The sequence below is a fragment of the Pinus tabuliformis genome, chromosome 2_2 (genome assembly GCF_031772625.1).
Source record: "Pinus tabuliformis cultivar Carrire ecotype Pingquan chromosome 2_2, CPIR1, whole genome shotgun sequence".
NCBI classification, from domain to species: domain Eukaryota; kingdom Viridiplantae; phylum Streptophyta; class Pinopsida; order Pinales; family Pinaceae; genus Pinus; species Pinus tabuliformis.
In genome coordinates, this window is record NC_142300.1 from 399758579 (window position 1) to 399902757 (window position 144179).

The window sequence follows — 144179 nt, forward strand, 5'->3', positions numbered from 1 at the left end:
CTTCTAAGTTTTTTATTTTTTATTTTTTGAGAGGTTTCCATAGATGAGGCCTACATTTGATCATCGCCCTCCTAGGCTAGTCACTAAGCCCCATATGTACATGTGGGGATAGATGATTCCCAAGAGGCGCATGTTGGATGTTTTTTACTAGGATTTTGGACGAGGCATTGGTGCTACTAGCTAGTGTGCACGACCATGCATTTGTCATGTTGGTGTATCTGTATGCGATGATTGATTGGAGAGGGTGTCCTGAAATCTTATTCACAACAGCTAAGGCTCTAGATGATAGAGGTAATATTAGTATTTTATTTCAATTAATCTAGTTTCATTTTCTTGTTTTAATGAAATAGAATAAAATTTATTCTAGCGCGTTTTTTAACTTGTTTTATTAAATTGTTTAATGAAATTGTCTAATTATCTTTGTGTATTATATATTTTATAGACATCAACACATATGATGGGAGCATGCCTCCTCCCCCAATATTGGATGGAGGAGATGAGGAGATGGGCGAGGCCCAAGAGGGTGAGGAACATCCTTAGGGGGCTGTGGGCATCTAGGGTCAGAGGACTGTTATGCGATTTCAGATGGACTACTGTGATATATTGGCCAAAGTTTTGGTTCAAAAGGGTGGTCACCGTACGAGGCATCGAGGTATCAGCGTGGATCTGATGGTAATGGATCTCTATAGTGACTATGTGTGGGATTTGATGTATCTTACGCAACATGTCATTGGAGCTAGTACTTTGCTGGCATCGATGAGGGCTATAGGGCATCATGCAGCAACACATCCATATGATAAGGGTGGTCATGGTGATGATGAGGGTGATGTTCATGATCATGATGATGAGGGTGATGATCATGATCATGATGATGAGGATGGTGATGATGATGCTTCTGGTGGTGTCACCCCATCGGATCATGGTGGTGAGGGTGTCGGTGATCCTTCTAGTAGTACACTTGCTCGCCAATCACTTGATGTTGAGATGTCAGAGCTAGAGGATGTGTTGTATGTTTCTCTTGACAACTGACCACATTCTCCTACAAACCAACCACCTTCTACTATAGACTAGCCACCTCTTAGTCCTCCACCTCAACTAATTTTGAGAGATGTACTTGATCAGGTAGTAGTTGACCATCCATCATCTTCTACTATAGACCGGGCTGCAGGAACTACTACGTATTTTGTATCAGGTATTTGATTGCACTTATTTGACTTCATGATGTAGTTATTTGACTTCTTTGTATATATATATATATGGTGCATTTTTTTTGTTCATGTTTATGTACTTAATTTATATGTTGGTGTAGATGTGTATATTGTTAAGTCATGTTAGATATGTTCATTTAATGTACTTGCAGATATATATGTACATGATATAATTTCTTTGAGATGAGATTTATATTAATTTAAGGATGTGTGTGGTAATGATGTTAGATCACAATCTTCGTGTTTTGTTAGATGTGATCATGATGATGATGCCCTATTTGATTATTAGATTTGTCTGCTAGCTAATCACGTTTATATGTGCTACTAAAAGTGTATATAATTAGATGATGATAGTGAATTCGAATGTGTATCTTAGATGATATTTATGTTTGTTAGATGATTATCTTCATGATGTTTATGTTTATGAAATAATGTTTATTATAGATCACATATTGGTTAATTTATATCAAACTTTTATATATGAAATTGCATGTAAAACAACTTTAAAAAAATTGTAAAGATATTTTTATAACTTACAAAGTTTAGTATGGTTGAAACTTTGATTGTAAAATTATGATTAAATATTTTTCTATTGCTTAAATAGTTAATTGATATTCAATCTAACTTAATTAGTAAAATATTTCAATACTCACAGTGATAAAATAGGTAAAATAATTTAGTTAGCTCTTAAAAATACGAAAATGTGTAAGTCATTCAATTTTTAATATAAAATAGTGTTAATAATAAATTATTCAAAAGTACAATTTAACTAATTCAATATTGGTTTATAAAATTCAATCAATTGTAAATTTAAAAAACTTAAGTCAGAATTTTTTTTACAACCTGCAACCTAGATCCATCTTAACTCTAGATCTACCAAACGCCGAGAGGAGTAAAATCTCTTGAGATGCAAACATTTTTTTGAGTGAAAAAAGATTTGATCCCTCTAGGTGCTTGGTGAATATAGGCAGTTGGTATATTAATATATATGTAGTTTACATTGAAATATTTTATTTATAATTCACGTTCAACATATTAAAATGTTAAGATACACCCCCTAATATTTTTTCTTGTATGTACACATTTAATTATTTTTATTATTAATATTTTCTAAAATATTACATATCAAATCCATATTAAATAATGAAAATTTAACAAATTTTCCTCATACATTGAATTTTTATTTTTATTTTGGGTAGGTAAGCACCCACGTGGGATTTGAACCAGTGACCTATCACAAGGAGTGTCTTAATAGTGCACCCATTCACCGTCAATCAAAAGCCCCCGTGGGCTCCTCATACATTGAATTAGAAAGGAACCATTAATGGAATAAGAATTCTCTTAATCTTTCTCACTAAAGTGAAAATATAAGAAATTTTCAATTTAAATTACTTTATTTTTCTCTATATAAAGTATCTATAAAATTATGTTATTTAATATGGACATTGAAATATTTTACTTATGTTGTGAGTAAAATATTTTTTGTTATAAATATATTTCTGTTTTAAATATCACATATAATAGAACATAGAATGAATTACACATAATGTAATATCAATAATACTATTTCTTGTCATGTAAAAAAATCACATTTTTTTCTTGTAATAAAAAGTAAATTATATTCTTTTACTCATTACATTTCTTCCTCATAATAAAAGCTAAATTAATTTTTTTAGTTACGTTACATTATATATCTATATAAAGTTATATAAGATTAAGGTGTAAATTGAGGTAATGTAATAATGGTCGACATTAATTTATTTTCTTATCACTTTTTAAAAAATTTCAATTTCAATTATTATTTTACTATTTTTAAATGTAACATTATATGACAACATCTCTCCCAAACTGAGTTGTAGAGCGCCTCTCGACACAATTAATTTAGATTTAATACAACTTAAAAAAAAATTATTTTTATAAAATTTATTTTATTACTAAAGTTATGATATTATGGAGCAATTTAAATGTAATCTTTATAGCAACTCTTACCAATTTAAATTAAAAATTCTCTTTCTAAAGATGATGATAAAGAAATGTAAAATAAGTCTTGTGATCAAGTTACTTGTAGTTGGGGATTTTCTCTATTGGAAGTTCTCCTGTTAGGTCCCTATAATACTAGTGATTCCCCATTACTATTGTCATTGTATCCCTTATTGTTATTATTGTTCCCCTATTGTCCCCATATTGTTATTAGTGTGCCCCATAGAAACCCACTATTGTTATTATTGTGCCCTTATGTTATTACTGTTATGTCGGCTTGATTTTATTATGACCCCTTAGACTCCTATATATAGAAGGGAGGTTTAGTCATTTGTATCATCCAAGAATTGTTCATTTGTGTAATGTAAAGGAGGTTGCCCCCTTGAAAAGGCTGAATTCTAAGGTGTTGATTTATCTTTTTTATCTTTTTGTGAGCTAGTTTACTAATATTTGGTTTCAGAACTTTGGATTCTAGGGTTTCGCTGCTCCAAACAGGCCATCGTGGAATTTTCGCTATAATTTTTTTCTGCGACGTTTCAGAAGCTAAAAAGAAAACCAATTTGATCCGAAATCATTCTAAAATTCGGGTCCAAATTTCAGAGCTTGTCACACTATATTTTCAGAGATATGATCTGAGTAAGTTAGGGTTTCTGCAGAATCTCGAATTACATTCCAAACAGGTGACCTGGGGAAAATCTTCATAACTTTTGTTCTGAGCATCAAATTGAACTTTCGTCAGAAGTTTCAGAAAGAGGATGACCTGTAGTTGTCTGTATATCATTTTAGGTACTAAGATCAAAATAGTGACACGTGGAACTTTGCACAAGTTCGCTCTACTGAACTAGGCTATAATCAGTTCAGCGTGGGATATTTGGCATAACTATTCCTTGGAGAATCCAATATTGATCAGACTTTCGGGGTTAAAAAAAGGACTCAAAGTGCTACTGCAAGACACGATTTTAGGTATTCGAGATCTGCAGTTACAGAGATACAATAGATTCAATATCGAGCTCTTACAAAGTGAAACAAAGGTGCGCAGTTTTTTTTTTTCAAGATTGGTTTGAAGAATTATTTTGAAGAAATTCAAAGGGAATAGTGAAGAATTATTAGCATTAATTGATGCCTGAAAAAAGAAAATGGAAACACCTAGTAAGAAGCCTGAAAGCTCTAGCATGACTCATGAAGAAGAGGAAGAAATGCAACATGATATATCAAAATTAGAAGACCAAGTACAAAAAATTTCACTCTCACAAAAGGTAACTAAAGCTAAGATGGATGGCATGGAAGCTAAGATGAATGGCATGGATGCTAAGATGGAATAATTGAAGATAAATTTGAATAAGTTGCTACAAGAAATGGTTACTAATGGTGAAAGGGTAGTAAAGGAAACTCATGATGAGAACAAAAGAAATGTTAATCATGATTTCATAGACTCTAATGCTGGATTGAAGACCCACCATGTTCCAAAAATTGATATGAGGAATTTTGATGACAAGGATCCCAGAACATGGATTCTACAGATGGAGCAATTTTTCCATCTCCATAATGTGCAAAACATACAATAGGTACGTATTGCAACTTTATATTTGGAACCAAATTATTTTATATGGTATTCATGGCTTTGCTCTCGTAAACAAATTGTCACCTAGGCAATTTTTATGGAAGAAATGATAGCAAATTATGAGGATACAAAAAGCAACACCTTTTTTTAGCCAATTGATAAATCTAAAACAAAAGGGTTCAATGATGGAGCACATTGAGGACTTCCAAAAATTGAACATAAGGGTAAATGATATTCAAGAGGAGAATAGGATTGATGTGTTCATAGGGACTTTAAAGAATAATATCGAACATGAGGTTCGCCTTTGGGAACCTGATTCATTGGATAAGGCATTCAAGTTAGCAAGAAAAATGGAAAGCAAAATTATGGCAACCGGGAAACCTAACATGCACAACTATAAAGATGGAAGTGTTGTTGCCCCTAGCCTTCCACAACCTACAAGGTTGACACCACAACAATTGGAAGAAAAAAGAGAAAAAGGGCTTTGTTACAGTTGTGATAGAAAATACACTAAAGGTCATAAGTGTGCTGAGAAGAAATTATTCTACACAGATTGTGAAGATGAGGAAGAAAAGGAACAAGAAATGTCAAAAGAAGAGGATATACTCCAGGAACAAACCCTAGATAAAGAATAAATGAATCCAACCATATCTTGTAATGCATTGGCTGGAATTACCACTCCTCAAACTATCAGGATAGAAGGACATATCAGGAAGAAAAAGGTAATAGTGTTGATTGATTAAGGAAGTACCCATAATTTTGTTCATTGTAAGATAGCCAAGGAATTGAATTGCTTCCTATATCCAACACCAGAGTGTCAAGTGATGGTTGCAAGTGGAGGAACCATAAATTGCTCTGGAAAGTGCCATAATATCAAGCTATCCATGGGAGAATATGTTTTGAATAGCCAAATGCTTTCCATTCCTATGGGTGGTGTTGATGTTGTACTAGGAGTCTAATGGCTACAATCCTCGGGTACAATAGCTTTTAATTTTCAAGAACATTTCATGAAATTTCATGCAGAAGGAAAGGAAGTTGAATTAAGGGGTATTGCAGGGAAACCAGGAAAGATAATCAGCTCTAACGGTATGACAAAGCTTCTAAAGAAGGAACAATGAGGCATAATTGCACAATTATGTTCGCTAGAGGTTCCCACATCTAAATCATCTATTTCTCCAGATCTCCAAAAAGTCTTGGACAATCATTCCAAGGTGTTTGAGACTCCCAAATGCCTCCAGCTATTCATGATCATGATCATGCTATTCATTTGAGTCCAAGAAGTGTTCCTCCAAACATTAGGCCGTACAAATATCCCTATGCCCAAAAGAGTGAAATTGAACGTATGGTTGCAGAAATACTAGAGGCTGGTATAATTCAACCTAGTTAAAGTTATTTCCTTGCTCCAGTAGTATTGGTGCACAAGAAGGATGGATCATGGCGCATGTGTCCGGATTATAGGGAGCTCAACAAGCTCACTTTTAAAGATAAATTTCCCGTTCTTGTCATTGATGAATTATTGGATGAATTACATGGATCAATTTACTTCACCAAGTTGGATCCTCATTCAGGATATCATCAAATCAGATTGAATATTGAAGACATTGTGAAAACAACATTTAAAACTCATGAGGGTCATTATGAATTTTTGGTCATGCCTTTTGGCCTTACCAATGCACCTTCTACATTTCAAGGTTTGATGAATTCCATTTTCAAACCCTTCCTTAGAAAATCTGTGTTAGTGTTTTTTGATGATATACTAATCTATAGCAAGTCTTGGAAGGATCATGTTGAACATGTTGACAAGGTGTTCAAACTATTTGAGGAGAAAAAATTATATGCAAAAAGCTCCAAACGTTTCTTTGGAGTACAAGAGGTGGAATATCTGGGTCATATTGTATCTCATGAAGGTGTTAAGGTAGACCCTAGAAAAATTAAAGCCATTAAGGAATGGAAAATCCCCACATCCATAAAGCATATGCAAGGATTTCTCGAGTTGACAGGGTATTATCGCAAGTTTGTTAAGAATTATGGGAGAATAGCAGCACCTATAACAACATTATTGAAGAAAGATGCATTTTCATGGACTCCAGAAGAAAAAAAGGCCTTCGAACATCTTAAAGAGGCAATATGCCAAGCATCGGTGCTTCAAGAAATGGAATTGGTGTTGTTTTAATGCAAGACGAAAGACCCATTGCTTTCGAAAGTCGTCCAATCAAAGGAAAGTATTTACAAAAAGCTATTTATGAGAAGGAAATGTTAGCAATACTACATGCACTTAAGAAATGGTGACCCTACCTAATGGGAACACGCTTTAAGGTAAAAACGGATGATGATAGTCTTAAATACTTTTTAGAACAAAGAATATCCTCTGAAGAGCAACAAAAATGGGTCACAAAGATGTTGGGTTATGACTTTGAAATCATCTACAAAAAAGGGAAGCAAAATGTTGTGGTAGATGCACTCTCAAGAAAGGATGAGGATGTGGAAGCATTTTTGTGTGCCATTTCTATTATCCAACTAGATTGGATAAATGAAGCAAGTGATGAATGGAAGAATGACAAAGAAGTGTGGGCACTCATTCAAAAGTTACAACAAGATCCTAGTACATCTGATACATTTAGCTAGAAAAATTATTCATTATGGTACAAAGATCACTTATACCTATGTAAGAATTCCCAACTCAAACAAAAGATTCTTATGGAATTGCACACTTCTCCCTTAAGAGGGCACTCAGGATTTTTAAAAGCTTACCACGGGGTTAAGAAGGAATTTTTTTAGGATGGCATTAAATCGGATATTCAAAAGTTTGTGGCAGAATTTTTGGTTTTCCAACAAAATAAATTTGAAACAATTAAGACCTCGGGTCTATTACAACCTTTATCCATTCCAAGCCAATGTTTGGAGGAGTTTTCAATGGATTTTATCACAGGTTTACCCAAGTCCGAAGGAAAGAGTGTTATCAGGGTGGTAATTGATAGACTTACCAAGTATGCACACTTTTGTGCATTATCGTATCCATTTAAAGCCAATACAGTTTCTCTTTCATTTATGGAAACAATTCAAAAGCTACATGGAAACCAAAAGATTATTGTAAGTGACAAAGATCCCATTTTTACTGGAAATTTTTGGACATAATTATTTTCTTGTCTCGGTACTCAGTTAGATCATAGCTCATCTTATCATCCTCAATCTGATGGGTAAACTGAGATAGTAAACAAATGTTTGGAAGGATATCTCTGTTGCTTTGTATCTGATAAGCAGACACAATGGGTCAAATGGTTACCTTTGGCTGAATGGTGGTATAACACTTCCTTCCATACTGCAGCAAAAATGACCCCATTTATGGCACTTTATGGATATCATCCACCATCCATCACATCATATTTAAGAGAAAATTCTAAGGTTCAAGTAGTGGAACATCACTTCGAGCATCAACAACAAGTTCTGCAAATCTTAAAGGATAACCTCATGTTGGTGCAAAATAGAATGAAACAACAGGCAGATCAACATCACAGCAAAAGAAGTTTTGATGTAGGTGACTAGGTATTCCTATGACTACAACCATATAAACGAATGTCCTTCAATCAAGCTAAGAAGGATAACAAATTATCACCAAAGTATTATGGTCCGTACGAGGGGTTGCAAAAGATTGGTACTATGGAATACAAATTGGAGCTTCTTACAGCTTCCCACGTGCACCCAGTCTTCCATGTTTCATGTTTAAAGAAGGTTATAGGTGATGAGCTCCGAATTCAAACAATATTTCTAGAACTTGACGAGGAAGGAAAAATCATATTGGAACTAAAAACAGTCACAAAAATAAGAACTCGACAGCTATGCAATCGATCAATTTTGGAGTATCTCATCAAGTGGAAGAACTTATCTGCTAAAGATTCCACATGGGAGGATGAGAATTTTGCATAGAAGCATCCAGAACTATTCAAGCTTTGAGGACAATGCTTTTCAGAAGGAGAAGGGCATGTTAGGTCCCTATAATACTAGTGATTCCCCCATTACTATTGTCATTGTATCCCTTATTGTTATTATTGTTCCCCTATTGTCCCCATATTGTTATTAGTGTGCCCCATAGAAACCCACTATTGTTATTATTGTGCCCTTATTTTATTACTATTATGTCGACTTGATTATATTATGACCCCTTAGACTCCTATATATAGAAGGGAGGTTTACTCATTTGTATCGTCCAAGAATTGTTCATTTATGTAATGTAAAGGAGGTTGACTCCTCGAAGACGCTGAATTCTAAAACGTTGATATATCTTTTCTATATTTTTGTGAGCTGGTTTCCTAACATCTCCCTTAAAGAGGCAAGTGAACTTTTTTCTAGTAATAAAGATATACATTTTGATGTTATTTTGGTTCTTTATTTGTTATTGTATTGGTTTAAATTTAAATCCTTTTAATAATAAATATGAGTTAAATAATACAAATTAGATTATCACCAGATATTCACTAAAATTTATATTTTTCACATTTCTACTGGCCAATATTACATCATGTTCACAATGATAAAGACATGTCTACTTTAAATAATTTAGTTACAAATACATAAAAAAAAATAGAGATTTATTTTACATACTCTAAATAGGAAACAAAAATGCATCACCAAGTTTATTTGAAACTAAAACAAATGTTTCTTAATCGCCATCACAAATGCAGTGAGCTTTGTATGTTCCACTCAAACTATTTCTATCATATTTACCCCAAGCACCGCATAATATTTAAAAATATAGCTATATCTCAATTCGTTCAATAATGTGAACATTCCATCTCAGTGCGAAAATGTTATATGTGCACACCGGTGAATACGTGTGATGCATCGCTACAAAAATTTAAAATTTTGAACCAACAATGGTGCGTCATAGGTATGTGCACATAGTATATGGTGCAGTTGTGTTTTACAGAGCACTGAAGCCAGTGCATGACTGTGTTTTTGGCACACTCATAATATATATATTTTTTAAATTAAAAGTTATGTTTCCATATTAATAAATAGATTTTTCGCTTAATAAAAAAATTGTATTTTATGTATGAGGTTTATGTATTTTATATGTCAATCACGTACTAGAGGCATCATCAGAGGTAGCAGCGGCAATCGGAAATACTTAGTAAAATAATGAAAAACAAAACATGCAACAATAGTATAAATGATGAAATAACACAAGTACATATCACTCTCCATTGTCATCACCTTGATTATCTTCCTTGACTCTTGGCATGATAACACTATTGTTCTCAAAAACATGCTTTGATCTAGGGTTGTGTCTTAATATGAACCATCAATCCCTATCTAACAAATCTAGGTAAAAAAAAACCTGGTTGCAGTGTTTTGGGAAAACATAAGGCTCCCTAAATTCATGCCACATCTTTCTAGAGTTGATAGATATCAGCCCACTATCGCGATCTTCCTTTAGATTATTTTTATCAAAGGTGTCCCACTACTTTCACCTAAAAATAACACATTGGAATGAAGAGAAGTCCACTTGAATGATCTCTTGTATATTTCCAACGTAACCTAATGTCCCTTGCATTAGGTTTTAATCGCAGTGGCTAGCACAACTAGATTGGTCGAACTCAACTTCCACTCCACAGTCTTGTGTCATGCATCCATCATCGACATCCTCCATGCAAAAATGATGTCCATATGCCCACATAGATGGGAACAAATGCACCTATAAAAAAGTGAAAAAATCACAATGTCATGTGTCTAATAACCTGAACATAATTAAAAATATAAAATATATATAAATGTTATAATTTAAAGGTGCAACATGAAGTTAAAACTATATAGAAAGAGATTATAATTATCGAGTTGTTGCACCCAATCCCTATGTTTAGCGCATCCTCTTCAACACACGGGTAATGACCAGATGCACCATATTTCTCTCTAACTTGATCAACAACCCAACTATTAGGGCATGTCATTGACATATTTCCTTTCTAATGATCAAGGTAAGACATGCTTCTACCATTCAATTGTTTGAATTCTTTCTTGTCACTATCCCATTTCCTCCTCTTTTCTGTATACAAAAGAGACCCACTATTGTGTCACTTCCATATCGTAAAGAATGAATTTATTGATGGCCTCAATTTATGAATTCGCATATGAAATCAAACCAAGATATATATATATATATATATATATATATATATATATATATATATATATATCAAATTACAAAACAATAAATTATAAAGAGTAAGTGTAGTCTTATCATTTTTCAAATTACAAAACAATAACTATTCACATTGAGCTTCATATTAATGCATATTTTGATCTCATACGTACTATATAGATATATCTAGTACGTATGAGATCAAAATATGCATTAATATGAAGCTCAATGTGAATAGTTATTGTTTTGTAATTTGACAAATGATAAGACTACACTTACTCTTTATTATGTGCCTCTTTCCATTCATTTTGAGAGGCTCCCCTTCTCTTTTGTCTTCATCCCTTTCGTTGTTCTAAATCGCCACAATTGGTGTGTTGTTGATCTACTTGATGTACTCACTGGCATAATAGAAAGACTCATATGATATATACCCCTCTGCCATCCACCCCTCGGGTTTTTCCCTTTATCGAACCTCATCTACTCGATGAATTATAAGATGACCTTGCAATTCCATGAAACTCGTCGGCAGTTCCTTCTCAAACATACAAACAATCTTAGTTATATCTTTACGCCACCGTGGAATACTAGCCATATGAATCTCTTTTGATGTGATCCAATGTACAAATGCAGATAATTTAGATATAACATGTCGTAGGTCTTGGGGAAAGTCATGGTTCACACACCCACACACGAGAAGAGGATAATGACACTGCACAGTAAATAGTACATTATACAGTTATACAATATCCCATTACATAAGAAAAAAAAAAGAAAAAAGAAAAAATAAATAAATAAATAAATAATAAATAAATAAATAAATAAATAAATAAATAAATAAAAATAAAAATCATAAAATCATATTTTTGACATACATACCCTTAGAAGGTTCAAGTAGTCATGTGATTTCAACCCTGAAAAATGGTTATCCACAGTTAAGCAGTGTTGTAGTGAAGACCCATATAAAGAAGGCATCCCCACACTCATTATAACTTCCTTTTCCAAAGAAAGATAATATTTATTTAAAATCCATGGGACATCACCTTCTTTGAAAAACCTAGGGGGACAACCTCTCCTCTAGTTTCTTGTCTTGGCCAATGTTTCCTTTTAGTTTTTGAAGAAATAAGATCTCTCCTAACAACCAATGTGTCACTTTCTTTTGATGATATGTTCCTTCATAAAGAATATGATTTTTTTTAAATATATGCATGGGATCTAGTAAGTGGGCAATCTTAAGATTCTCCCAATAAGGGAACTCATAAAATACAAATTTCCTTTTCATCGCAATGGGAAATTTCAACATAGGTGTTGAATAAATTTGGATCATCAAACATAGGCTCTCCATTTGAATCAAAAATTTCTGCAAACTCCTTCTCCTTCTCTATCTCATATGCTATAAGCCATTCAATTGGTGTCATTATTGTGGGACTTTAGGTTCTCTCTATTTTACCATTGACAGGGTATGTTGCTCTTATGTAAGGGTGTTCTTTTGGTAAGAATACCCTGTAGCAGTCATACACTAGCTTTCGTAGGTGGTCGCACCACCTAGCCTTCATAGAAGGTCCACAACATTTACATCCATGATACCCTTTTGTTTCAAGAAATGCGAAATTATTTTATACATGCTGACATGTTAGCGACCATGAAGATCTAAACATTTGCAAGAAATTAAATTAAAATGTGAAACAATATTGTTACTAAACAAATCAATATGAATGTAATTTATGAAAACTCCTAATCTGGGATAATCATGTATGGTGTAAGCACATATGCCATACAACATAAAACTCCTCTCTGTTGCGATGGGTCTTGATACATCATACACATGTATCCCTTCCCATATTTCCTTAAATTAATCTACTAATGGTTGTAAGTAGACATCCATATTCTTCACTTGTCTTCTACTAGGGACTATGAGAGCCAACATAAGATGTTCATTCTTCATGGACAACCATGGGGGGATATTTTTATTGATCACTACTATAGGCCAAAAATAATACTTGGTGTTTTGGAGGGAATATGGGTTGATGCCATCCATCGCTATGTTGAGTCATAGACTTTGTACTTCATCCTTGAATTTTTCAAGCCATGTATCCTTTATATGTTTCATGGATATTGGATTTTTTGGGATTCACATAACTCCTAAATCACTTCTGTGTGAGGCATGTCATCCCTGCAGCATATATAATTCTTTGCAACGAAACAATATTTGAATCCTTGGGTTTATAGGCATGTGCCTGAATATCTTATGAGGAGTACCATGTGATTTACCCATTTTTTTTTAATTTCAGTACCTGTCATGCCCACATTTTGGACATATCTCTTTGTCTACATATTCTCCTCTATATAGAATATGATCATTGAGACATGCATGATATCATATGTACTCAACATCCAACATTTTCAAAAGTTGCTTTACCTCTTCGCAACTACCCGACAATACATTATCACTTGGAAGAACCTTATCTTTGAATATCCTACAGTTGGTGAGGAATATAATTGTACAATGCCAATATTTAACATTCATAAAATTGACCATTTTTAAATTTGATTATGACAAAATATAAGGAAATTGATCAATCATGCAAGTCAACTACCCCAATATTGTCGAGAAACATGCATTCGACATGCCAAACTTTTATTTCATGTTGTACAACAACATCATTGTACCCAACTGAGTAGACTATGATTTGCCGCCAGGTCCAAAGAGAGGGGTGGTGGAAGCAAATTTTAGGCTTTAAAATAAGGTATCAATGATTTCAGCATCACCCCCTAGCTCATCATTTTGGAATGCATCTAACAACGTTCCCTCCATGACAGTCATATGTTGTAAGTAATCATCCATACCAACCTCCATTTGATTGCCTCCATTACTAACTTGTGATGAAGAACTATTATTGTTGTAGTCATTCCTAATTGGTGAATCCTTACGTAGTGGGAATTGAATAGGTGGTTGATTCAACCATTCTTTGTATGCTTCCTCTCAGAGTCTTTCTCTTAATACAACCTTCTCTATATTTTACATTATAGTTGGGTGCACCAGAATATGGTACGTGGGTCGCTCATCATCACTAGAATCCTAATTTCAAAATATTGAACTTCATTAGTACAATATCAATGATATTAGTAAGCATGTCATTGAAATTGGTTTATTGAAATTTTAGTGTAACAAACAATTATTACCATTGTTGATCTAGGATTGCGGCTAGAAGATGCCATGTTCTAATTGGCAGGATGAAGAGGTTGTTTATTTTCATCTACAAACTGCTTGCGATATGATGCCCCTCATAAGAGCTTCTAACATTTTTGAAAATAATATGGAGTAATATTTTGCATCTGAACTTGATTCAAATCTGGATCCTGTAAATAATTTGCATACATTTTTATTCAAATTGACATGGATTATAAAAAGAAATCAATTATATAATCGAAATATAAATAAAATTTGAACTCACTCGAGATGGAAAGGGAGAACTCTGTGAAGGAATTTGTCAACAATATGGAATGAGCTGGAATTTGAAGAATTGGTCATTTCATATTATTGATATTTTGTCCTTGTATTTGAGAAAAATCAGAAATAAAATTCTGTGTGAATATCTAAAATTAATCTTGAGAACCATCTAACCACAATATGAATTTAAATATAGTTTTGAAACCATTTTTCAAGAATAAGGTGACTTTAAGTGGAAAATGTATAATATGAACTATTGTAATTCATGTGGATGTGTCCTAAAGGACAATTTGAGATTAATATGCCATTTTATGTGAAAATAAAACTTCAGATAAATTTTAAACTCCACCGGTGCGTTAATCAGAATAAACCGTACTAATTCGTTTAAATAATAAGAGCACTGGGGCATTTAAATAATACTCGCACTGGTTTCTCGCATTCTAAAAAAAATAAAAATTAAGTTATCGTATCAGTGCTCTTTTACATAAAACGCACTTACATGTTTAAATAAAAAACAACATTGGTACGCAACTGTTTCATGAATTTAGAAAATGAAAACGAATTCAATCGTCTCGGTGCTCTTTTAAATATACATTGTTGCATTAAAAAAATATTGGCACTGTTTCGGGATTTCAAAAATGAAAAATAATTAAATCATGTCGGTGCATTGAAAAAATATGGCACCCCAGAAATGTCGATGCACTTTTTATATGAACACACCGGTGAGCTTGACTATTGATTGCACCAATGTGTGGAGAAATTGAAAAAAACCACGGTTTTTTCTTTTTCTAAATTAAAAAAAAAAATAAGCAACAATTGATTTTTTGAAATCAAATTTCATAAATTCTTTTAAATAGTAAAAATTAATCACCATTTCATTATTTTACCCAAATTTTCAAGGGAGTGATTTGCAAGAGAGATATACGAGGAACACAGTGCAATCATAGAAGAATACTTTAGAGCAACAAAACTATTCAGAATATTAGAAGCTAAAAGGTATGGTGATTCACTCAAAAACCTGCATAGTAAGTTTTGAATTTTATTGTTTATTTTACTAATAAAAAAATTTACAATTTTTGTTTAGGTTTAATTAAAAGAGAGATCATTTGCAAGAGAAGATCATATCAGAGTTGTAAAATATCTTGAATCTGCTAAAAGATAGGGAATTGAAAGGTATGGTGATTCAACCAAAACCCTAGATAACAAGAATCTTAAATTTTACTGTGAAAATATATTACAATTTCTATTATATTTATTCACAATTCAGGAAAAAATAAATAAATAAATAAATAAAAATAAAAATAAATAAATAAATAAATAAAAATAAAAATAAATAAATAAATAAAATAAAAATACAAAGAAAATAATAATAATAACCTTATATAACAAAAAAAATTACTATAAATTTTACTATTAAATTTTTTTACGATCTTTGTCCCTATTTAAATTTAATTAAAAAAAACAAACAAACAAACAAAAGAAACAAAAAACAAAAATATTAAATACTTACCTTAAACCCTTGCTTCTTCATGCACATTTTCAAATTAGGGTTTATCTTTCTCTACCACTTCACAATTATGGTTTTTCAATTTAGGAATTTTAGATTAATGGGTATGTTTGTTTGCTATATATGGGTGTTTGACATATAAAGTAGGGGAATCCCTTATTGAATTAGATCCAAACCTTTTCAACACTCTCCGTTTTTTTAAATGATTTTACGTTGAGCAGTATGTCATTTGTAACTTAACCTACCCATGCTACCTGAGTAATGTAAGGCACTGTTAAATTATAACACTTTCAATCATGGAAAATTTTAGGGGCTAATGTTCGCCCAGTGGGCTAATTTTCCATGATTTTTTCACAAAAAAGATTCGCCAATTTCCAATTTTATAAAAGACGATTCGCCCAAATTTTAGAATATAAAATTATTTTACCTTAAAAATCGCCAACATTATAGAGAGACTATATATAAAATAATTATAAATTTGATTAATTTTACAAATATATCAATAAACATTTATAATTTGCATATTAGGGATTAGTGAGATTCGCCAATGTTTTAAACTTCAAGAAAATTTTCCATCCTTAAAATTTTCCTTGCTTTCAATTTTGTATAGTCTGTTCATTGTTGCTCCCTGTGTAATATAACGCACTGACACGCTTGTTCCTAATAGCATCGTTAAATCATTGCAATGCATTGAGCCTTACAAATCGCACCATCAGCCCTCTCCGCATTTTTTAAAATAGTTATATGTTTCACAGTGCGCTCTATATAATATAATGCATCGGGGTCACCAGAGTAACACAACGCACTGATATATTATAATACTTCGGATTATGTCCAATATGTTCATGGTTTCTCCCGGTATAATATAACACACCTGCGCACATGTTCCTAGTAGCACCGCTAAATCATTATGTTGTGTTTAGCCTTACAAATTGCATTGTTAGCCCTCTCCCTTTTAAAAAAAAAAGGTTATATGTTTCACGGTGCAGCCTCTATAATATATTGCACCAGGGATACCAGAGTAATACAACACACCGATATATTATAACATTTTTCGATTGTGTCCAGTTTGTTCGTTGCTTCGGATATAATATAACGCACCAGTGTGCCTATTCCTAATAGCACTATTAAATCAGTGCGGTGTGTTTAGCCTTACAAATCGCATTGTCCTAATTTGAAATTATTTTTAAAAATTAATTTCTATGACGGTGTTGAACAATTAAATGTGCAATGCATTTAATCTTATAAACGCACGGGTGCATTTGTTTAGATAAACACACAAGTTATAAGAGCTTTTGTTGGTTGAAAATTATTTGATTTATTTGTAAAATATATCTAATGACTTATTTATTAAATGGTATAGGTTTTATATTGATAAAGAATATAGGTCTCAAGTAACAAAATATTGATCGACACAATGAAAACACATAAAAATATCAGAGAAGGCAAGTTCTTTGTAAATTCTTTTCAAAATTAATATGTTTGAACTATATTTAAGTTTAACTAATATGTATTAGTTGGTTTGTGTCATTCAAAGATGCAAAATGAATAAGGTCGATAAGCTTATTCCTAATCTAAGTGGAGAAGAGCATAAAAACCTGATAAAAAAATTGCAAAATAATAAATTAGATGAATGAAAAAATACTATTCAATATGAGTTTTTTTGTTTTGAATTTTCATTAATAATATAATTAAGAATATTAGATAACATGTTTCAAACAATCTATTAATTCATATATGTTTAATGTTCTACAAGGAGAAACAATGAAGGAGAGATCAATGACTTTCTAAGAAATAAAAATGATGGAACATATAAATGACGATGAATTGGTCCTTAGCTCATCTAGAGTGGTGTTGGAGGTTAATGAAATGAGAGGTTTTTTTTGCAGAACTATGAGTGATCTAGTGGAACAAAGGTATAAATGTACTTTCCACTTACAATACAAAAATCAATGCAATTATTTTACGAACGAAATTATATCTAAACTACATGAAGCATTTCCAGAGCAATGGTCAATGAGTCATGTTAGAATTGCAATACCAAAAACATACAACAACAACAACAAAACATCATTCAAAAGGTAATATTCCTAATTGTATAAAATTATTTTCTAGAATTATATGTATATATTACTAAAAATCATTAATTTATTAATATTGATTTTGTTCTATTTATTTTTTATATATCATTATAAAAATAGTTTATTACTTTTTTCATGAAGATTATGAAAATTCCAAATGATCAACACGCTGATATGTGAAACATGCCAGTAGGAATGTCTAAAAAGGTGTATAAGGAGATGGTCAAAGAAATGGACATAATTACATCACAGGAGGAGCCATTTCAACAACAACGTGTTTCAAATGTATGTAATCATGATTGAATTTGTACATATAAAAAGATAATTTAGCATTAAATATTAATTTTCAATTATTTGCTTGTAGAAAAGAAAACAAGATGGAACCCATTCAACACATAAAATAGGATGACAAGGAAGAAAAGGGTTGATTTCAAATTTTTTGAGTAATTATTAATATTTCCTTATAACAAATCAAGGATTCATTTTTGTATATTTTAAGTTATTTTATATAAACCATCCTTGAATTTCTTCAAATAGGTGTTAACATACAAAAAAGAGTCATCAGAAGAATTGATTGACAATGGGTTAAACAACAGTTATGAGTATATGTTGGCATATCGAAAATTAATTAAGAAATTTGTAAGTATATATGTTCTTTTACTTCTCAGAATTTATAATTAAAAGAACAAAATAATCCTTTATATCAAATATATGATTTATAATGGGGTATAAAACTTGTAGGAAACCAAGCATGGAACTACGCCAATAGAAGGAATGATATTTGGATTTTAAGGAATGTCTATAATTTACGAGTCACTTCTTTCTATGGTACAATTGTTTTCGATTTACATTGATGTATATTATTTATTTCAATTTTAATTATTCTCACTAATGTAGATACACTCATTACACTTTATTTTTATGTTTGTGGATAGAACAAGATTAAGAAGATGAAAACAATCAATGAAATAAATAAAAAAAAAAATTCCACCAAATAACCCAATTCATGGAAGTAGCTCAATCACTGACAAAAGTTCCAGCAAAGAATGATGATCTATTTGGATATCAATGCAACCTGTTGTATTTTTTGAAATAATTGTCTGTGAAAATCAGACATTTTGTTTAATGTAATCATGGATATGGTGTCCCAATTGAAAGGCAAGGGGTTACCAATAATAATCTCATTTTGTATGGCAAAGAGCCTCTTATGGATATATAATAAAATACATTTTAATTTATTCTATTTTGTTATTCTATTGATTAAATATATGGATTATTAAACATTATAATGAAAAGATGCAAAATCTGATAATATAAAAAATTAATCGAAACATCATATACAAATGCACTAATTAAATATTAATTTATATGAATATTGTTATAAGATATATGTCGATTTTTCAAAGAATAACAAATTTTAAAAATTAAAATAATTGCACTATCACATGTTGATGTCTCCAAAAGAGAGAAAATCTCATACAAAAACACGAGTGCATCCATAACATAAAAACACATCGATGCTTTAATTTAAATAAAAGCACTATGATATCATCTTTTAGCATAACGAGTCTCTTTTCGTAAAATGACAACACTAGGGCTTTCAGGTTTTCAAGCACTGGTATTATTTTTAATTAATGCCCTAGTGCATTATAACTCTTAACGTGCTAGTGCTTTCATAGAACCATCACCCCTCGGTTCTAAAAAATATTATTTCCATTCTTGATGCATTATTAAATTAACACCACTGGTACCTCTATATAACAAATCCACTGCTGCATTTATACAAACAAGATGTGTTGATGCTGCGTGTTTAAGAGAAAGCACCAGTGCTACAATTATTTTTTGTGTGCCCTAGAGTTGTTCCTTATTCAAAGAATGATTGGGGATTTTTTATATAAGCATCGACGTGGTATACGTTTCAAGGTCCGGTGCCCTTTGAGTTGAACGCACCGAGGCTTTTTTTATTGTAATCGCCGGGGTGGTATACATTTCAAGTGTCGGCACTCATTGAATTAAATGTCTCACTGCTTTTAATTACGTATGAAGTCCAGTGTGTTTCTATAAGTAACACATTGGGGTTGCTTGTTCCATAAAGCACATCAAGAAAAAATCATCCACTAAAACCTTCAGTTGCCGAGATTTTTTTAGTTGTGACGAAGTTCTAGATATTATAAGCTCTGCTAAAACATTTGTTCCCAAAAATGAATGTTTTAGTGGATTTTTTTTCACAATTTTTGCCAACTTTTTTACACTAAAAACCTCCATTATAACCTCCGCTAGAAGGTATTTTCCTTGTAGTGACTTAAACTCTTCACCCAACCTTAGACAAGTTGCAGCGAAATATTTCTTGCAACTATGTGACCCCAAGCTAGATTTTAGAGCTTGAGGAAGAGTGCTTTAAGAGAAATGAATCGATACTACCAGCTGAAATAGTGCATCTCAAGGCTACACCACCTTTACCCACGAGTTATATAAAAATCACATTGAAGAAAGGGAACATCTTCCTTTACACAGAGTTGCTTATAATGCAACATCTAAATTTCTGAGGGATTCCAAACATATAGAGGCTCAATTCATGCTTAGAGATAGATAGATAATAAGGAGGTTTATTAGCTACATTACTACTGCACAAATAAGAGCACACTCTCCAACAACTTATCAGTGGTAGTTACCCATGCAGTCTTAGCCCACTCCTTTGGACTACCATAAGGTGTTATCAACCCACTAGTCCTAGGTGCCTCATCCTCTCAAAAGTTATCAACCATCATAGTTTCCAATATTTTTATCAACCCAAGGATTGCACAACCGTTGCTTTTTTATTCTCAACCAGTAAGCCTTCTGAGTTTCTCAACTAGGCTATCATCAAAGCATCTCTTCTTCGTTGAATTCTCTCAATCTCGCAATGCTTCTTTCAACATTGCCTGAGCAAGTGAATCTTGAATGATGGTTTTTTAATAGGAGCCTATTCGCCTCCACTTTTTTTTGTTCTCCCCCAAATGAGAGAGTCAATCATGAGTGGGAAACACCTCATGAACTCCACTTCTTTTTGTCACAATCAACCAATTGTCTACTTCCCCTCATGGTCTATGCAGACTAATCCTTGGACAATGTGACCACTTTGTCCATTAGTTCCTTAATCCTTTCTTCCTTGCAGTTTTACCCAAATGAGACATGGGCATGTCCTTATTTTCCCAGTTGAATTAATACACAATTGGTTCCATTAAAAACATATGAATCAACCCATAGCCAGAATTTATAACAACCAAATTTCTCGGGAAATATCCCTCCCAAAGCTCTCAAATTCATGCTCCTTTCTCTTAGCCAGTTAATTGTGACTAAATAATGACGCCAAAGTCACTAATGATGCCAATATTTCCATTAAAAGGAAAATAATATAGTTAGTAGGTCATGTGTGTGTGTTTAAGGTTTTGTTTCATGCCCCATACGCATGAAATATTTCTTAAGGTCTCAAGCATGCGTTTCTTCTTTCCACCATTTTGGTAAACCTTTGAACCATAAAATATGCTTTAAAATTGTAATGGTGCATATAAATCACTTTGAGACCAGATGTCCCCTTTATAGATCATGTGTGTTTCTTGCACCTTAATTCATAACATATTCATTTATTCCCTAAAAGCCAAGTTCCTCTGAAACCATATTGGGGACCTTAAGTTTCATACCTAGTTCTAAGAAACTTCATTATATAGTTAATGTCACCACTTGGACAAAAAGGATATGACTAAGAGGTCATGTGTAGTGGATCAAGTAGTTGTTATTGAACCTTGATTCTTATAAGATTCCTTTCTGTTGTAAGGCATCATTTTCTCCTTCAAATGTGCTTTTCTTTAGAATGCATGCATGTTCTAAAGCATGTGCATGTTGTAAAATGTGTCAATGTTCTTTCCATTCAATCTTTTTTGTAGAAGTGACAACTTAAGCATACATGTTCATTGATTTGGTTACCTTAGATTTAATTTCAAAATGATAAAACCAGTAGTTTTGGATGCAAATATACCAAAATATCCATTTTATGGATGACTCTCAATATCACTATTTTTCACATTATTTTTATATAGGTTACATAAAGCCATCTTGGATGAAACTACTCACACATATAGAGTAAACTATGTGGATTCCAAATATATAATTTTTTTACTATTTTTATATACTTTTGTCTTGACATATTTCAAAATCCTAAAATACATACATATGTTATTCCCACTATAACTTTTTATCACACTAAATATGTTTAGAATAAGTTAAATATTGCACTAGTAAAGAACTATATCTACGATAAAAATAAAAAATAAAAAATTGTTTGATTATGTGAAGACCCTTGTACGTTGTACTAATGCAAGGCCTTGTAATTTCAAGGAATATAAAATTAGCATTATAAATTTTTAAAAAACAACCCTACATAAGAACAATGTGTTATCTACATTTCTACATTTTTTTTAAAGAAAATTCTATCATTTAGGTTTGTAATACCTACACTGAAAGCAACATGTACATTATATTTTGCATATAAAATATCATATCACTTGTTATCACATGTCATATTTCTTTCAAATCGGCTCTCTTAGGGTCCTAAATTCTAAGTTCTACCAAGTTTTAATTTTCGTTTCCTTTTAATTTGGCAGCACTCATTTTAATGATATAAGTAAAGGTTGTTGCCAATTCAAAATACAACCATTAATCAATAAGGAGGTGCTATCAAATTAAATGACCACGTGCTAAAATGATTATAACCAATCAATGTGGGTGCCAACAAGTATTAATGAGACATGATGCACACATGATGGTAAAGCTGCATTATAGTAAGCATTGATTGTGAATCGAGTTGTTATGAAAGGATTGATAAAGGTGGATAATCATTTCAAGTTTATGTCATAAGTGTTTTATGTTTTCATGGAAGTTCATAAGTGTTTTGGCGCCGTGGAATGATCGGATTTTCGATCAAATCCATGCTTTTCATCAACCGTTTAGTGCCAATCTATTTGCAGACATGAGAAAGAGTGGTCATTTATGTCGAAATGAACCATAAGGACTTGAACTTATTCAATATGACCTTGAGATTGCTGATTTGTTTGTCAAGTTTGCATGTGATACATTCATTTGTAGGTTTGAGGGTTTCAGTTATGAAGTGGCGAGAGCATTTTTTGAGGGTTTTGATGGGAAAATTGCCACTATCATTGAACTTTAATTTCAAATCACTGAGGATACCATCATAGAGGCAACAAGGTTGTCGATTGATAGAGAATGATGGTAAACAAATTAAACTCCGATAGGGTTGAAATTACATTATTCCTTAAGGATGAGCATAGAGATGAAGACTGGAGGCAGAGCATTCAAAGATCTTGGTTAAATCCTTCATGGAATAATGCCCTTAGGATTATTCAAATGTGTTTTACCTGCAAAGAAAGGTATGATTGAGTATGCATGTATCATTTTAAGTTTACTTCTCATCTTGTTGGTTAGGTTAGGATGAATACACCCTATTTTATGTTAAAAATTTTAGGTAAGATGTCGGCCAAAGTTAGGTAAAAACTCAAGACACATCTTCATTGTAATTTTCATAAAGGTCTAATAAAAATGATGATTGTCAACAATCTTAGAAAACTAGGAAGGACCTAGGATCATTTTATGTTTTAGGGTGGTTTTGTCAAAGTAGACTTTGCCAAATCTAAAGGCAGCAAGGGTAAAAGACTAAAGAAGAACCATACTCCTTTTCAAACTATTGAAACCTCAGAACCAACAATTCAATCAAGCTATGTGTTAACTAGAAGCATGAAAAGGTTCTCATTGGGGAAGAAAGGTGATAATTCTAATCTTTTACCTACTATGGATAAGTTTTATACTAGGAAAAAGAGATGGTCTACAAGGAAAGAGAAAACCCCATAAATTCAAGAGAAAACAATAGAAATTACAAATCAGATTTTTTCAAGAAAACTTGAAGATGATGATGATGTGCCTCTATAATCTTTTATTAAAAATAGGAATTTAAAGCTCAAAAAACCATAAATCCCAAAGGAAAAATAAATATCATCAAAATTTGTAAAGAAAGAAAAGAGAAAGCATGTTGTAAGAACTAAAATATATGATACAATAAAACCTTATACAAGGCTTATCAACAAGTTAAGATTAGGTGCAAAGATCAGATTACATCCTACCTTAAAGATCAAGTCATTAATATGGATGAAGACACACTTGAAGATGTAAAAAAACATGGGTTACCAAAGGCAAAGTCACTAAAGAACAAAAGAAAGGGAACAAACAGAGCACTTTTCAAGAGAAGATTATAGAGGTAGTGACTACCAGGGCTAAGAGAAGTAAGAGAACAAAAAGAATTGGGCCTAAAAACATATATCTCTTAGTAGAGGCAATGGTATCATTGAATTAAACAAGGTGAAGTAATTCTGTTGATGCAGCAGCATCCAATTAGGGAGGCGACAACTAGACAAGCTGTTAAAATTAAATTCACTTTTAGTTTAATTTTATTTTATGTTTAAAAGAAGGCTGTCACAACCAATGTTTTCCTTTAATTTGAATAGTAGTTAGATTAGAAATTAGTTTTAAATAAGTTAGGAAACAAACTGCCAGAAACTGGAATGTAACTACATTGTAACTGTAGGTAGTTCCTCAACAGAATGAGGCTACCAACAACTTAAATAGGCAACCCAAAGACAAAGGTGGGGTTGCTACCATCTAGAAGAAAAGAGACCAGAGAGCATAGCTCTGAAATATATTTTTAAAAAGTAAATTGAAGCTTATAGGTATCCATTATTGTTTTCCATAAATGACAAGAATTATGTACTGTGCATAGAAATTAATGACAGAATTGAATGACTGTTAATCAAATTGTGCATCAAACTGAAGGAGCCAAACACAGCAGAAGAAACCATCCAGGTATTTCACAAAAGCATGCTATTGATTTAACAGTGAAAATTTACAATATATATATATATATATATATATATACATATATATATATGTCTCTCTGTGTGTGTGTGTATAAACATTTGTCAAAGTCCACAGTAGCACAAAAAGATAGTATTATGTAACCCCATGCAGGTCTAAGGCACAGAGCCTTCAAAAACCATCCATAACAGTCCTCATACAATCAACACAGGCCAAGGAGGGTTCTACACAACCCAGAATAAACCAAATTGAGCAGAGACCGAAGCATTACCAACAGCCAAAGACGGGATACATAAACTTTTTCCCAAATTCATAAACAAAAGTTACATCAGAGGACATAGTGCATAGGAGGCCACCTATCAGCAGACCAACTAAGACCGAGAACAGACAGAGCCATAGCCTAACTTCTACCAACAAAATATATATGACCGCATAACCTAAACAGGAAGGGCCCTACCCGATTTGCGTAAAGCCGGACCAGAAGGACAAAGACCCCAGCATTTTCCCCAAAGACCAAACCCTTGCAATCACCGTGACGAGGGTTGAGTATCTGCATAGACAAACAGAGAATTAGTGAGGCAACATAACCATAAACCCATGATAAATAACAGAGAGAGGGTAGGATGAATACCCACTATGGATACCTGAAGAGGAGGCCGGGCTCCATAGCCGAGCCACAACACTGAGACCAACAAAGCATAGCCAACAACACCAGAGCCAAGGAAAGCTGAGACACAACAGAGAACAACCAACGGCCAGAGGGCCAGCAAATATCGAGACCCAACAGAGCATAAACCATGGCCACAGAGCCACAAGACCATCGTTTGCTGACCAGGAGCAAAGCTGTCAGTGAAAGTAACAGGAAATGGAGAATTGAAACCAGAGCAGAGGAATTACCTGGAGTAGAAGCCGTCAAGCCATCGATGAGAGAGTCAAACAGAGGGCCTGGTAAAACAATGCAACCACTGAAACAGTTAAAAGCAGTGTCATCAACCTGGTAAAATCAAATATTCATGAACAAATACACAAAATCCAAGGCATACCCAGGGCGACCATAGAGCCCAAAACCTCCTCGGAAAACCATGCAAGAAGCAACCACCAGGTCCAACGAAACACCATCACATAGTTAACAAAACGATAGAGGACCAGAGTTTAAGAAGTACCTAGAAGACAACGGGAGGCAGAGCGCCATCCTTTCCTTGCAGAAAGAACTAGGTAAGAATGCAGGGGAGCAGAACCAAAACCAGCTGAAACATAACCAACTCAACCACAACAGACCGTGCCATAGAGTTGTGTCACATAGACCGAGACCACCTCGGTACGAAGGAGAATTAATTGCCCATTAAAACCTTACCTAAAACCCCAAGGAAATACAAGTGTAGGAAAAGTTGAATGCAAGCCAACCGCCACGTAGGCTTGACACCTCGGCATCTTGGGGATTGTCACCAAATTTTGGTATCAAAACAAGTTCCTTCCTTAAGGAGAAAAATATGGAAGTAGGAAGAAGAGGTCGAGGTAGAGCTATTCGAAGAGTAGCCGATGAAAGATTGCACGAAGAAATCAGGATCCTAAGTGCCAAATTTGAAGTAGTAGAAGCAGGGATGCATAGGGATCCAGAAGGTGGTGATGACAGTGAAGAGGAAGTTGCAGCTACAACAGATGGATCCGATGAGGAAGGTCCATAGATAAAATTATTAAGGTTTGTTTTGTTAGCAAGCAACAAACTAAAGCTAGAGCTTTCGAACTATGATGGCAGTTTATCTACAGAAGTATTGTTGGATTGGATTAGCGAGTTGGATAAATATTTTGAATGTGAAGAAATCAATGAGGATAAGAAGGTCAAGTTTGCAGCCACCGAACTGAAGGGACATGCAGCACTATGGTGGGACAGTGTGCAGGCAGAAAGGAGAAGGTCAAATAAGCCACCAATTAAAAAATGGAACAGGATGATCGCCAAGATGAAAAGTAAGTTTTTACCCAAAGACTATCATATTGCTCTATATAGATAGGTACAGAACCTGAAACAAAGGGCAATGACTGTGAAGGAATATAAAAAAGAATTCTACAGAGTGAATCTATGAGCGGGTTATGTCGAAGATACCCCAGAAAAGACAGCGAGGTTTGTGAATGGATTACGAATGGAGATACTGGATGAGATTAGTATTCTCTCCCCCAATTCCATAGAGGAAGCCTATCAAAGTGCTTTAAAAGCATAAGAGAAGATCACCAGGAAGCAAAATGCCAGAAGAGGATGTGGATTTGGCTAAGGAAGAGAACAGTCTTTTGGCAGAGGCTGAACTTCCAACAACAATGAAGAAGGCAGTAGTTCAAAAATTGCAGAACCAACTGATAAATAAGGTAACACTAGAGGAGGAAGGCCTTACCAGTGAGGAAGAGGTAATGGCAGAGGCAGATGAAATGGCTATTAGTGTTACAAGTGTCACAAGTGGGGACACCGGTCTTTTGAATGTCCTGAAAGTGATCAAACAGGACAAAGAGGAGCATATGTTGCTCAACCGGAGGGAGCTGAGGCACCACCTCATCAAGTGGAGAACATGCCTGAGACAGGAGAGGCCTTGGTGTTGAACAAGTATTGTTGAAACCAGCTAAAGAATTAGTTGACTAGACACAACGGAAAGCACTGTTTTGAACTGTGTGTAAATCACATGGGAAATGTTGTAAATTGATTATTGATAGCGGAAGCACTGACAACCTGGTAGCCACTGAAATGGTAGAGAAACTGGGTTTAAAATGATTGAAGCACCCAACCCCATATCGGATGTCTTGGTTACAAAATGGACATCAATTGTTGGTTGATCAGCAATGCGAAGTGGAGTTTCATATTGGTAGGTATAAGGATAAGGTAACCTGTGATATTGTGCCGATGGATGTGTGGCATATACTGCTGGGTAGACCATGGAAGTATGACAGGAAAGTAGTACACGATGGGAAGACAAACTATTATAAGTTTGTGAAAGATGGGATCAAGCATATGTTGGTACCCATGAAAGAGGAGGATACAACAGAAAACAGTGGAACAAAAGCGTTATTGTTAGGAGGAAAAGAGTTCCTACAGTAGATTGGAGATGATGAAATAAAGTTTGCAATTGTGCGAAGGCCAAGAGTAGTGTTAATCCACACTAAGATTACTAATTTGCCTGAGGAGATACAAGATATGCTACAGGAGTTTAGCGACATTGTAGTGGATGATTTACTAGATAAATTACCACCAAGAAGGAGTATCAGTCACCATATTGATTTCATTCTAGGAGCTAGTTTACCAAACAAAGTTGCTTACTGAATGAGTCCAAAGGACAATGAGGAGATCAAGAAGCAGGTATAGGAGTTGTTGGACAAAGGGTTGATTCAAGAGAGTTTAAGTCCTTGTGCGGTTCCAACAGTCTTAGCTCCCAAGAAAGGAGGAGAGTGGCAGATTTGTACTGATTCTCGAGCAATAAATAAGATTGCCATCAGGTATAGGTTTCCCTTACCACGGATGGATGATATGATGGACTGTTTGAGTGGAGCAACGTATTTTTCGAATATTGATTTAAAAAGTGGATATCATCAGATTCAGATTTGAGAAGGAGACGAGTGGAAGACCGCTTTCAAGACCAATGAAGGCATGTATGAATGGTTGGTCATGCCATTTGGATTGAGCAATGCACCCAGCACATTCATGCGCTTGATGAACGAGATGCTAAAGGAATATATTGGAAAGTTTGTGATTGTGTATTTAGATGATATCCTTATTTTTAGTAAGACAAGGGAAGAACATTTCCGACAAGTCAAGTGTGTCTTGGAAAAATTGCAACATAACAAGTTGTTGTTAAATTTGAAAAAGTGTTCGTTTTTTAAGAAGGAGTTAATTTGTTTGGGGTTCGTGATTTCAGAAAACAAATTAAAGATGGATCCGGAAAAGGTTGCAACCATAGTTAGTTGGCCATCCCCCAAGAGTTTGTTTCAAGTACGGAGTTTTCATGGGTTGGTGAGTTTTTATCGAAAGTTTATAAAAGATTTCAGTGGGATTTGTGCATCGATGGTGGATACCGTTAAAAAAGAAAATCAACCTTTTCATTGGACGGGGTCGGATGAAAAGAGTTTTCAACTGCTGAAAAAGAAGATCACCGAAATGCCCATTTTGAGGTTACCAGATTTCAACAAACTTTTTCAAGTTCGTTGTGATGCCATTGGGACAGCCATTGGAGTAGTACTCAGCCAATAGGACAAACCAGTGGCCTATTTCAGCGAGAAGTTGAATGAGAGTAGACAGAAATATATGTCCTACGACAAGGAGTTTTATGCAGTGGTACAAGCACTTGGAGACATTACTTAATGGGAAATGAATTTGTTTTGTTTTTGGACAATTCCACTTTGCAATATTTCATGCAAGAGCATAAGCTGAACCATAAACATACAAAGTGGGTGGAATACCTCGAGAGTTTTACGTTTATGCTGAAACACATCAGTGGACAAGCCAACAAAGTGGCAGATGCGTTAAGCAGGAGCAGTTTTATTTTATAGGAAAGTGGAGTGCAGGTGTTAGGCTTTGAGCATCTCAAGGATCCGTATGAAATAGATGCAGACTTTAAGGAAGCTTATGAAGCTTGCCAGAATCCGTTGTTGAGGGACAACAGTTCGTGGCTAGACTATAATATACAGGAAGGATGTTGTTCAAGGGAGGACAATTGCGTATCCAGAATGTTCAATGAGCGAAAACTTAATTTAGGAGAAACATAGTGGGGGTATAGCTGGACATTTGGTATAGACAAGACTTCGGACCAAGTAAGTCACTTCTATTATTGGCCGAAGATGCAGCGGACGTACATAGATATGTGTCTAGATGTAAGATGTGTGAAGTGGCAAGGGGACACAGTCAAAATACGAGATTGTATACGCCCCTACCTATTCTAGACAGACCATGGGACTCAGTCAGTATAGACTTTGTCTTAGGCTTGCCAAGGACACAGAAGGGTACAATTCAATCACGGTAGTAGTGGATCACTTTACTAAGATGGCGCTTTTTAATCCCTGTAAAAAGACCAGTGATGCCATGTATGTAGCCCACTTGTTCTTCACAAAAATTTTCAGACTACATGGCTTGCCAAAGTCTATTATTTCAAATAGGGACATGAAGTTCACGGGTTATTTTTTGCAGACTTTGTGGAAGAAGCTAGATACAAAATTAAATTTCAGCTCAGCTTATCATCCACAGACTGATGGGCAGACTGAGTTAGTGAACTGAAGTCTGGGGAATCTGTTACATAGTCTGGTTAGTGAAAATTCATGATAGTGGGATCACGTACTCGCACAAGCAGAGTTCTCTTATAATGATTCACCCAACAGGAGTACGGATAGAAGTCCTTTCCAGATCCTATACAGAATGCACCCCCATGGTGTGCACGAGTTGCGGGATTTGGTTCGGTTGGAAAGAAGGACTGATGATGGTGAAGATTTCGCAAAGGTGATCAACGAACTTCATGAACAGGTGAAAACCAAATTGCAGGACAGCAGCCAAAGATATAAACAAAAGGCAGACTTAAAACAACAGGAAGTGCAATTCAATGTAGGAGACCTAGTATTGCCACATCTATGGAAAGAGAGGTTTCCTAAAGGGGAATATAACAAGCTCAAACTAAAAAAAATAGGGCCTTGCCGGATACTGTGAAAGTTCCCTTCCAACGCATATGAACTGCAACTACCCCCGGGTATCAGGATCTCTCCCATTTTCAATGTGGCAGACCTGTACCCTTACATTACTGTTAATGTGGAGGACAGTTCAACAGAATACACACAGGACACCGAGGGAGAAGGAGAGATAGAGACATGGGTCAGACAGATTCCCCCAGCCAAGCCTCTAGAGATCGAACAAATATTAGATACTCAGGTAGCTAGGTGGACATGACGGAAGGAGTACTTACAGTACTTGGTTAAATGGAAGAACCGTCTAATTGAGGACAGTTCCTAGTTGGATGTTGGACAGATTTAAAGAACCAGGTATTCGATTGAAGAGCTCATGGATAGGAACCATGAGATTCATTCAACCCGAGAGCTTGATGCAGGAGCATCTAATTAGGGAGGCGACAATTGGACAAGCTGTTAAAATTAAATTCACTTTTATTTTAATTTTATTTTATGTTTAAAATAAGGCTATCACAGCTAATGTTTTCCTTTAATTTGAACAGTAGTTAGATTAGAAATTATTTTTAAATAAGTTAGTTTTAAATGAGGCTACCAACAACTTAAATAGGCAACCCAAAGACAAAGGTGGGGTTGTTGCCATCTAGAAGAAAAGAGACCAGAGAGCATAGCTCTGAAATATATTTTTAAGAAGTAAATTGAAGCTTAGAGGTATCCATTATTGTTTTCCATAAATGACAAGAATTATGTACTGTGCATAGAAATTAATGACATAATTTAATGACTGTTAATCAAATTGCACATCAAACTAAAGGAGCCAAACACAACAGAAGAAACCATCCAGGTATTTCACAAAAGCATCCTATATATCTGTGTGTGTGTGTGTGTGTAGAAATTTGAATAATATAACACTTATTCACAGATATTAACCTGATTATACACTATTTGCGGAATGCATGCATAATACATAACCTCCTCTACCATTGATCATCAATTTGCGGAATTAAAAAAACAATTGCATGCGCACATTGAAACATCAATCACACATATCAACACAATATGTAATGGGGAAAGCATTCAGCTGAAAACCCCCAACTATCTGTATATTATAATGATAGAGAACATGTAACAATACATAGTACAATACTCCTCACAAGTACTCAGTACTATCTCCACATGCTACACACATACTAGCTCAGATCTGAACAAGTCACAGGTTGAAATCTCCTCCACTGTTTGCCTGCCTCTACTACGCAATCCAAGTTGAGAATAGATCAGATCCAAGTTCGAATTCCCTTGGCTTGTGCTGCGCAATCCTCATTGGCAATCTCGATCAATGATTGTGCAAATCTCATGCACAGCTATAGTCACAACTGATAGTAGTCTCACCCTTTCACCCACCTCTAACACTTGTCTCCACTGAACTATCCATGCACTGAGTTAACTGATGTATTCTTTAGTTGATTTATGAGTTAATAATTAGTGAATTAATTAATAATTAATTCACATCACTCATCACTAGTGTATTTGGCAGTTAGACTAAATACCATTAGTTCAACTAAGTCAAACTGAACACAATTCCATCAACTCCTCAATCAACTCCACCAAACTCAACCACTTGAGTTCTAACTGAAGTCCATCATGCAATAGCTCAACTAACCCATAGGAAAAACGTATTTCCTTCTGGTAGTTGCATGTGCCACATCCATAGCTCAAACTAAAGTGCTGCAAGAGGATAAGATAATGTTTATAGTCCAAATATTATTAAGAGCTAATAATATTCGACTGTTCTATTTTTTGACTGGCAGTCTAAAAATAGACTACGTCCATATGTCTAAAAATAGAGGTCCATCAATTTTTACCAACATGACCAATCATCCATAAATAACATCCTGCAACTCATAGACCATGATCCATATGTATAAAAATAGACATAGTCTAAAAATAGACTTTGCGCCAAAACTAGCCTGCGGGCCCACTTAGTGAAGGTGACTTCTTTTCACTAAGCTCCATCATCTTGTTGCATTTTCAATAGTGTGTGTGTGTGTGTGTGTATAAACATTTGTCAAAGTCCACGGTAGCACAAAAAGATAGTATTTTTTAACCCCACGCAAGTCCGAGGCATAGAGCCTTCAAAATCCATCCATAACAGTCCTCATAAAGTTGACACAGGCCAAGGAGGGTTCTACACCACCCAGAACAAATCAAACTGGGCAGAGACTGAAGCATTACCAACAACCAGAGACGGGATACATAATTTTTTTCCCAAATTCATAAACAAAAGTTATAGCAGAGGACACGGTGCACAAGAGGCCACCTATCGATAGACCAACTAAGACCGAGAACAGATAGAGGCATAGCCTAACTGCTACCAACAAAATATATATGACCGCATAGCATAAACAGGAAGGACCCTACCCAGTTTGCGTAAAGCCAGACCAGAAGGACGAAGACCCTAGCATTTTCCCCAAAGACCAAACCCTTGCAACCACCGTGACGAGGGCCGAGTACCTACACAGACAAACATAGAATTAGTGAGGCAGAATAACCATAAACCCATGATAAAGAACAGAGATAGGGTAGGATGAATACCCACAGTGGATACCTTAAGAGGAGGCCGGGCTCCATAGCCGAGCCACAAAATTGAGACCAACAAAGCATAGCCAACGGCACCAGAGCCAAGGAAATCCGAGACACAACAGAGTGCAACCAATGGCCAGAGGGCCAACAAATACCAAGACCCAACAGAGCATAAACCACGACCACAGAGCCACAAGACCACCATCTACTCACCAGGAGCAAAGCTGCCAACGAAAGTAAAAGGAAACATATAATTGAAACCAGAGCAAAGGAATTACCTCGAGTATAAGCCATCAAGCCATCGCTGGGAGAGTCGAGCAGAGGACCTGGTGTTATGCTCCTATACCAATAGGTGTCATATTTCATGATTGACTTGAATTAGCTCTGAAATATGTACATACCTTTTCTTGCTGCAAAGGTTTTCCATATCCTTAAAGAAAAAAAAAAATTAAAAAATGAAAAGAGGGTATACCCTAAAAGAAAAATTAAAGGCTAAAAAGAATAAGATGGTCAGAAAAAAGAAAAGAAATGAACCCTAAATAAGAAGGACCAGGAAAGTGTGCAAGTCCAAATGCCACTACTACTTCATTTTTTGTAAATAAAGTATCATGTGAAGTTTGTTCAACTTTATGTTGTAGATGATGAATGGCCAAACAGATCAATCTTGGCTAGTTCATGTCTGAATTTACCTGTTTTAGTGGTAGAGAATAAAATCTGTCCAAACTATTTAAACTTGGCAGATAAGTAGATAGGTAGAGAAGCAAAGGAGCTCAACAGTTTAATCTGAGCCCTTGGAAGAAATAAGTGCAGATCTAGATAGGCTTATCACGTAAACAAAATAAAATTGATCAGGGTTTTCCAGCCCAAGTGCACCCAAAGAAGAAGAAGAAAAAATGTTAGGTACACTAGGCTGGGTAGGCAGTTTTGATGTTGCAGAAAGTGAGTGACTTTGTCTCTTAGGTATTATGGCAGAAGAATGACTAACTCCCCTCCATACTTTCCCTAAATCACTTACTAATCTCCCCCAAGGTATTAAGATCTGCTTAAAATCCTTACAGTCACTCACTCCATCTCATTTCATAAATTGCCCAAGTCAAACTATATTTTTACTAAGGAAAAGTGATCGTATTCCTTGTATCAACTCCTTTTTCCCCTAAGCCTAAGTGTTAAATGTTAAAATTCCAACATTATGCTTAGCGTTTCTTTATATCATTTCTCATATTGACTGTTAACATTATTATATAAATCCCTTATATTTGTTCCCCTATCCCGTACTATATATAATATAATCCCCCCATTACTATATTACTCCTGCCCTAGCTAAACTATAGCCATATATCATTATTTTAATGGAGTTATAGGTTTATTCAAAACCTTATAAGAACCAATGCCCCCACACAAGAAGGATTAATTAACACCTGGTTGATTAATAACTTAACCCAAGACCCCGCGAACCAATCAAACCCGCCCTGATATTATTAAAAATCATTATTTAAATGTATCAGGCCTGTGCAGTAACCCTCTGTCAATTCCGCTGAGCGTCAACCGTAAGATCTGGGCCCGCTCATCCAACGGTCCCTGAACATATCACATCCCACTCCGCCGCTGCACTTTAACACCCAGGAGACTGGCGGTATTACAACCCGTACCAGGACTCGTGGAGCATTCCCGCGGTGCTCACGCCCCCTCCCCCCACGAAACAACTTTAGCCCATAAGCGGTGTGGGGCCAAACCACTTACTGCCCTCCCTCTGACCCCTCACTGATGTCACTACTACGTCACCATCCTGTACCCCCTGCTAAGCAACAAGATGTCCTGTCATGCTGACATCATCTGGCAATAAATGCCAAAATTACTTGCCAACCCAAAATTTTTGTTAAAAAATGACGAGGTGTCATTTTCACTGTAAAAACTTTGTGTTCACATTCCCATGCAAAATAACAACTGAAGCCATTGTACCTGCTTTCAACCGCCACCCGGCCAAGGAAACCACTAGCAACGCGCTCTGTACTCCGTTATTCAACCTACAGTTACTCAACTTGCGTCCCTATTCCAGGTATTTACTCGTTTTACCTACAACCCTGTAAATTCCTCTTTTTCACTAAAAATTCCACCTGTGAAAACCAAATTCAAGTTGAGAACATTCTGTTTAGCCCACAAAAAGACTCCCAGACTTGCTGTTTAGTCCAATTTACCACAGAAAGCCAAAATTCCTGTTTGAAAACACAAGAACAAAACATGGAAGCCAACATAGCCCTGAATGTCGCGCCCATGAATGCACCTCATAAAGACTTGAATTATCTACCTTTGGCCGATAGAGAGTTCCAAATAAAAGACCCATCTGGTGACGGGAATCATCTTCAGACCTTCTGCCAGATAAGGGATAGCTATTTAAGCAACTCTGACATTTTTGGACTATGGGAATCAAACCTTCCCATGTATTTCTTGCCCTCAGTCCATGTCTTCCCAGACATCATTCACCAGTGCTGTGCCAATTATGACCATGTTCGTAGAGTTGTTATGTCTCCTTCCAACACTGTCCTTTTTTACATAACTACTAAATCCATCAATGAGATGATACATTTCCATTCCACTGAACCCCTTGCTCGTCTTTCCATGGGATTTTTGCTTGAAAAGGCCTCTCAATTCCCTAGCTCAGAAATAACTCGTATTGCCCAGATGTTCATGAAACCAAAATTTCAACCCCAAGGCCCACCTCCCTATTTGCATGTCTGGTTAACTGAGACTGGAAAACTCATTCATGACATGATATCCTTGATCTTGGGATTTAGGTCCAGTGAATATGTGGACGATATCACCCTGGTTTTGTTATCTATCTTTACACTAGGACAACCCCCTGTTGTCAAATATGACTATGCCACTTTCATTGCTGACAAAATCCATACTCAATTCATGAATTTGGAAAGGGAATGAGTGTTTAAATATACATCTTTCCTATACCATCTGTTGTTATATTATCACCCAGACAGTTTCCCATTTCCCATCAGGAAATTAGACTCAAAAACGAATCGGAGGTCTGTGATTTTATGGAGCTCAGTCTTCCATAACTATGACTCCCCTTATACCTATAGTGAATTCATTGATTTTTTTGTACACCCAGCCTCCACTCTGTTGATAGGGGCTCCTCCTTCTAGAATTTCTGGTGATATGAAGAAAATTTTATAGCTGACCAAACAGTACAGGATAGGGGACTGGTACCTCTACCAGAATCACATTGAAATCAAAATATATGGATGTGAATTATGCCCATTCAAGTTGCCTAGGTATGTGCCTATGAGGTTGTTTGCATTAGAATATTTCAGGTAGCTCATCTGTTCAGACTTAACCCACTTTTGCAATGTAAAGAAGAAGGCTCAACTGAGAATTAAAAACCAGTTGGGCCCTTATGTCATCCATTATAGGGATGCATGGAAAGATGTTGAGAAGATACTAGAAGAACACCTTAAATTCAAGAAGAGTTTTGAGTGGGTACCTTATGACCCGAATAGTTTCATAAGTAACAGAAGGGTAAAAAATAGGCTGCAAGTATATGTACATCATACAATTCCAGAAATTGAACAATATGCAAATCAGAAAGAATGGGTAGAAGGGACATTAGTAGAGGAAGTTAGTGAACAAGAAAATATGGAAAAAGCTATGAAAGATCTTGAAAAAACCCTTGACCTAGACTCTTTTGGATAGGTATCTTTCAAGTGGCCTCAACAATCAGAAGTTGGGACATCCGCTGCTACAACTTCTCAGTAGCCTGCACAGAGAACCAGTGCATCAGTCATAGGGACTTCAAAGGGCAAAGAAGTGGAAACAACAGAACAACCAATCATGACTGATCAACCAAGGGGGTCCAGAGAACAGGAACAGGTGCAAATTCCTCGTGCCCAGTCTAAAGAAGCAGAGATTCCAGCATTACAAACTCCTCTAAATGAGGAAAAAGGCAAGAAGAGGGACAGGGAAGAGGCCATGCCTATTAGTGGACCTACAGAACAACCAGCTGCAAAGAGAGAGAGATTGGGTCCTCTATCAAAAGAGGAAATCATTGAAGAAATGACAGATAGCCTAAGAGGTGAGAGGGTGGTTAGCTAGCAGACTTCCCCAGTGATAGAGACATCAACTAGCTCACATAGGCAAGAGCTAGAAAGGCAGAAGAGTGTGGAAGTTTCATCCACTAGGCCACAAAGCAAACAGGCCTCGGACATCAAAAGGACTTTCACTGAGATAAAGGCCAGGAACGATCCACTAAGGCTTCAAATTTACAACCAATATCTTAAGATGGTCCCCACAAAACAGTAAAGATTAATGTCAACATATGGCATAAAAGAAGGAAAGATGATAATGAGTTACTTTAAGCCCAAGGTCCAACAACCACAATCAGCAGCTAACTATGTTAGGACAAATATGGAGGTCTTAAGCAAGGATATTCATCCCTTGGACCAGATTGAGCCTCATAAGCAGACTTGAGAAATGGTATACTCCACACTGGCTGATAAAGCTATGTTAGCTCATAAATTGCAAGACTCCTTGAATAGTACCTCTGCTCAGTTAGATTTAGAGAAAGCTTCTTCTCTAGCAAAGGACAATAGGATCAAATCCTTGGAGGAAATTATCATTGACCTGGGACATGATTCCAAAGATGCCAAAGGCATAAAAGCACTGATGAAGAAAAAGGAAGAGGACATTGCTGCCCTATGAAAACAGCTAAAACTGCCTCCTTCCATGCACCCACAGACTGCAGAAGTTGTACAACAGAAATCCGAAAAGGATATGATGGACCTACTTATGAAACTCGATGAAAGATTAACCGATACTGAGCAGGCATTGGAAAAAGCGCTAGAGGAAAAGCAGGGAGAGTCGACGTACCAATAAACTGAGGTAATCCCAACAATCACTACTGCATCCCCTTCAACAACTGGATCAGCATTGGCCCCAAATGTCCCAGCAGCTACAACTCAGGTAATCACAGGTACAACATCAACAGGAGTAGCACCAGGCAGCAGTACAAGTATGACCACAGAAGAATTGATAAAAGCCATGGAGGAACTAAAACTCCAAGTGTCAGAGCTGAAGCAAGTAAAGAAGAAATTAGCAAAAGTAGAACAGAGTTATGATAAATCCAAAATTAATGCGGCAGAGAAAACAAGAGAGGTTAAAGCATTGCAAAACAAAGTCAGAACGTTAGAAAAGGATCTCACTATGGACAAGCCTCTAGCAGAAATCAAAGGAATCCTTTGGACCAACATCACTTAATCCCTTAGTGATGTTTGGCCATCTATCTAGACAATTTATGAGCAAATTGACTTGGTGAATGCAGCACATGGAGAAATTCAAAAAGCAAGAGCTTTATTAGGACAAATGCCTGATCAAGTCAACAGGCTCATTCATTTTTTGAATTATAGAAACAGAGAACAGCTGGAACAGCTCGGCATTCCAAACAGAAAAGGCACCATTTTGGATATCAAAAGAGTTCTAACCAAGAAAACTCTAATGCAAAATTTAGAAAAAAGATGCCAGGATATGCAAGTACAAATCAATTCTTTCATGCAAAGATTTACAATTTTGTAGGACAAAGGGCTGCCAAGTCTTTTAGGAAATAATGAAAGGCTAATGAGACACACAGATTATGTACACAAGTTGAACACATGCTGTTGATCAGGTTAATTCATCAACAAGTGCTTAAGGAGACAAAGCACTCCCCTCAGGCCAAACTCTCTATGAGAAATTGGAGAATTTATTTTATATTGAGCATGAGGTAAAACATCTGTTTTAGCTCCAGCCTAATTTTGTTAGGTATACAGAAGCTGATGAAACACTGAGAAAACTTCAGAGGCATAAGTTGCTAGATCATCAATGGTGGAAAGATATGTTGGGGATTTTGTAAATTCCTCTCAGATAAAGCGGAGATTTCAGGCTACTTTTCCATAATAAGATAAACAGAGATAAATGAAGCTCAAACTGGTCAAAGTATATCAGATCAAGGCTAAGGAATATCCAGGCAACGATGGAGTAGCCAGTGTGGAATATCAGTGGAGGACAGCTGCAAACCGACTTACAAAACCTACCTCCGGTACATTCAATAAAAAGGGGGCGACCAACACAACGTCAATTTGTTGTTTCCCTGTTTCTGAGACTGTTCGTCTCTATCTTTGTAAAAGAAGCATTAATCATCACTAGATATTATCTCCTTCAGATATTTTGTAAGATATTTTGATATTTTGTATAAATACCCCCCCAAAGAAAGCATTTGGGGTTGGTGGATGTTCATAGTTTTCTCTGTAATATTGAAATTTTTAGAATAAAAGTCTGTTGGAACCATTATTGTTAAGATCATTGGATGAGGAATTGATGCTAAGGACCTGTTACAGAATTCTTGAATCATTTTATGGATCAATAAGTCCCTTCTAACTTTTGTTTTACAGTTTCTACGTTTATTATTTCACCTATGTTTCATGATTTCAATAGTGGAGAAAAGGAATAATTCAGAATTTGCTTAACTGCACTCTGTCTTCAATCTTTATTATTGTCTATGTTTTCTTCAGAATCAACATAAACAGTAAATTCTTAATTGCTCTTGTTTCCCCTGATTCTTTCCTATTGAGTATTTGCTAAGGAATTCTTAATTTCTCCTTAGCAATAATCAGCCATTTTCCCTCTGTCAAATATGATGAAGGATTCTTAACTGCCCTTCACCCATTTGACTCCATTCCATCTGATTTCAACCTTAAAATTGTTCCATGTTTGAGTACCTTGCTCTGTGATACCCTCCTATGTTTAGAAATCGAATCCAGGAAGCTATCCTTCTTTGACTCCATCGTGCCCAATGGACTGAAACTTTTAGGTCTACCTCACTATTCTATTGAATCCTTCCAACTAAACTCAAAACAAAACCCTTGTACTTCATAACTAGCCTAACACACTTCAAAACAAAGCTAAATCATAAAGAGAGAGCCCTCTCTGGATGCAGATGGGCTAGAATCTGCATCTAAAAGATTGGTCTGTGGTTACCTCGGCCGTATTCCCTTTCTTACAACTTTTGGGAACAACCTGAGTGATAACATCATTGGCGACTCCACTGGGGACCTGAATAGTTTGTTTATTGCAGCTATCTGTTTCAAACATGCTTCAAATTCTTGATCAGTCCCTTTTCTACAAAATCTTTAGGAAAGTTCAAAACTCTTACATCTAAAACTTCCTAGAAGATACTGTCAAAAGTTGTATTGTTAAAATATTCAAAGAAAAACCAAAAAACATACTCAGAAACTGGCTCCAAAGAAAAAGATCTGTTACACTAGATCAAACCTTGATTCAAATCCCCCACCTATCTTGGAAAATCCTAATCTGATTCCTAAGATCTTTAGAAGCCAGGAGAGCCAAGAACATTCTGCTAGTTCAGACCTTGACACACATCAGTAGAACCCTATCCAATCTGAGCTTACTCCTAGAAAAGCACCAATCCTTTCTGCCATTACTGTAGCTTCTCCTAGTTCACCATCAGCACCCCAAACCATCCTTCCCACTCCTCCATCCACAGCTTACATTTCCACTGCTATCCTTGCCCTTCTAGTTGTCACTCTTATATATGCAAACATGGCAAACTGTTATACTCCCCTGTAATTACCCGCAAATCCAGGGGCTATGCCTCAAGATTATCAAAGAAAAATCACCTATTTTGATGGTACTAGCACTTACACAGCTCAACAACATACTAAGAAAATGACTGATTATTTTGAAAACTATGAGATTGATGATGATGATGTGAGAATGAAAGTCTTTGTTCAAAGTTTAACTGGGGATGTTAGAACCTGGTTTAGAGCACTCCCTGCAAACACTATCGCTGACCTAGAAGCCCTTTATTAGACCTTCTTGAACAGATGGGAAAAGAAGAAAGATCCTCTCCACATTTTATTAGAATACAAAAACTTGAAGAGAGGCCCACAAGAAACTATTCAAGATTACAATACCAGATTTAATAATGTATACAATGCCATTCCTCAGAATATTAGACCTCCTCTAGATTTGTCCTTGATCAAATTCCCTGGTGCATTTGATTCTGATATGGCATATCAGCTTAGGGAAAGAGCTCCTCGAAGCTTAGAAGACATGCAGAGTATAGCTGTCAGTGTTGAGGCCAACCTGATTTCTAAACAAGCTCGAGCTAGAGCTGAAAGAAGGACACCTTTCAAAGAAGAACCTTTTGCCTTTGAAAAAAAATTAGATGCTATAATCAAAGGAATGGATAGACTTGGTGATAGAGTAGAAACAATTGAGAGGAAATCCCCTTGGGATGGTCAACCGAGCAACACTGGAAGAAATCCAAATTTTAGAAAAAACCAGAATCCTAATACTGGAAAGGCTGGTCTAGACCAAAACATTAGGCCCCCTATTCCAGGGAAATTATGCTGAAGCTTCAACTTCCAGCGAGCCAATAGAAGATACTCAAATTAATTTAATGGGTCTCAAGCAACAAATTTTCTTAACCCAAGAAGACTAAGAGGCTCACACTCTTAATCAATTCCAAATTCAATAAGGTGAATCATTTGATTTTAGGGAGGGATATGATACAGCCATCCATGAATTTCACAAGCAATATAATCTGAGGAGCAGACGGATAGATGTCCCTGAAACCAATAAATAGAAGGATACTAAGCAACCTAACAAACCTAAGATCAAGAACCCCCCTGTACAAACTTTTCCTAGAAAAACTCCTAACCCAAATAATCCAAAAGTTGAAGATGTATCAGACAATCAACAACCTTCAACTTCCACTCCTCCCAAAGGAAAGGTGGAAGAACCTCGATAAATTGACATAGAAGCAACTTCAGCCCATAACAACACTCCTATAAAAGAGAAAGACACAGAAAATACAGCAGAAAAAGAAAATCTCACTGCCTGAAATGTAAAAATTCAAACAGAAAAACCTTTCAACCTTGACACCGAAATAGGAAAATTAAAGATAGCAATTCCATTGTTAGAATTGGCTAAGCATGATGTCTACAGAGATCAAATTAACAGATCACTCTAGATTTCGGAAAAAAAAGATGCAGTAAATATCTTGGATGACCATCCTGAATTAATTTTTGGCCCTGAGGTAAATGGAAAATCAGTAGATGGAGGGGTTCCTCCTTTCTATGTAAGTCTGAACATTCATAATAAGATACTTCATAATGCAATGTTTGATTCTGGTGCTTTTCATAACCTAATGCCTAAATCTGTGATGGAGAAGTTGGATCTAGAAATTACCAGGCCATACAAAGACTTATTCTCTTTTGATTCAAACCAAGTCATATGTCTAGGATTGATCAAAGATTTATGTGTATCATTAGTTCAATACCCTGCCAAGACAATCTTAATGGACGTAGTGGTAGCTGACATCCCACCAAAATATGGCATGTTGTTGTCTAGATCTTGGGGTGCAAAGCTCCAGGGATCTTTACAGTTGGACATTTCCTATGCTACTATTTCCATATTTGGTCAACCAAAGAGATTGTATCGAGAAACTCTAATGAAATATGTGGTAAGTAGCCAGGAAAAACCCCAGAATTTTCCCATCTACTCCATGCATTCTGACATGGACTCCTTCATTCTATACAATGTTGAGGTTAATCCTACAACTAATATCAAGGTTTTACCACTTCAACAAGAAAAGGTTATAAGCAAAAAGTCTAGTCTTCAAATTCAAGAAATTGCTGAGAACAAGGATATATCAGACACTCAAGAGAAACCAGATGAAACTAAAAATCCAGATTTCCCTAGTAAGAAAATTTCTAAGACTCCTGATACTAACCATGAACATGAGATCCTTTGGTACTTGGAATTTGATGGATCAGTCAATAAACTAGGAGTAGGAGCAGGAATTTGGGTACACAATCTAGAAAATGATCATACTGAAGGGCATGCATACAGGTTGAACTTTAGATGTGTAGAAATTTTGAATAATTAATCACTTATTCAAAGATATTATCCCGATTATGCACTATTGCGGAATACATGCACAATACATAACCTCCTCTACGTTGATCATGAATTTAGCAACATTAAAAACAATGAAACATCAATCGCATGCACACATTAACACAGTATGTAACTCGGGGAAAGCATACAGCTGAAAACCCCACACTATCTGTATATTATAATGATAGAGAACATGTAACAATACATAGTACAATACTCCTCACAAGTACTCAGTACTATCTCCACTTGTTACACACAAAACTAGCTCAGATATAATCAATCACAGCTCAAATCTCCTCCACTGCTTTGCCTACCTCCACTGCACAGTCCTGCAAGGGAATCAATCACTCTGTGAAATCGAATTCCTTTGGTTATACTACACAAGCCTCATGGGAAATATCCATCCATGCATGTGCAAAATCTCATGCACAACTATAGTCACAACTGATAGCAATCTCAACCTCTAACACCTGTCTCCATTGAACTGTACATGCACTGAGTTAACTGATGTATTCTTTAGTTGCTTTATGAGTTAATAATTAGTGAATTAATTAATAATTAATTCACACAACTCATCACTAGTGTATTCTTTAGTTAGACTAAAATACAACTAGTTTTAACAGAGTCAAACTGAACACAACTCCATCAACTCCACAATCAACTCCACCAAACTCAACCACACGAGTTCTCACTGAAGCCCTGCATGCAATAGCTCAACTGACCCAAAAAGAAAGCGTATTTCCTTCTGATAGCTGCATGTGCCACATCTGTAGCTCAAACTGAAGTGCTCTAGGAGGATAAGATAATGTTTATAGTCCAAATATTATTATGACACAATAATATTCGACTGTTCTATTTTTAGCCTGGCAGTCTAAAAATAGAAACCGCCCATAGGTCTAAAAATAGAATTCCATATGTTTTTACCAACATGACCAATCATCCACAAATAGCATCTTGAAACTCATAGACCATGATCCATATGTCTAAAAATAGACATAGTCTAAAAATAGACTTTGCACCAAAAATAGCCTGCGGGCCCACTTAGTGAAGGCGACTTCTTTCCACTAAGCTCCATCATCTTGTTGCATTCTCAACACTCCCTTTCAACAAGATATGGATTATCAGCAACCCCTATCCTGCCTCGGTGGTATTCGAACTTGCTCCTGGTGAGTGCCTTTGTTAAGATATCAGCATCCTGATCCTCCATTGGAATGTATCAAAGTAACATGACTCTCTGCTGCACACAATCTCTGATATGATGGTACCTGATGTCAATGTGCTTGGATCTATCATGAAATACTGGATTAGACAAGCATTTAATGGAACTCTATTTATCATAGTAAATCACAGTAGGCTCCAAGTATGAGTCGAACAACCCGACCAGGATCTTCCTCATCCATATAGCCTCGCATGCAGCCAAACTTGTTGCCATATACTCGGCCTCTGCTGAACTGAGTGCCACGGATCTCTGCTTCCTACTGTACCAAGAAACTACTGTCGACCCGATACTGAAGACCCCTCCTGATGTGCTCTTTCTGTCTGTTGGGCTTCCTGCCCAATCTGCATCTGTGAAGCCACATAGCTTCACCTCATCCTCATGTCTATACCACAATCCATATCCCGATGTGCCTCTGAGATAACGCAATACATGCTTGCTTGCCTTCCAGAAGAGCTTGGTTGGCTTAACCATAGCTTGTGAAAGCTGGTTAACAGCATAGCATATATCCGGTCGTGTATTGACCAGATACATAAGTGACCCCACCAACTATCGATAAACAGTGGCATCCACTTCTTCTGCTGAAGTGGCATCCTCCTTCCTCCAACCTCCAGGAAGAGGAGTATCAACAGGCTTGCAGCCATGCATGTTGAACTTCTCCAGTATCTCCAAAGCATACTTACCCTGAGAAATAAATAGTCCATCACTACGCTGCCAGATTTCCAATCCCAGGAAATAATGAAGGAGGCCCAAGTCCTTCATCTCAAACTCCTTAGCAAGATCATCCTTGCATGAAAGTATCAACAGATCATCACCTGTTAGAATCAAATCATCTACATAAAGTACAATGATAAACAACTTACCCTCCACCACAATCTGGTATAGGTTAGGATCCGCCTCACTCTTGGAGAATCCAAGTCCGGTGAAATAACTGTCTATCCGTGTGTACCAAGCACGTGGTGCTTGTTTTAACCCATACAACGCTCTCTTGAGACTGCACACATGTGACTCGCTGTTGAAGATCTCCAAACCTTCGGGCTGCTCAATGTACACATCCTCCTAAAGGACTCTGTTGAGGAACACAGTCTTCACATCCATCTGATGAATGTGCCACCCCATCTGCACTGAGAGAGCAAGAATCGTCCGTATGGAAGAATACCTCGCAACAGGTGCAAAGGTCTCCTCATAATCGATCCCCTCTATCTATGAAAAGCCTCGGGCAACAAATCTTGCCTTGTACTTCTCCACACTCCCATCAGCTGCCTGCTTAACTTTGTAGATCCATCTCGAACCCACCACTGATTTCCCTTCTGGTCTTGGGACAATCTCCCATGCACTGTTTATGACAATCGAATCATACTCTTCCACCATGGCATCTACCCATGCGGGATCCTCCACAGCTTCCTCGAAAGAGGATGGCTCAGTCACAACACATTTGCTCACAAGAGCCATGTATCTAGTGTACTGATCAGGTGACTGTCTCTGTCTACGTTGGGTTGTAGGTGGTCCTACAACCTTCTCTGCATCTTGAGCCAGTCGCTCAGCTTCTGTCAAGCACTTTCGCCCTTTGATGGTTGGCGCTGCATGAGTGGTCTCTTCCACTCCATGAACTTCGTCCTGTGGTTGATCCATGTCCTAAAGCTCATCCTTAGGAACTAATAGCTCCTCATCTGCATGCAACTGTGGCTCCCTCTCTAGTGAAGACTTCATGGCTTTCTCCTCCTGAAATTTTATATCCCATCGTACAATAGTCTTGCCACTGTCTAGCAAATACACATGATAGTTGTGGGGCGTATCAGTGTACCACACAAATATCCCAACCTCTACGGTCAGCTCCAACTTCTTCCTGGCATCCTTCGTCACATGCATCTAAATGTTAGCACCAAAAATCCTCAAATGAGAAAGATCAGGCTTCTTACCAGAATAAGCCTCTTCGGGTGTACTCATGCCAAGTATCCTGTGAGGACAACGGTTCTGCACATATACTGTAGTATTGCATGCTTTCGCCCACAAGTGAAGGGGTAGGCCCTATTCATGCAACATTGCCCATGCAGCACCCATGATCGTTCTGTTCTTCCGCTCAGCAACCCCGTTCTGCTGTGGGTTATGGGGAGCTATGAGCTCTCTTTGAATCCCTTCTGCACTGCAAAAGTCCTTGAACTCGCCAGAGATGTATTCACCACCATTGTCGCTCCTAAGAGCCTTCACCTTCTTCCCCGACTCCTTCTCGACCAGTGCTTTGAACTCACATAAATTTGAGTATGCTTGCTATTCTTCTACATGAAGAAGATCCAGCACTTTCGAGAGAAATCATCAACAAAAATCACATAATACCTATGTTTTGCTGTCGAAGCTACTGAGAAAGGTCCACACATGTCTGTGTGAATTCTATCAAGGATCGTCGTGGCGCGACTATCCTTCTAGTGAAAGGTGGCTTTCACAAATTTTCCCAAAGTACACCCCTTGCACTGATCTGACTGCATAAGAGTGCCCTTAGGAAGCCCAGTAGTGATCTACTGCAGTATCTTCAAGGCTCCATGGTGAAGGTGACCCAATCTCCTGTTCCACAGCTCGCCATCATCCCGGCTCACCAATCCTTTTGCCTTGCATGCCATTGTTGTGCAGCCATCTACATGCAACTGATAAAGGTTCCTCACTCGAACCCCTATCTTCCAGGTTTCTCTAGTTGTCTTACTGCACAGGAAAGTCTTTCCCTCGCTGAAAACAACATCATATCCCTTGTCTTCCAAAATCGCCACAGAGATAAGATTATTCTTCAATCCTAGAACATGCATCACTTTCTTCAATACGAAGGGTTTACCAGACTCCCTCTCAAAGGAAATGGTACTGATACTGGTCGCACTGTATCTACCATCATCACCCATCTCGATGTGCACTCCAAGATCTTTCTCCTCCAGATCAGAAAACAAATCTCGATCTCCTGTCATGTGAAAAGACGCACCACTATCCAAGAACCATACTGATCCCATCACAATTGATACCAAACATGCGATCAATGAAAAATCAAGCTCAAACTGTGAGGCTAGAGCCTCTCCTGCTGCAGATCCAGCAACTTGCTTGTTCTTCTTCTTCTGCGGACAATTGGTGGCATAATGTCCGTGCTGGTGACATTGAAAGCACTTCACCTTGGACATGTCCTGATTCTTGCCTTTCGCACCAGAATGAGAAGCTTTTTTGTTCTTCCCCTTCTTTGCTTTGGCAGCCAAAGTGCAATTTTCTTCATCAAGTCCCTTTGATGAAAATTCGTCCCTGGTATTCTACCTCATCTCCTCCTGCATAAGATCTGACCAAAGTCTCTCCCATCCTGGCAATTTCTCCTGACCATTGACAGAGTCCTGATAGGAATTCCAACTCTTCGGAAGACCAAGGAGAGCCAAGCTCACCAAGTCCTCATCATCGACAGTAACCCCCACACTTCCCAACTCTTCCTTGCACTGAGTGAACTTCGAGAGATACTTGGGCATACTGTCTCCCTTCTCGCATTTAATGTTTCTGAGTTTATCCTTGAGTGCCAGCTTCCTCTAATCGCTCTTGCTTTGGAATAGATCTATCAACGCTTTCCACATCAAGTATGGAGAAGCCTTTCCATGCAGGTTGGACACAATGTGATCCTTCACGCCCTCCAACAGAATCCTTCGACACTTTACTGTCTTCTTTTGCCAAACCTCAGCTTCGGCAACATCAGTAGGCTTTGGGACCTCAGCCTCTATGAACTCCTTCAGCCCATTATCATCTAACACTGCCTCCATCCTGTCTTTCCATGCAATATAGTTCAAGCTGCCCTCAAGAGAATACTCCAATCACAATTCGTTGAAAGACATTGCAATGCTGACACCAAGAAAACGCTGTTGCAAATTCGAATTCCACCAGCTCAAAACTCAACCGCCTCTGATCTAGAATTTGTGAGAACAAAGTATTTCTCGTACAGAGATTGACTGTATGGGCTTTTACTGGATATCTCACCTTCCAAAGGAAGGATGAATCTAGAGGCTACCTGGCCCGATTATAGACTCTTCCTGAAGAAATAAAATGTAAACACTTTCTGAATAATATATCTGATGATCAACAGCTCTGATACCATGTAGAAATTTTGAATAATTAATCACTTATTCACAGAGATTATCCCGATTATGCACTATTTTGGAATACATGCACAATACATAACCTCCTCTACGTTGATCATCAATTTAGTAGCATTAAAAACAATGAAACATCAATCGCATGCACACATTAACACAGTATGTAACCCAGGGAAAGCATACAGTTGAAAACCCCACACTATTTGTATATTATAATGATAGAGAACATGTAACAATACATAGTACAATACTCCTCACAAGTACTTAGTACTATCTCCACCTGTTACACACAAAACTAGCTCAGATCTGATCAATCACAGCTCAAATCTCCTCCACTGCGCAATCCTGCAAAGGAATCAATCACTCTGTGAAATTGAATTCCTTTGGTTATACTACACAAGCCTCATGGACAATCTCCATCCATGCATGTGCAAAATCTCATGCACAACTATAGTCACAACTGATAGCAATCTCAACCTCTAACACCTGTCTCCACTGAACTGTACATGCACTGAGTTAACTGATGTATTCTTTAGTTGCTTTATGAGTTAATAATTAGTGAATTAATTAATAATTAATTCACACAACTCATCACTAGTGTATTCTTTAGTTAGACTAAAACACAACTAGTTTTAACAGAGTCAAACTGAACACAACTCCATCAACTCCACAATCAACTCCACCAAACTCAACCACATGAGTTCTCACTGAAGTCCTGCATGCAATAGCTCAACTGACCCACAAAGAAAGTGTATTTCCTTCTGACAGCTGCATGTGCCACATTTGTAACTCAAACTGAGGTGCTCCAAGAGGATAAGATAATGTTTATAGTCCAAATATTATTATGAGACAATAATATTCGACTGTTCTATTTTTAGCCTGGCAGTCTAAGAATAGAAACCGCCCATATGTCTAAAAATAGAAGTCCATCTATTTTTACCAACATGACCAATCATCCACAAATAGCATCTTGCAACTCATAGACCATGATCCGTATGTCTAAAAATAGACTTTGCACCAAAAATATCCTCCAGGCTCACTTAGTGAAGGCAACTTCTTTCCACTAAGCTCCATCATCTTGTTTCATTCTCAACAAGATGTACCAATAATATGGCTGAATATCAAGCCCTCTTGCTAGGACTCAAATTTATCAAAAGTTTAGGGGCAATTAGGGTATAAGTTTTGGGAGACACTGATTTAGTCATTCAACAGATAAAAGGCAACTTCCTCACAAATGATCCCAGATTAAGATCTTACAAAGGAGCAGCAGTTGAGATCCTTAATACATTTCTAGAAATACAACTTGCCGAAACTCCAAGAAAACATAATTTACATGCTCATAGTTTGGAAACATTTGCCAGCACTTGTAAACTGCCATTTGAACCCAATCATCAGTTTACAGCTAAGATTAAACACAGGCCAACTGTACCTGACAATGTAAAAAACTGGCAAGTGTTTGACAATGATACTCAGATTAACAATTTCTTGACCCTAAAAGAAAAAATTTCCAGCACTAATATAGACACAGACACTGTTTGTGAAGTTGATCAAATGGATAAAATTGAAACAGATATTACAGTAGAAACTGCAACACAAATACTTCACCCAACGAAATTTACCAAGGAAAAGTTGCAAGAGCTTAAAGAAATAGACGTTGATGAGATTATTGAGGGGGAATCTGAAGTTATTGATTTAAAAGACAACTATTTTCCCACGGGATTAACTCCTTTGGAAGATTTCTTTGATTCTAATGATATTCCAAAGAAACCCAAAATGCAACCTCTAAACACAGACATTGAGGACTGTAACATAGGAACTGAAGAAAATCCTAAAATGATAAAACTATCCAAAACTCTGCCCCTTGACCAAAAGCTTAAATATGTTGAACTGTTCGAGGAATTCCAGGATGTTTTTGCATGGAGCTATGAAGATCTGAAATCTTATGACACCTCGGTGATTCAACATACAATACCCCTCAAAGAAAATTAGAAGCCATTCAAGCAAAAACTTAGAAGGGTCAACCCTGTACTACTCCCTCTAATTGAAAAAGAAGTCAAAAGAATGTATGAAGCAGGGATAATTGCACCTATCAGGTTTTCAGAATGGGTGTCTAATTTAGTACCCACTAGGAAGAAAACAGGAGAAATCAGATTGTGTGTTGACTTAAGGAATGTAAATAAGGTTTCTTTGAAAGACCACTACCCCTTACCTAAAATGGACCACATTTTACAAAGGGTAGTAGGTGCCTCTAGAATTTCACTTTTGGATGGGTTCTCGGGCTTCAACCAGATTCTAGTTCATCCCGATGATCAGGAAAAGACTGCTTTTACAATGCCATGGGGAACTTTCAAATATGTGAAAATGCCATTTGGACTCAAGAATGCAGGGGCAACCTTCCAACAGGCAATGGACATAGATTTTGCAAAAGAAATTCATGATTTTCTAGTCATATACTTAGATGATCTCACTGTGTTTTCCAAATCAGATCAGCAATATTTAGATCACTTGGGACAAGTATTTTTAACATGCAGAAAGTATGGTATTTATTTAAATCCTAAGAAGTCGTTATTCGTTCTGGAGGAAGGCAAACTATTAGGCCACATAATCTCCAAAGATGGCATCAAAATTGATCCTGATAGAATAGAGGCCATTATACAAATACCCTATCCCAGAAATGTCAAAGAAGTTCAAGCTTTCCTAGGGAAAATTAACTTTTTAAGAAGATTCGTACCCAATTTGGCTGAGCTAATTAGATTGCTGAATAACATGTTGAAAAACGATTCCAAGGTTAAATGGACATTAGAAGCCAAACAAGCGTTTGAAGAAATCAAAATGGCTTTGACCAGAACACCAGTCCTAACAAGCCCAAAATTTGACAGAGACTTTATAATCTTTTCATTTGCATTAGAACACACTATTGCTACTATTTTACTACAGAAAGATGATCAAGAATGTGAAAAACCCATAGCCTTTTTCATTAAAGCACTTAGGGATGCACCACTAAAATACCCAATCATGGAAAAACAGGCTTATGCACTTGTGAAAGCTATCAAAGACTTCAGAGTCTATATATTATACTCCCATATAATAGCCTATGTACCAAATGCTATTGTCAAAGATATCTTGACCCAAGAGGGGATTGAAGGCAAGAGAGGTAAATGGATTGCTACTATATTAGAGTATGATATTGAAATAAAACCTACAAAGCTCATGAAAGGATAGGGATTGGTTAAACTCATGACTGAAACCAATTGCCAAGCCTTGGATATCAATGAACTGGATAATGAACATGAGATGACGACTCCACAAATCAGACAGGCCTTCTTAGAATCACCTTGGTATGCTGATATATCTTATGTGTTATTAAACCTGGAGGCTCCTCCAGGGTTATCCAGAACAAAGAAAAGGTTTTTGAAAATGAAAGCTTCAAAGTTTTGTATTTTAGATGGTGCTCTTTTTTGGAAAAATCATGAAGGTGTTCTATTAAATTGTCTAATAAAAGATGAAGCTGACAAGGTACTCAAAGAATTTCATGCAGGGGACTGTGGTGGACATTTGTACTAGAAATCAACTGCTGACAAAATTCTAAGGGCTGGATTTTACTGGCCAACCTTGTTTGCTGATGTCAAAAAGTTTGTCACTGCTTGCCATAAATGTCAAATTTTTGAAGGCAAGAGGAAACTTTTACCTCTACCCCTTAAACCAATTTCCACTGAAAGACCATTCCAACAATGGGGTTTAGATTTTATTGGGGAAATCCATCCTCCCTCTTCTGGCCAACATAAATGGATCCTGACTGCCACAGACTATTTCACCAAGTGGATAGAAGCCATCCCTTGTAGACAAGCCGATGAAACAGTGATCATACAATTCTTAGAAACCAATATCTTGTCTAGATTCGGTTGTCCTGAAAAAATCATAATTGACAATGTTGCTTCTTTTAAATCCAAGAGAATGATCAGTTTCTGTCACGAGTATCACATCACCTTAGGCCATTCCACAGCCTATTATCATCAAGGTAATGGTCTAGCTGAGTCCTCCAATAAAAGCCTGATAAATATTATTAAGAAAATGTTGGAAGAAAACAAGAAAAATTGGCATAAAAAGCTTATTAATGCACTATGGGCAGACAGATTAACTACCAAGAGATCCATTGGGACTAGCCCTTATGAATTAGTCTATGGTATGGAGGCTATATTTCCTTCATCTCTAGGGGTACCTATAATGAAATTACTACAAGAATCTCAGGTACATCCCAATGACATTCAAAGAAGGATAAATCAGACTATACATTTACAACAAACTAGAGAAGAAGTATACCAAAGATCCCAAGTATTACAAGAAAAACTCAAGAATATATTTGATAAGAGGACCAAGGCAGAAGAATTTTACATAGGAGACAAAGCTTTGAAATGGGATTCCAGAAGAGAAGATAAAGGAAAACATGGGAAGTTTGACTTCCTGTGGAAGGGACCTTTTATTATCCAGGCTTCACAAGGCAACAATACTTAGTTTCTGAAAAGCCTGGATGGTACAGAAGCAGAAGATGGACCATTGAATGGTCAGATGCTGAAACACTATTTTGATCTAGTTTGTTAATATATCCTATCTCTGACTTGTACATAGAGAAGTTAAGTTTCTACAGCTTTTTACAACAATAAGAATAGGAAAGAATGGGTAGAAAGTTTTGAGAAACACTAAAGGAATTTTACTATTTTTTTTTTAGCTCAAGAGAAATGTATATATTTTACATAATTCTTTTGAACAGTTTTTCTACTTACAGCAAAGGAAGATTTCAGAGTGCAGCAAGAATTGTACACAAGGCCATCTCACCTGATGTTCTTGACTTTTCACCAGGAAAAGCCATCCCCAAGTGGAGCCAGTGTTATGCTCCTATACCAATAGGTGTCATATTTCATGATTGACTTGAATTAGCTCTGAAATATGTACATACCTTTTATTGTTGCGAAGGTTTTCCATATTCTTAAAGAATATATATATATATATATATATATATATATATATATATATATATATATATATATATATATATATTTAGAAAATGAAAAGAGGGTATACCCTAAAAGAAAAATCAAAGGGTAAAAAGAATAAGATGGTCAGAAAAAAGAAAAGAAATGAACCCCAAATAAGAAGGACCAGGAAAGTGTGCAAGTCCAAATGCCACTACTGCTTCATTTTTTGTAAATAAAGTATCATGTACAGTTTGTTCAACTTTATGTTGTAGATGATGAATAGCCAAACAACTCAATCTTGGCTAGTTCATGTCTGAATTTACCTGTTTTAGTGATAGAGAATAAAATCTGTCCAAACTGTTTAAACTTGGCAGATAAGTAGATAGGTAGAGAAGCAAAGGAGCTCAACAATTTAATCTAAGCCCTTGGAAGAAATAAGTGTAGATCTAGATAGGCTTATCATGTAAACAAAAGAAAATTGATCAGGGTTTGCCAGCCCAAGTGCACCCAAAGAAGAAGAAGAAAAAATGTTAGGTACACTAGGCTGGGTAGGCAGTTTTGATGTTGCAGAAGGAAACTTGTGAGTGACTTTGTCTCTCAGGTATTATGGCAGAAGCATGACTAACTCCCCTCCATCCTTTCCCTAAATCACTTACTAATCTCCCACAAGGTATTAAGATCTACTTAAAATCCTTACAGTCACTCACTCCATCTCATTTCATAAATTGCACAAGTCAAACTCTATTTTTACTAAGGAAAAGTGACTGTATTCCTTGTATCAACTCCTTTTTCCCCTAAGCCTAAGTGTTAAATGTTAAAATTCCAACGTTATGCTTAGCGTTTCTTTATATCATTTCTCATATTGACTGTTAACATTATTATATAAATCCCTTATATTCGTTCCCCTATCCCGTACTATATATAATATAATCCCCCCATTACTGTATTACTCCCGCCCCGGCTAAACTATAGCCATATATCATTATTTTAATGGAGTTATAGGTTTATTCAAAACCTTATAAGAACCGTTCCCCCTGCACAAGAAGGATTAATTAACACCTGGTTGATTAATAACTTAATCCAAGACCTCGCAAACCAATCAAACCCACCCCAATATTATTGAAAATCATTATTTAAATGTATCAGGCCCGCGCTGTAACCCTCTGTCACTTTCATTGAGCGTCAACCATCAGATCTGGGCCCGCTCATCCAATGGTCCCCGATTATATTGCACCCCACTCTGCCACTGCACTTTAATGCCCGGGAGACTGACGGTATTACAGCTCGTACCAGGACGTGTGGCGCATTCCCGTGGTGCTCGCCCCCCCCCCCACCGAAACCACTTTAACCCATAAGCGGTGCGGGCCCAAATCACTTACCACCCTCCCACTGACCCCTCGCTAACATCACTGCCACGTCACCATCCCGTACCCCCCGCTAAGCGACAAGATGTCCTGTCATGCTGACGTCATCCACCAATAAATGCCAAAATTACCCGCCAACCCGAAATTTTGTTAAAAAACGACGAGGTGTCATTTTCGCTGTAAAAACTCTGTGTTCACGTTCCCATGCAAAATAACAACTGAAGCCACTGTACCTGCTTTCAACCGCCACCCGGCTGAGGAAACCACACGTAACGTGCTCTGTACTCTGTTATTCAACCTACAGTTACTCAACTTGCATCCCTATTCCAAGTATTTACTCGTTTTACCTGTAACCTTGTAAATTCCTCTTTTTCACTGAAAATTCCACCTGCGGAAACCAAATTCAAGTTGAGAATAGTCTGTTTAGCCCACAAAAAGATTCCCAGACCTGCTGTTTAGTCCAATTTACCACAAAAATCCCAAATTCCTGTTTGAAAACACAAGAACCAAACATGGAAGCCCCCATAGCCCTGAATGTCGCGCCCATGAATGCATCTCATAAGGACTTGAATTATCTACCTTTGGCCGACAGAGATTTCCAAATAAAAGACCCATCTGGTGACGGGAATCATCTTTAGACCTTCTGTCAGATAAAGGATAGCTATTTAAGTAACTCTGACATTTTTGGACTGTGGGAATAAAACCTTCCCATGTATTTCCTGCCCTAAGTCCATGTCTTCCCAGACATCATTCACCAGTGTTGTGCCAATTATGACCCTGTTCATAGAGCTGTTATGTCTCCTTCCAACATTGTCCTTTTTTACATAACTGCTGAATCCATCAATGAGATGATACATTTCCATTCCACTGAACCCCTCGCTCGTCTTTCCATGGGATTTTTGCTTGAAAAGGCCTCTCAATTGCCTAGCTCAAAAATAACTCGTATTGCCTAGATGTTCATGAAACCAAACTATCAACCCTAAGGCCCACCTCCCTATTTGCATTTCTCGTTCACTGAGACTGGAAAACTCATTATTGACATGATATCCTTGATCTTGGGATTTAGGTCCAGTGAATATGTGGACGATATCACCTTGGTTTTGTTATCTATCTTTACACCAGGATAGCCCACTGTTGTCAAGTATGACTATGCCACTTTCATTGCTGACAAAATCCATACTCAATTCATGAATTTCGAAAGGGAATGAGTGTTTAAATATAAATCTTTCATATACCATCTACTGTTATATTATCACCCAGACAGTTTCCCATTTCCCATCAGGAAATTAGACTCAAAAGGGAATCGGAGGTCTGTGATTTTTTGGAGCTCAGTCTTCCATAACTATGACTCCCCTTATACCTATAGTGAATTCATTGATTTGTTTGTACACCCAGCCTCCACTCTGTTGATAGGAGCTCCTCCTCCTATAATTTCTGGTGATATGAAGAAAATTTTACAGCTGTCCAAACAATACAGGATAGGTGACTGCTACCTCTACCAGAATCACATTGAAATCAGAATATATGGATGTGAATTATGCCCATTCAAGTTGCCTAGGTATGTGCCTATGAGATCATTTGCATTAGAATATTTCAGGCAACTCATCTGTTCAGACTTAACCTACTTTTGCAATGTAAAGAAGAAGGCTCAGCTGAGAATTAAAAACCAGTTGGGCCCTTATGTCATCCATTATAGGGATGCATGGAAAGATGCTGAGAAGATACTAGAAGAACACCTTAAATTCAAGAAGAGTTTTGAGTGGGTACCTTATGACCTGAATAGTTTCATAAGTGATAGAAGGGTAAAAAAAAGACTGTCAGTATATGTACATCATACAATTCCAGAAATTGAACAATATGTAAATCAGGAAGAATGGGTAGAAGGGACATTAGTAGAGGAAGTTAGTGAACAAGAAAAGATGGAAAAAGCTATGAAAGATCTTGAAAAACCCTTGACATAGACTCTTTTGGTCAGGTATCTTTCAAGTGGCCTCAACAATCAGAAGTTGGGACATCCACTACTGCAACTTCTCAGCAGCTTGCATAGAGAACCAATGAATCAGTCACAGGGACTTCAAAGGGCAAAGAAGTGGAAACAATAGAACATCCAATCATGACTGATCAGCCAGGGGGTCCAGTGAACAGGAACAGGTGCAAATTCCTCCTGCCCAGTCTAAAGCAACAGAGATTCCAGCATTACAAACTCCTCTAAATGAGGAAAAAGGCAAGAAAAGGGACAAGGAAGAGGCCACACCTGTTAGTTGACCTACAGAACAACCAACCGCAAAGAGGTAGAGATTGGGTCCTCTATCAGAAGAGGAAATCATTGAAGAAATGACAGATATCCTAAGAGGTGAGAGGGTGGTTAGCTAGCAGACTTCCCCAATGATAGAGACATCAACTAGCTCACACAAGCAAGAGCTAGAAAGGCAACAGATTGTGGAAGTTTCATCCACTAGGCCACAAAGCAAATAGGCCTCAGACACCAAAAGGACTTTGACTGAGATAAAGGCCAGGAATGATCCACTAAGGCTTCAAATTTACAACCAATATCTTAAGATGGTCCCCACAAAACAGTAAAGATTAATGTCAGCGTATGACATAAAAGAAGGAAAGATGATAATGAGTTACTTTAAGCCCAAGGTCCAACAACCACAATCAGTAGCTGACTACATTAGGACAAATATGGAGGTATTAGCCAAGGATATTCATCCCTTGGACCAGATTGAGCTTCATAAGAAGACTGGAGAAATGGTATACTCCACACTGGCTGATAAAGCTATGTTAGCTCATAAATTGCAAGACTCCTTGAATAATACTTCTGCTCAGTTAGATTTAGAGAAAGCTTCTTCTCTAGCAAAGGACAATAGGATCAAATCCTTGGAGGAAATTATAATTGAACTGGGACATGATCCCAAAAATGCCAAAGGCATAAAAGCACTAATGAAAAAAAAGGAAGAGGACATTGCTACCCTAAGAAAATAGCTGAAACTGCCTCCTTCCATGTACCCACAGACTGCAGAAGTTGTACAGCAGAAATCCGAAGAGGACATGATGGACCTACTTATGAAACTCAATGAAAGATTAACCGATACTAAGCAGGCATTGGAAAAAGCGCTAGAGGAAAAGCAGGGAGAGTTGACCTCCCAGCAACCTGAGGTAATCCCAACAATCACTACTACAGCCCCTTCAACAACTGGATCAGCATTGGCCCCAAATGTCCCAACAGCTACAACTCAAGAAATCACAGGTACAACATCAGCAAGAGCAGCACCAGGCAGCAGTACAAGTATGACCACATAAGAATTGATAAAAGCCATGGAGGAACTGAAACTCCAAGTGTCAGAGCTGAAGCAAGTAAAGGAGAAATTAGCAAAAGTAGAACAGAGTTATGATAAATCCAAAATTAATGTGGCAGAGAAAACAAGAGAGGTTAAAGAATTGCAGAACAAAGTCAGAACATTAGAAAAGGATCTCACTATGGACAAGCCTTTAGCAGAAATCAAAGGAATCCTTTGGACCAACATCACTCAATCCCTTAGTGATGTTTGACCATCTATCCAGACAATTTATGAGCAGATTGACTTGGTGAATGTAGCACATGGAGAAATTCAAAAAGCAAGAGCTTTATTAGGAAAAATGCTTGATCAAGCCAACAGGCTCATTCATTTTTTGAATTATAGAAATAGAGAACAGCTGGAACAACTGGAACAGCTCGACATCCCAGACAGAACAGGCACCATTTTGGATATCAAAAGAGTTCTAATCAAGAAAACTCTAATACAGAATTTAGAAAAAAGATGCCAGGATATGCAAGTAGAAATCAATTCTTTCATGCAAAGATTTACAATTTTGTAGGACAAAGGGTTGCCAAGTCTTTTAGGAAATAATCACAGGATAATGAGACACACAGATTATGTACACAAGTTGAACACATATGCTGTTGATCAGGTTAATTCATCAACAAGTGCTTCAGGAGAAAAAGCACTCCCCTCAGGCCAAACTCTCTATGAGAAATTGGAGAATTTATTTTATATTGAGCATGAGGTAAAACATCTGTTTCAACTCCAGCCTAATTTTGTTAGATATAGAGAATCTGATGAAACAACGAGAAAACTTCAGAGGCATAAGTTGCCAGATCAGCAATGGTGGGAAGATATGTTGGGGATTTTGTAAATTCCTCTTGGATAAAGCGGATATTTTAGGCTACTTTTCCATAATAAGATAAACAGAGATAAATGAAGCTCAAACCAGTCAAAGTATATCAGATCAGGGCTAAGGAATATCTAGGCAACGATGGAGCAGCCAGTGCGGAATATCAGTGGAGGACAGCTGCAGATCGACTTACAGAACCTACCTCCAGTACATTCAATAAAGAGGGAGCGGCTAGCATAGTGTCAATTTATTGTTTCCCTATTTCCAAGACTATTCGCCTCTATCTTTGTAAAGGAAGCATTAATCATCACTAGATATTATCTCCTTCAGATATTTTGTAAGATATTTTGATATTTTGTATAAATACCCCCCCAAACGAAGTATTTGGGGTTGGTGGATGTTCATAGTTTTGACTGTAATACTGAAATTTTTGGAATAAAAGGCTGTTGGAACCATTGTTGTCAAGCTCACTAGATGAGGAATTGATGCTAAGGACCTGTTACAAAATCATTGAATCATTTTATGGATCAATAAGTCCCTTATAACTTTTGTTTTACAGTTTCTACGTTTATTATTTCACCTATATTTCATGATCTCAATAGTAGAGAAAAGGAATAATTCAGAATTTTCTTAACTACACTATGTCTTCAATCTTTATTATTGTCTAGGTTTTCTTCAGAATTAGTATAAACAGTAAATTCTTAATTGCTCCTGTTTCCCCTGATTCTTTCCTCTTGAGTATTTGCTAAGGAATTCTTAATTGCTCCTTAGCAGTAATAAGCCATTTTACCTCTGTCAAATATGATGAAGGATTCTTAACTGCCCTTCACCCATTTGACTCCATTCCATCTGATTTCAACCTTTAAAATGTTCCATGTTTGAGTACCTTGCTCTGTGATACCCTCCTCTGTTTAGAAACCGCATCTAGGAAGCTATCCTTCTTTGAATCCATCATGCCCAATGGACTGAAACTTTCAAGTCTACCTCACTTTTCTATTGAATCCTTCCAACCAAACTCAAAACAAAACCCTTGTACTTCATAACTAGCCTAACACACTTCAAAACAAAGCTAAATCATAAAGAGAGAGCCCTCTCTGGATGCAGATGGGCTAGAATCTGCATCTTAAATATTGGTCTATGGTTACCTCGCTCGTATTCCCTTTCTTACAACTTTTGGGAACAACCTGAGTGATAACACCTGGTAAAGCAGTGCAACCACTGAAATAGTTAAAAACAGTGCTGTCAACTTGGTAAAATAAAATATCCGTGAACAAATACAGAGGAGCCAGGGTGTACCCAGGGTGACCATAGAGCCTAGAACCTCCTAGAAAAACCATGCAAGATGCAACCACCAGGTCCAATGAAACACCATCACAAAGTTAACAAAAGGATAAAGGACCAGAGTCGAAGAAGGACCAAGAAGACAGTGGGAGGCAGAGCGCCATCCTTTTCCTTGCAGAACGAACCAGGTAAGAATGTAGGGGAGCAAAACCAAAACCGACGGAAACATAACCAACTTAAACATAATAGACCACGCCATAGAGTCGTGTCACACAGACTGAGACCACCTCGGGACAGAGGAGAATTAATTGCCCATTAAAACCTTACCTAAAACCCCAAGCAAATACAAGCGCAGGAAAAGTTGAATGCAGGCCAATCGCCATGTAGGCTTGCCACCTCGGCGTCTCAAGGATTGTCACCATCTGCCAAATGAAATGGCAACTCCTAAAAATATTTTTTTGTCAACACCCTATTTTGGTAGCATTTCACCTAGAAATATTGGCAACACTTAATATAATCTTTCTAGAAATTTTTCTCTATAGATGGACCTTTTTGGATGTAAAATATAAATGAAAAATAATATATTTTGTTAATGAATGAGAGGTTTAACTTTTTTGATAAAAACAGGGGCCAAAGAGTCTATTGTCACCTGATTTTGAGCAATAATTCTACATTTTTCTCCATAGTATTAGCTGGTAGTTCCTAACTCTAGAGAAGTTGAAGATTTGCCTCCAGAATATTAGCAGCTATTCCAGATGAACTCTTTTAGTAGTTTTACAACTATTTGTCCTGGTTCAAATCTGAGAATATGATAAACTACTATTTTGTTTAGTCATGTAACTAGATTTAAATTAAGGATTAGATATATGTATATCTTTATATTTTATAAATCGAATCTTTCTAGAAATTATGGATCTGAAGATTATATAATTTTTCTATAAAGAAAATGTAAAGGAAGGATTAAGGGTTGGTTTTTTGAAAAAAGGCGCTATGTGTATGTAAAGATTCTTTTGATAGTAATCAAAGTTTGCTAAGATCAAAAGTACTCAAATATTTCAAGCCATATATTCTTGTTTCTATATTTTCCAGAAGGTCTCTCATTGCATGTGTATCTTACTCTGTATTTCATGATTTGTCCTTCCTCAGTATTTGAATGAAATATAGGTGGAAATAGAATTCATCTTATGATTCTTTATTTCATCACATTCAAATATATCTCATTGACATTCTGATATTATTACAGAATTCAATGTTGATAGTGTTATGTTTTAATTGAAGGGTTATTTCTTCCAATCACCATATTGTAGTAATTTTTAGTCTAAGGACATATTGTTTATCACGTCTTTATAATATTATTTGTTAAAAAATCGACATCTTGGAGACTCTTTGATTAGTACTCAATTTTGAATACATGCCCATTGGGTGTTTCACCTTGCCCTACCACATTTTAAACTCTATTGTACATAAGATCTAGTCATTGCATTCATTCAAAACTAGTTACTCTAGCGACATTGAGTGAATGAGTTTTAGAGAGACCTCTATTTGGGTTGGAAGGGCTAGCTTCCCATCTGAAAGATTAGTTTCAGGTTACCTTAGTAATTTAACTTCATTATAAGGAAAATTCTGAGTGAGAACACCATTATTATAAATACTAAAACGTTACATAGCCCTACATCAATTTTATAAATAAAAAATATATATTTAAAAGCCAATTATGTTTCTTATATTTCAATTTTTTTCCACCATATTAAAATTCTTTGTGAAAGTAGTTCAAATCATCCATTCAAGTTAACGTATTGTTATTTGTCCATGTTTGTATTGAAACTAATACATCATGATAGATAACCATTAGCTTGCATCCATTCCTATTTATATATGACTTTGTTCTTATAATGTTATGAGATTAATTGAATCCCAATGAAAAAATTAGATGAATATGATTAAAGATAGATATGAAAATGAAATTAATTATGATAATATATTTAATTAATATTAATTAATTAATTAATAATAATAATTATGATAATAAACAAAAATTAATAATTCTAATTAATAAATATATTAAATTAAAAGAAAAATATAATTAGCTAATTATGCCTCTAATATTATACTAAAAACACATTTTCAACTTAATGCTAGAAATGTACGTTCAATGCCATTGAAATTATAACATAGTGTTTGGTTTCTATCATGCTGATAATAATGAAGTGGAAAATGATGGAAAGTGATGCTAAAGTCATGTAGATTAATATACCCAATTGTGATAGTTTCTACATCATGGACAATTGAAAAAAAAGAGAGGCAAAGCTTGATGATGAAAATTTTAAAGTTAGGACCCCACATTATAGTAGCTTCGCATGACCTATATATTTTAGCCAAATCCTTGCATAAATATCACAGATTAGCTAATGACATCATTTTTCCTCATATCTATGGAAGAAAGTCCCAAATCTACATCACAATTTATATACATATTGTATGCCACTTTTTCAACTTGGATTATCCCAAAAATATATTGAACACAATGGATTGAATGGTTTAAAGATTGATTTACTTGAGTACTTGTATCAATCTACCTAATCCATAGTTGAAAAGGAAATTATTCAACTTCGACAACATACTATCAAGGTTCTTCACAACTCTTTCAAACTCTATTTACCATAGGATTAGATTAGGTGAATCAAAGATGAGAGTTCCTTCCTATACTTTATGGGGTCATAGACATTAAGTTTATCCTTAAGACTGTTCTAGGTTATATGCTCCCTTAAGAAATGTTAATAATTTTAATCATAATATTGTCATCCCATGATTCAAAATTATTAAATATTCCACAAAATAACTAATCAACTTCTATAATATAATTAACTAGTCAATTCCATAATGTTACTCTCTCCTCAACTTCATTGGGACATATAGGTTAGCAATACCAAGGGAATTTCCATCTAGATGTAATAACACCTACATCATTCTATTATATGGGTCAGAATCATGATTAACCATACAATAAGAAAATTTAAAAAAGGCACACCATGGTGGCTAGCCCCTATCTACCTTCATCATCCAAAGAATAAAACAAATCCTCCCTCGGAAAAATATAGTGCAAGGTCGAGTTCAAATGAAAAGGAATTACTCTCATTCCTTGTAGACACGATATTTAACTTGAAACCATTAAGGAATTATATGAACCATGTTCTTCCTCACTATGTTTGCAATACCCCTCACATTCTATAATACAACATTCATTGAATTTTTTTTACAAATGAATTCATCATTAGAGAAATTTTAAGGTCTAAAAATGGCCTAAAAAAGAATGTACAAAAAAAATCAACTTTATAAGAACCAATAGGATTCAAGATGATGATTTCAACCTGTTGATGGTGCTAGACCCACCAACATGTCAAGGGGTTCTCCCTGGTAAGAAGTCCCAATTAGACCTCAGAATGTTTCTTGTAGGAGTCCCAGCAGTGGGTCGTAAGGTAATGCCTTGATCGCGATGTCACACAGAGGCAAGTAAGATAACTCTGTCAGTAGCAAGGGTGTCACTGTTGCAATGAGTCAAGGAAGGTGAATGAGAGGTTCTAACACATGGGGGGTGAGATGAGTGTGCCCCTTAGCAACCTGTAGTAGTACTCAGCTGAGAAGGGAAGACATGAGCGAAGATGCATCATGTTGTACCTCTGAGATAGTAGTAGGTCAACTACCAATGCCAAAGCATCTCAAATAATTGTTTTGGGGTTTTTGGTTTTAGTTTTGGAAGACCAATGAATGAAGACAGATCTAGAATTGAAATACTTAATCCTTTGGATAATATTAATATCTTAGAAAAGGGCTACTATAAAGCTTTACACAATGATATAGATCAAATAGTGGTGAGAAGAAGATAAAAAATAATATGATTATCACAGTTTCCAGACTGTAAAACAGAACAATCATAAGTATGAAAACCTTCTAAACTATGTTCCAAAGATTCAAGGCAGTATACTTAAGCTTACAAAAGATGTTGATGATTTATTGATTAGAGGGGATTAGCTACACAAACAGTTCATTAATCCATTCTATTAATAGATAATCACTTCAGGAGCTTATAGGAATAAATTGAGACACAAATATTCCTACCTAGATATCTCTATAAGTCATAAGCATATGAAGAAAAACATAATGATTGATAATTGGAAAAACTTACAGGATAACACAAACTGTGTAAAACCAAATTCAGAATCTCTGCTTTGTATTAAGGTTCTAGAAAGACTGAGTACATCAAGTGTCTAGAAAAGCTTCCTTCAAAGGTGCAACCAGGCTCAAAGTAGAATAAACAATTACAACTAAACAAGTAATGAACAATGAACCTTGAACATTGAACCCATAACAACTCGAGAAGAGAGTTATTTATACAATAATGAAACTAATAAAATATCCTAAAACTGATTAAGATTTATTCTAGGAAAGGAAAGATCTTCATGCAAGAAGATAAGGGCAGCTATTTTACTGTTTCTTGTTGTCCCTTTTATTTAGGTTGTGCTGGCTTTGTTGTTTGATATTTTTCCCTTTAATTTGCTTGATTGTTTGTATCCTTTACGCTGGTTGATTCCTTCATTTGATATTTCATCTAATACTCTTTAAACTCTGTGAATATCCTTTGACCTTGCTGAGTAACCTTTACTATGTTCTTTTTACCTTTACTGTGGATTTTAGGTTTTTACTATATTTTTCAACAGTAAATCCTTTTAGATTTGTCTTCAAACTGTATGCAGGCTTTTTCTTTGTAAGCCTGGAATAGGAGTTTTTACCTACAAAACACAAAAATTGTTAAGAAAACATAGGGAAAGGATATTGGAAGGAGTCCAGAGTGTATCGGAAGGTAAAACAATGGCTTTATTGGTCGCAGAGGCTTATGGGGGTTTCACTGTGTAAATAGGTGAAACAAAGCTAAAATGATGATTTTTGCATTTAAACAGAAAAACGGCTTTCTTTTTTAAATATGGGGCAAACTGAACAGTGGTCATTTTGTCATTATGCAGGAGGTGGTTTTGGTTTTCATTGCACCGCTTATGAGGTGCGGGCGGTTTTGGGAGTGGTCACCAGATACAATTTGAGCCTGACACGTAGCAAGGGGAGGTCAATGGAATACCGCTTTTTGGGCGGGTAATGCTAGAAAAAATATCCAACCCGAAATTGCTTAGGGTTGTTGGATTTGAATGCCTTAGATAGGACAGTGGTGGAGCGAAAGAGCAGCGTGGAGGTAAGAGGAAGGAGCAACGGAGGGGCCCAATGATTAATAATGGCGGTATGGATTTATTATGGGTTAAAAACTAAGATTAGCAGGTTTCTTTGTTTAAATCATAAAAACAATTTAACAAAGAAATACTTCGCAAAACATGGTATGGTGAACTTGAAATAATATAAATTCTGGCGGAAAAATGTCGTCGAGTCTGGTTCATCACATATCGCAATCCCAGTTTAGTGGGGGAAGGCCCATCGCAAAGGAATGCGATAGGAGCCAGACGCAATGTGGAAAGTAAATCATAGATAATACCGCGTCAGGTCTGGGTTCCCATCGCATATTGGAGATCGCAATGGCAGAGGGTGTATGCTTCAGCCGGGACTTGTGATGAGGGGCAGATGCGAAATGACAATGAATTATGAAATATATTGCGTCGAGTCTGGGTCCATCGCACATCGCATATTGCAATGCGGAGGAGAGTGTATGCATGTTGAAAGGTTTACAATGCCATATTTTATGGAATACATAGTTTTATAATAAAACTTATGGTTTCGGGATATTTAATAGAGTTAATAATGTTGAGATTGCAACAAGATGATGGAGCTTAGTGAAAAGAGTCGCCTTCACTAAGTGGGCCCGTAGGCAAATTATGGCGCAAGTTCTATTTTTGGATCACAGCATGGATGATCACAGAAGGAGTGACCACATCAGGGATGATCACAGCAGGAGTGATCACAGCAGGAGTGATCACAACAGGAGTGATCAAAGTCTATTTTTAGGCTGGCTGTCAAAATAGAAAAGTCAAATATTATTGTCTCATAATAATATTTAGACTATAAACTTTATCTTATTCTCTTGGAGCACTTCAGTTTGAGCTACAGATGTGGCACATGCAGCTGTCAGAAGGAAATATGCTTTCTTTGTGGGTCAGTTGAGTTTTTGCATGCATGACTTTTGTTAGAACTCAATCAGTTGAGTTTGGTGGAGTTGATTGTGGAGTTGATGGAGTTGTGTTCAGTTTGACTTGGTTAAACTAGTTGTAACTAGTCTAACTGCAAATAGACTAATGATGAGTTGTTAAACTAATTATTAACTCATAATGCAACTAAAGAATACATCAGTTAACTCAGTTGCATGTCAGTGCATGTACGGTTCAGCAGGGACAGGTGTTAGAGGATCAGATTGCTATCAGTTGTGACTATAGTTGTGCATGAGGATTTTCACAATCAGAGGATTGATTATGCCAATGAGTATTGCCCAATATTTTCCTAGTAATATAGCCTTTCCTCACGTGATTCCCAGTGTGAGTGATTCTCTTGAGGTAAAAACGAGTTTGGTTTAGCCATTCTCATTCATTCTTGAGCAGGTATTGTGCAGTGGAGGCAGGCAAGCAGTGGAATAGATTTGGAGATCAGGTCTGAGCTGTATTGTGTGTAACAGGTGGAGATAGTGCTGGATACTTGTGAGGAGTATTGACTATTGTAATGTTACATGTTCTCAATCATTAATATACAGATAGTGTGGGGTTTTCAGCTGTAAGCTTTCCCCGGGTTACATACTGTGTTAATGTGTGCATGCTATTGATGTTTTATTGTTATTGATGCTGCTAAATTGATGATCAACGTAGAGGAGCTTATGTATTGTGTATGTATTCCACAATAGTACATGATCAGGATAATCTCCATTGAATATGTGTTTATTATTCAAAATTTCTACATGGTATCGGAGCTGTTGATCATCAGATCTACTATTCAGGAAGTGTTTACATTATATTTCTTTAGGCAAAGTCTGTAATCGGGCCAGGTAGCCTCTGGATTCATCCTTCCTTTGGAAGGTGAGATATCCAGTGAATGCCCATACAGTCAATCTTTGTACGAGAAATATTTTGTTCTCACGAATCTTAGATCCGAGGCGGTTGAGTTTGGAGCTGGTGGAATTTGAATTTGCAGCAGTGTTTTCTTGGTGTCAACGAGGCAATGTCTTTCAACGAATTGCGATTGGAGTATGCTCTTGAGGGCAGCTCAAACTATATTGCATGGAAGGACAGGATGGAGGCAGTATTGGATGATAACGGGCTGAAGGAGTTCATAGAGATGGATGTCCCAAAGCCTACTGATGCTACTCAAGCTGATGCTTGGTAAAAGAAGATCGCAAAATGTCGAAGGATTTTGTTGGAGGGCGTGAAGGATCACATTGTGTCCAGCCTGCATGGAAAGACTTCTCCATATCTAATGTGGAAGGCTTTAACAGATCTATTCCAAAGCAAGAGCGATCAAAGGAAGCTGGCGCTCAAAGATAAACTCAGAAACATCAAATGCGAGAAGGGTGATAGTATGCCCAAGTATCTCACGAAGTTCACTCAGTGTCAAGATGAGCTCGGAAGTGTGGGGGTTACTGTCGATGATGAGGACTTGGTGAGCTTGGCTCTCCTTGGTCTTCCGAAGAGTTGGCATTCCTATCAAGACTCTGTCAATGGTCGGGAGAAATTGCCAGGATGGGAAAGACTATGGTCAAATCTTGTGCAGGAGGAGATCAGGCGGAGTACCAGGGACGAATCTTCGTCAAAGGGAGCTGATGAAGAAAATTTCGCTTTGGCTGGCAAAGCAAAGAAAGGGAAGAGCAAGAAAGATTCTCAGTCTACTGCAAAAGGCAAGAAGCAGGACATGTCCAAGGTGAAGTGTTTTCACTATCACCAGCACGGACACTATGCCACTAATTGTCCGCAGAAGAAGAAGAACAAGCAGGCTGCTGGATCTGCAGCAGGAGAGGCTCTAGCCTCGCAATTTGAGCTTGATTTTTCATTGATCGCATGCTTGGTTTCAAGTGTGATGGGATCGATGTGGTTCTTGGACAGTGGTGCGCGTTTTCACATGACGGGAGATCAAAATTTGTTTTCTGATTTGGAGGACAAAGATCTTGGAGTGCACATCGAGATGGGCGATGATGGTAGATACAGTGCAACTGGTATCAGCACCATTTCCTTTGAGAGGGAGTCTGGTAAACCCTTCGTATTGAAGGAAGTCATGCATGTTCCAAGATTGAAGAAGAATCTTATCTCTGTAGCGATGTTAGAAGACAAGGGGTATGATGTTGTTTTTAGCAAGGGAAAAGCTTTCCTACACAGCAAGACAACTGGTGAAACCCGGAAGATAGGGGTTTGAGTGAGGAACCTTTATCAGTTGCATGTAGATGGATGCGCATCAATGGCAGGCAAGGCAGAAGGATTGGTGAGTTGGGATGATGGTGAGTTGTGGCACAAGAGATTGGGTCACCTTCACCATGGAGCCTTGAAGATACTATAGCAGATCACTATAGGGCTTCCTAAAGGCACTCTTGCGCAGTCAAATCAGTGCAAGGGGTGTACTTTGGGAAAGTTTGTGAAAGCCACCTTTCACGAGAAGGATAGGCGCGCCACGATGATTCTTGAGAGAATTCACACAGATGTGTGTGGACCTTTCTCAGTTGCTTTGACAACAAAACACAGGTATTATGTGATTTTTGTTGATGATTTCTCTCGTAAGTGCTGGATCTTCTTCATGCAGAAGAAGAGCGAGACATATTCAAAGTTCTATGAATTCAAAGCACTGGTCGAGAAGGAGTTGGGGAAGAAGTTGAAGGCTCTTAGGAGCGATAATGGTGGTGAATACATCTCTGAGGATTTCAAGGATTTCTGTAAGGTAGAAGGGATTCTAAGAGAGCTCATAGCTCCCCATAACCCACAGCAGAACAGAGTTGCTAAGCAGAAGAATAGAACGATCGTGGGTGCTGCACGGGTGATGTTGCATGATCAGGGCCTACCCCTTCACTTGTGGGCCAAAGCATGCAATACATCAGTTTATGTGTAGAACCGTTGTCCTCATAGGATACTTGGCATGAGTACACCCGAGGAGGCTTATTCTGGTAAGAAGCCTGATCTTTCTCTTTTGAGGATTTTTGGTGCTAACGTTTACATGCATGTGACGAAGGATGCCAAGAAGAAGTTGGAGCCAATCACAGAGGTTGGGATATTTGTGGGGTACACTGATACGCCCCACAACTATCGTTTGTATTTTCCAGACAATGGTAAAACTGTTGTGCGACGGGATATACAATTTCAGGAGGAGAAAGCCATGAACTGTTCGCTTGAGAGGGAGCTACACTTGCATGCAGATGAGGAGCTATTAGTTCCTAAAGGTTAGCTTCAAGACGTGGATCAGCCACAGGACGAGGTTCATGGAGTGGAAGAGACCACTGATGTAGCGCCAACCATCAGAGGGCAAAAGCGCTTGACAGAAGCTGAGCAACTGCCTCAAGATGCAGAGAAAGTTGTAGGACCACCTACAGCCCAGCGCAGGTAGAGACAGTCACCTGATCGGTACACTGGATACATGGCTCTTATGAGCAAGTGTGTTGTGACTGAGCCATCCTCTTTCGAGGAAGTTGTGGAGGATCCCACATGGGTAGATGCCATGGTGGAAGAGTATGATTCTATTATCAGAAACAGTGCATGGGAGATTGTTCCTAGACCGGAAGGGAAATCAGTGGTGGGTTCAAGATGGATCTACAAAGCTAAGCAGGCAGCTGATGGGAGTGTGGAGAAGTACAAGGCAAGATTTGTTGCCCGAGGCTTTTCACAGATAGAGGGGATTGATTATGAGGAGACCTTTGCACCTGTCGCAAGGTATTCTTCCATACGGATGATTCTTGCTCTCTCAATGCAGATGGGGTGGCACATTCATCAATGGATGTGAAGACTGCGTTCCTCAACGAAGTCATTGAGGAGGAGGTGTACATTGAGCAGCCCGAAGGCTTTGAGGTCTTCAGCGGCGAGTCGCATGTCTGCAGGCTCAAGAGAGCATTGTATGGGTTGAAGCAAGCACCATGTGCTTGGTATACACAGATAGACAACTATTTCACAGGACTTGGATTCTCAAAGAGCGAGGCGGATCCTAACCTATACCAGATTGTGGTGGAGGGTAAGTTGCTTATCATTGTGCTGTATGTTTATGATTTGATTCTAACTGGTGATGAGCTGTTGATACTTTCATGCAAGGATGATCTTGCTAAGGAGTTTGAGATGAAGGACTTGGGCCTCCTTCACTATTTCCTAGGATTGGAAATATGGCAGCGCAGTGGTGGACTGTTTGTTTCTCAGGGTAAGTATGCTTGGGAGATACTGGAGAAGTTCAACATGCATGGTTGCAAGCCTGTTGATACTCCTCTTCCTAGAGGTTGGAGGAAGGAGGATGCCACTTCGGGAGAAGAAGTGGATGCCACTGTTTATCGACAGTTGGTCAGGTCGCTGATGTATTTGGTCAATACACGACCCGATATATGCTATGCAGTTAACCAGCTTTCACAAGCTATGGTTAAGCCTACCAAGCTCTTCTGGAAGGCGGGCAAGCATGTATTGCGTTATTTGAGAGGCACATCGGGATATGGTTTGTGGTACAGACAGGAGGATGAGGTGAAGCTATGTGGCTTCACGGATGCAGATTGGGTAGGGTGACCAACAGACAGAAAGAGCACATCAGGAGGGGTCTTTAGTATCGGGTCGACAGCAGTTTCTTGGTACAGCAAGAAGCAGAGATTTGTGGCACTCAATTCAGTAGAGGCCGAGTATATGGCAGCAATTTTGGCTGCATGCAAGGCTATATGGATGAGGAAGGTTCTGGTTGGTTTGTTCGGTTCTCACTTGGATCCTACTGTGATTTACTGTGATAACCAGAGTTGCATTAAACTCTCGACTAATCATGCATTTCATGATAGATCTAAGCATATTGACATCAGGTACCATCATATCAGAGATTGTGTGCAGCGGAGGATCATGTTACTTTCATACATTCCAACGGAGGATTAGGATGCTGATATCTTGACGAAGGCACTCACCAGGAGCAAATTCGAATACCACCGAGGCAGGATAGGGGTTGCTGATAATCCATATCTTGTCGAGAGGGAGTGTTGAGATTGCAACAAGATGATGGAGCTTAGTGAAAAGAGTCGCCTTCACTAAGTGGGCCCACAGGCAAATTATGGCGCAAGTTCTATTTTTGGATCACAGCAGGGATGATCACAGCAGAAGTGACCATAGCAGGGATGATCACAGCAGGAGTGATCACAGCAGGAGTGATCAAAGTCTATTTTTAGACTGGCTGTCAAAAATAGAAAAGTCAAATATTATTGTCTCATAATAATATTTAGACTATAAACTTTATCTTATTCTCTTGGAGCACTTCAGTTTGAGCTATAGATGTGGCACATATAGCTATCAGAAGGAAATACGCTTTCCTTGTGGGTCAGTTGAGTTGTCGCATGCATGACTTCAGTTAGAACTCAATTAATTGAGTTTGGTGGAGTTGATTGTGGAATTGATGGAGTTGTGTTCAGTTTGACTTGGTTAAACTAGTTGTAATTAGTCTAACTACAAATAGACTAATGATGACTTGTTAAACTAATTATTAACTCATAATGCAACTAAAGAATACATCAGTTAACTCAGTTGCATGTCAGTGCATGTACAGTTCAGCAGGGACAGGTGTTAGAGGATCAAATTGCTATCAATTGTGACTATAGTTGTGCATGAGGATTTGCACAATCAGAGGATTGAGTATGCCAATGAGTATTGCCCAGTATTTTCCCAGTAATATAGCCTCTACTCACATGATTCCCAGTGTGAGTGATTCTCTTGAGGTAAAAACGAGTTTGGTTCAGCCATTCTCATTCATTCTTGAGCAGGTATTGTGCAGTGGAGGCATGCAAGCAGTGGAATAGATTTGGAGATCAGATCTGAGTTGTATTGTGTGTAACAGGTGGAGATAGTGCTAGATACTTGTGAGGAGTATTGACTATTTTAATGTTACATGTTCTCAATCATTAATATACAGATAGTGTGGGGTTTTCAGCTGTAAGCTTTCCCCGGGTTACATACTGTGTTAATGTGTGCATGCTATTGATGTTTTATTGTTATTGATGCTGCTAAATTGATGATCAATGTAGAGGAGCTTATGTATTGTGTATGTATTCCACAATAGTACATGATCAGGATAATCTCCATTGAATATGTTTTTATTATTCAAAATTTCTACAAATAATGTACGGGAAAAGGGAACTTTTAGGGGTTTAATACTATAAGTTGGCGTTAATATGAAACATGAGCGGAAAGGGGAAATACACTAAGTATAAAGTTTTTTCATGGGTTATTTGCTTTTTATATATACATCAATACTTAGGCTAACCATATTTTTATGTTTCTTTGGGTAAAAAAGGGATTTAACATGGGGTTTTCACTTTTCCTAGGCAAAAAGGATTTTAACCTTAGGAAAAGGGGTTTTTTATGGAAAATGAATGAATATGAACTATAAGAAAGTGGGAAGAGGAAATTAGTAAATAGAGGGATGAATGGGGATGAGAGAAGTTAATTAATTGATCTTGTAGACCTTCATTTGCTTTGTGTAATTGCCTCATGGACATAGAAACATATAGTAAAACATGATAAATGTACATTTTGTCCAATAAATCATTAAACTTCTGCAACCTTTCTTCTACTTACCCTTTTCTTATCCTATCATTTTTTCTTCACTTAATGGGCGCATTTAAGTTAGCAAACCCTTTTCCTTTCTTTTTATTTTACAAAAGCAAACAATCTAATTCTAACCTTATAACATCTAAGGGCTCAGATTAAACTAATGAGCACCTTATTATTCTCTACTTAACTACTAATCTGCCAAGATTAAATAGTTTGGACAGATCTTTATTCTCTAATTATAACATCAAATTTAAACCATGAAGCAGTCAAGATTAAACTATTTGACTGTCATGGGTTGTGGCATTTATGACAAGCTACACACAACCATTATTTTGCAGAAAAATAGTAGTGGCATTTAGACTTGCTCACTTTCAGAGTTTATTTGTTTTCTTTTCTTTCTAACCTAACATTTTCTTTGATATGGACATCATCAAGATATTTTCAAAAACATTTTATTCACTATTATTATGTCCATATCCTAACTTAACATTTTTTCAAATATTCTATCTTATCAAAACCAAAAATGCTACGACATTGGCTCCATCTGGGGATTGCTTTCTCCTGTAGAATGCAGAGAACCTTCAGATCCATGTTCCTTCTCCTCGGGCTATGGAGTCCTTGTTGTAAGAAAAATCACACTTACATCTTGAAAATTAAAAGAAAATCGGAATATTTACAATGAAAACTATTTCAACTTCTTATTACTAAATGTAATGTTTGAGAAACCTTCCATTTACAGGATAAGTGGAATATAGCCCCTCAAGATTCTGCAGCACAAAAGTGTTTTTACCCTTCACTTTAGCAATTGCTAAAGGTCCAAACCATAGATTTTCAAATTTGCCATGCTTTCCTTTCTCTTCTCTCTTGGCATCCCATCTTAAAACTAGATCACCTTCCTTAAAATCCCTTTCCCTAGCTCTTCTATCAAATAGGGCCTTCATCTCATTTTGATATTTCTTCAATTTGTGCTGAACTTCATCTCTGTTTTCATTAAGTTCAATAATCTGATTTATTCTTCTTGAAAAATCATCAGGTTCATCTATTGAATCCTATAGGAATTTTAAAACAGGGAAGGCCAAATTGGTAGGGAAGATTGCATCTTTCCCATAGACTAACTGAAATGGATATTTTCCAGTTGATCTCTTTAGAGTAATTATGTTTTCCCATACTGCATAAATCAAATGTGAATCCCAGCTCTTCTGATGATTAGCTAGAGTCTTTTTTATTACCTTTACCAGAATTTTGTTTGATGACTCTGCAAGGCCATTACCTTGAGGGTAGTATGGAGTTGAATGATGTAACAGAATTTGATATTTCTGGAAAAAGTCAATCATTTTAACACTAGAAAAAGTTGTTGCATTATCAGTGATAATTTGAGTTGGGCAACCAAATCTAGCTAAGATATTCTCCTCAATAAACTTAATTACTACTGAATCAGTAACATTTCTGACTGGAATTGCTTCCACCCATTTAGCAAAAGTAGTCTGTTGCAATGAGGATCCATCTATGCTGATATCTTGAAGCGGGGTGAATCTCTCCAACAAAATCTAATCCCTGTTGAGAAAAAGGCGTTGAAACTATTGATGGAATGAGTGGAAGAGCTGCTAATTTTTGTTTACCAGAAAACATTTGACACAAAACACAATCTCTGACCTTTTCCCCTACTTGTAAGAGCAATGTGGGCCAATAAAATCCTCCCCTCTGAATCTTATATGTTGTTGCTTTCCAAGCATAATGTCCCCCACAAAATCCTGTATGAAACTGATCAGTGATTCCTTCAGTTTCTAATTCTGTTAAACATAATAACAAAATATTCAATGGATCTTTCCAGTATAAATTTTCATTTATAATACAGTACTTAACTGATTTTAACTTAAGGGTTTTACACTGGGTTTTGGAGAATGATGCTAGACACTCAAAATGGATCAAGAAATTTACAATATCTTGATACCAGTTTCACAACAAGAATTTTTCATCAATGTGTATAGGATTGATTTGCTCTGAAGGTAGAGGTTCTTGTGGATTCTCCCCTTTAGGATGAAGGGAAGGTTCTTGTGGATTCTCCCCTTTAGGATAAAGGGAAGGTTCTTGTGGATTCTCCCCTTTAGGATGAAAGGAAGGTTCTTGTGTATTCTCCCCTTGTATTTCTAAAACAAAATTGATTCCAAGAACTTTGCAGTTGGATTCAGCTAGAAGTTTGGCTAATCCTTGACCTTTTACTAGCTTGGTAGTCTTGATAGTTAGATCAAACTCTAGAATTTGAGTGATCCATCTACTTCTTTTCCCATCAGTGTTTGGTTGGGTTAGGAAAATTTTCACAGCACTATTAGGGACATAAGCAGTAATAGGTGAATGTAAGACATACATTCTGAATGATTTCAGGGCTTGAATAAGGGCATAGGATTGCTTCTCATTGATGTCATACTTAAGCTCAACATCTCTCATAACCTTGCTGAAAAAGGCTATGGGTTGGTCATGGGAATCTTCATTTTTCTATAATAGAATGGTAGCAAGGGTTGTTTCAGAGGAAAAAGAGAAAATACTAAATGGCTTAGTATAATCAGGGCTAGCTAAGGTGGGAGCTTCAAAGATAGCCCTTTTTATTTGTTCAAATGCATGCCTAGAAGAGGCAGTCCATTTGACTTCATGGTCCTTTCAGAGCATGTCAGTTATATCTTTTACAATCTCTGCATAATTTGGAATAAACCTCCTTAGAAAATTAATCTTGCCTAGAAAAGCTTGAATCTCCTTCTTGTTTCTAGGTAAGGTCAATGTTTCAATGGCAGATACTTGTTTAGGGTCAATTACTACTCCCTCCTTTGAAATGATATGGCCCAAAATTTTTCCTTCTTTGATAGAAAACAAGGAATTTTTAGGGTTCAATGATATTCCAAATTTTCTACACCTGTCAAAAACCTTCATCAAGTGCTTTAAATGTTTCTGATCAGATTTATAAAAATAGTTATGTCATCAAGATAAATAACCACAAATTTATTTACCTAACTCATAAAATCTATGTCCATAGCTCTCTGAAATGTTACTCCAGCATTGGTTAAGCCAAATGGCATCCTAGCGTACATGAATGTACCCAAGGGTGTAGTAAAGGTTGTCTTCTCTCTGTCTATTGTATCAACATTCACCTGATTGTAACCTTAAAAACCATCAAGCATAGAAAGTCTTTGTGCTCCTGAAACCATTTGAAGTAACTGATTCATTTTGGGCAAAGGATAATTATCTTTTAATGATGCCTTGTTCAAATTTATAAAATCCACACAGAGTCTTATTTCTCAGTTTTTCTTTCTAACAGGAACTAGATTTGCAACCCAATTAGAATATCTAAGAGGGAGGATGATCTGAGCATCTAGAATTTTCTTAATCTCCCTTTCTATAGTTGGTAGAAGAGCTGGATTTATCCTTCTAAGTTTCTGTTGATAAGGTTTTGCTTCTGGCTTCAAAGGAATCTTATGTTGTATTAATGAAGTAATATAGGTCTTTAGATCAGCGTAAGTCCAAGCAAAAACATCCTTATAATTTTGCAGTAACTTAAGATATTGAGCTTTGATCTCAGGGTCTAGAGATGCACATATTTTGATGTTTTTGATATCTTCATCAGTTCCAATGTTAATCTCTTCTATGTCATCTTCTGAAGAAATGGACTGAGGGTTTCAGAGGACATAATTTTTATCAAACATTTTCTCTAAAGGAATGAGTCCTTTTGGAATAAAATTATTAGATAATTGAATAATGTCATGATTAGAAATTTGGGTTTTAAAATCTGAAGTATCATTTCCATCTGCATTTTCATTTATTTCAGTTCTATCTTCATCAATTTGTAGAAATGAAAAATCATCTATTACCTGCAGAAATGATTTCAAATGTTCATCATCTTCGAATATTTGCTAATGTTTTAGATTATCAGGGATAGATGGCCTATATTCGACTTGTATATGATAGAGTACATTAGTATGATCAGGAATTTTAAAAGAGCTAGTAGAGACAACTAAGGCATCTGCATGAATATTTTGATCTCTGGGAATATGAGTCAAATTAAAAGCATCAAATAAGTTTTCAACTGAATCCCATACTTCATTTTGGTAGGACCTAAGTCTAAGGTGCTTGGTCTGGCAAACATTTCTTACTTTCTTAACAATAAGTTCTAAATCAGTAAAAACACTTAAGTTTTAAACTTTTAAGCTTTTGGCTAATTGCAATCCTAAAAGGAAAGCTTCATATTCAACCACATTATTTGTAACTTCAAAGTCTAATTTACATGATTGGGTTATATTTTCTTTTTCAGGTGAAATTAAAACTACTCCAGCTCTTGCCCCATCTTTCGTGCAAGAGCCATCAAAGAACAGTTTCCAAATATCAGTTTGGTTTGGTTCAGGACTTTCAACTACCTCTTCAATTTTGACTTGAGTTTTATGTTGGTTTGAAGTGAGTTGAAAACAACCAAAGTCTTGATCTATTACATAAATTGGATGGTTCCTTGGCTGGTCAGTTTTACAAATAGTATGTACAAATATTACCTCTCTATATAATCTTAATTTCTCTCCTCCATAAATAGGAATAGTAGCATATGACATATCCATCTGTAGAGTTCCCCCTAATTTGGCACAACAAGACCTAGAAAGGAGCATTCCAAACTTGGGAGGGATATCTGTGACAACAATATCAAGTACTACACTTTTCACTGGAATTTGGGCAAAGGTAACCACTAGATCCTTGATCAATCCCAAACAGGGCACCCTTTTAGAATCAAAGGTGTACAGGTCATGGTAGGATCTAGTTATGTCGAGTTTCAAATGGTCCATGATAGATTTTGGCATAAGGTTGTGTGATGCTCCTAAATCAAGCATACAATTATACAACATGGAATCATTTGTTTTAAGAGTTACATAGAAAGGAGGCACTATCTCATCTATGATGTCTGAATTAGGGCTAAAAACTACTGTTGGTTTTTCATCTTGCAGACTTATGACATCACCTTCAGCATCAACCGAGGTATTTTGTATCCATTTTGTGACTTGGCTTTTGTAACCAGGGTTTTTAGAAAGTTCTAACAGTGGAATTGGGATCTTAACCCTCTCTAATTCTTTTTCAACATTAAATGTAGTCAAAATGATTTTACCAGTTTGGGTAGTATCAATTGACTGATCTAAGGGCTAAATAAGAGTTGTTTAAGCTTCAACAATTTTGGTACGTGGTTCAATTACTGGAGTTTCCTTTGGAGGTCTCCTAGGACCAGGCCTAGGCCTAAGATCATACCTCTTGTTTAACTCTACAATTAAAAATTCAGAGAAAGTGTGATATTTAGAGACCTGTGAAGCTTCCTGATCTTCTTGAACTTGATTTTGTTGTGAGAGAGGAATGATGGCTGTTTGATTGGAAGAAGAATCCATACTATTAATATCTTCAGTAATTGTCATAGTATTATCATCAGGTTGTTGGTCATCTATCAATAGAGGAGTAGGAACCTGTTGATCATTGCTAGGTCTTTGAAGAATTTGTAGTGGTGGATTTCTTTTACACTGACCTTGATTTTGGTTTTGAGGTCTAGTAACTGTTTGTTGTATTGTTCTAGGTTGGGTCTCAATCTTTGAAATCCTATTTGATAGGTTTCTAAGAAGAGATGTTATTTCATCTATTTTTGAGTCTTTTGATTTAGTCTTAGAGGAACTAGAGGCTTCTTGAACATATTTGAGTTTTCTTTGGGCCTTTTCTTCCTTAAGTTTTAAAGAAGTTGAGGCTGCCCTATTTGCTTCTACTTCTATAGCGTTTGTTTGCATATCTTCAAGAGTTCTTGAAGTTCTCTCTCATAGCATAACAACAAAGTCATCATCAAAAGCTTTAGAAAATCTAGACTTAGCTGCTGCTATAGGGGGCTTACAATCAACAGGCATTTTGTGATAGAGTTTATTGAATCTTTTGATAAAATTTGATACTGGTTCACTGAAGTTCCTTTTAAGCTCTTCAAATTCTATGAGGAAGTAAAGAGGATCCTTTTTCACACCCCATTGATTTTTAAATATGGTTGTAAGCTCTTCCCAATTTCTAATGGAAGCTGTTGGTAACTGCCTAAACCAAATCCTCACATTTCCTTCAAGTGACTGTACAAACAATCTCATATAAACGTTTTCTTGTTCAATATTCATGTTGTCTACAAAGTCTAGGAAAGCTTGAAGATGGTCCTCAGCTGAGGGACCAGTTTCTCCATTGTACTTGGGAAGGTATTTTAAGTATCCAGCTGGGAATGCATCAAGGTTATTAGGTAAGACTAAGGTAACATATCTAGCTTGTATAATAGGTCAGAAAGCCATGACAGCAGGCGGTGTATGAGGTGCTTGAGGTGTTTGTGTGGATGCAGAGGATGAAGAAGAAGTGGAGGAAGAAGATGGTGATTTAGGGGTTGATGAACTAGTTGGAGGTGAAGCAGGAGAAAATATCTTGAAAGACTTCAAAGGAGTCTTAAGAACTAACTTTTGGACCTGTAAAGGAATACCTTCTTTTGTTTCAAAGAGAGGATTGGTATATATAGAGAAGGTCTCCTCAGGTTGTTCAGAAGAAGAAGCTTCAGGTCAGTCAAAAATGGAAGGAAATGGATAGATGGTAGAAATCTGTGGGTTTATATTCTGATAGATTAACACTCAAATCAGATTCAGTTTTAGGTGATCCTGTTGGTAGTGTGGGTATTGGATGAGACTCTAATGAATGAATAAGGTAGGTTGACTTAAAATCAACTCCTTTATCTAGAAGTTCAGCAATCCTAGGTGATAAATGGGAGTAATCAGGGTTAGATGGGATATTACTATAGAGGTAAAATGATACTAATTCTTCAGACTGTAGAACTAAAGAGGAAGAAGAAGATGGTTGGTGTTTCCTTTTAGAACTTGATTTTCTCATAATCCTTTCAGGATCTGGCAGAGGACTAACTATGTCAGCTTCTGAACGAGATCTGGTATGTTTAAAAGTTGCCAGCTTGGGAGTGTGGAGTCGCCTAGGTGAATGATTTTAACCTTTCTAAATCATTTAATCACCTTAAAGGATAAGAATGAACGAATATCGTTGTCCCAAGGGAAACTTAAAAGAAATTCGAATCACCAACAACAGTGCCAACCTGATGTTGTACCTCTGAGATAGTAGTAGGTCAGCTACCAATGTTAGAGCGTCTAAAATAATTGTTTTGGGGTTTTTGGTTTTAGTTTTGGAAGACCAATGAATGAAGACAGATCTAGAATTGAAATACTTAATCCTTTGGATAATATTAATATCTTAGCAAAGGGTTGCTATAAAGCTTTACACATTGATATAGATCAAATAGTGGTGAGAAGAAGACATAAAATAATATGATTATCATATTTTCTAGACTATAAAACAGAACAATCATAAGTATGAAAACCTTCTAAACTACGTTCCAAAGATTCAAGGCAGTATACTTAAGCTTACAAAAGATGCTAATGATTTATCGATCAGAGGGGATTAGCTAAAAACACAGTTCATTAATCCATTCTCTTAATAGATGATCACTTCAGGAGCTTATAGGAATAAATTGAGACACAATTATTCCTACCTAGATATCTCTATAAGTCATAAGCATATGAAGAAAAACATAACGATTGATAACTGGAAAAACTTATAGGATAACACAAACTATGTAAAACAAATTCAGAATCCTCTGCTTTGTATTAAGGTTCCAAAAAGACTGAGTACATCAAGTGTCTAGAAAAGCTTCCTTCAAAGGAGCAACCAGGTTCAAAGTAGAATGAACAATCACAACTTAACAAGTAATGAACAATGAACCTTGAACATTGAACCCATAACAACTCAAGAAGAGAGTTATTTATACAATAATGAAACTAAGAAAATATCCTAAAACTGATTAAGATTTATTCTAGGAAAGGAAAGATCTTCATGCAAGAAGATAGGGGCAGCTATTTTACTGTTTCTTGTTGTCCCTTTTATTCAGGTTGTCCTAGCTTTATTGTTTGATATTTTGCCCTTTAAGCTGCCTGATTGTTTGTATCCTTTACGCTGGTTGATTCCTTCATTTGATCTTTCATCTGATACTCTTTAAACTCTGTGAATATCCTTTGACCCTGCTGAGTAACCTTTACTATGTTCTTTTTACCTTTACTGTGGATTTCAGGTTTTTACTGTATTTTTCAATAGTAAATCCTTTTAGATTTGTCTTCAAACTGTATGCAGGCTTTTTCTTTGTAAGCCTGGAACAAGAGTTTTTACTTGCAAAACACAAAAATTGTAAAGAAAACATAGTGAAAGGATATTGGCAGGATTCTAGAGCATATTGGAAGGTAAAACAATGGCTTTATTGGTCGCAGAGGCTTATGGGGGTTTCACTGTGTAAACGGGTGAAACAAAGCTAAAATGGTGATTTTTGTGTTTAAACGGAAAAACGGCTTTCTTTTTTAAATATGGGGCAAAGTGAATAGTGGTCAATTTGTCACTATGTGGGAGGTGGTTTTGGTTTTCATCGCACTGCTTATGAGGCGCGGGTAGTTTTGGGAGGGGTCACCCGATACAATCTGAACCTGACACGTAGCAAGGGGAGGTCAATGGAATACCGCTTTTTGGGCGGGTAATGCTCAGACAGAGAGCCAACCCAAAATCACTTAGGTTTGTTGGATTTGAATGCCTTAGATCGAACAGTGGTGGAACAAAAGAGCAGCGTGGAGGTAAGAGGAAGGAGCAATGGAGGGGCCCAACGATTAATAATGGCAGTATGGATTTATTATGGGTTAAAAACCAAGATTAGCAAGGTTCTTCGTTTAAATCATAAAAACAATTTAACAAAGAAATCCTTTGCAAAACATGGTATGGCAGACTTGAAAGAATATAAATTTGGGCAGACAAATGTCATCGAGTCCAGGTTCATCACATATTGCAATCGCAGTTTAGCGAGGGAAGGCCCATCGCAAAGAAATGCGATAGGGGTTGGACGCAATGTGGAAAATAAATCATAGACAATACCGCGTCGGGTCTGGGTTCCCATCACATATCGGAGATCGCAATGGCGGAGGGTGTATGCTTCAACCGAGACTTGCGATGAGGAGCAGATGCGAAATGGCAATGAATTATGAAATATATTGCATCGGGTCTGGGTCCATCACGCATCGCATATTGCAATGCGAAGGAGAGTGTATGCACGTTGAAAGGTTTGTGATGCGATATTTTATGGAATACATAGTTTTATAATAAAACTTATGGTTTCGGGATATTTAATAAAGGGAGTTAATAATATATGGGAAAGGGGAACTTTTAGGGGTTTAATACTATAAGTTAGCGTTAATATGAAACATGAGCGGAAAGGGGAAATACACTAAGTATAAAGCTTTTTCATGGGTTATTTTCTTTTTATATATACATCAATACTTAGGCTAAACATCTTTTTGTGGGTTTTTCTGGTAAAAGGGGATTTAACATGGGGTTTTCACTTTTCCTAAGCAAAAAGGATTTTAACCTTAGGAAAAGGGGTTTTTTATGGAAAATTAATGAATATGAACTGTAAGAAGGTGGGAAGAGGAAATTAGTAAATAGATGGATGAATGGGGATGACGGAAGTTAATTAATTGATCTTGCAGACCTTCATTTGCTTTGTGTGATTGCCTCGTGGACATAGAAACATATGGTAAAACATGATAAATGTACATTTTGTCCAATCAATCATCAAACTTCTGCAACCTTTCTTCTACTTACCCTTTGCTTATCCTATCATATTTTTCTTCATTTAATGGGTGCATTTAAGCTAGCAAACCATTTTCCTTTCTTTTTATTTTACAAAAGCAAACAATCTAATTCTGACCTTATACCATCCAAGGGCTCAGATTAAACTGATGAGCACCTTATTATTCTCTACCTAACTATTGTTCTACCAAGATTAAACAGTTTGGCCAGATCTTTATTCTCTAATTATAACATCAAATTTAAAGCATGAAGCAGTCAAGATTAAACTATTACACTGTCATGGGTTGTGGCATTTATGTCAAGCTACACACAACCATTATTTTGCAGAAAAATAGTAGTGGCATTTAGACTTGGTCACTTTCAGAGTTTATTTGTTTTCTTTTCTTTGTAACCTAACATTTCTTTGATATGGACATCATCATCAAGATATTTTCAAAAACATTTTATTCACTATTGTTATGTCCATATCCTAACTTAACATTTTTTCAAATATTCTATCTTATCAAAACCAAAAATGCTACAACACATCACAAGATGGAAATCAGATCAGTCGACAATCCAAAGTGATGGTTAAACCAACAACACATCTGCAACAAGATTCATGTAATTTCATATGAAGCAGTTCATACACAAATATGTAAGTTAAACAACATATATTGTTAAGCAATCGGAGCAGTCCAACTACAAGAACAACATATGCATGAAAATGTGTTGGCTGTTATTATATAAAGAAGTGTAAGTCCCAATCATACAATACATCCATCTAAACCTGCTAGCCCCAGCAGTGAAGCATTAGAGCCAGATCTGCCTGCTCCTCCAAAGGGATGTACTAGACCTGTGCAGTGGAGAAGCCAAGGCGCGTTACAATACTGTCCAAGCTTTCTTCAAGATAGTCTTAACAAAAGCTTGGCTGTCCAAAAGCCCTTACAATGACTTGTGAGGGACTATTTATAGCAAAGGGTTGGCTGGCCCTTGACGTTCCCCTTTGTGACGGTTCAACTACCCTCATGACTCTTCACCTACTCTATGACTGTTACATTCACTATTGACACTTGACTTACACTTGAAATGACTCAACATTACAATGCACATGTACCCATGTGAATACAATGGCTTGAGCAAGCGAAACTAGACATAACTCTAACTTAGACAACTATAGAAGTCCAACATATCAACATCATCATGCTGATCAATAGTAACATATTGATGCCATGCTCTATAGTCTCTGATAGTGTCTGTGTGTTCTGTGGTGACATCCGTTTGAAACCTGACCTTCGCCTCCATAGCATCCGGGTACACTACTCGAGCTCCTCTGTCCAACTCATCTAAAAGCATGCACATCATTGTCTTCAATGTGGTCGAACCAACAGCATACTTGTGCAAGATGTCTACGCTGATGGGCAAGTCTGGGCTGGTGGCGATGTGCACCAACTCATCGAAGTATGAGTCAAGCTCTAGTTGGACCTACTTCTTGGTCATCTCTTGGGTGAGAGTCCCAAGTAATGGGATTGCATGTGTGTGCACCACACCATCCATGCTCTTGAATACTCGTGCATGGTAGGCTTGTATACTAGTGATGAGTTTCGGGAGGTCCTCATAGCTCTGGATACGTGCTTTTAGCTCGATTGCATTTGGCCTCATCATCTTTGGCAAGTGAAATGGGTATCCCTTGTACTTCATCTTCCATGTTTTCGTGTCATCAACAACAGCATGTATGTTTGTCAAGATGTGTGCTCTCCTAGCACATCACTACTGCCATCCGTTGAGACAGAAAACCACCTTGTGCATGGTACCAAGCTTGGAGTACAATGCTCGCATAACTATGTCAAGGGACAATACTTCATCTAGTATTGCCTTCTTCAATTCAACTAGGGCGGACATTGTCACCAAGTCTCCTCCTTGCTTGGCCACCTATAGTTCCTTCGTCATTTGCTCATTCTCAGCTATAAGAAAATGAACACTTGAGCTAGTGGCTTTGGCATACACTCTGGTTTCAACAGCCAAAGTAGCTGGATGCTTGCGCACATCAGTCACGATCACTTGTTCTTTAACTTACGCAGGGGATGTTTGATCCTTCGAAGTTGACACTCTGCGAGACTACACAACTCTATGTTGGGATTCATCAAACGAGATGTTGTGCATCTCTTCTTCTGGTTGATCACCAAGGATTTCAGTTCCTCCTTGGTCATTCGATACTTTATATTCTTCTAGATGAATTGAAGAGGGTGAGTCGACCTCTTTGTGGTGAGGCATGAGGTCGGTATCCTGTTCCAACTCCTACTACTCCATGTTTGCATCCAACTGTTGAAGTGCATGTTCTATCTCATAAGCAAATTCTTGCCCCTGCGATGGTTCGCCCTATTCACCTGATGCCAGCTATTCAAATGAATCAACTACTTGTACGGGTGTTACTTCGTCTGTTTGCATGTGATGCGCCTCCTGTTGTATCTGCTTCTGTTGCGCTTCCCTATCCTGTTTGCGCAACTCTTATTCCTTTCGAAGTTTCTCTCTTAGCTTATACAACTCCTTCTCTACTTCTTCCATTCTCTTCTTATCCTTCTGCCTTTGTGCGATTCGCTTGTTGCACTGCTACCTCTTTGCCTTTATAGCCATAACTACTTTCTCTACAAGTGGATATGCTCAAAACTTGCAGATTTTCTCCTCCTCCATGTGATCGACAACCTTCCTCTTCCTTTTGTCATGCACTTGTACGCTAGGATCTGCTGTCAATGCTACTATTGTTGCTACTCTTCGTGATGTTGCTTCACACTGCTTCGCTAACCACTTCACAGCGAATCCGACTGGTTCATTGGGTTTGGAGAAACTGTAGAAATATCTCCATGGGTCCTCCCTGACCCAATGAAATGCCTTATAGATCTAGTTGAACTGAACTCTCGTGCAGTGATCCTTCACAGTGCAGTGTTGGTCATATAGATTGTAGCTTTGGAGGTTGAATAGGTATTTCTTCATCATTTCTGCTTCGACATCTGCTTGCTTGATACTTCGGATCTCATATAACCCAATCTGCAACGGAAGAGTGGGCCAAGGTGCCTTGTTCTTCCACTGGAGTCTAGCTATCAATCTTGCTAATATGTGATAGGCTACTTCCTGCATGACAAGGACGTCCAAGGCAAAATTTGGTAGAACATGCGGAGGCTTCTCCACACTGAACATTCGGATGAAAGTGTCGGACGATGAGGCATACCAATCTACAATACCTATCAATACCTCTATTGCTTCCTTTGAGATGCAGGGTGGATATTGTTTGAATATCATCTTATACAAAGGGACGACAAAATGATCGGACAATTGTGTGATTACTCCTTTGAAGTTGCATTCGGACAACAAATTAAAATATGTGTTCACAGCAGTCTCTGTCAAAGACCATGCCCACTCCAAGCTTGGGAACTCGTTTCAGGCACAGACTACATCTAGGATGTAGGCGTACATGTAAATATCTACATGCATACCTCCGGGTGACTGTTGAGCCTTCGTGACTTGCTCCTTCAGCTGATGAGCCAGTATGTCAGACCAGTTACATGGTTTTCCTTCTCTAGCCACTTGGTCCAGTGCAACCACCCAACTCTGTGGGAAGGTTTCTGTGCTTTCTTGGCCATACAGTTGACAAGAAAATATGATCAAGTATTGGTATGCCTTCCTCAGTATCTTTGTCTTGTAGACCTGGTTGGGTGTCATCTTGAAATGAGTTGGCTCCTTTACCCAATCCTTCAGAATGTCTCTGGAGTTAGCATTATTGTTAGGTAAGCTAAATGGAGTCTCCATGATAGTCATGGGCTTGGACATCTGATACATCTCATCATAATCCTGTTCCCAGAAGGTCGCAAGCTTCATCCAACTGACACTTCTCAAGGTCATCGTCTCGAGATCAGTGTGAAAGATGATCCAGTGTATCATGTCCGCGCATGGGAACATGGGATATCTGCATGCAATCCAGTACAAGCCAGACTTGTGAATGTTCACGTACACTGGATGGTCTTCGAGGTGTTCCCTAAAAGTGCCTACAAATTTTTCATTGACTTCTTGCCACTTTATTTTGATGTACTTGTCTAGATACATCTTTGTATCTTCATAGATCGGCAGACTAGAGGACATTTGCTCAGCTATTGCACCAACTGCATTTCCATCAGTGTCCTAAGATCCTATTCTCTTAGAATCCATTGAGATAGATGAACACCTTAAAGATCTGGAGACGAGCAACATGCATGGAAAGAAATATGTCAGCGAAAACAAGCAAATTCCGGGGAAAGACACAGCACATACCTGCGCAACTGATGAGCAAGACTATGCAATTTCTTCTGGGAGGTTGGGTGACTAGCTGCTAAAACTGCGCAAAAGGTAGTTTGGGCTATATGGGAGGCAAGACTGGCTGCTAGATTTGCGTAATATGCAATCCAGACTGGTTGCTGGCTGTTGGGATTGCGCAATGCGCAATTACAGCTGGGAAGGATTGCAGGCCCAGGGACTGATTTGTGCAATTTACTAAGCCAACAGTCACTGTCCTCTAGAAATGCACAAAACAGTCATGGAGGCCAGTGCTCAGAAAAATGCGCATTTCTGGAGAGGAAGGCGGAGCCTTCCTTCCCCAGATTGCATAATGCAGTCTCAGTGAGGCAGAGTCCGGGCCAAGGTTGGCTCGGCTTGCCGATGGGAAACTAAAAGAAAATAAGATAGTGAATGCATGGCGACACTAAGTGAAAGTAGAAGTGATTGACAGTGCATGCAAAACATTAATGAAAGATTTAGCAAACAGATCAACATGCATGTGGGTGAAGCAGTTTGTCAATTGGTTGAATGTTCGTGCAAAATAGTTTCATGCATGCGACAGGAATGAGATAGTAATGAAAACTGAAACAGAGCTAGGAAAATCTAGTATACATGTAAATGACATCAAGCATTCAAATAAATCAAGAAAACAACACTCACACAAGTGAATACACAAAAAGCGACAGAAATGTTGAAAAAGACAAGTTGAGACCACTTACCCATGAATAGCTGAGTCGGATGTGTCGAAGAGTCCTGGATGTGCTTTGGGATGTTAAAGCTCCAAGATCAATGCGAAAGAATGAGCTCTGATGTGTCGAATAAATAAGTTTGGGCTCATGACGCGCATGCCACAAATCTAGGAAAAAGAGACACTTTGAGGGAAACTTCTAAAACATCTTTGCATGTAACCCCCGGCTGCTAAAAATAGCTCCCTGAATCATGGGACGCCTTTTGCATGTTTCCTTTTTCTTTTCTGAGAAGAACCAGTCGTCAAGTTTCATTGGCCCAAGGTGGAACTCGTCAACTGAGCTGCTCATGCATGTAGCTGCTCAACTGCTTGAGAAAAATGTGCATTTCTGGCTGGGAGTTGGGTTGATTTCCCAAGAGGATTACACAATTTTTGGGCAAAGCAGCTGACTGCTGCCCAGATTTGTGCAAATTCTGGGCTGAGCATCCTTGCTGGGGAAATTTACGGAAATCTTGCTACGAGTGTTGACTGGCAGGATTGCGCAATCCTAGAGCCCAATAGGCTGCCAGAAAGGATTGTGCAATTTCTGGAGGGAAGGTCGGTTTCCCTCCAGAAATGCGTAATTTTCTAGGGGAAGCTTCTCAACCTGCCGCTGGACCAAGTCCAGGTGAATAGCCTATGAGGGGAATGGATCAAAATGTGCTCGACACGTTGCCTTTGTGCATGAAAAACATTGAAGCTTGTGTACTTGACGAAGCAAGACAAAGTGTTGTGTAAGGTTGGTAGGGAGGCTCCAAAATGGGCTAAGGAAAAATTTTGGAGGGTGGTTGTAGCTGCTACAACACAACCATGGGAATGATTCACCATTTTTGGAGTAAAATTGTAAAAAGATTAAAAATTAAAAATAAAATTACTCTTTTCAACTCGTATTTTCAGTTTATTTCCCTACAGTTTTGCTCAAATTTCAAGTGCGAGAATTCCTTGGATGTGAAATTTAATTCCTCATTCAAGGAGTATCCACGTTTCATACTTTTGTTGGACCCCGCTACATGAAAAACGAGAAATACATGAAAAATGTGACTGCAATCATGTTTTTTCATGTATTTCTCATTTTTTGTGTAGCAGGGTCCATCGAATGTATGCAACATGGGTGCTCCTTGAATGAGGAATTAAATTCCACATCCAATGAGTGCTCCCACTTGAAATTTGAATAAAACTGTAGGGAAATAAGTTGAAAATACGAGTTGAAAAACTAGTTTTTTTTCTTTTTTTCCCTCTAAAATTTGATAATGTAATATAATATTATTTTATTATTTCCAATATTATTTTATAGTATTCCTTAGGAGGCCCATTTTAGACTTCAAAATATCTATAATGGTCCTCTTCATCTTTATCCAATAAACTTTTTTTTAGGTCATAATTTTTTTTTTTTTTTGAAGAACATATATTACCCATGCATCATGTGTATTTTATATTTTCTTTCAATATATTTGTAGCATCATCAATGGGGCATGTATGTCTAACCTCTGAGGAGGACACTTAGGAATTTAGCCACCAATACTCTCAATAAAAGGAAGGAGCTTGAGAAGAGCCAATAAGGTCCTTACACATCATTGTATCCCTAGGCTTTAACTGTGTCAGCCTAGAATCAGTTGTGCTCTTGGCTGGAGAATTGGAAGTCACATACACTTTATTGACCGTTTTGATGACTTGAATCCAAGCTTCATCATATATAGAGGCCAATACCTTTTGAGGTTAAATAGTAGGGATTGCAATTGAAGGTGGCTAAGTTGGATTAGCATTGGACGACAAGGGGAAATCCTTAATCATATGGTGAGTACTTTGGTAGCGAAAGTAGGTGTTCACTATGTTCATATACCTAAGGACTTGACATATACCTTTTTTGATGACTTAGATAAGCATGTGTTCATAAATATCTTGGGAAATGGTTAATTGAATATAAATTTGTTTGCAAAGGCCAAGGTTATAAAACATTGAGGTTGTGATAATTGAGTTTCTGAGGAGAAGATGAAATGAACTTGAGGAAATCTTTGAATTTCATTAGGAGGCCTAAGAGTTCAATCAAGATATGATAATAAATTTGAGTAGCTTCAGCAATGGAAAAGCTTCCATACCATTTAAAGAAAACCACAAAGATATTACAAAACCTCAAGGGGGAACACATGACCACCTCAAAGGCGTGATGGTCTTCTCTATAGTGAAATTGTAATAATCCTTTGTCATATTCCATATGGTATTTAAATATGTAGGAATCTCAATAACTTGGTAATAAAGTTTTTGGACAAACTTGTTCAATTCCTTGGGCAACACCATTATTTTGCCTAACTAGACCTTTAATAGAAAGACATTTGCCTAGTAATATAGAGTGGTAAATTACCATTTAGTCCCTTAAATGTGGAGTACCCAAACCCCTAGTTTGAGCCATCTTACTAAATATATGACTTGATACCATTTTAAAAATCGAAATATGCACACCATGTCATATAGGCTCATGCACAATTGTTCTTACATAGTTTTAAAATTGTGATGCAAACAAATTAAGCATGCACAATAACATTTAAACACAAAAATAACTCAACATACCATTCCCACTTAGCATTAGCATAATAAGTAAAAGCAATTATAAAAAATTATCTTTATAAACATTTAACATAACAGGTTGTAAGTGTCAAATGTTCTACCCTATCGTAGAAGTTGTTGTACCAATTATTTCTACAATAGGTCACTCACAAGCTATAGTTGTGAGTCCATAAGGACATACAACCTCCTATGGGTGTCTATAATCTACTTACATAAAATAATACCTTGTAAATTCATAGTGATGTATCTTTTACAATAATTCCAACTACCCAATTCTCTTCCCCATTAATCTGTACAACTCAAGGGATGAGATTTCCCATTCTACACTATAGTCCCTCAAATAATCTCCATCCACTTCAAGGCACTAGCTCATACTAACCAGGAATCTTTCAACTATGAGCTCCAATAAATACAAATGTAACAAGAGTGCTCATGATAGTGTTTATCCAAGTTGGGTATTTTATCAATAAGAACTTTTGATAAATTTGGTAGCCCAACTGTTCACACAAACTCCAACTCTATAAACTAATTTTGATGCACACTATGATTGTTTCATCTTGCACCACTTAAAATTTTGGTTTTTCCTATTCTTTTGCTTGAAAATCAATCCTCCTCTATTGGAATTTTTTTCTTATGCATATTTTCAATCTCAAAAATACCAAAAAAAAATGGTACTAAACCCATACTATCATAAGTATATTATGATAAGTAGGTTGAGTAGCTCTCTAACCCACCTATTACACACATTAAAGATACATGGTAATAATTCCCATTATGAATTACTTAGCCCATGCTTTAATAATTCACACATACATTCAATAATTAGATGTTTAATAAGTCATATAAAAATCAAATAATTATAACAATTATATTAGAAAAATAACATGACATTATAAATATGTAGAATTTACTTTGGCTTTCTACCTTGGAACCATGACCTCAATAACTTTGTCCTCTATCTCATGCTCAATGATGTATTTTATTTTAATGGTTCTAATGTACCATCTAAATAGCTTAATCCATCAAAATTATTTGACTCAAAACCTAAATCACATATCCACAAATACATTATAATTTAAGATGTTTTAATTTATGGTCAACTACCACCGGGAATAAATCAATTCATGCCATGGATATTTTGGAAAGCTTTAATTCAAATTACCACCGCAAATAAATAAATTCATGCTATGGACATTTTTGAAAGCTTTAATTCAAAGATAGTGCTAAAGTCACTTTCAGTCAGGAATATGTTTAAGAAATTTAAATAAAAAAGAGTGCTGAAGTTACGTGTGTTTCTGCTCTGCTCGCAAATCGTTTCAAATTCGCATTATATTGCTGCGATATATAGTTGGCGAGACAATGTAAGTCAAAATATTCGATAAGTCACATTGAAAATGGATAAAAGTGAAATGCCCTGTCAACTTTTTGTTTGGATAAATTAGATTGAAAAGTATTAGCTAGAATTTTTTTTTTTTTTTTTGCCTTTTTGATGATATAGTTTTTGAAATTTAACATTTTAAAAAATCTCTTAATATTTTATTTTTACTAATTACATTATTAAAATTTAAAATTACAAAAAATCCCTGTCAACTTTTTGTTTGGATAAATTAGATTGAAAAGTATTAGCTAGAATTTTTTGTTTTTTTGCCTTTTTGATGATATAGTTTTTGAAATTTAACATTTTAAAAAAACTCTTAAATATTTTATTTTTACTAATTACATTATTAAATTTTAAAATTACAAAAAATTAATTAATAAAATTTATTTAAAATAATAATAATCTATTTTAAAAAAATATGTAATAATAATAATTTAATTTTAAAAATAATATATCAATAATAATCAATCATATATTTATAATAATAATAATCTAATTTTAAAAATTAAAAATAACATATTAATAAAGACATGATACTTTATAAAATAATAATAATTTAATTTTTAAAATAACATATAAATAATTAAATGAAATATCTTGTGATTTACACCGGAAAATCTTTCATAAACATAAATAATCAATCATCTCAAATTGAATATTTTTGTAATTTATATAAAAATCACATAATTTTTTTTTAATATAATTTTTCTAGCAGTTTAAATAATATTTGATCATATTATAATAATAATATTCTAATTTTAAAAATTCCCGGAATCTAATGTCTGATTAAGTTTTTGACTTGTTCTCACGGGGAACGCGCGTTTAACGTTGACTTCAAGAGAGGCGGCAGCCATATATTTAATGGTGCCATCTGTATCACGCACTAGGCCATGGATAGAATATCATTCTCCATGTGCATAGCATGGAAGTATCGATTATACACTTTGATTGTGTTGTTTCTTAACTTATTTTTTATTTATTTATAGGTAAGAGTTGACGAGATAAAAATGATTTAAAATGGGTTATGATTTACTCAATTAAATTGTGAGTATTATTTCCGCTATTTTGCTTGAAAATTAAAATGGTTATGATTTTCGTAATTAAATTCTTATTCTTATTATTTTGTTTTTATAAAAATAAAAGTTTGTAAAGTTTTATATAATTTAAATGTTTTAATTATTTGTTATATTAAAAAATTATTTATATATTTAAAAATACATTTTAAATAATAAAATTTTATAATTTTATATAAAATTATTATTAAAATTTAAGAAATACATATAAAATAATTAAAGTACATTTAAATTTATTTTAAAAATAATTAAATAAATAAAACAATTTTGGTATAATTAAATGTATCAAAAAAAATATTGATGCTTATTATGCATTAATCTAGATTCGTCTTTAACTATGGATTTATGAAACTCTAACAAGATCAAATCACTCAACGTGCAAGTTTTGTTTGTTTGTTTTTTTTTAATGTAAAATTTACGGAAAAGTTTGCATTTTGAGATTCGTCTTTAGCTATGGATTTATGAAACTCTAACAAGATCAAATCACTTAAAGTGCAAGTTTTGTTTGTTTGTTTGTTTTTTAATGTAAAATTTGCAGAAAAGTTTGCACTTCGAGAGATTTGATCTCTCAGTGCTTGATAGATCCAAAGTTAAGATGGATCTAGGTTGGTTTAATATATATATATATATATATATATATATATATATATATATATATATATATAATGTTAGGAAAAATATTGAGAGGGGGAGCAACAGGGGCGTGAATCAATATTTTACACACTTCAATTTTTCAATTTCTTATTATGATTTATGTACGCTACTGTCATTAAGGAAACTAGTGTATGTACACGACTGTGATTAATGCAACCCGCGTATATCCAGATAACTAGTTTATCATTAATTTCGTTAATTGCTCACCTTTAACCAGTGCATCATTACTTCATTATTCATCCGTTAAGCAGCAGTAAAAAGCAGATAGATCATCAACACACATGAACACCATGCTTTTAGGTGGAAACACAATGTGGGAGAAAACCACCAATGTCGTCGTCTCCGTCTTCTTCTCTTATTGTAAAGGAAAACTTCTTACAATGTTGTACTGGCGTAGACTCTAAACAGTATGCAGGCACCCACCTGTAGAAGGCTACAATCTTCTCTCGTTCTCCAACATCTACTAGAAGGGAGCTACAACCCCCCTAAACTTGTTTACCGACTTCTACCGGAAGCGAGCTCCTACCCCTTGAAGGTTTCTACCCTCAACTCCTTGTGGGCCACTTTTCAAAATGTTTCAAACTAGATCCACTTGTCAAACAATCATCAAACCAAACTTTAGGCCACCTTTTATCAAATTTTCAAACTGGACCCATATCAACCATAAACCCAAATAAACTGAACAACTGAATTTGAGACACTGTCACATTGTAAATCAACTAAAATTTTTAAGTATCAAGTCACTGAAAGTGGAACCCAACAAGAAACAATAAATATCAAATTATGTACGTGATTGTATTGAATAGGACTCGTGTATATATGTGTTTTCTCTATATAATACCTGCGTATAGTTATTAGAATACTGAATACTTAAATCATTATTCACTTAACCATTCATAGACAAATTCATCAACTACAGATCATAGAATCAATCACAAATTTATGAACAAATTATAGATCATATACTCAGTCACACTTATGTCCCATTAAATTCAACCAAGTCACTGCAATCATGATAAAGACATCATCGAGAGACGTATTGGGTGTGTGTTATATTATTTCCACAGCTAGTTTGATGTGTTGTATGTTGCGTTGGGTGCGGCAAGGGGGTCACAGGGGGGTGGCAGCCCTCCTATCAGGGGGTTTGCAGGGGGAAACAATGCCCTTGCACAAGGTCAGGGACAACGCCCTAAGAAAAAAAATTAAAATAGTTGGGCAAACCCAAGGATGATGGGCGGACCCAAATATGGTGGGAAGACATGCCCATGGTTTTATGCATGGGTTTTTCACATGGTTTTGGTCATGATTGTTTTCTGCCCATGGTATTTTATAGATCTAGTCAAAGGAACTACAATTATGTTCTAGTCTAGGGTTAATGGATTGGGGTTTATGAATGCTTTGACATGTACATATATGTATTGTAACATTGAAAAGAAAAATAATGAAAAATCAATCTAGTAGCCCCGATTTTGGGATCCAGGGGAATATCATTGTGTATATTTATTTTATGTTCTCACCATTGTATATTCTTGTGTTTTAAGAATTCTTTTGCAGGTAATTTTTGTATAGGCTTAAAACCTACAAGATAACAACAAGTAAACTAGATATCAACTATGAACATCAATCATCATAGTTGTAAGCATCAATCAGCAGATCAAACCCTGGTTTATGTACGTGAATTTCATAAGCAATATCAGGGTATGTATGTGCTTTCTATGCACCACCCCCGTATACAAATATGCACAAACTAAAAATTATTTTGTAGAAAATATAAACGACCCTCCAAAAGTGGATCCACGTATGTACGTAATTATGCCCAAACATACCTTCATATAGATCTAAAAAAAAATGTTGCAAACACAATTTCACTTTCCGCAACCTTAACTATCAATACTATAGACTTCTGAATAAATTGTTTAGATCATAGCATCACAGTTTCATCAATATTAGACATTTGCAACAAGTAAATCAATTAAGCATACATGTCAACATATTTCATATCTTTCATATTTGAGTCTTCTTCTTGCTCCCTGGTGCACACATGTTTCAGATCAAATCATTCATAGACAACACAATACTTGCACACATAACACTTTGATCTCCATCTCCTTATATAGCTTTAGCCTTAGTCAATACCTTGCGCCAATCCTTTAGTAATGTTGTTGGTATTCTTTGATAGGATCAAATAAACATTGTCACCTTCATTACTATGAACCAATACCATGGTAAAAACCCCTAGTATTCAAGTTACCATGGTGCGGATTTTGTACGTGACTTTTCTTCACAATACCCGTGTATGTATGCGACCTTTCTGCATAGGATACGTGTATACTTTTCCAAACTTTATATTCAACATCCATCTGTCTTTGATCTGCCATTTCTCTGTTCATAGCTTCTATAACATCTATTCTAGTCTGCATAATCATCTTGTTTGACATCTTTATCAAGTAGGTTGCCATCAAGGACAACACATGAGCCATAATGGCAACATCTTCTACATTGTGTTCACCAATAGGACCAAATTAGGCAACATATATAATTCCAACAAGGCTCCTAAAGGAAAATTACAAAAGAGTCTTCACACCTTTAAATAAACTATATTACATACATTGGAAAAACCATGGGTTGTCAAAAATTGGAGGCAAAAGACTAACAATTTATAAGCATTAGTTTTTTATATTTTTTTAATTTTAACTTTATTTTAAATTATTTGACATCTTTATTTTATTTAATTTTCCAGTCAACATTAATAATTCTTAATTTTATTGTATATTTTTTACATAACATAATATTAAATTAGACTTAGAAAATGAGACCAAAAAACATCATTACACACCAAAAAAAACACATTATATTTTATTGATCAAAGAATGGTTACATGTATATGAATATATCACTGACTAGATCCAGTAAAAGTGGATCAATTTTACTAAAATTAGCTAAAACCCACAACAATTAAAAACCTATAATACACATGTAACACACATGGAGGCATTACTTTCAAGTCTCTCCCTTAATGTTTACATGTCAAATATTAAATTCACAGATTACAATAATAATACTAATATTTGTCCAACTAGTCTTCATTAGCACTTACACCCACTTTGGAATCTCATAGACAAAACTTTTTCTTCACCATCAACTTCGAGCTACCAATTGATCCATTTAAGACATAATTTTTTTTTACCATCATTGATGCATTTGTAGGATTGGTGATTCTTGACTACCCAAAAAAATAGTCTCAATATTGAATCACTCTATGGACTTACTTCCATGTATCAAAATTTAGTGAACTACAATTTTGTCAATTATATAGGTAAGTGTTCTAGGTACTAAGTGTATTCATAAGTCAATCATACAATTTGACATTTTTTCACATACGCACAAAGATAACTTGTAATTGTTGATCTTGAAGCACCAAAGAACAACCAGATCACTAGCATATAACAGAGTATAAACATAACCAAATTAATGATATGTTCTCTTGGCACCAAAGAAATTCAAGAACCACTAACATGAACTATGTTCCTCTGTTCATTGAATGGTTCATCATTTTATGTTTGCATACTTCAATAATAATAATAACATACTACAACATAAGAAAACTACAACCCATGCCACAAAGTTTTATTAGAACATATTAGATTTGTAATAAATCAAATCTATCACACCCTTATTTTGAGGATTTCATATATCTATATATACATACTCCAGCGAACATGTCTATGCAGATCCCAAAATTTTAAGACTCACACACAAGATCTCAACACTGCAAAATAACTTGCTCGATCTTCCCTGCTTCTCTTTAGCTATCAGATTTGATCTACTGAACACTCACAACAATAAAATAAATGCACTCAATAGTTCCACGCACATATTCATCTCTACAAGTAGTCTAGCGCTATCCACAACAAGTCATAATAAGACGATGATTCATTCTTCAATTCAACTGAAGAATAACACACATGCACATGAAAATCTAACTATGAACAATATACAATCCACTCTCCTACTCTATCCTATATACAAGGATTTAAACTTGTAGAATTGGCATGATCACAACCCCTCTCATGAGAGAGTTAGGGTTGAGCCTGCTTTAATACCAACTAAAAAAATGAGAGAGGAAACACAGTTACACACCAAACACAAATTGCACTATATTTTATTAATCAAATAATGGCTACAAATATATGAATAGATCACCAACTAGATCCAATAAAAGTGAATCCAATTTACTAAAACTAGCTAACTTAGAAAATCACAACAATTAACAACCTGTAATATACATGTAACACACAGTGTAGAAATTTTGAATAATATAACACTTATTCACAGAGATTATCCCGATTATACACTATTTGTAGAATGCATGCATAATACATAACCTCCTCTACGTTGATCATCAATTTTGCAGAATTAAGAAACAATCGCATGCACACATTGAAACATCAATCACACATATCAACACAGTATGTAAACGGGGAAAGCATACAGCTGAAAACCCAAACTATCTGTATATTATAATGATAGAGAACATGTAACAATACATAGTACAATACTCCTCACAAGTACTCAGTACTATCTCCACCTGCTACACACAAACTAGCTTAGATCTGAATCAAGTCACAGGTTCAACTCTCCTCCGCTGTCTGCCTGCCTCTACTGCGCATCCAATGTGAGAATTAGGAATGATCCAAGCTCGTTTTCCTTGGCTTGTACTGTGAAATCCTCATTGGAAATCTCAATCATTGATTGTGCAAATCTCATGCACAGCTATAGTCACAACTGATAGTAGTCTCCACCTCTAACACCTGTCTCCACTGGACTGTCCATGCACTGAGTTAACTGATGTATTCTTTAGTTGCTTTATGAGTTAATAATTAGTGAATTAATTAATAATTAATTCACATCACTCATCACTAGTGTATTCTGTAGTTAGACTAAATACAACTAGTTCAACTAAGTCAAACTGAACACAACTCCATCAACTCCTCAATCAACTCCACCAAACTCAATCACTTGAGTTCTAACTGCAGTCCATCATGCAATAGCTCAACTAACCCATAAGAAAAGCGTATTTCCTTCTGGTAGTTGCATGTGCCACATCCGTAGCTCGAACTGAAGTGCTCTAAGAGGATAAGATAATGTTTATGGTCCAAATATTATTAAGAGCTAATAATATTCGACTGTTCTATATTTAGACTGGCAGTCTAAAAATAGACTCCGCCCAAATGTCTAAAAATAGAAGTCCATCTATTTTTACCAACATGACCAATCATCCACAAATAGCATCCTACAACTCATAGACCATGATCCATATGTCTAAAAATAGACTTTGCGCCAAAAATAGCATGCGGGCCCACTTAGTGAAGGCGACTTCTTTTCACTAAGCTCCATCATCTTGTTGCATTTTCAACACTCCCTCTCAACAAGATATGGATTATCTGCAACCCCTATCCTGCCTTGGTGGTATTCGAATTTTCTCCTGGTGAGCGCCTTCGTCAAGATATCAGCATCTTGATCCTCCGTTGGAATGTATGAAAGTAACATGATGCTCCGCTGCACACAATCTCTGATATGATGGTACCTGATGTCAATGTGCTTGGATCTATCATGAAATACTAGATTAGCTGAGAGTTTAATGCAACTCTGGTTATCACAATAAATCACAGTAGGCTCCAAGTGTGACCCGAACAACCCGACTAGGATCTTCCTCATCCATATAGCCTCGCATGCAGCCAAAATTTCTACCATATACTTGACCTCCGCTGAACTGAGTGCCACGGATCTCTGCTTCCTGCTGTACCAAGAAACTGCTATCGACCCGATACTGAAGATCCCTCCAGATGTGCTCTTTCTATCCGTTGGGCTCCCTGCCCAATCTACATCCATGAAGCCACATAGCTTCACCTCATCCTCCTGTCTATACCACAATCCATATCCTGATGTGCCTCTAAGATAACGCAATACATGCTTGCCTGCCTTCCAAAAGAGCTTGGTTGGCTTAACCATAGCTTGTGAAAGCTGGTTAACAGCATAGCATATATCGGGTCATGTATTGACCAGATACATAAGCGACCCCACCAACTGTCGATAAACAATGGCATCCACTACCTCCGCTGAAGTAGCATCCTCCTTCCTCCAACCTCCAGGAAGAGGAGTATCAATAGGCTTGCAGCCATGCATGTTGAACTTCTCCAGTATCTCCTGAGCATACTTACCCTGAGAAACAAATAGTCCATCACTGCGCTGCCAAATTTCCAATCCCAGGAAATAATGAAGGAGGCCCAAGTCCTTCATCTCAAACTCTCTAGCAAGATCATCCTTGCATGAAAGTATCAACAGCTCATCTCCTGTCAAAATCAAATCATCTACATAAAGTACAATGATAAGCAACTTACCCTCCACCACAATCTGGTATAGGTTAGGATCCGCCTCACTCTTGGAGAATCCAAGTTCGGTGAAATAACTGTCTATCCATGTGTGCCAAGCACGTGGTGCTTGTTTCAACCCATACAACTCTCTCTTGAGCCTGCACACATGCGACTCGCTGCTAAAGATCTCGAAACCTTCGGGCTGCTCTATGTACACCTCCTCCTCAATGACTCCGTTGAGGAATGCAGTCTTCACATCCATCTGATGGATGTGCCACCCCATCTGCGCTAAGAGAGAAAGAATCATCCGTATGGAAGAATACCTTGCGATAGGTGCAAAGGTCTCCTCATAATCGATCCCCTCTATCTGTGAAAAGCCTTGGGCAACAAATCTTGCCTTGTACTTCTCCACACTCTCGTCAGCTGCCTGCTTCACTTTATAGATCCATCTCGAACCCACCACTGATTTCCCCTCCAGTCTTGGGACAATCTCCCATGCATTGTTTCTGACAATCGAATCATACTCTTCCACCATGGCATCTACCCATGCAGGATCCTCCACAGCTTCCTTGAAAGAGGATGGCTCAGTCACGACACATTTTCTCACAAGAGCCATGTATCAAGTGTACTGATTAGGTGATTGTCTCTGTCTGCGTTTTCCTGTAGGTGGTCCTACAACCTTCTCTGCATCTTGAGCCAATCACTCAGCTTCTGTAGTGCGCTTTCACCCTCTGATGGTTGGTGCTGCATGAGTGGTCTCTTCCACTCCATGAACTTCATCTTGTGGCTGATCCACGTCCTGAAGCTAATCCTTAGGAACTAATAGCTCCTCATCTACATGAAAGTGTGGCTCCCTCTCAAGCGAACACTTCATGGCTTTCTCCTCCTGAAATTTGATATCCCGTTGCACAACAGTCTTGCGACTGTCTGGCAAATACACATGATAGTTGTGGGGCGTATCAGTGTACCCCACAAATATCCCAACCTCTGCAGTCAGCTCCAGATTCTTCCTGGCATCCTTCATCACATGCATGTAAATGTTAGAACCAAAAATCCTCAAATGGGAAATATCAGGCCTCTTACCAGAATAAGCCTCCTCGGGTGTACTCATGCTAAGTATCCTGTGAGGACAATGGTTCTGCACATATACTGCAGTATTGCATGCCTCCTCCCACAAGTGAAGGGGTAGGCCCTGATCATGCAACATCACCCATGCAACACCCACGGTCGTTCTGTTCTTCCGCTTAGCAACCCCGTTTTGTTGTGGGTTATGGGGAGCTATGAGCTCTCTTCAAATCCCTTCTGCGCTGCAGAAGTCCTTGAACTCGCCAGAGATGAATTCACCACCATTGTCACTCCTAAGAGCCTTCACCTTCTTCCTCGATTCCTTCTCGACCAGTGCTTTGAACTCACAAAACTTTGAGTATGTCTCGCTCTTCTTCTGCATGAAGAAGATCTAGCACTTCCGAGAGAAATCATCAACAAAGATCACATAGTACCTGTGCTTTGCTGTCGAGGCTACTGAGAAAGGTCCACACACGTCTGTGTGAATTCTCTCAAGGATTGTCATGGCGTGACTATCCTTCTCGTGAAAGGTGGATTTCACAAATTTTCCCAAAGTACACCCCTTGCACTGATTTGACTGCGCAAGAGTGCCTTTAGGAAGCCTAGTAGAAATCTGCTATAATATCTTCAAGGCTCCATGGTGAAGGTGGCCCAATATCCTGTGCCACAGCTCGCCATCATCTAGGCTCACCAATCCTTCTACCTTGCATGCCATTGCTGCGTAGCCATCTACATGAAATTGATAAAGGTTCTTGACTCGAAGCCCTATCTTCCAGGTTTCTCCAGTTGTCTTACTACGCAGGAAAGCCTTTCCCTCGTTGAAAACAACATCATATCCCTTGTCTTCTAACATCACCACAGAGATAAGATTCTTCTTCAATCCTGGAACATGCATCACTTCCTTTAATACGAAGGGTTTACCAAACTCCCTCTCAAAGGAAATGGTACCGATACCAGTCGCACTGTATCTACCATCATCGCCCATCTCGATGTGCACTCCAAGATCTTTCTCATCCAGATTAGAAAACAAATCTCGATCTCCTGTCATGTGAAAAGATGCACCACTGTCCAAGAACCATACCGATCCCATCACACTTGATACCAAGCATGCGATCAACGAAAAATCCAGCTCAAACTACGAGGCTAAGGCCTCTCCTGCTGCAGATCTAGCAGCTTATTTATTTTTCTTCTTCTGCGTACAATTTGTGGCATAATGTCCGTGCTAGTGACAGTGAAAGAACTTCACCTTGTACATGTCTTGCTTCTTTCCTTTCACACCAGAATGAGAAGCTTTCTTGTTCTTCCCTTTCTTTGCTTTGGCAGCCAAAGCACAATTTTCTTCATCAGATGCCTTTGATGAAGATCCATCCCTGGTATTCTGCCTGATCTCCTCTTGCACAAGATCTGACCAAAGTCTCTCCCATCCTGGCAATTTCTCCCGACCATTAACAGAGTCCTGATAGGAATACCAACTCTTCGGAAGACCAAGGAGAGCCAAGCTCACCAAGTCCTCATCATCTACAGTCACCCCCACAGTTCCCAGCTCATCCCGGCACTGGGTGAACTTCGTGAGATACTTGGGCATACTATCTCCTTTCTCACACTTAATGTTTCTGAATTTATCCTTGAGCGCCAACTTCCTCTGGTCACTCTTTCTTTGGAATAAATCTGTCAACGCTTTCCACATCAAGTATGGAGAAGCCTTTCCATGCAGACTAGATACAATGTGACCCTTCACGCCCTCCAACAGAATCCTTCGACACTTTGCTGTCTTCTTTTGCCAAGCATCAACATGAGCAGCATCAGTAGGCTTTGGGACCTCAGCCTTTATGAACCCCTTCAGCCCATTGTCATCTAACACCGCCTCCATCTTGTCTTTCCATGCAATATAATTCGAGATGCCTTCAAGGGCATACTCCAATCGCAATCCGTTGAAAGACATTTCAACTTTGACACCAAGAAAACACTGCTGCAAATTCGAATTCCACCAGCTCAAAACTCAATCGCTTTTGATCTAAAATTCGTGAGAACAAAGTATTTCTCATAGAGAGATTGACTGTATGGGCATTCACCGGATATCTCACCTTCCAAAAGAAGGATGAATCCAGAGGCTACCTGGCCCGATTACAGACTTTGCCTAAAGAAATAAAGTATAAACACTTTCTGAATAATAGATCTGATGATCAACTCTGCTCTGATACCATGTAGAAATTTTGAATAATATAACACTTATTCACAGAGATTATCCCGATTATACACTATTTGTGGAATGCATGCATAATACATAACCTCCTCTACGTTGATCATCAATTTTGCAGAATTAAGAAACAATCGCATGTGCACATTGAAACATCAATCACACATATCAACACAATATGTAAACGGGGAAAGCATACAGCTGAAAACCCCAACTATCTGTATATTATAATGATAGAGAACATGTAACAATACATAGTACAATACTCCTCACAAGTACTCAGTACTATCTCCACCTGCTACACACAAACTAGCTTAGATCTGAATCAAGTCGCAGGTTCAAATCTCCTCTGCTGTCTGCCTGCCTCTACTACGCAATCCAATGTGAGAATTAGGAATGATCCAAGCTTGTTTTCCTTGGCTTGTACTGTGAAATCCTCATTGGCAATCTCAATCATTGATTGTGCAAATCTAATGCAAAGCTATAGTCACAACTGATAGTAGTCTCCACCTCTAACACCTGTCTCCACTAAACTGTCCATGCACTGAGTTAACTGATGTATTCTTTAGTTGCTTTATGAGTTAATAATTAGTGAATTAATTAATAATTAATTCACATCACTCATCACTAGTGTATTCTGTAGTTAGAGTAAATACAACTAGTTCAACTAAGTCAAACTGAACATAACTCCATCAACTCCTCGATCAACTCCACCAAACTCAATGACTTGAGTTCTAACTAAAGTCCATCATGCAATAGCTCAACTGACCCATAAGAAAAGAATATTTCCTTCTGGCAGTTGCATGTGCCACATCTGTAGCTCGAACTGAAGTGCTCCAAGAGGATAAGATAATGTTTATAGTCCAAATATTATTAAGAGCTAATAATATTCGATTGTTCTATATTTAGACTGGCAGTCTAAAAATAGACTCCGCCCAAATGTTTAAAAATAGAAGTCCATCTATTTTTACCAACATGACCAATCATCCACAAATAGCATCCTGCAACTCATAGACCATGATCCATATGTCTAAAAATAGACTTTGCGCCAAAAATAGCCTGCGGGCCCACTTAGTGAAGGTGACTTCTTTTCACTAAGCTCCATCATCTTGTTGCATTTTCAACACACAGGGAAGCATTACTTCCAAGTATTACAACACCTCTGTCTTACTAGGCTACATAGCTCCTCTTGGCACGATTAATGTGTATCCACATTCATTTTACATGTAGTCTAACTAATAGACAAAATGGTTTTTTTGAGGACATTTTTTACATAATTTTAACCAAAATACAACAATAATGAGTGCAATGGCTAAAGGTGGGTGAGAAGAACACAAAATTTTTCCATTGCTCAATGATTCAACATGGGAATCATAATAGAATTTGGGCCTTAAGAAATAATCAAGGAGAAAAGTTGGTAACTGATGCAGGAGCATGAGGCTTGAAGACAAAAGGCTTTGAATTTATTCCAAAAATACAAAAAAAAAGTTTACAAGCAAAGGAGTGGGATCCTTTAGTTGTCAATTTACAAAGTTTTCTAGATAGGATTTGAGCTAGGATTTAGGGATTGAGTGATTTTATAATTAATTCAAGCTGTTTAGATTCAGTTGAGATTCTCAAGGAGAATATCAACCAGATTAGATATTATCTAAGATTAGGCAGATTCGATCCATTGATTAAGGATCTAATTGTTAGAATGAAATGGTATTTATGTAAGTTTTGAATGATTGTAAAGGGATTTTGACTGATTTGGCTTGATTAGGCCATATAAGATTAAGTTACAGAAATTGTATCTCTGTGTATTTGTGTATAATTGGTCAATCCCAGAGGCGTTTTATTCCTTCGAAATATCTCTGAGTTCTGTTGATTTCCAGTTTGGCTTTTGAATTAGAGTGTGTAAAATCTGTATTATATCGCCAATCTTGTGTTTTTTCCGCGTTTTGAAATAATTTGGTTATGTTCTAAAAACATTAGAGAATATGGTTTGAGACAAGTTAAATGTAGCAGAGGTGTTAAGTTTGGTAGAACAGAGAAAAGAAAATCCGACAAAATTGTGTTAACCCAAAGGAGTCTAGAACTGTTTGATTTACAGATCCAACAAATCTTCATCACACACCAATAAGCTCATGCATTAGTCAAGGAAGAAAAGTGGTTTTATTAGTGTAGTTGTTTATCGGGTGGAGAAAAAGTGGTAAGCCATCTTTTGAAATTCTAAGCGATTCCGTAAATCGACCAACAAGTAGCACTCAGGTGGAGAGAGAAAACCACTTTATCGGGTGGATAAACATCATGCAAGATCTCCGTCTGATATCACCGTTAACTGTTGGATCAAGTGTGCTTTGATTAATGTTGGAGGATTGCTGATTAGTTTTGTTGATTGGGTGAACCAACAACCGTTGAATTGAAAGGTAAGATCAACGACAGAGAGTTAGAACAATAATGTTTGTGGAAAAAGCAAACGCGATAAGGAATTAACCAAAAGTTTGAATTCCTTTTGATTCCATGGAAATTGAAAGGTTGTCATATTGCAGTTAAAATTAAGTAGTTCTGCTAATTTAGTAGAATAGCCAAGTTTGGAGGTAGATGATTGATACTCCAAAGGAAATCCAAGAAGAAGTTCCACCTGAACTTGCAGAAATCGTTTCTGGATTTGAACGATTATCCATTACACCTGCACCCAGACCACCATTAGTGGTATCAGAGCAGCCTACTGACACTAAACAGGATCTCAAGGATCAAAAAAAGAAATCCAACATGGCTTTCAGAGTTGGAGGAAGAGGTGGTGGTCGAAGAAGAGGAAGACCCGTTGCAAATGCTAAAGTGTTGGAAGCTATGCAACAGATGCAAGCTAGATTGGAAGCAATGGAAATGGGAAGAGATGCAGATGCTGGAGATGTCAGTGAACTTGAAGTTGAAGCTACAGAAGAAGAAGAACCTGCAGATGTAACTCCTGAAATGAGATTTTTTAAGTCAGTATTGAAATCCACATCCAAGCCTAGACTTGAAGTTTCAGTCTACACAGGAAGCTTAAGCCTTGACGAATTGATAGACTGGATAAATGACATGGAGAAATTCTTCGATTATGAAGAAACAAAAGAAGGAAAGAAGGTGAAGTTTGCTATTACAAAACTGGAAGGACATGCAACACTTTGGTGGAATGGAGTGCAGGCAGAAATAAGAAGACTTGGCAAACAACCAATTAAGAATTGGAATAAGATGTTGGCAAAACTGAAAAGTAAGTTTTTTCCAAGTGATTATCAGCAAACATTATTTAGACAGATGCATAATCTTAGATAGAGGTCTATGACAGTAAAGGAATACACAGAGGAATTCTACAAAGTGAGTATAAGAGAAGGACAAATCCAAGATATAGATGAGAAGGTTGCAAGATATGTGAATGGTCTCAGAATGGAGATCCAAGATGAGATAAGTGTACTGTCTCCTAAAAAAATAGAAGAGGCTTATCAGATGGTACTGAAATCTGAAGAAAAATTCATGAGGAAGCAGTCTGTGAGGAATAGAGGTACTTTCCGAGGAAGGGGGAGTCAAGGTGGTAGAGGAAGATCTACAACACCTAGAGATGGAGCTAGCAGCAACTCAAGTCAGCATGCACTCATAGGAGGTGATACAAGTGGCAGAGGGAGTTTTTCTAGAGGAAGAGGAGGTAGAGGTAGAGGAAGAGAAATCAGATGTTACAGATGTAACAAGCTGGGACACAGAGCTTATGAGTGCCCAGAAAATATAGGAATGAATCAGAGGAATGCAATTGTTGCAAAAACTGAATAGGAAACAACAAAGGTAATAGAAGAAGAGAATGTACCAGAGAAAGGGGAATCTTTGGTAGTCAACAAAATTTTGTTAAAACCAACTAAGGAAATTATTGAACCAACACAAAGAAAAACCTTGTTCAGGACTGTGTGTAAGGTTCAAGGGAAGTGTTGTCAGATGATAATAGACAGTGGTAGTACATATAATTTGGTCTCCATAGAAGTGGTGGAGAAGTTGAAATTGAAAACAAAGAAACATCCAACACCTTACAAGGTGTCATGGTTTCAAAAGGGATATCAGGTGGTAGTAAATGAGCAATGTGAAGTGGAGTTGCAGTTGGGTAAATACAGAGACAAAATTTGGTGCGACGTGATGCCTATGGATGTGTGTCATATATTTTTGGGTAGACCTTGGAAGTATGACAGAGGAGCTATGCATGATGGAAATAAGAACACATACAAATTTAGCAAAGATGGTGTCAATCATACATTGCTGCCTATGGAAGAAGAGGATACATCAAAGAAACTTGATCGAAAGACCCTTTTGCTGAGTGGAAAGGAGTACTTGCAGCAGATGGAAGAAGATGAGGTAAGTTTTGCATTGGTTTGCAAACCTAAGGTAATAATTACTTCCACAAAAGTTTTTGATTTACCAATTGAAATTCAAGAGACGTTGGACAGTTATTGTGATATAATTGTAGATGATTTTCCTGATGAGTTACCACCCATTAGAAAAACCATTCATCACATAGATTTGATTCCAGGAGAAAATCTACCTAATAAAGCAGCTTACAAGATGACTCCCACAGAGAATGAAGAGATCAGGAAACAGGTTCAGGAACTGTTAGGCAAGGAACTAATTAGAGAGAGTTTTATTCCTTGTGTAGTGCCAACAGTGTTGAGCCCAAAGAAAGATGGAGGCTGGAGAATGTGCATTGATTCAAGAGCAATCAATAAGATAACAATCATGTATAGATTTCCTTTACATAGAATCGAAGATTTGATGGATTGTTTGAGTGGAGCTAGATATTTTACAAAGTTAGGTTTAAAAAGTGGTTATCATCAAATCAGAATTAGACATGGAGATGAGTGGAAAATTGCTTTCAATACCAATGAAGGATTGTATGAATGGATGGTTATGCCTTTTGGATTGTCGAATGCCCCTAGTACATTTATGAGGCTCATGAATGAAGTTTTGAGAGAATTTATTGGTAAATTCATAATATTATATCTAGATGATATATTAGTATGCAGCAGATCAAAAGAGGAACATGTGAGACATCTGAATTATGTCTTACAGAGGTTACAACAATAAAAGTTAATAATAAATTTAAAGAAATGTTCATTCATGAAGGAAGAATTGGTATATTTGGGCTTTGTCATTTCTGTTGAGGGTTAAAGATGGATTCAGAGAAGATCAAGGCTATCATGGAGTGGCCTTCACCAAAAGGTGTCTTTGAGGTAAGAAGTTTTCACGGTCTTGCTAGTTTTTATAGGAAATTCATAAGGAATTTTAGTAAGATCAATGCTTCAATTATTGCCACAATAAAGAAGGATAGACAACCATTTAAATGGATTGTTGAAGTAGAAAAGAACTTCCAGTTGTTGAAGAGAAAGATTATTGAGAAGCCTATTTTGATTTTGCCTGATTTTAATAAACCCTTTCAAGTGAAGTGTGATGCCAATGGAGAATCCATTGGAGCTATTTTGAGTCAGGAGGACAGGCCTGTAGCTTATTTTAGTGAAAAGCTGAATGAGTCAAAGAAGAAATATTCTTCTTATGGAAAGGAGTTTTATGCAGTGGTGCAGTTTGAAGAAGTGGAGACATTACTTGATGTCCAAGGAGTTCATACTATATTTAGATAACCATGCATTACGGTACATTATCCAACAACCAAAGCTTAACCAGAAGCATGCAAAATGGGTAGAATACCTTCAAAGTTTTAATTTTGTGTTAAAACATATAATTGGTCAATCAAACAAAGTAGCAGATGCTTTAAGTAAAAAAAGCATTTTAGTTCAAGAAAGTCGAATTCAAGTGTTGCGTTTTGATTTTATTAAAGAGTTATATGAGAAAGATCTAGATTTTAAAGAGGCATTTGAAGCTTGTAGAAATCCTGTTTTGTTAGACTGAAGCAAGTGGCTGGATTATTTCCTGCAAGAGGGACTGTTTTTTAAAAGAAATCAGCTGTTCATACCAAATTATTCTATGAGAGCAAATTTGATTAAGGAGAAACATAGTGGTGTACTGGGAGGACATTTTGGTGCAGACAAGACTTATGAACAGTTGAACCGGTTTTATTTTTGGCCAAAGATGAGAGCTGAAGTGGAAAAGTATGTAAAAAATTGTAAAGTCTACCAGTATGCAAAGGGAAGGAGCCAAAACACAGGTTTGTATGACCATTACCTATTCCAGATAGGCCTTGGGATATGGTAAGTATGGACTTTGTTTTGGGTTTACCGAAAACTCAAAGGGGACATGATTCAATGTAGTGGTTGATAGATTTTCAAAAATGGCACATTTTATTCCATGTCATAAAACCAGTGATGCTACTCACATTGCTAATCTGTTTTTTACGGAGATTGTAAGATTACATGGGTTACCTAAGAGCATTGTCTCAGACAGAGACACCAGATTTGTTGGATATTTCTGGAGGACATTGTGGAAGAAGCTTGGAACTAAACTGAGCTTCAGCTCTACTTATCATCCTCAGACTGATGGACAGACTGAAGTTGTAAATAGAAGCCTGGGTAATCTTCTGAGAAGTCTTTTAGGTGAATATCAAAAACAGTGGGATCAAGTATTGGCACAGGCATAATATGCTTATAATGATTCTCCTAATAGGAGTATAGGGAAAATTCGATTCCATATAGTTTATGGAATGCACCCAAGGGAAGTGTCTGAATTGAGAGAATTGGGAAAATCTGAAATGAGAAGTGATAAAGGAGAAGATTTTGCTATAGAAGTTCAAGCAATACATGAACAGGTAAAACATCAATTACAGGACAACAACATAAAATACAAGAGCAGAGCAGATTTGAAGAAGAGAGAAGTTAATTTTGAAGTTGGATATTTGGTTTTAGCACACCTAAGGAAGGAAAGATTTCCAAAGAGGGAGTATAACAAGCTAAAGTTTAAGAAAATTGGACCATGCAGAGTCCTAAGGAAATTTTCTGCAAATGCATATGAGATTGAATTACCCCCTGATATTGGAATATCTCCAATTTTCAATGTTACTGATTTGTATAGGTATGAAAGTGGAAATGCAGATGACACAGTAGAGTATCAAGAGGAATGGGAGATTGATTGGGTAAAACAGTTACCTATAGCAAAGGAATTGAACCCAGAGAGGATTCTGGACAAGAAATTGTTGAAGAAGATAAGAGGAAGGGAGTATTTTCAGTATTTGGTCAAATGGAAGGATCAACCAATCGCTGAGGCTACTTGGATGATAGATGCCATGCTACAGAAGTTGGGCAGTTTTGTAGAAGAGCTCATGGACAGGAGCCCATGAAGAGTTTTGTCCTCAGGAGTCTGATGCAGGAGCATGAGGCTTGAAGACAAAAGGCTTCAAATTTATTCCAAAAATACAAAAAAGTTTACAAGCAAAGGAGTGGGATCCTTTAGCTGTTAATTTACAAAGTTTTCTAGATAGGATTTGAGCTAGGATTTAGGGATTGAGTGATTTTATAATTAATTCAAGCTGTTTAGATTTAGTTGAGATTCTCAAGGAGAATACCAACCAGATTAGATATTATCTAAGATAGGCAGATTCGATCCATTGATTAAGGATCTAATTGTTAGAATGAAATGGTATTTATGTAAGTTCTGAATGATTGTAAAGGGATTTTGACTGATTTGGCTTGATTAGGCCATATAAGATTACATTACAGAAATTGTATCTCTGTGTATTTGTGTATAATTGGTCAATCCCTGAGGCGTTTTATTCCTTCGAAATATCTCTGAGTTCTATTGATTTCCATTTTGGCTTTTGAATTAGAGTGTGTAAAATTTGTACTATATCACCAATATTGCGTTTTTTCCACGTTTTGAAATAATTTGGTTATGTTCTAAAAAAATTAGAGAATATGGTTTGAAACAAGTTAAATGTAGCAAAGGTGTTAAGTTTGGAAGAACAGAGAAAAGAAAACCCGACAAAATCATGTTAACCCAAAGGAGTCTAGAACCGTCCAATCTACAGATCCAACAGATCTAACAGTCATCACACGCCAATAAGCTTGTGCGTTAGTCAAGGAAGAAAAGTAGTTTTATCAATGTAGTTGTTTATCGAGTGGAGAAAAGTGGTAAGCTATCTTTTGAAATTCTAAGCGATTCCATAAATCGACTGACATGTAGCACTCGGGTGGAGAGAGAAAACCACTTTATCGGGTGAATAAACATCGCGCAAGATCTCTGTCCGATATCATTGTTAACCATTGGATCAAGTGTGCTTTGATTAATGGTGGAGGATCGTCGATTAGTTTTGTTGATCAGGTGAACCAACAACCGCCGGATTGAAAGGTAAGATCAATGATAAAGAGTTAGTGTGATAATGTTTGTGGAAAAAGTAGGCGCGATAAGGAATTAACCAAAAGTTTGAATTCCTTTTGATTCGGTGGAAATTGAAAGGTTTTCATATTGCGGTTAAAATTAAGTAGTTTTGCTAATTTAGTAGAATAGCCAAGTTTGGAAGTAGATGACTGATACTCCAAAGGAAATCTAAGAAGAAGTTCCACCTAAACTTGCAAAAATCGTTTTTGGATTTGAACGATTATCCATTACACATGCACCCAAACCACCAGTAACCCATGAACACATTGAAATGAAACTAATAGATTACCACAAAATCTTACTCTCTAAACCGAAAGGAGATTAGTCGAGGAATACCATACAAAATATCAGTTAGCACATCCCTACATAGCCACCCAAGGGAAAAATGAATCCTTATTAAGGAAAATCACTCTTTTGGAAGTGAAATAAGCAATGATGGAAATTCCTAAAGGAAAATCTCAATGACTAGATGGTTTCACCACATATTTTTTTCAAGTATGTTGGAGCATCATCAAACACAAGGTCTTAGAATTTGTTGAGGAATCTCGCAAAACTACTTCGATTATCCAAGCCCTAAATTCCACCTTTTTCACACTCATCCCTAAAGAACACCATGTTGAATATCCCAACATATCTCTCTCTCTCTCTCTCTCTCTCTCTCTCTCTCTATATATATATATATATATATATATATATATATATATATATATATATATATATATATATATATATATATATATATAGCCTATAAAATAATTACCAAATGATTGTTAATCACCTTAAACCTATACTCCCATTGCTAATTTCTTAGGAACAATTAGACTATGTGGAAGGAAGAAAAATTCTTGATAACATCATCCTAGCTCATGAAATAATACACTCCCTAAAAATACAAAAAAGAAGGTATGTTCATCAAGTTTGACATGTCCAAATATTTTTATAGATTGAGTTGGAAATATATCCCCCATATTCTCTGATCCTATAGATTCTTTGATAAATGGGTTACCTGAATCCTCCCTCTAACTTCCAAATCTTTCCTTTCCATCATTATAAATGGGTCACCCTCCTCTACCTTAACTCCGTCCTTAGTAATTAGGTAAGGAGACCCTTTATCCTCATTTGTTTATGTCCTATTGACAAAAGGACTAGGCAAAGAAATTAAAGTGACAATTATCTCAAACAAAATTTGGGGTGTCAGGAACCATGGAGAGGATTTTAGTACCACCCATCAACAATTTTTGGATTACACTGTGTTCATGGGTATTCCTTTGTTCGAAAATATCAATCATTCAAACAGGTTTTGGAGGATTTTATGGTAGCCTTGAGCCTAAGCATAAATCAATATAAGTTGCAAATAGTCTTCTTAAATACACATATTGAAATTCAAATTAACATTTATATAGTTCCAGGATTTCAAAGGCATTCCCTTCTGTCCCAAAATCGAGGAGTGTCTTTGGTTTAAAACTCCCTTGGACATGCCTACTAAGAGGATGTTCTCATCAAAATCAAGAAAAATTAGTGAGAAGGACCTTTAATTCTATTAATATCCTAGGTCGACTTACCCTTTTGAATTCTGTTCCTCAATCCATGTTTGTCTATCTCTTCTCAACCCTAGTGGCCCAAAAATTCTTGCTAAAAATAATAAGGTGTAACAGCCTCGGGTTAAAGTTTCATGTAATAAAGGATAATAAAGGAAAAATATGACCAAGATCATAGGACACGTATTCCAAGCTGAATGTTTGGAAAACACTTTAGTGGGCATCACTTATGGTTCAATAATGGCTATGTAAATTGGAAAATGCATTGGGAAAGGAAAAGAGGCAATAATTGACATTTAATTATGAAAATAAAGGAAAATAGAAGAAAAGGAAGGTGAAGGGACACATATTTTCATCTTAAGGAAACTAAAAGGAAAATGGAGAAAAATAAGACATTAATAATAAAAAGGAATCATAGAATCAATTCACAACTTTTGCCCATGTTTGGAGCAGGTGTAGCAAAGGAAAGAGAACTAGCACTTAGACAAGCAAGCAAAGGAAGGAAAATGGTAAGCAAAGGAAAGTGAAGGAAAGACAGGAGAAGGTTGGATCAACAACTTCAGTAGGACAATATTGTAATTAATTGTTGCATGTGTGATTTCCTAATTGATGTGTGAATGCATGGTACATGAATTTGTTTATCTGGATCATTTTTTGTCATTGGCATGGGTTTTTTCTAGTTGACAGTGGTTTCAGACTTTCCTTTCCATTTCCTAGATAGCCATGGTGTGATGGGATTCATTCTTCGTTGAGATTTGCATTGTCTGAAGGTTTTGGAACCGAGTGAGGTGGTCTTAGGAAAATTCCCAAGGGTTGGTGGTGGATATGGTTTTCTTCAGGAAGCCCTCGATGAGTGGGTGGAGACAAGAAAACTCTTCAAGGCATGGTGAAGAAATTATGAGGCATCCAAACTTGGTTTGGTTTTGTGATCTTAGGACTAGTATAGGTGAGATCACGATAGCTTGAGGGTGGAGGTGGTTTAACCTATGGATTCCCTGGTTGATTATGTCTTGGTTTATCCCATGATATCCCACATTCATTCTTGGAATATGGCATAGGGGTGATTGGTTGAAAGAAAGATTTGGTTCAACCCAATCTATGGTCGGGTGGTACGTGGAAGCCTTGGCTTGGATAGTTTTTTCATAAGTTAATAAGAGATGTTTTCCTATTTTGATCTATGAGCACTTTTACTTGTTATTATGTGGATTTTATGGTTGATTTTTCATGGTTAATATTTTGGTTATGTATTGGTTGTAAGCATGGATCTCTAATGTGCTCTAGTTATGGCTCTTATTCATGATTTGATAAGTATTTGAATGGTTGATGAATGCATGGGATAACAAGTTTTGTTGCATCTAATTGAGAGGAATTAGAGCTTCTTGGTGATTCTTAGATGAAGTTAAAAGATTTATGATCAGATATGCATTCATGACCTGTAACTTATATGTGTTACCATATTGTTTACGAAATGTCTATTGTGGATTAGGGATTTCTAGGTCAAGTTCTTGCTTGAGTTCTAAATGGTTATAATTTTTGGGTTGTGTTATATTCTTTCCACGACTAGCCCCAGTAGTTAAACCGAGGGGTTAGAGGGAGGGAAGAGTAACCCCTTCATTGCGTCGGGCGCACCAGGGGGGGTCACAGGGGGGGTGGAAACCCCCCTTGTCGAGGGGTTTGAGGGGGGCGGTAACCCCCCTCTACGGGGTCTGGGGCAACGACCGGGGAAAAAAATTTGGACCCTATATTAGGTGGGCGGACCTACCTATGGTTTTGTGCATGGATTTCGCACATGGTTTTGGGCACGACGGTTTTCAGTCCATGGTATTTTGTAGATTTGGTCAAGGGAACTATGGTTATGTTCTAATCTAGGGTTAATGGATTGGGGTTTATGGATGCTTTGGCATGTATATATATGTATTGTAACATTGAAAGGAACATAATGGAAAATAAAATTGGTAGTCCTGGTTTTGGGATCCAGGGGAAAATCTTTGTGTATACCTGTTTTATGTGTTATCCTCTCACCATTGTTTATTTTCTGTCTTTAGAATTCGTATGTAGGTAATTACTATATGGGGTTAAAACCTACATTTGGTATCAAAGTTTTTTTGGCTTCAAGGGGACGCCTTTGCTGCTAAGGGGTTTTTCTTGGGCTTGTCATAGACCATGTTCAATGGGAGATCTACGGGATTAATTCTTGTGGTGAAAGAAGATGGTGAGTAGTGGAAAGATAGAGATTGAGAAATTTAATGGTCAGATTTTTGAGTTGTGGAAACTCAAGATGGAGGATCTATTAGTGGATAAAGATCAATGGATTGCAGTAGATCTAGGTACTAAACCAATGAGAGTGTCTGATGAAGAATGGAAGAAGTTAGATCAGAAGGCAAGAGCACAATACGATTGCGTGTCTCAGATTCAGTATTGTTGAATGTATCAGGGGAAGCTACGACAAAGGCTTTGGGGGAAAAGTTAGGGACTTTGCACCAATCTAAGTCTCTGGTGAATAAATTGTTCCTACAGAAAAAGTTGTATAACTTGAGGATGAAAGATGGAGACTCGGTGGCAGAGCATTTGAACGCATTTAATACTGTTGTAAGCCAGTTATTATTTGTTGATATTAAAATTTCAGATGAAGATAAGTGCATCAGTTTGTTGTGTTCTCTACCAGATTCGTGATATAATTTGGTTGTTGCAATAGGTAGAAATGCAACTGCCTTGCAATTTGATGAAATAGTCTCATCCTTACTGATGGAGTAGATGATATGGAAAAATATGGAGAGCTAGAATGGTGATGGATTTTCTGTACAAGGATGGTCCCAGAACAGAAACAAAAATAAGTCCTCGAGTGGGAGATCTAAATCTAGAGGGAGATCTAAATCTCTAGGAAAACCTGTAAAGGTGTGCTGGAAATGTGAAAAGGAAGGGCACTACAAAAGGGACTGTAAATCTAAATCTCCTGAGAAAGGAAAGGGATCTGATGATGCTCCTTCTGCAGAGGCAAAAAACACCTCAGATGAAGGTGGGGATGTGTACTTGGCTTCTTCTTCAAGTGCACATGTAGATCATGAGGCATGGTTGATTGAATCAGGTGCATCCTTTCACTTCACTCCCCATAGAGAGTGGTTCTGCTAGTATGATAAATATGATGGTGGTGACGTCTTCTTAGGGGATGATAGGAAGACTAGAATCGTTAGTTACAGAAAAGTCAAGTTGAAGTTGCAAGGTGGAAGGATTAGAACACTTATGGGTGTTCTACATATTCCTGCATTAGCCAGAAATCTGATTTCTGTAAACAAGCTGGATGATGTAGGTGTAAAAATAGTGTTCGAGAAAGATACCTGCAAGATGGTTCGGGAGCACTAGTATTGATGCGAGTAGTTCGGATTGGAACTCTGTACAAGATGCAAGGTAGCACTGTTATTGATGGGTGCAACAATTCTGTGGTTCCTAAAAGTGGAGCAGAAAATCTAGTGGTCTCTGGAGAAAAGACCATGCTATGGCATCAAAGGCTTGGACATATTGGAGAGAAGGCCTTCGAATACTTCATGGTAAAGGTATGGTAGAAGGTATGTCTAATATCTCTCTGGAATTTTATTTCTATGAAAATTGTGTATATGGGTAGCATAATTAGGTGAGTTTCCCCTTTGGTGCTAAGAGGGCGAAACAGATATTAGAGCTTGTGCACAGTGATGTGTTTGGAACTGTGTCAGTTCCATCACTGGGTAAGTATGTGTACTATGTATCATTTATAGATGATTTCTCAAGGAATACATGGATATATTTACTCAAGAAGAAATCTAAAGTCTTTGACAGGTTTAAATAATTTAAGGCTCTGGTGGAAAACTAGACAAAGAAGAAGATAAAGGTGTTGAGGACAGATAACGGTGGAGAGTTTTGCAAGAAGGAATTTGAAGAGTTATGTAAGAAGTGTGGTATAGCATGGCAGAAGACTACTCCATACACACCTGAGAAAAATGGAGTTGCAAAAAGAATGAATAATATGTTGATGGAAAGGGCACGAAGAATGCTCAGAGGTGCCGGGTTAGGACATGAATTCTAGGTAGAGGCGGTGGAGACTGCATGTTACTTGGTTAACAGATCACCTTCATCAACGTTGGAGGATAAGACTCCATAAAAGGTATGGACTGGTAAGAAACCCTCTCTTTCACATCTGAGGGTATTTGGATGTGATGCATATGTACATGTTCCAAAGGAGAAAAGAACAAAGTTGGATAATAAATTTGAAAAGTGCATATTTATTAGGTATAATGATGGTTTAAAAGGTTATAAGCTTTGGAACCCAGTAACAAGGAGCAGAAATGTGGTGTTTAGAGAGGTGAAAGATGTTATTAAACATGAATTCCTACCAAAGTAACCTGAGAAGATAGAGTTTGAGCTAAACGAGGAAGAATCAGATTCTACAGTAGAAGAGGAATCAGAAAATGAAAAGCCACAAACTCCGATTGTGAGAAGATCAGTTTGAGAAAGACGGCAACCAGAAAGGAATATTCCATTTGCTTTCTATTCAAATTTTTCTTTATCTATTACTGATGATGATCCCAAAACTGTGAAGGAAGTAGTAGATTCAGAGGATGGAAAACTCTGGAAAGAGGCCATGGTTGATGAACTGGTATCTTTACACAAAAATGAGGCTTGGGATCTGGTGGAGTTGTCGGCTGGAAGGAAACCCATTGGCAGCAAATGGGTGTTAAAGAAAAAGATGAATGAAGAAGGAAAGGTGGATAAATACAAAGCTTGGTTGGTAGCAAAAGGTTATTCCCAGGTGCCAGGAATTGATTTTGGTGATATTTTTCTCTTGTTTCCAAGGTAGCTTCTACTAGATTACTTTTATCTGTTGTTGCTGCTTTTTATTTTGACGTAGAACAGATGGATGTGAAGACAACATTTCTTCACGGGGATCTTGAAGAAGAGATATACATGAAGCAACATGAAGGCTTTGCGGTGAAGGGTAAGAAAGAACCGGTATGCAAGTTAAAAAAGTCTCTGTATGGGTTAAAATAGTCACCAAGGATGTGGTATCAGAAATTTGATACATTTATACGGGGACTTGGCTTCACCAGAAGCAAAGCAGATGACTGCATGTATTTTAAATTAATTGGTGACCGTGTTATTTATTTGGTCTTGTATGTGGATGATATGTTGCTGGTTAGAAACGATAAAGAAATTATCTAGGATTTGAAGACCCAATTGTCCTCCAAATTCCACATGAAATATCTTGGTGCTGCAAACTATATTTTGAGCATGGAAATTAAATGAGATCGGGCAAAGATGAAGCTCTGGTTAAAACAAAGGAAGTATTTCGAGACAATACTATAGAGGTTTAATATGCAAGATAGTAAATCAGTGAAGGTTCCTATTCCTGTGGGTGTAAAGTTATCTGTTGAATAGTGTCCTAAGACACAGGAAGAGGAACATGACATGTCCCGTGTTCCATATGCAAGTGCAGTCGGTAGACTGATGTATGCAATGGTCTGTACTAGACCAAACATTGCACATGCAGTCGGAGTATTGAGAAGGTTTATGTCAAAACCAGGGAAGGAGCATTGGACAGTAGTGAAGCAGGTTTTCAGGTATTTGCGTAGCACTAGTGATTATGATTTGTGCTACCAAAGAAGACTAGGATTGGACAGAGTTTTGGACATCCATGGCTTTGTTGATGCAAACCGTACTAGAGATATGGATCAGAGAAGATCTACAAGTGGGTATGTGTTTAACCTATTTGGAGGTGCAGTCAGTTGGATGAGTAAGAGACAATATGTAGTGGCACTGTCAACTACAGAGGTAGAATACATGGCAGGCACTCATGCAAGTAAGGAATCAGTTTGGTTGTAGAGATTGTGTTCAAGTATGGGATTAGTACAACAAGATATAAGGATAGACTGTGACAGTGAAAGTGAAATTTTCTTAGCAAAGAACCCTACTTATCATTCAAATACAAAGCACATTGATGTTTAGTATCACTTTGTGAGGATATGGTAGAATACAATAAGGTGTTGCTGGTAAAGGTGGACACTTTGAAGAATATTATAGATGCACTGACAAAGTCTGTGAGCACTGAGAAGTTCTCTTGGTGTAGAGAAACAATGGGCGTTGCAGGGCTGGATCAATTACTAAGCTCTCTTTGTGGTCCCCTGTGGAAAGAACAAGTGGGAGAATGTTGGGTTGTGTTATATTCTTTCCATGACTAGCCCCAGTAGTTAAACTAGGGGGTTAGAGGGGGGGCGGAGTGCCCCCTTCGTTGTGCCAAGCGGAGTGTCCCCTTTGTTGCATCGGGTGCAACGGGAGGGTCATAGGGGGGCAGAAGCCCCCCTTGTTGGGTGGTTTGAGGGGGGCGGTAGCCCCCTCTATGGGGTCCGGGGCAGCGGCACGGGGAATTTTTTTTTTGGACCCTATATTAGGTGGGCAGACCTACCTATGGTTTTGTGCATGGATTTCGTACATGGTTTTGGGCACTATGGTTTTTGGTCCATGGTATTTTGTAGATCCAGTCAAGGGACCTACGGTTATGTTCTAATCCAGGGTTAATGAATTGGGGTTTATGGATACTTCAGCATGTATATATATGTCTTATAACATTGAAAGGAACATAATGAAAAATCAAACTAGTAGTCCCAGTTTTGGGATCCAAGGGACAATCTCTATGTATATTTGTTTTATGTGTTATGGACTCGCCATTGTTTATTTTTTGTTTTTAGAATTCGTATGCAGGTAATTTATGTACGGGGTTAAATCCTACAAGAATCTTGTTTTTGTTTATGGGAAGTTATAGGAAGTTCTCAGAAGTGGTATGGAGGCTAGCTTGGAAAAGTGGCTCAAATCTCGGAACCTCTGGCACTGAACTAGAGTTTTTGTGTCAAAACTACATGGAAGAAAGCCTTGCATGCGGTTGGGACCTCATAACCACACGGATGTTGTGTTGTGCATGCAGTTGAGGAGTTTCCCTTGTGAAAAGAACTCCAACTCGGGGATTGATCACTTGGGGTGGTATGCAGGCTCCTAGGTTGCCTGTAGTCCTTGAGGGATGTCTATAAGTTTTCAGTTTGTTGGTCCGACTTCCATAACTAGAACTTGGAGGTCGGGTCATATCATAGTAGCACTCAAATCATGTTTACCCTGGGGATCTTGTAAAAGAAAGTAATTGTGGAAGGGGGTATTACGGATTGGTATCAAGCTTCCATGTTCAAACCCTTGGACTGTATGGATTAGATGTGTTTGTTATGCATGCATAATCGGTCAAACATACATGGCAGTGGCTATAGTTGTCGTGTATATAGTCAGTGTTACAGTTTGTATTATCATGCATGATGTGAGATGTTGATAGGTTGATGTCATTATGTGTATATACATGTATATTATGCTAATACAGACTAATTCTTGAAAATGAGATAGCCTCCTATTTCCGAGAAAACTAGTGTCTTTTCGATCGACTAGCCCTCTAGGATTGGCAGCTATCCTAGAAACAAATAGTGTAAAGCAATTTGTGATTTCCTCTATGTATGATAGATAAGAGAGAGGAAAAGGAACCAACCTAGATCTTCAGCTTAACTCCTCACTTGATCTCTCTCCCCCTTGATAGAGCTTGCGCCTCTTCTCCTACTTATCCCACTCAGAGAATACTTGTAGAGACAAAGTAACAAAACACCATCAAAGCATCTTGATCTATTATATCATAAGCATTGCAGAATCAGAAATACAATGAACATACAATAGCATTCACAAATAACAACATTCACAAATACACAATTGTATGGAGGAAAACTCAAAGAACTTTATTAATAATAGAAGGGAGAATTACAACCCAGCTGTCTGATCCAGCATCATCCTCCCAGCATCAAAGCCCTCTTCACCTCATGAAAAGCAAGATCACCCAACAATACAATGCTCTTTCTCAGATACAAACTATCAGCACTTCCTTACAAATTACCAAATTCCAGCCTTTAGATCTCTCAGATGAGGGATCCATTTATAGATGTCTGCAAGGGTGTGAGTCATCTCTGGGTTTTTTATTAGTGTCATTCCACTTGTTGTTTCTTGTTCCACTTGGAGATTTCTTGGATCTCTTACTCATCCCTCAGCGAATTCAGAGAAACAAGTGTCATAGGAGAAGTTTCTAGTAGATTCCATGAGCATCCACTTAGCAAACTGTCTCGGACATTTGTCCATCCTCGCTCATCACACCCTACAGAAGGCCTCATCAGTATGCATCGCACCTGGCTAGTGTAGAAGTCAGTATGCATCGCATCCTGACAGTGGAGCAGTCAGTATGGTCTTGTTTTGGCCAGTTCTGGATGGTTTTTTCAGTTGGAACTTTTGGGGAACGATGTAATCAGTTGGCCATGATCTTTTAGGGTATGAAACAACACTTTTAGGGATTAAAGAGCCTTAGTTTATTGACATATAAGATTGGGGTTAAAGTGTCCAAATATGTCTATAAAACCTCCCCTGAACTTCACTGAGGTATAATTTTGATTATGTCTATATTTGGTTTATCTAATATGACATGTTTGTAGGAAGAAGAATATCATACATGATGAGCAGAATGGTGGATTATAGTTCACATGGCTCTCCTTATAGATCAGTTGAGTAGCAAGGAGATGAGTAGTCTCCTAATATAACAAATACCTTGAGAATTTTAAAGGTAGAAATCATAAGTTGCAAGGAAGATAACAACATGATAATTGAGTCATAGGAAAGACTTGACATAGCTTAAGAAAAGAAAGCCAAGGTTAATGAAGTGATCATTTAGAGCCTATCATATTTGTAGAGACGGGGACAACTAAGGATCAAGCATGGATAGGAGGAAAGGACTAATGGGGCTTATGGTAGCAGATCATCAAGATACAAGTTAGATAGAGGTGATACTATCAAAGGTGGCAAATGGTTAGTTACACCTCACAGGAGAGGTAGTGTTTATAGGTTTTATTCTAGTTCTAGTTCAAAGAGACATCATTATCATTACCACCACCATCCTTATAGGAAGAGTGAGAAGTAGTACTTTTCAAAGGAGTTCAAGAAATTCAAGCCTCCTACATTTCATGGAGAGATGAAGAAACTAGAAGATGCATAAGCATGGTTACTTGGGATGAAGAAGTTTTTTGAATGTCATGATTATATATAGGATATGAAATTAAATATATTTATTTTCAGTATCAAAGGAAGAGAAGATATCTGGTGGGAAGATGTGAAGCAAGTCAGAGGCATCAAGATAAAGGGGTTGGGTTGGCATGAGTTTTAAAGAATCTTCAGAAATAAGTACTTGCTTGAGAGATGTTATGATGTAAAGTGTTGGGCGTGTGTTATACTCTTTCCATGACTGGCGATATGCGCTATACATTGCGCTAGGCATAGAAGGGGAGCGGTAGTCCCCCTACACGGGGTCTGGGGCGACACCCCAGGAAATTGTTTTTTATGCAGACCCAAGGATGGGGGCACACCCAAATCGGTGGGCAGGCCTACCCATGGTTTTGTGCATGGGTTTTTCACAAGGTTTTGGCATGATGGTTTTCCTCCCATGGTATTTTATAGATCTGGTCAAGGGAACTACGGTTATGTTCTAATCCAAGTTTATGGATTTGGATTTATGAATGCTTCAACACGTATATATATGAATTATAACATTGAAATGAATATAATGAAATCAATCTGGTAGTATCGGCTTTTGGATCCAGGGAAAAATCTATGTGTATATTTGTTTTATGTTCTCATCATTATATATATATTAAGAATTCGTTTGCAAGTAATTTCTTTACAAGGTTAAAACCTACATTTGGTATCAGAGTTGTTTCAGCTTCAAGGGGATGTCTTTGTTTCTGAGGTGCTTTTCTCAAGCCTATGGTAGACCCTGTTATAGTGGGAGATCTATGGGATCGATTCTTGCGGTGAAAGAAGATGGCAAATAGTAGAAAGATAGAGATCGAGAAATTCAATGGACAAAGTTTTGAGTTGTGGAAGCTCAACATGGAGGATCTATTGGTGGATAAAGATCAGTGGATTGTGTTAGATACAAGTACTAAACCAATGACAATGTCAGGAGAATACTGGGTGAAGTTGGATCAGAAGATAATGAGCACAATATGATTGTGTATCTCTGATTCAGTATTGTTGAATGTATCGGGGGAAGCTACGATGAAGGATTTGTGGGATAATTTAGGGGTACCATTATAAGTCTCTGGTGAATAAAATGTTCCTGCAGAAAAAGTTGTATAACCTAAGGATGAAGGATGAAACTTGGTAACAGAGCATCTAAATGCCTTTAATAATGTGGTAAGTTAGTTGTTATCTATTGATATAAAAATTTTCAGAGGAAGATAAGTGCATCAGTTTGTTGTGTTCTCTACCAGATTCGTGGGATAGTCTCGTTGTTATTATAGGTAGAAATACAACTACCTTGAAGTTTGATGAAATAGTCTCATCCTTGTTGTCGGAGGATATGAGACGAAAAAATATGGAGAGCCAGAATGGAGATTCCTTTTCTGTAAGAGGATAGGTCTCGGAATAGAAACATAAATAATTTCTCGAGTGGGATATCTAAATCTAGAGGGAGATCTAAATCTCCAGGGAAAACCTGTAAAGCTATGCTAGAAATGTGGAAAATAAGGGCACTACAAAAAGGATTGTAAATCTAAAACTCTTGAGAAAGGAAAGGGATTTATGATGCTCCTTTTATAGAGGTGAAAACCACTTCAAATGAAGGTGGGGATGTATACTTGGCTTCTTCTTCAAGTATGCATGTAGATCATGAGGCATGGTTGATTGAATAAGGTGCATCCATTTACTTTACTCCCCATAGGTAGTGGTTTTGTGAGTATGGGAAATAAGAAGGTGGTGATGTCCTATTAGGGGATGACAGGAAGGCCAAAATCATAGGATGTGGACAATTCAAGTTGAAGTTGCAAGGTGGAAGGATTAGAACACTTCCTGGTGTTCTACATATTCTTGCATAGGCCAGAAATATGATTTTTGTAAGCAACATGGATGATGCAGGTGTAAAAATAGTGTTTGAGAAAGATACATGAAATATGGTTGGAGGAGCATCGGTATTGAAACAGGTAGTTTGGATTGAAACTTTCTAAAATCTTCTGCGTATAATTTTATTGATGGGTGCAACTATTTTTTGGTTCCTGAAAGTGGAGCATAAAATCTGGTGGTCTCTAGAGAAAATATCATGTTATGGAATCAAAGGCTTGGACATATTGGAGAGAAGGGCCTTTGAATACTACATGGTAATGGTATCATAGAAGGTATGTCTAATTTCTTTTTGGATTTTTATTTCTGTGAACATTGTGTATATGGGAAGCAGAATCGGGTGAGTTTCCCCTCTTGTGTTAAGAGGGTGAAAGGGATATTAGAGCTTGTGCACAATGATGTGTTTGGACCTGTGTCGGTTCCAACACTGGGTAAGTCTGTGTACTATGTCTCATTTATAGATGAATTCTCAAGGAATACATGGATATATTTCCTCAGGAAGAAATATGAAGTCTTTGACAGCTTTAAAGAATTTAAGGCTCTGGTGGAAAATCAGACATAGAAGAAGATTAAGGTGTTGAGGAGAGATAATGGTGGAGAGTTTTGAAAGAAGGAGTTTGAATAATTTTGTAAGAAGTGTGGTATAGCAAAATAGAAGACTACTCCATACACACCTCAACGAAATGGTGTTGTAGAAAGAATGAATAGGATGTTGATGGAAAAGGCAAGAAGAATGCTTAGTGGCACTGGATTAGGGTGGGAATTATGCGCAGAGACAGTGGATACTACATGTTACATGTTTAACAAATCACCTCCATCAGTATTGGAGGATAATACTCCACATCAGTTATGGACTAATAAGAAGCCCTCTCTTTAAAATCTGAGGCTATCTGGTTGTGATACATATGTACATGTTTCAAAGGAGAAAAGAACAAAGTTGGATATTAAATGTGAAAGGTGCATATTTATTGTGTATAAATATGGTTTAAAATGTTATAAGATTTGGAACCCATAAATATGGAAGGTTGTGTACGACCAATATGTGGTGTTTAGAGAGGTGAAATATGTTATTAAACATAAAGTCCTACCAAAGGAAGCTGAGAAGATAAAGTTTGAACTAAAGGAGGAAGAATCGGACTCTACAACAGAACTAGAATTAGAAGAGGAAAAGTCATAGACTCTACCTTTGAGAAGGCCAATTCGAGAGAGAAGGAAGCCATAGAGGTATAGTTGATCTACTTTATGTTCAAATTTTTCTTTATTTATTACTGATGATGATCTCAGGATTGTCAGGAAGGAAATGGATTCAGAGGATAACAAACTCTTGAGAGAGGCCATGGTTAATGAAATGTTATCTTTGGACAAAAATGAGGCATGGGATCTGGTGGATGTTTTGGCTGGAAGGAAACCCATTGGAAGAAAATGGGTGTTTAAGAAGAAGATGAATGTAGAAAGCAAGGTGGAGAAATACAAAGCTCAGTTGGTAGCAAAAGGTCATTTTGAGGTGCCGGAAATTGATTTTGGTGTTATCTTTTCTTCTGTTTCCAAGTTAGCTTCTATTAGATTAATTTTATCTGTTGTTGTTTCTTTTGATTTTGAAGTAGAACAGATGGATGTGACGACAAAATTTCTTCATGGGGATCTAGAAGAAGAGATCTACATGAAGCAACGTGAAGGCTATATGGCGAAGGGTAAGAAAGAACTGGTATGCAAGTTAAAAACATATTTGTATGGGTTAAAACAGTCACCAAGGATGTGGTATCATAAATTTGATACATATATATGGGGACTTGGCTTCACAAGAAACAAATAAAATCACTGTGTGTATTTTAAGATAATTGGAAACCGTGTTATATATTTGGTCTTGTATGTGGATGATATGATTTTTATTGTAAATGAAAAATAAATTATCCAGGATTTGAAGACCCAATTGTCCTCCAAATTCGACATGAAGGATCTTGGTGCTGCAAACTATATTTTGGGCATGGAAATTAAACGAGATCAGGAAAGGAGGAAGCTCTGGTTAAACCAAAGGAAGTATGTTGAAACAATATTGCAGAGGTTTAATATGTAGGATAGTAAACTAGTGAAGGTTCCTATTCCTGTAGGTGTAAAGTTATCTGTTGAACAATGTCCTAAGGCACAAGAAGAGGAAGACGACATGTCCCGTGTTCCATATGTGAGCGCAGTTGGTAGCCTGATGTATGCAATGGTCTCTACTAAACCATACATTGCACATGCAGTGGGAGTATTGAGCTGGTTTATATCAAAACGAGGGAAGGAGCATTAGATAATTGTGAAGGGGCTTTGAGGTATTTTCGTGGAACTAGTGATTATGGTCTGTGCTACCAAGGAAGACCAAGATTGGACAGAGTTTTGGACTTCTGTGGCTTTGTTAATGTAGACTAGGATAGAAATCTATATCAAAGAATATCTACAAGTGGGTATGTGTTTAACCTATTTGGAGAAGCATTCATTTGGATGAGTAAGAGGTAGTCAGTAATGGCACTTTCAATGACAGAGGTTGAATACATGGCAGCCACTCATGCAAGCAAGGAAGCAGTTTGGTTGCAGAGATTGTGTTCAAGTATGGGGTTGGTGTAACGAGCTATAAGGATAAACTGTGACAACCAAAGTGAAATTTTCTTGGTAAAGAACCTTGCTTATCATTCAAAGAAAATGCACATTGATGTTCAGTATCACTTTGTGAGGGATATGGTTGAGGAAAACAAGGTGTTGTTGGTAAAGGTGGACATTTTGAAGAATGTTGCATATGCATTGATGAAGTTTTTGAGCACTGAGAAGTTTTCTTGGTGTAGAGAAATAATGGGCATTGTAGGCCTGGACCAATGACTAAGGTCTCTTATGACCTCTTGTGTGGAAAGAAAACAACAAGTGGGAGAATGTTGGATGTGTGTTATATTCTTTCCATGACTAGCCCCCCTAAATAGGGTCTGGGACAGTGCCTCGGCAAATTTTTGTTTATGTGGACCCAAAGATGGGAGGTGGACCCAAAGATAGTGGGCAGACCTACCCATGATTTTGTGTATGGGTTTTTCACATGGTTTTGGGCATGATGGTTTTCAGCCCATGGTATTTTGTAGATCTAGTCAAGGGAACTATGGTTATGTTCTAATCCAAGGTTATGGATTGGGGTTTATGAATGCTTCGACATGTATATATATGTATTGTAACATGGAAAGGAATATAATGAAAAATCAATCCGGTATCCTGGTTTTGAGATCTACGGGAAAATATCTGTTTATATGTGTTTTATGTTCTCTCCATTGTATATATTTTTGTTTTAAGAATTCGTTTGTAGGTAATTTATGTACAGGGTTAAAACCTACATAAATGCCAAGTAATTCTATGAGTTGAATATTGGTTCCATAGATGAAGAGTACATGACCAAATTTCTAGAGTTTTTGAGGTATGTGCCCTACCTCAAGGATGAGAAGATGAAGGCCCAAAGGTTCATCAATGGACTGCCTTTAGCATTCAAAGATCATATTGAGTATGATGAGCCTTAGTCATTAGAGGAAGTCATCAAGAAGTTGAAGAATTTTTATGCGTAGTCGAAGTGCAAGTATGAGCCTATATGGGATTGGAAATGTAATGATAAGACTAAAGGAAAATGGCCTCAGAAGCGGGGAAGACCTCAGGATGCAAGTAAGAAAGAAAATGTGGCTCCTTATAAGAAGTTTAATGTAGCTGAGAAGGTACATGGACCTTGTGCCTCAGCTTGGATAGTAGCATACTAAAGGTAGTGGCAGGGAACCTGTTGTAGTGTTGGATTTGTGGCAAAGAACATCGCAAGAAGGATTATCCATTATGCCAGGGTGGCAAGCCTCAGATCTATAGTTCTCAAGAGGCGTAGATAGTTGGAGATGTTGGTCAGAGCATTCCTTGGATTTATACAACACTTGATAATAGGCAAGCGGATCATCAAACATCCATTATTGAGATGGAAGGTAAGATTTGTGATCTATTTGTTTCCATTTTGATTGATCCTTGATCTAATTATAGTTATGCTAGCTTTTGCCTGGTGGATAATTGTTGTTTGAGTAAACAAGTGCATGTAAAGTCTTGTTTGGTTCAATTAACTACAGGGACCAAGAAAACAGTTCATCATTGGGTGAGAGCTTGTGCATTCTAGTTGAATGGTATGCCTGCATCAGCACATCTAAATGTGCTTCCTTTGGGTTCTTGTGATATGAATTTGGGCATGGATTATTTGTTTACTCATATGACTAAGGTAGACTATTATAAGAAAGTTATAGAGTGTCTGAATGATGATGGAGAGAAGAGAATATTATAGGGAAAGAAGAAGCCTACATCAGTGAGAATCTTTGAAAAGTGTAACTAGGTTTGGTCTTCATAATGACATGTAATTGTGATTTCAGGTAAAGATATGTAAAGAAGAAAAATAAAATATTGTAATGCTTGCATCATGGGTTTCATGAGAAAGAGATTTTATTTTTGAGTGAAGGCTCCCATTGAAAATCTCTAGGAATTTTGTCATCTAGTCATAAAAGAATAAAAGAGTCATTGTCATATAATGAAGTCATGTTACACATTGTAAAGACTCACACTTGTCCATGTAAACTATTCCTCCAAGACCTTGTCACTAGCCCTCTCCAAGTCGGCCTACAATGAATGAAGAACCTAGAATGTGATTTCGGCTCTCCTCCTTGTGATCTTGTCGGCCTAAAATACATGAGGTAGCATGTATATATAGCCACACTCAACCTCACTTAGAGGTAAGTAATTCGGTGAAGCAGAGCCTCCAAAATAGAAGTGTGAAGAAAGGATTAGAAGAGAAGTGTGAAGGACAAAGCATGGGTAGTGAAGGGAGAGATTCTTCTATGTTTCTGATTTGGGTTATATACTATCCCACGTGTGAAAGAAGAAGGACTAAAGGCATAGAGAGAAGATCGAAGAACTAGTTGTTGCATTGTTTAGGTATGGGATCTTGCAGAAGGAAGTTGAGGAGAAGTGTTAGAGGTCTCTCTCTTGAAGAGACTAATCAAGGAGCATAGACTATCCTAGGGTTTCTGAAATAGGGTTAACCTAAGAGACCGAGATTCTCTGGGGTAACCGAGAGGAGCAGTGTGGAAGAGAAGAGACTGAGATTCTCTGGAAGGAATCTGAGGAGAGAAAAAGAAGCTGAGAAATGGAAGAGGCAGAACATTAAGGCTAGTGACAAGGGCCTTGGGAGGACACTAGCGTCAAGGGTCTTTATCATGGTCTTGGTATTTGTCAATTGAAGATATATAAGAATAATTTTTGATTGGGTTTTCCTCTCAAAGAGTGAGAGGTTTTGGCCCTCACTAACAAGCCTACATACCATGTCTCTTGTATTCTATTGTTTATTTGTTAATTGTCTTGATGAAAAGAACACACTGATAATATAACAAAGAGAACATCATAATACAAGAAGTAAAATCATGTCACAAGAAATTATCAAGAAGAGAAATCGCCTAATCATTAATGCCCTAGATTTCTCAACATGGTATCAGAGCTAAGGTGTTGAATTCTAGGAGGGGAATTCAAGAAATAAGACACATGAGAATCAAACTTCAAATAAGGAGCAAAGCATGTCAAGGAACACCAAGCAAGAGATAAATATCTTCATCATACCAAAGCCCTAGAAGCATCTACAAGATCATCAATGAAAGAAGGCTAGAATATTCAAGAAGGATCGTGAAGCAAGCCCTCTCCCATCAATTCTTCGAGGAGTAATCTTCAATCAACATCAAGATTAAGGAGAAATCAAGCATTAATCACTCAAGTAATTTTATGACATCATCTAATACTATCAAAATGTCTTTCTTCAAGGAAAGCAACAAATTGGTCGGGACTTCAAAATTCCTTGCATGGAAGAAAGGAACTGATCTAAAATATCATTGAGAATGAGGTCATGGATCACATCAAGGGGTCAATAACCCAACCTACCAAAGAGGATACTCAAGCACATGCTAGATTCATGAAGGGGGAAGTGAGGGCCCAAAGGATTCTCATAGAATCCATCAAAGACTCTCTTATCCCATATGTATCTAAACTCAAAACATCAAAAGAAATATATGACAAATTGGTAGAGTTGTTTTCTGTAAGCACTACATGAGAAGTAATCTCATTGAGGCAGGAACTCTACAAGCTAAATATGACAAAGGAAGATGGAATAACCTCATACTTTATGAGGATTTCAGAAATAAGATATCAACTACAAGATCTGGGAGAAGTCATGTCTGATAGAGAAATGACAACAATGGTATTAAATGCACTACCAGAAGAATGGGGTAACTTTACTTCAAGCATTTATGGGAAGAAAGAAGCTACTTCATTCCAAGATCTATGGTCACTATGTAAGATCGAAGAAGCTAGTCTGAAAGCAAAGATTGATGCAGGATCAAATGAGCAAAATCAAACACATGTTGCTATGTCAAGAAGAAAAGGAAAGCTTGGAAAATTTGGTTCTCAAAAGAAGAAGAAGAACATGGCCAAGGTACAATGCTATGGATGTCAATAATATGGGCACTATCAAATAAATTATCCTAAGCTTATAAGGGACAATAACAAGAGAAATAAGGAAGAATCCCATATTACCGAAGAAGTAGAAGATCCCAAGACAAAGAAGCCTAAGAAGGAGGAAGTGAAAGATCTCTACTATGAATAAGAGAATCTCCTTCACTAAAAAGGTACTTTTCTATTGTAGATAGGAAGCATTGTAAATAAATAGAATGCATTATAGTAGAAAATAACATTATGGTAGAAGCATTAGAAGTAAGAGCTCATTACATATGTAATATGATGAATGTGTGGAACAAAAACTATGGAAGTCAACTATGTAGGGTTTAGCTCTTGGAAACCTCATTAAAAACTCAAGTGATAGTTATAGAATCCATCTGGAAAAGGGTTATCATAGAAAATATATCATCAGCAAGATAAGGATATGAAAGATCCTCAAAGATTCTTTGATGGAATCTTCAATGTAAATATTCATCCATCAAGAGGAAAAGTAAGTAGTTATTCAAGATTTCCATCTTACGGGATTCATATAATGATGGTATGATAACATGACAGTGAAGCGGATCAAGGCAATGAAATTCCTTCATTCAAAGAAAGTTGATGCAGGAAGTATGGATGACCCAAAGAAAATATGAGGTATGTATGCTCAAATATTGTGGAAGTCATATGGTTACAGATAAAATGAATCATTTCTCTTAAGAAGCATGATCAAAGAAGGAATCTCCTCCCTCAAAAGGATGCTAGAATGCACGAATCACATATTTATTAGATGAAATCATCATAATATGCCCTCATATGGAAGTATGAGGTGTTTAATTACAACCGATGAACTCTGAAGCTCATGGGAATGAAATATGTGAAGAAATGAAGGAAGAGGTCATGAGGCTATGTAACTATGGTAAAGGAAGTCAACATCCAAAGGACCAAGAAGATTTGACTATGATATCTCCTAGAAATATATGAAGACCCTAATGAAAGTATGGAAAATTATGGATACCCTTGATAATACATATCTTTAAGGAGATGTGTCAACATGTATTCAGGATGTTGATGCCTACAAGAAGATGTCATGGTGAAAGACCATCACAAGGTAATTATGATTTAAGTATGTTAAACTAGTATCTGCATGGGATTATGCAGGACTACTGAAGGGACGCACTATGAATATATTCCATGAAGAACCTTGTAGAAGGATGCAAGAACCTTCTAGAAAAGAAATCCTGATGAAGGTAACAGAACATGAAGCAATGTCGGATGAAGACTAATGGATTACTTTCTAACAAAGTGAATGATGACATGATTGATGGATGAAAGTGATGGATGGTCTATGCCTTATGAAGAATTCCTTGAAAGATGAATACTCCACAACAAAGAAGAAATTCATGACATCGAAGAAAGGAGTTCTTCAAGCAACTAGTTTCCCCATCATCTCCACCTGAGAAGCTGCTGAAGGTCCCTAGTTTGAGAGAAAGACTGGAAAGTTTCTTACTTGGAAGAAACTTGCAAATTCCTTAGCGAAGAGGGATATTAGGTAAATTCCTTGTGTAGGGATGAGTAAATTCCTTGTGTAGGGATGAGTAAATTCCTTTAATGGAATGGATATGTCCTCCCTAATTGAGAGGGATAGATAGACACATCATTCTGGTCTTCACCTAGGAAGACATAATGAGAGGATTGGGTAATCATTTGGAATCTCATACTCTTTGAGGATGAGATAGGGCATCCAATAGAAGAGTATTCATGGAGGATTGATATTATTTTAGGGCTGGGGAGTCTAAGATAAGAATAGTCCTAATGGGACATATCTGAAGTACTTGGGTAGGGTATGTTACAAGAGAGATAATGATGAGAGAGTTTATAAATCATTGGTCTCGCTATCATTGAGCTCAGATCTTGTGGAGAGATAGAGCTACTAGTCAAGGCCTTGCAATATAACAATGTTGGTTGATATGATGCTAAACAAATGGGTTACTAATCTGATTCTTCTTATGAGAAATTATTCAGATTGAGAATGACCAAGTACTATTATGAATACCTCCCTAGTTAAGAGGGGGTGTTAAAAAGTGTAACTAGGTTTGGTCTTCATAATGACATGTAATTGTGATTTTATGTAAAGAGATGTAAAGAAGAAAAATAAAATATTGTAATGCTTGCATCATGGGTTTCATGAGCAAGAGATTTTATTTTTGAGTCAAGGCTCCCATTGAGAGGCTTTAGGAATTTTGTCATCTAGTCATAAAATAATAAAAGAGTCATTGTCATATCATGAAGTCATGTTACACATTATAAAGAGTCACACTTGTCTATGTAAAGTATTCCTATAATACCTTGTCACTAGCCCTCTACAAGTTAGCCTACAACGAATGAAGAACCTAGAAGGTGATGTTGGCTCTCCTCCTTGTGATCATGTTGAACTAAAATACATGAGGTTGCATGTATATATAGCCACACTCGACCTCACTTAGAGGTAAGAAATTCGGTTAATAAGAGCCTCCAAAATAGAAGTGTGAAGGACAAAGTAAGGGTAGTGAAGGGAGATATTCTTTTGGGTTTCTGATTTTGGTTATATACTCTCCCACATGCGAAAGAGGAAGGATAAAAGGCATAGAGACAAGATTGAAGAACTAGTTGTTGCATTTTTTGGGTATATGCTCTCGCAAAAGGAAGTTGAGGAGAAGTGTTCTAGGTCTCTCTCTTGAAGAGACTAATAAACGAGCATAGACTATCCTAGGGTTTCTAAAATAGGGTTAACCTAAGAGACAAAGATTCTCTGGGTAGCTGAGAGGAGCAGTGTGGAAGAGAAGAGACTAAGATTCTCTAGAAGGAAGTTGAGGAGAGCAGAAGAAGCCGAGAAAGGGAAGAGGCAGAACATCAAGGCTAGTGAAAAGGGTCTTGGGGAGGACACTAGAGTCAAGGGTCTTTGTCATGGTCTTTGTATTCTTCAATTGAAGATCTATAAGAAGAAATTTTGATTAGGTTTTTCTCTCAAAGAGTGAGAGGTTTTGGCCCTAGCTAACAAGCCTAGATTTATTTGGTAATTGTCTTAATGAAAATAACACACTCATAATATAACGAAGATAAGATCATAATACAAGAAGTAAAAGCATATCAGAAGAAATAATAAAGAAGAGAAATATCCTAATAATTAATGCCCTATATTTCTCAACAAGAATGGTTACAACTATGCAAGCTAAGCGCAGTTGCAGGAAAGGGTGCATATTTTTTGCAGTGCGTATTTCGAGTGATAAAGGGAAATTTGTTGAGGATGATGAAATCATTAAGAGGTATCATGTTTTGAAGTAGTTTCAGGATGTGTTTCCTATTTCCCAGTTACCACCTCATAAGGAAGTGAATTTCTCTATTGAGTTGGTACCAGGAGCAACACCATCATCAAAGGCAACTTATAGAATGAGCACTTCAGAGTTGGTGGAATTGAAGTTGCAGCTTAAGGAAAATCCTGATAAGGGATATAGAAGGCCAAGTGTATCTCCTTGGGTTTCCCGAGTGTTGTTTGTGAAGAATAAGGATGGTACTCTTAGGTTGTGCAGTATTACAGGGAGTTGAACAAGGTGACTATCAATAACATGTATCCATTTCCACGTATTGATGACTTGTTTGATCAGCTGAAGGGAGCAGAAGTGTTTTCGAAGATAGATATGAGATCAGGATATTGTTAAGTGCACATCAAAGAAGAAGAAATCTATATTTTTGTACCAAGTATGGGGATTATGAGTTTTAGGTGGTTCATGTTGGTCTTACTAATACTCCGTACACTTTCATGTGCTTGATGAATAATGTTTTGCATCCTTATATGGACAATTTTTTGATAGTGTTTATTGATGGTGTATTGATATATTCTAAGAATGAGGAGGAGCATGCAGAGCATCTGGCAGCAGTGTTGAGATTGTTGAGAGAGAATCAGTTGTATGCTAATATCAACAAGTTCAATTTCTTTTATTCTCAGGTTGATACTCAGGGCATGTTGTTTCCAAGGAAGGGATAATAGTGGACCTAGAAAATATTAAAGCTATCATGGAGTGGCCAAATCATAAGAATGTAGATGAGTTCAGATCATTCATGGGACTAGCAGGTTATTATAGAAGGTTCATTGAGAACTTCTCATAAATTTACTATCCTATTACATCCTTGTAGAGGAAAGGAAAGATGTTTGAATGGACCGAGGAGTGTGCAACTAGTTTTGAGCAGTTGAAGCATTTGCTTGCAAATTCTCAAGTTTTTAAGATTGTAGATCTTGATAAGGAGTTTGCGGTGTGTACATATGCTTGTAGGAAAGGACTTGGTGGAGTCCTGATGCAGGAGGGATAGGTGGTATGTTATGAGTCAAGGAACTTGAATGAGCACAAGAAGAATTATGTGGCTCTTATGTGGCTCATGATCTTAAGTTGGCAGCTCTCGTTGATGCCTTCAAAATGTGGAGGCATTATCTTCTTGGCATGTGGTTTATTTTGATGAGTGATCATTGTGGACTGAGGTATTTGTTGGACCAACCTAATCTGAATGTTAGGCAAGCTAGATGGTTGGATACTCTCAGTGAGTTTGACTTTGAGTTTAGTACAATAAGGCTAAGGAGGACCGGGTTGTCGATGCTCTCAGTAGGAGAGTGGAGATGTATCATATTTCAATTGTGAGCTCTTATGGGACAAATTTGTAGGAGTGAGTCTTGCAAGTAGGGAAACATGATGACAGGTACCAACAGCTGAAGCAAAGGTTATAGAAATAGGGCGAAGGTGATAGAGATGAGGAGTATCACCTCACGACATATGGATTGGTCAGATTCATGAAAAATATTTATGTTCCAGATAGCAACGAGCTCAAGAAGCTTATCTTGATGGAGTTTCATGTCAAGTCATATTCAGGTCACCTAGGATATCAAAATAATTTTACAATAGTCAAGAATTTCTATCATTGGTCGAAATTGAAGAAGGAAGTGGATGAGTTTGTTGCTAGATGTTTGGATTGTCAATAGGTGAAAGTTGAGTGTAAGAACCCAACTGGTCTAGTATAGCCTATTCCAATTTCAAAATGGAAATGGGAGGTCATTTCCATGGAACTCGTTACAGGTTTTCCATGGAAATTGAAGCAACATGATACTATCATGGTTGTGGTTGACAGGTTAAGTAAGGTAGCTCACTTCATTGCAGTGAAGTCCATGAATTCAACTAGTGAGATAGCTCAAATATTCATTAGGGAGATAGTGAGGTTGCATGGTTTTCCCAAGAATATCATATCAGTTAGAGATGCCAAGTTCACTTCCAAGTTTTGGAAGGAGTTGTTTGTAGGCTTGGGGATAGATTTAGATTTCATTATAGCTTATCATTCACATACATATGGAAAGACAGAGAGGTTAAAAAGATTATTGAGGACATGTTGAGAATACATGTCATGCATCAACAGAGGAAGTGGGAGGAGTATTTTCCACTAGAAGAGTTTTCATATAATAATGGGTATCAGGAATCCTTGAGGATGAGTCCATTTGAGGCTCTTTACAAGCAGAATTGTAATACTCCTATCAACTAAAGTGATCAAGAGAACGGGGTGTTGATTGAACTGAATATGTTGGCTAAGATGGAGAAGGAGATGAAAGTTATTAGAGGAATTTAAAGGTGAAATACGACAGGAAAAAGAGTTATGTAGATCAACATAGGGAATTCAAGGGGTTTCAGGTTGGGGAACATGTTTACTTGCACATCAAGCCCAAGAGGATCTCCTTGAGGATTAGATCATGTGCCAAGCTCACACCTCAGTATTGTGGTCCTTTTGAGATCCTTGAGAGAATTGGACCAATGGCCTATAGACTTGCACTGTTACCAAAAATTAAAGTCCATGATGTTTTCCATGTTTCATTACTTAAGAGATATGTGCAAGATGTTGATCATGTGATTGATTGGTCTGTATTGTAGGTGGAGCTAGAGGGAGAGTTTCGACCAGCAGAATTGTAATACTCCTATCAACTAAAGTGATCAAGAGAACGGGGTGTTGATTGAACTGAATATGTTGGCTAAGATGGAGAAGGAGATGAAAGTTATTAGAGGAATTTAAAGGTGAAATACGACAGGAAAAAGAGTTATGTAGATCAACATAGGGAATTCAAGGGGTTTCAGGTTGGGGAACATGTTTACTTGCACATCAAGCCCAAGAGGATCTCCTTGAGGATTAGATCATGTGCCAAGCTCACACCTCAGTATTGTGGTCCTTTTGAGATCCTTGAGAGAATTGGACCAATGGCCTATAGACTTGCACTGTTACCAAAAATTAAAGTCCATGATGTTTTCCATGTTTCATTACTTAAGAGATATGTGCAAGATGTTGATCATGTGATTGATTGGTTTGTATTGTAGGTGGAGCTAGAGGGAGAGTTTTGACCATAAACATAATGCATATTACAACAGAAATAGCTCATGCTCTGAAACTGAGCAATAGAATAAGTTAAAGTGCGGTGGAAGCACTTTGGGCCCGATGAAGCTACATGGGATATGGTTGATTAGATGAAGGCTTTGTATTCTTCATTATTTGATGGTTCAAGAAAATGTCTTTTTGGTCTATGTAAATGTATATGGTTGTAAATACCACAATGAGATGTGTTATAAAGCTCCAATAAGCAATATGTTTATTTGTTTTTCATCAGGATGTCATTGTAAATACTATATTGAGCTATGTTATAAAGCTCCATAGTTAGTGTTTTTTGTTTTCAATTGTTTTTTGGTAATTGGTGTCATAGAACACTAAGGATGGTGTTCCCCAAGGGGGAGGGGTTTGTAATAGCTCGGGATTAAAGTTTCATGTAATAAAGGATAATAAAGGAAAAATATGACCAAGGTCATGGGACACGTATTCCAAGATGAATGTTGGGAAAACACTTTAGTGGGCATCACTTGTGGTTTAATAATGGCTATTGTAATTGGCAAAGGCATTGGAAAAGGAAACGAGGCAATAATAAGCATTTAATTATGAAAATAAAGGAAAATACAAGAAAAGGAAGGCGAAGAAACACATATTTGCATGCTAAGGAAATTAGAAGGAAAATGAAGAAAAATGAGGAAAAAGGAGACATCAATAATAAAAAGGCATAAAAGAATCAGTTCACATCTTTTTCCCATCTTTGGAGCAGGTGTAGAAAATGAAAAAGAACCAACACTTGGAAAAGCAAGCAAAGGAAGGAAAAGGACAAGAAAAGGAAAGTGAAGGAAATCAAGGAGAAGGTTGGATCAACAACTTTAGTAGGAAGATCTTGTAGATAACAATTTTGCATCCATGATTTCCTAGATGAGGTGTAAATGCATAGTACATGCATTTGTTTATTTGGTTCATTTGTTGACATTGGCATGGGTTTTTCCCAATTGATAGTGGTTTCATCCTTGCCTTGTCTTTTCGTATATAGGCAAGTGTGATGGATTCATTCTTTGTTGAGTTTTGAATTGATGTAAGGTTTTGGAACCGAGTGACGTGGTCTCATGAAAATTCCCAATGGTTGGGGGTGGAGATGATTTTCTTCAGGAAGCCCTTGATGAATGTGTGGAGATAAGAAAATTCCTCAAGGTATGGTGAAGAAATTCTAAGGCATCCAAGCTTGGTTTGGTTTTGTGATCTCGAGATCGGTTTTGGTGAGATCACGGTAGTTTGAGGGTGGAGGTGGTCTAATATTTGGATTCCCTGGTTGATTATGTCTTGGTTTATGCCATGAGATCTCACATTCATGATTGGAATATGGCACGGGGGTAATTGTTTGAAAGAAAGATCTGGTTCATCTCAATCAATGGTTGGGTGGTACGTGGAAGTACCTAGTTTAGTTGGCTTTTGCATAAGTTAATAAGATTTATTTTCCTATTGTGATCTATGAGCACCGGTACTTGTTATTATGTGGATTTTATGGCTTATTTTTCATGGTTAATATTCTAGTTATTTGTTGGTTATAGGCATGGATCTATGATGTGCTCTTTCTATGAATCTTGTTCATGATTTGATAAGTATTTGAATGGTTGATGAATGCATGGGCTAACAATTCACTGCTGTAGCTACTTGAGAGGGAATTAGACTTTCTTGGTGGTTCTCAAATGAAGTTCATAGATTTATGATCATATATGCATTCATGACCTGTATCTTATATGTTTACCATATGTTTGATGAACTTTATATCATGGATTAGGCATGTCTAGATCAAGTTCTCGCTTGAGTTCTAAATGGTTAGCATTGTTAGAATCTTGTTTATGTTTATGGAAAGTTATAGGTAGTTCTGGGAAGTAGTCTGTGTTATCACCTAGATTGACCTCAGGCTGAAGGGAGTCAATGCCAAGGTAACCACAAACCAAACTTAGCCAAGTAGCTAGCCCTACTAGGTCGGGAGAGGGCTCTCTCCGTAAGGATCTCAGTCAAGATGACTGGATCAGGTAAAGGATTTTAGACTAGTTATAGTAGCATGAACATTTTGATTGGATTTTGTAGGGGTTTTTCCGGATCAGGAGGAGCTAGGCAGTTTAGGTCTGGGAAATTAGGTCAGAAATGCAAGGTGTTCTACGGGGCAAGGTAGGCAGAGGCTTTAGCACTCTAGGGCTTGATGAATTGAGATGTTTAAGATTGGTGAGAAGATAAGAAGGGCATGTGACAATCATGGGTCCTTCCTAGACTACAGAAAACATGAAATGTTGAATGATTTCCCAAGGCAGAGAGCTGATACAATGGACTCTACCTATCTAACTTGAAAACATTCAACTTGAAGCAATGAAATGAATGATGGAATACATAAAACATATAAACATATAATCACATAAGAAGAAATTGTACTAGAACTCCATACCATAGGGATCCCATAAAAATAGCTGCAATTCTTATTAATTTCCTGCCAAACTGCTTACAAAGATATACAATCTAGCTCTGAGCATCCACACTAAGTCCAACCCACAAAATGACTGAGAAACTACATGATATAGGCCTCAAAACAACTAATCCTAGCCTCAAGGTTCGAATCCATGAGAGGAGGAGCAGTTACACAAAACACTGAACTGATAGCTAAAGACTAGGGTGGTCAAACTGACTCATCCCTAATATGAAGCAAACTAATTCATTACATGCCACTTAGGCCATTCATCTGATGTATCTACCCTAGGTAACAAAAACACAGTTTAATTACATCATCATTATGAATTAAATCAGTGAAAAATCAAAATTACACAGGTGAAAAGTATTTTCTGAGAGAAACAATGAAAATTTTGGCTACCTGTCAAATGCACAGCGCCAGTGTCAAATGCACAGCGCCTGAAGGAAATGCGCAGTGCCATATTCAGGGTGAGTTTTGACTGCCTTCCTGGTGTCCAAATCTAGCTCGGGATAGCTCATTGGAAATATTATCCTGTCTAGCTTCCAAAAGTGCCCCTAGTTTCGAAATCGAGCTTGATTTGCCCCTCCAAAACTGCAATCTCCCAAGACTGCTCAAACGCGCAACGCTTGGGTCAGAAAATAGGCAGAAACATGATTTTTAGGTGGTTTTTTGCCTTTTCCACCTAGTAGTTTTGACTTTCAAATCTGGAAACATGGTTTTCTTGAATGTAAATGGTCTTCTAAATCGAATGGTGGTGGCTATTCCTCCAAAAGATGCCCAAAAGAGTGACCAAGGGACTAATACAAAAATTACCTGAAGAAAACAAGAAATTCTAAAAGCGTAGTGATTTTTGTAGGCCTTCCGAGTGTCAAAATTAGGCATGGGATAGCTTGTTGGAAAGCTTGTCGAGTCTACTTTCCAGAATATCTTGAATGTTTCAATTTGGAGCTCATTTTCCCTATCAAAAGCACAACCTTCCAAGACTGATCAAAATGTGAAGAATGAGGCTGCCAAAATGTAGAGTTTTGTTCCAATCAACTTTTGAAGGTCTTCCTCAACTCCAAATTGAGCTCATGATAGCGCACTGTAAATATCACTGTGTCTAGTTATCATTTGACTCATCAAGCAAGTCTTTTGGACATTCGAGCTAGGAGAAATCTTAATTTTCCCAAAGTCACTCCAGAAGTCCAGCGACTCTCCTGAGGCAAATGATGTTTTGGACATTTCTCCCAAACCATAAGACTTGTGTAAAAACTGAAGGGGGTTTTTCTTCTTGAGTATATTATGGAAAAAAACCTCTCTCACTTTTGTCAAATTCATCTTTTCTTGCTCAGAAACATCATTTGAATAAAACTGATCCCGATGTGTGGAACAGGGGATTTGAAGAAATGAAGGGAAATGAAGGGGATGAGGGGCTTCTAATTTCTTAAGAAATTTTTTTGGAAGTAGGGAGGGATGTTAGAAAGTAGGGGAAGTGGTATTTCAAATATTAAGTGAGGGGAAGGGGTCCAAAAGGGCAAAGCATAGGCCTAACTTAGAAAAGTGTCAAATTGTAGCAATAGGCTAGGGTTTGTGGGAAAATGATGAATTTAAGGGATATCAGTGATCAAAAGTGTTTAAGAAGGTATTTGAAGGGTAAGGGAAGGCGTATGAGCATTAGGATACAAGTTTTGTTGATGATTTGACCATCCAAGGAAAATTACCTTCAAAACCCTAGGAGAGGGAAATGAGCCTTACCTAAGCACAACTGAAGCACAAACAAGGTGTAAAATGACCCATTGGAACTTGAAATAATGATGACAACTCTTTGAATGATGGTACACTCAGCCGAATGGTGACATGGACCAATATTTGGAAAACTTTGGAAGGAGTGAAAACAATCCTAGACCTAATACCTAGTGACCAAATTTTACTTGAAGATTCACTGAAATGACAAACTTTGATTTTGACACCCTAAGACCACTTTTTAAGAGCATGTTTGATCGTTAGTGGAAGGCTGCAAAGACTGAATCTAATAGTCTAGAGGCTATCTTGGAAAAGTGGCTTGAATCTTGGAACCATTGGCACTAAACTAGAGTTTTTGGGTCATAACCGCATGGATGCGGGCCTATGCATGCAGTTGGGACCACATAACCACACTAATTTTGTGTTATGTGTAAGGTTGGGGAGTTTCCCTTGTGAAAAGAACTCCATCTCAAGGATTGATCACTTGGAGTGGTTTGCAGGCTTTTGAGTGGTCTGTAGTCCCTAAGGGATGTTTATAAGTTGTCGGTGTGTCAGCCCCACATCCATTTCTGGAACTTGGAGGTTGGATCATATCATAGTAGATCACTCATATCATGTTTACCCCAGGTAGCTTGTAAAAGTGGGTAAATATGGCAGGGGGCATTACATAAGGAATTTTCAATGATTTTTCATTTGGGTGCATCCATAAAAGAAAAAAATAGACATTAGTGGCCTAGGACAAGATATATATCTTTAAGGACCATGGAGGTCCAAAGATGCAAAACCTGCATACTTTAAGCTCAATTGTAGGGTAAAAAAATTGGTGGAGGTGGCTCCAAAGCCCAAAGGAGCTATGGAGAAAAATATGGAGATAGGAATGCACTATGAAAATTAACAGAAATTATTTGATCGGGATGAATGGATTAATAATAAGCTCCCACATAGGAATGCATTTTCAAAATAGACATTAATTCAAGGCCATTACTTCTATGAAATTTGCAATGGGTAATCTACACTATTCTAGGAGGATTCATTGTAGAAAATGCCTAGCTAAAATACATATTATACATTCAACCTTATAAACACTAAATGAGAATAGAAGGAAAAAAGATGGTTAATAAATATTGGACCACCCAATATAAGCATCCAAATTGGTGATTTGGAACACTAATAACAACAGTGAACTACTCTTAGAAGACTTTTAGTTGGCACTTCTTCTGGAAGGAAATAAGTAATAGAAAATTTAGAGTTTATGAGGGGGTGGAAAAAAAATATGAGTCTATAGGCCTGAAGGAAAATACCTTTTAAGGAAGCATATATACTAGCTAACAATATTCCTAATCAATATTTTATCAAAATATGGAGGAAAATTTTCTAGCCAAAAGTGTAATTATTCCTTTGGATTATAAGTAGTGGGAACACTTGACTTGGGAGGATATTTAGTGTAGAGGCTCTTAGGGTCCCTCAAATTACTTCCTCTCGCATCAAACAAGAGAAAAAATAGTACATATCCTTAACTCCTATCCTTTTGTGTCAACCCTTTGTGAAGAACGAGCCACTCTGTTTAGAAAAATTGACAAAAATAGAGAGAGTCTTATTGATTACATATCCAAATGGAAATCATCATAATTAAATCACTTTATTCTCAATATAACATGTAAATCTTCCCTAGCTCCCTTCTTTAGGAAATCTAGAAAGAAAGGAACCATTGCATTTTAAAAATTCTCTCTTAAGAGAGGATTGTTGTTTGGAATAAAAATCTAAAGGAATAAAAGAGAAACTATGCTTATTTATCCTAGACTGATCAAGATTGGAAAATGAACAATCAAGATAATGTCATCCTAAATTCCCTTGATTTGCACCTATCTTCATCTCTTAAGAAAATTCCTTCAAACCCCTTAATTTCCTCAATTCTTGATCACGAGGAATCTCCCCATACAAACTTTATCAAGCTCAACTTTGATGGGGATTCCAAATGAATACAAGGTTAAGAATGCTTTGGAGGAGTCTTCAACGGAAACACATGCAACATCCTTCACATTTTTGCAAGTGATCTCAAAATTTAGAGAAACAATACTACAAAATTATTGTCCTCAGAATTTGGTCTTCTTATAGAAATTTGTGAGGATTACACATATTTAATGGTGGAAGGAAATTCTTCATTGATCATTAAATTACTCAACAATATCCAGTAATTATCCTCACTATCCAAAATCTCTAATATTTAGAAAGTGGGTTGGGTTGAAAAATAAGTATAGTAGCCTAGATTTCTATCATAGTTCCCTCACATATCCAAAGAACTGTGAATAGGTTGGCTAATTATCTTGCTAATGAACATTTCTAGTATTACGCAATACCTTTAAAAATTCATTGTTGCTCATGTATTCAAAATCATCTCAAGGAACATTGATTATTCATTACCCAATTAGATGGACAAGTAGATTGAACTTTGTATATTTTTCCATGGAGTTAAACTTTGAATATTTTTCTATAGATTTGAAACTTGTATATTTTCCCATGCTATTTGATTATTAATGTTTAATGTTTAATGTAAATATAAAATAAATTGTTGATTAAATATATGTTTTTTGTAGTAAAGAAATATTATTTACTTAGAGTTTACCTTCAAATATTGCATATAACATTTATATAATTGGACAAATGCATATGGAAAAATAAAAGTAAAATAACTTGTTGGCTTATAGTAATATGATTGCAGGCGTTATTTCATATTTTTTCTTTCTTTGCAAACAAAATATTAATGACAACCATATAATTCACTGACACTTCAAATTCACACAATTGATATAATATCACTTTTATGTTAATAAATGTTCTTAAAATACCGTGGATACTCTGTTGGATAGTTTGCCACAATAGATCTACTAATATATATTTGAAAATATGAAATCTATGCCATGAGGATTACTTTTTCCTTAGATTTATAGATTCATTAATTATTTTGTTATGCTTATGAATGCAATAGATAGAATATGGAAAATAGACAATAGTGAAATAAAACTCACAAACTACTTTGAACACTAGATACGATCTAGGAAACCCTCACGAGAGAAAACCCAATTGGAAGATGAGGTTGCTCTACTCTCTCATTCTTTGAATGGCAATGGGCGCAGGTCCAAATGAATGGCACTTGTTGCCCCAAGGGTACTACAGTACATAACACCATCTATTTTATATCTTTTTATCCACTCTCAACTACTATGCTCACCTATGGAGTAAAATGTGCTCCAATATAATAGAACCCGTTTTTCTCCTAGTGGTTTGTTTATAACACAACTTGATAGCCTACCAATGGTTAAGCTTGACTCCTTCAACTATTAACCACATGTATAATATTGAATATTCTAGAGACTTCTTCATCATTATCACATGGCTAGCTC